The following is a 144,179-nucleotide window of genomic DNA, read 5'->3' as shown; positions in this document are numbered from 1 at the left end:
AAAGTTCGCAGGCCTTTTCCTGTCTACCTGGCCAGTGCATCTGAGTTGAGAGCGCTGTCCAGAGCAGTCACAACTGAGCACTCTGGGATAGTTCCCGGAGGCCAATACTGTCAAATTGCATCCACACTACCCCAAATTTGACCCAGCAAGGCCAATTTCAGCACTAATCCCCTCGTCGGGGGTGGAGTAAAGAAATCGATTTTAAGAGCCCTTTAAGTCAGAAAAAAGGGCTTCGTCGTGTGGACGGGTGCAGGGTTAAATCAATTTAACGCTGCTAAATTCGACCTAAACTCGTAGTGTAGACCAGGCCTAACATTAAAGTGGCTTACTGAAAGCCCAACCTCAAATCAGGGGTAGAGCCAGGAACAGAGCCCAGACCTCTTGTGTCTTTCAGATATGCTGGGAGGTTTGTTATCTTTCCGGCTCTGATCTAGTGCTCTTAATCCTGCACGCAATGGATCATTGACATCATAGCAGTGATCTGTAACCTAACACTGAGAAAAGCTGCTAGTTAATGTGCAGAATTGCTCTGGGATAGAAAGAGATTCATATCTTGATTATCCGTTCTATGTGGGGTTCTGCAGTCACAGGCCCTTACAAGCGTCAACTCATCCTGCCCTTGCCAGGACAGATTATCCAGTTCCTGGATCCCTCGCTGTCAGAATTAACTTCTGATAAGTTTTTACTTATTCCCTTTTCATAGTTTCACTTACGCAGACCTTTCCCTGGCATCTCATTACCCTCTTCGATTCTGCCTGGATCCTCTCTCCAGTGGGTTTGTAAATCTCATTTGTCCCATATCAGCAAGGCATACATTAAGAAATACTCTGTGTGAATGTAAAAATCTTTCGCTGCCACTGGCATGAAAAACCACCGCCACCACAGTGGTGACTGGGATCTCTACCACTTCTATAATAAATGCTGCACCAAGAAACAGCCAGTGGTTTACCTGCCCCAATCAGAGCTCTACTGTTTAGTTTATTTCCCCCTGATTTACATGTAACACTATTCTTCCAGCAGAGCAGGAATATCCCTGGGTAGTCATCAACACCACTCCTTAACTGGGTGGAGGAGCCACTGCTGAACAAGGCAAGTCAGTGCCTATTCTTTTCCCCCTCAGCACACAGTGTCTCCACAGCCTTAACCACACAACCATTAAAGCAACCCCGAACCAGGGAATGAATAGATAGCTCAGGGCACTGGTAATGGGATAATGAGCATTTTGCCTCTAGCTCACTGGTTTTAATCCAGGCTGGCAGATTGTAACTGAAAGTCTTTGTAAGAGGCAGCTCTTTGGTGGCCTATGTACATTACACAAGCCAGTGCTTTCACTCCAGTTCTTAGCATGCAGGTGTCAACCGCACAAGACTCAAGCGGCACCTGCTTGTCACTCAGCAGAAAGGCAAGAGACTGAATCAGTGAGGCTGAAAAGTGTTCTCACCCCTACAGGAGTTAATCTCCATAACAAGAGAACACTGGTGGATAGTATGGGCAAGTATATATCACTGCTGTCCATGTTGAACCTACTCTGTGGATAAACAGAAGATTCAGCTGCCCAAGCCCATCAATTCAACACCTTTTATAGCACTAAATTCAGTTTAAGAAGGAGAGCAAGAATTTGTTTTTACAAAGAAATCATTAATAATAGCATGGAATCAACAAGTGAAGAAGCATAGGGAAAGCATAGTCCAACTGGCTAGGAAAACAAGAAGTCATTTGATGGTCCCTTCTACAATAGTGTTTGTCTGTGTCTGTCTTTTCTCCCATATTCCCCTCACCTCTCATTCACACACACACACACACACACACCCCTTCTGATGGAATCAGACACACAAAAAAAGTGTTTGTAGGTGGTGCTGTTTGTTATGCCGTATGTGTGTGGTCTCTCTGGAAAACAGCATGTACTTACATGATCACAGATCCTCACATTAAATCAAATCCTAAATCTATTATTTGTATTATGGTAGTACCTAGAGATCCTAACTGAGATCAATGCTCAACACTGTGCTAGGCCATAAAGAATTTACAGTCTAATAGACAGGACAATCAAGGATAGGAGAAAGAAAGTATTATCCACATTTTACATATGGGGAACTGAGGCACAGAGATTAAGCGATTTGCCTAAAGTGACTTTAAGTGACCATCCAAGTCTATGGCAAGAATTGTTGATGGTCTCCCCAAGTCCCAGCCTAATATCTTAACCACAAGGCTATTCCTCCTTTCTTATGTCACTTTCTTCCAACAATACTTCACACTACTCACTGGAGCTGAAGTATAATGTAGCTTACACCATTACATCAGTATGGTAAATACTGTGCTCTCTCTCTCTCTGCTAGTGATATCTCCATTACGTACTATGCCTTCTTAGCATTAATTCTTAACAGCTCTCATAAATGCTTAAAAAACCCTAAAGAAAAAAGGGGTTGTTTGACATGTTGTAGATTAGAGAATTTTCAGTTAAGATTCAGAATCTCCTCCTGTTTGGGGATACGAATAAAGGGAAACCCTGAAGGCCAAAACAAGATTATGCTTGTTAATATCAGATAAACTTTCATTTTCAAGTATGAACACGGAGATTAGAATGCACGTTACAACATACATTCAGCTAGATATCAAAACAAATGAGCTAGCTGGATACAAGCCCAAGAGATTTTTGGTTAATTTTAGTCTCCTTTCCAATTCACTGTCTCTCTCCCCTGACCATGTACCCGGGAAGTTGTTTTGTCCTGCACCATGGTAAACACTGTTCTCTGATTAAGGGTAGGGAGGGCTAGGACATGAAAGCCAGCTCTACCTAACTGGAAATCTAGTGCTATCTTTCTGTATTTGTTCTCACAGACTTGAGGTGAAGTCATTTCCTTCTGGCCCTAAACCTTGCTTTTTCTTTTAATAATTAACTGAATAGAGTAGTAACTGTCTCAGCTAAATGCTGTAGAATGAGTTGCTATTATAAAGCCCTTACTTTAAGCTGTGAGAGCCAAGAAAGGTTCCTTAAAACTCAAGTATTCACAGATTAAAAAAAAACAAAAAAACATACAGGTACAGACAGTCCATTTTCCAAAACCAGCCTTAATCAGTCTAGCTGCTCAATCAATCTTTCAGTGAGGGAACAGGTATAATGTTGATAGAAGAACTCTTCTTAGGTATGTCTCAGAGGAAAGTAATCTGCTTATGTACAAAACAGCATTAAGGTGCCCTGAAGATGTTATCATTTAGATGGAAAATTGCCAGCATGCTTTCTAAATGTGGCCTTTGGTGCACAGAGAAATCTAGAAGCCTTTCAAAATAAAATGAAAACAGCAAAGAGATTTTGAAGTGTGTCCTCCCATTAACTTTTTTTTACTAGCAAAAAGTTAATCACACAACCGAGCAACTTAGTTTTGGAGATCTACTAAAATAATAGTGCCCATCAAAGGTTATTTAATGACTAACAGCATGTTCAGCCCTTATTCTGTGTTTCTACAGCCTTAGCACAACAACAAGGTCACAGTCTACAGGTCGGGGCTCCTAGGTGCTATAGCAGGGGTTCTCAAACTGGGGGTCAGGACCCCTCAGGGGGTCACAAGGTTATTACGTGGGGGGTTGCAAGCTGTCAGCCTCCACCCCAAACCCCGCTTTGCCTCCAGGATTTATAATGGTGTTAAATATGTTAAAAGGAGTTTTTAATTTATAAGGGGGGTGGGGTGGTCACACACAGAAGCTTGCTATGTGAAAGGGGTCATCAGTACAAAAGTCTGAGAACCCCTGTGCTATGGTAATACAAGTTAATATCTGGAAAAGACAGACATAGCTCCACCCCAGGAAGTTTATGATTCCAAGATGATACAGGCAAAAGTAATCTCCAAAAACACAGAAGAAAGCCTAGCTAGCAGGCCCACAAAATTCATCTGCCAGTCAGGTATGTCAAATCTCATGGACTGGGTACCAAATGAGACAGCTTCAGTGTCTAGTACATGGGCACAACAACAGAGTATTCATCTCCCAGTTTTAGTTGCATCCTCCCATATTACTGACCTCCTTGCCCCCCTCCGCACCCCACCTCCCCCAGGCCATGCCACAATAGTGAATGATTGATAGATAGATCGATCTGCTTTGGTTTTGGATTTTGAAATTTTTCATTTCAGCAAGGATTCATTTGCCTTATCAACAAAAATGTAAGAGCCATGTTTTCCTCTCAGTTACACTTCTGAAGTCCACTGAAGCAAAAATAGCACAAGCGTAACTGTGTAATTTGACCCAGTGTCTAGATCTTACAGGTAGTTGAATCAACTAAATAAAATACTGCTGAAGTTTGAACTGGTGTTGGTGTTCTCTGCCTTCCCTACTATCAGGGAAAGGAAACGTGGGGGAGGGGGGGTGCGGAAATTAGGCATGTCTTACTTACACCTAAAGTTATATGCCTCAGGCTACCTACTCGCATAGTTGCCTTATGTTATTGGACACACCTAAAGGATTTTGTAATACGGTGTACATCCACAGAACATGAAAATGCTGTACTTACGGGCACTTGATGAGTGAGCACAAGTGGAGCAGGGATATTGAAAATAAACTGTCATATTTAATATGCTTTATAGGATTTGACTGCCTTCAGATAAGTTACAAAAGCCCTCTCAATATATTGTATTCCCATTAGTTCAGATTACAGCCCCCAGGCATTAGCAAGATCCTAAATGGCCCAGTCATGCAAAGGGCCCAGCACTTCCTGAAGAGAGTTAAGTGCCAGTTCCAATGGGAGCTGTGGATGTTCAGCACCTCTGAGGACTGAGCCCAGGTAGCACAAAATAAAACTGCAGCATTCTCATTTCACAAAAGTGTTTGGCAAAAGAAAGGGTCTGAACTTGCACCTACCATTCTTTAGCACAAGAGGCAGCAACAAGCGACACAAGCTCGTCAGTCAGATCAGGGAAGCAGATGCACTAAAGTAGGTTGTCCATACCCCACTCACCGATGAGATTCTGGAAGACTTCCATAATTCCAGCAGCCATTCAGGAGCCCAGGGTGGAGCACCACAGCCATGACCAATCTGACTGCCTCCTCCACACACGCGCGCGCACACACACACACACACACACACAGAGCAGTGTGCAAGAGGTGGCCTGAGTTTGGCTCAGACTCTCAGATAACATGGAAGTTTAAATATTGTTATTCACATTCCACAGTGCAAGTCTGATTAAAGGTCTGCAAGGCTCCAGTCAGCTGTGGAACACAGGGGAGAGCTCAGGCAGCACTGTTGATGGGGCAGCACAGCAGAGAAGAGGAAGAGAAAACAACTCCAGCACATAAGGAAAGGCAGCCCTTGTCTTACACTTCACTTTGAAAATAGCAGAGTGGAGTGCAAGATATTTATTTTTTCTCCCACTTTATACTATAATCTGGGTTTCCCTCCAATAGCTCCATGCATCCACCTCAACTGCCACCTCCTCACCCATGCAGCAGATTTGCTGTACTCAGACTAACAAAAGGAAATTTTAAGAGTCACAGACCTGTTTTCTTCTGGGAAGGAAGGGGGATTTCCCCCTTTCATCCCATCTCTTGAACACCGGTCCCCTTCCACCTCTGCCTGTTGCAATGGCAACCAACCACTAGCATTGCAGTCAGACCCAATCGAGGTGACACAAAGTACTTCAACAATGATTTTACACATTCAGCTCTGAGGAGGCCTCCCACAGTAGCAAACTTCACACACACACACACACACACACACACACACAGAGTTCCAGAGAGGTGAATGAGCCAGATTCTGAATCTCCCTCATCCATGTAAGTCTGGAGTAGTTGAATGGAAGTAAATGAAATACACCAGTATGCCAGACCTCAACTTGAAGTAACTGAAACAGTTCAGCCAGAGACTACAAACAAATTTCCCAATTCCTGGGGATTAACACATACAGACAAAACCCAGTGTATCCAAAAGACAGAACTTTGAAAGCTTATTTAGTCATATTCAGACATTTCAGCCAGATAGGATGTATTCAATAAAGCTGCCGATTCTTTATCAAGAAGTCTTAACGTATTAATACCAATACACAATTAATACACAAAATTGTGTTACTTAAATTACAGTCTGTGTATTTAGCCATTTTGAAACTAGCCATTTGAAGCCTACTCTTTGGCTAGTATAGAGCAAGATTATAGGACATAAAATGAAATAGTTATTGTTCCCTGCGCAGGGACTGATCCTATCCCATTAAAGTCAATGGGCTATTGATTCTGCTCCCACTGAAATAAACCCCAAGTTAGCAGGTTCTTCTCTGGACAAAAGGGCTACAAGTCTTTCCAGAGCGTTCCAAACATTTCCTTGTAAACACGATCTGCCTTCTGAAAGCGTGTGATATGAAGGCCTACACTGGTTTCCAGCCATATCACCACACTTTGCTTTTTACAATGCAAGAGCACATCGCTGCCAAGTGGGGTAATTTTTGGCAGTGAAGTCTCAAAGCAAACAAGAAGGGTTTTCCTTGCACTCTTTATTTTGTTGAAAAGGAATAATTTTTTCAGAATTTGTCCTGACCACAAACATACTATTGGACTACTCTGTATAAGTGCTTCCTTTTATGCTTCTCTGCACCTAGAGATAGCCATACTGGTGAATTTTCATTACCAGTTTAGTTTCATATTTTGGTTAGCTAGTTGCTTCTAGATCAATCTTAGCTTTCTGCAAATCTAGTAAATAGTCAAGGCTATGAACTGTTCATATACAGTTTGCTCTATTTTTTTTTTTTTTGGTCATTTATGTGTGGGCAGACACTTACATCACATGACATTGTTCTGCCTCCTAACTGGGAGACAGATTTTTTTTTTTAAATCTATATACAGTGAACAGATTAATGTTCTTCATACAAGATTTCAGGTGAATCATTGTGAGGGTCTAGAAGTCATGAGGCATTTGGAAAACATTAGAGAGTCCCAACTAGCCAGCAGCTGTATGATTATCTGCAAATACAACCCTAAAAAAAAATAAATAAAAAAAACCCCAAGGAGTCCGGTGGCACCTTAAAGACTAACAAATTTATTTGGGCATAAGCTTTTGTGGGTAAAAAACCCACTTCTTCAGATGCATGGAATGAAAATTATAGATACAAGCATTATTATACTGACACATGAAGAGAAGGGATTTACCTCACAAGTGGAGAGCGCTGACAAGTCATTAACTTTGAGAACGTGCTTTACTCACATCCCCCATTTATGAATAGCCTTGAAGGGAGAGACTGCTACAAAGTTTAGTTAAACTATGGACTTGTAGCAAGTGCTGTCAGTAAAGGTAGGACTGACTTTGTATTACAAGCCACGTTTTAGACACAAGTCCAAACTTTCTCAAAGAATCCTTTCAGCTTCAGATCCCTTGTGTGTAGTCCTTGTCTCACTAGATATGGGGGGCAGGAGTGGAGTCTGAGGTTAACTGGACATAACTTTTGGTAGACGAGAGCCTGAGAGTTCCATGTCTGTACAACGTGTGTGGAAATGGATGATTTGTCATCCTATCTGCCTTGTGGATGTTCACCAGCCTGGTGTAACAGATCCAAACCTTGGCTCCCTCATACCCTTAGGCTTAGTATGATCCTTGGACTCCTCAAGAAGATTGGGAGTCTGCAGTCTACCTGCTTAGGTCTTGAAACCAGTGCTGTTCTCCCCAGCCTCCTAGGAACTCATACATGCACCTCAGAACTCCACTCGATCTGTGGAGCCTCTGGATCACTGTTGCTGAGATGTATTGAAAAAACTATAAACATTATAAGTTGTCACTTTAAATTTTAGAGGTTTTCCTGCTCCTATCTGCAGGGTAGGAGACTCTGTAGGGAAGCATGTGATCTGGGCCTAGCAGCAGTCAGGCTGCAGACAGCCTAGAGTAAAATAGGGTGAGTTGTGCCTCTCTGTTTCAGGGAGCAGCCTGCTTGGTCTGTTGTTGGTTTTTGTTGTTCTTGTGCTTTAGCATTCTGATTTTTAAGAAATAAAGTAGTGTTACACTGCAATCTTCCAGCAAGAGCGTTTTATGTTTTTAACTTCTCGGTGTTAATGCCACAAACATCAGAGTTTCGCCCTCTTCAGAGACTACATAGTTAAAGCAGGGGACACATAGACTTTTCAAAGGAGTTTCTAAACCAGACACATTTCACTCATTGTGAAAGCACCAGGGCTATACAAATCTACAGAAAAACAAACCTAGATGCAAACCTCCTCCCTCTCCCATGTCCTCAGCATTCCCATAGCCCTTTCATGGTCCCAGGACCCTCCTCACCAGTCTTGTCTTTTTGTTCTGGTCTTATCCCAAAGTGGCTGGTGAGGGAGCCTCCCTTTTATATAGTTTCAGCTACCTCTAGCAAGTAACCCTCCCACCCCCTGCAGCTTCAAGTTGCTTATCAGATGAGTTGTTGCTTGGTTGCAGCCCACCTACAGTCTAGACTAGGAATGCTGGTTACCAGAGCTGCAGCCAGTTCATTGTTCTGGGGTGCTTCTATTTGAGTGGAAGACATCCAGGCTGGCAACTCTTGATTACATTCCATTGTTAGCCTTCTACTAGGAGCCAGGATTTCTCCTGACACTTCCTGGACAATTCAGCTCAAGATAGAGGCTGCAGAGCCAAAGTAAAGGCTCAGTACAGTCTTACAATCAAAATGGCATTCATGAAATAGAATGGAGTTTTCAAATTAATAGAGACAGACATGGTTTCTGTAAAGGGAGATCATGTCTTACTAATCCATAGAGTTCTCTGAGGGGGTCAACAAAAATGTGGACAAGGGGGATCCAGTGGACATAGTGTACTTAGATTTCCAGAAAGCCTTTGACAAGGTCCCTCACCAAAGGCTCTTACGTAAATTAAGTTGTCATGGGATAAGAGGGAAGATCCTTTCATGGATTGAGAACTGGTTAAAAGACAGGGAACAAAGGGTAGCAATAAATGGAGAGGGGTCACTAGTGGTGTTCCCCTAGGACCAACCCTATTCAGCTTATTCATAAATGATCTGGAGAAAGGGGTAAACAGTGAGGTGGCAAAGTTTGCAGATGATACTAAACTGCTCAAGATAGTTAAGACCAAAGCAGACTGTGAAAAACTTCAAAAAGATCTCACAAAACTAAGTGATTGGGCAACAAAATGGCAAATGAAATTTAATGTGGATAAATGTAAAGTAACGCACAATGGAAAAAATAACCCCAACTATACATACAACATGATGGGGGCTAATTTAGCTACGACTAATCAGGAGGAAGATCTTGGCGTCATCGTCGATAGTGCTCTGAAGACGCCCACGCAGTGTGCAACGGCACAGTCAAAAAAGCAAAGGGGATGTTTGGAATCATTAAAAAAGGGATAGAGAATAAGACGGAGAATATCTTATTGCCCTTATAGAAATCCATGGTACGCCCACATCTTGAATACTGCGTACAGATGTGGTCCCCTCATCTCAAAAGAAGATACATGGGCATTAGAAAAGGTTCAGAAAAGGGCAACTAAAATGATTAGGGGTTTGGAACGGGTCCCATATGAGGAGAGATTAAAGAAGCTAGGACTTTTCAGCTTGGAAAAGAGGAGACTAAGGGGGAATATGATAGAGCTATATAAAATCATGAGTGGTGTGGAGAAAGTGAATAAGGAAAAGATATTTACTTGTTCCCATAATATAAGAACTAGGGGCCACCAAATGAAATTATTGGGTAGCAGGTTTAAAATAAATTAAAGGAAGTTCTTCTTCACTCAGTGCAGAGTCAACCTGTGGAACTCCTTGCCTGAGGAGGTTGTGAAGGCTAGGACTATAACAGGTTTAAAAGAGAACTGGATAAATTCATGGAGAATAAGTCCATTAATAGCTATTAGCCAGGATGGGTAAGAAATGGTGTCGCTAGCCTCTGTTTGTCAGAGGGTGGAGATGGATGGCAGGAGAAAGATCACTAGATCATTACCTGTTAGGTTCACTCCCTCTGGCGCACCTGGCATTGGCCACTGTCAGTAGACAGGATACTGGGCTGGATGGACCTTTGGTCTGACCCAGTATGGCCATTCTTATGTTCTTACATATACCAATCTATCACACCCATTAGCTTCCTACTGTCATGACCAGACGATTCCTGTGCTGCTATCCTACTCTAACAAGGACCATGCTATAACCATCACAGCACTGAAGCCTTCTCCTTGGTGCTCCATTAAGTCCTTTGCATTCAGCCTTTATTTTCAATATTTGACAAACTGTTATAGAGTTTATTTGCATGATCTTCTTAAACCCATCGATACTCAAAGGGAGGCAAACAGAAAGCGTTTGGAAATCTAGAAACTGTGATGTTGACTTGTGAGAATTATACTTGCAGTGTTTCTCAGAACTGTATGTTCTTTCTATCCAAGATATTTATAATACCTACCAAATTGGTAGCTAGACAGCCTAGTGCTCATATCTTGTAGCACAGGGGGACGGATGGTACTGTAGTTAAGGTAAGAGACCTGGACTATTTCCCACTCTATCTATGGTACTTGTATAACCCTATTACCATAGTATCTGGCCTCCTCAAAGTCTTTATCTCTCAGCACACCTGAAATAAGAGGCAAATCATGGACTGAATGGCGGAGGGAAGGGGGCAGGTAGCAAGACTCAGGCTAGTCATTGGATCACCCTTCCTGTCTGCCACAACTTGAGCAAGTCATTTAGCCTGTGCCTTTTCTCATGTTATTTACTCATCTTACAAGACTTTTGGGAAACTTAATTCATTAATGTCTGTAAAGCTGTTTCAGTTCCTGTGAAAAAGGTGCTATAGGGGAAAAAAAAAATCTTTTCTAAAAAGAGAATGATCTTGCTTGATCCTAGACTGCAGAGCACCATAGGATATTTCAGAGGGACTATGCTACATGAAATAAGAGTGATCAAGCAGACAATTATGACAGGCTTGAGAAATGTGCTTGGCAGACACTCTAGCAGAGTTCTTAATTATGGACTTAAATCCTGCAGTTTGTTACTAGTCTGTTAGGCTGCCCAGAAAACAGAGGTTAAGGCCACTTCCTCACATTCATTTTTAGGATATTCCACACCTTACTGAGTTGTACTATAAGAGATGAGTCCCTTCAAAACTGCTTTGTGATCCAATTTTATTTTAGCATGCTGGTTAGAGCATTTCGCAATATCAGTATAAATGACAGCAATGTGTCACAGTGACAAGACTGACTGAATATGAAGTGCTAAAAAAAGAAACAAAGAAGCTACATTTTAGTTATATTTCAAGCATCAGGCAAAAGTAGTCTTCTTCTTTTGCACATGTGACCATTGATTTTTTTCCTAAAATATCCAATGCAAGTCAGGGAAAGTTTTGCCACATTTCTTTATGGCTTTTTTTTCCCCCATGGAGGGGTGGGGGCAGCGGGGGAAAGAAGGGGAGAAGGTAAAAGGCACCTTGGAGTAAGAGCTCAATCTGTTTATCTTATCAAAAAGAGAGGTAACTTGATTATGGTGTACAAGAACCTTCACAGGGAGAAAATATTAGGTATCTAAAGGGCTCTTTAATCTAACACTAAGAAAAGTGAGACAAGAACAAATGGCTGAAAGCAGAAGCCAGACACATTCAAATTGGAAATAAGGCGCACTTTTTTTCTTCTTCTTTTTTTTTTTTTAACTATTTAAACAGTGAGGGAGATTAACCTTTGGAACAAACTACCAGGCAGAGCTGGATGGAAAACAGCTTTTCCATGCCTAAGAGAAGTTTTTGCAATTTCAGAGAGTTTCTCATTAGTTTTGTACGACACAGAATATCTTTTAAAAAAAATTTGTGAAAAAGGACAGAAAGAGACCAACCCCAAAACAGCCAATAGCCTAGTGGTAAGGGTATTGACCTGGGATTAGAAGACATAGGTGTGAGCCCCTATTCCATATCAGGTAGGACAGGGATGCTCACATCCACAGTGAGTGCTCTAACCACGACCCTACTGGTAGCTCTGGGATGAGAGGGTGTCACTCACACACACACCCACAAACAGCCCAGTGGAAATGGATTGTGGGCCTGATACACCTTTCCCAGTTACAGTTCTGCCAGAACTGACCCTTTCCCACAAAAAGTTTTGATTCCTACAAATTGGCATTTTCCAACAAAAAGTGTTTTGTCAGAAGGTTTGCACCAGTTCTACTGACAAGGGAAATGGTTGATCTCCACCTCTTGGCATCTGGATCACTTTTGAAAAGGATGCTTTAGGCAAACAAATACTGGGCTCAGTACAGGGGTAACTGTGTTAAACACAATGGCCTGTATTATACAGGAGGTCAAATCAGATATAATGGTCCCTTCTAGCCTTGAACTCTATGAATCCATGGGAAAAACGTCAGATTGAAGGCAAAGTCCTTGCCCCTGCTCAAGTAAATGAGCTGCATGCAGGAGACTTCTGCTGGGATTGAAGAGGTGGAATCCTTTCCTCCTCCCCAAACCAGTGCAGCAAGTAGAACTATATGACAACAGTTACTGAACTGAATTGGCTGCAGTAGCTCCTAGGACAAAGGCCCTTTGCAGGTCACAAGTGGGTTGGCCAATGGAGCTTTAAGGACTTCAAGATTTGACTCCCCAGTTACAGCTTTGCTTTACAAGTAAAGATATTAAAGACACTGTCTGGAGTACATCTCCAGTAAGCACAGGCTTTGGTATTTGAGGCAAGCCAGAGCTTGCTAATGATGGAGCCTAAAGGACAAGAATAAGCTTGAATGAACTTGCACAACTGTCAGCCTGACCACACTGTCAAACCCCAGAAGTAAATGCAGACAGTGCTCTTGTGACTCAGTGCTTTAGCCAGTGGTCATTCCTGGCTGGAATGTACTTTTTTGCAATATGCCAGGACTCCGTCCAAAATAAATGAGAGAAGGGTCCCTATAACCAATTCCAGTTACCCTAATCCCACACTTTCAAAGCTCTACACGGTGCAAGAAATTAGGACACTGAATTCTTCATTTAACAAGAGAATCTCTACAGCCTATGGAATTGCACTGCTGCTGGAGATTGATTGGATGTTACTATTTGTCAATCCACTGTCACTCATCTTTGGAAGGAGTGAGGCACTCCAGTTTATGGCTGGTTAGCAGCTGAAGCCATTGTAACTATTGCTGTATATCTTGAAGCTGAGTAAAGAATTTGTATCATTGGGGAAAGTCTGAAAGTTTTCCCTCTTCTGCTAATTGCCAACTGCTGTTACATCAGATCACAGGGTGATGTTGTGGTCTTCTAGAGCTGTTGAGTATTGCCTGAGTTGACTCCCTCTAGTCCTGCACTAATCTGATATTGGGGGCAGACAGTGCCACAGATTAGCCAATGCATTTTAGATCAGTTCTAAAACTGTGCTGAAATGTGCCCAACTCCCAGTGGTCCAAGGGACTATTCTGGCAACCAGGAACTGCAGAGGTAGAGAGATGTTCCAGGCATGACCACAAGGCCAGGGGCTGGGAGGGATAGCATGGTTATTAGACTGGCACTGTGCCACCCAGTGACTCCTGCTGCACTAGAAGCATTCCCCAGAGGCTGGTTAAGACAACACTATTTCTCCTTTGACCACCAGAATAGCACAAAAGTGCCATGGGTGGGCTGTGGATCTGGCTCCATATATCAGTGTGCCAAGTATAGTTGTCTTACAGTCACTTGAGACCAGAAGACAAGCTACCATTGAAGAAAATATATTCAACTCTCCCACTGGGATAGCTGACAAGTCATTGAGAATGCTATGCATTAGATTGGGAAAGAAAAATTTGCTAAGAGTATAATGCCTTAGCGATAGCACTATCCAACTAAGACAAGTCTTCCATAAGAAATACTTGAGGCAAAAGACAGACATTGAGATGGTGGCAGGTATAAGATACCAGTACTTTTGGGAAAGCTTCTTCTTCCAAACTAGCCACTTCCTCCCCCCTCGACTCTTGTGCAGAAGCAAACCAAGAAGCAGCACTGTTGAGAGTTGTAGTAAGATCCCCAGTTTTACTCCACAAGAAGATAATCTGCCACCAGTGCTTTTATCCACCCTATCTGAAGCCCTGGGTTGTACCTTCCTTCCTTCAAATTAGAGACCTCTTATTTCAAACTGTACTCATGAAACAAAAGGTGTTTTGATGGGGTGGGGATGAGAGAAGCAATACACATTTTGTTGTGCAGATTGTTGTATTCTTGCAACATCAGCTTCTCCTTTGAGTCTTCTATGCTGCAACCACATGTGGGAGGTTTAGCACAATGGCCTCATTCTAATCATATAGATTTGGCTTTGTGTTTGGGGGGAGGGGGGAATATGAAGGAATGCCAGCATACCAGAGATTTACAAAAAAGAAGAAGAGAAGTTGAAGCCAGAAATCAGTGACCTAATAGGCAGAAGTCTGAAGGCCAGCTAAGCCCCCAGAATCTATAGGAGATCTCAAGATACATTTGGGTTCCACTTTGGCATTACCATTTTCCCTTAACTCTTCCTTCTCCTTCCTCAATTGTACTTTCTCTTTCCTTCTCAGTAGCAGGTCCCCTAACCCTATGGCATCCTCCCTTCTTTTTCCTGCAGTTATATAGTCCTAATTCCCGCCATGATTGCTACCCACCTACTGTTATGTTCCTGCCACAGAGTGGCCTACTTGCAGTGATTTACAGAAGGAAATCTTGAGAAAGCACAGTGGAGACAATGGACATGTTACTCTGACAGCATGTCAGTGGCTATCAGAACTCAACAACCCCTGAATACCAGTTGTCACATTTGATATACCAGCATCGCAGAAGAGCTAGCAGAGACACCCATCCTTCGTTAACTATAAAACAAAAGCAAAAAGAGAAGAGAGCGTCCTTTATGGTTACATAAAAGCCATTTTAAGCTTTCCCTCCCATGATGTCCCCCTGCCCATCTCTAGCACATGCATACACAGCTTTACCTGTTTTTAGGCTACACAGGAAATCAGGCTCACTTGCTTTTTTGCCCACAGTCTTTGCTCTGCACGAGTTCTACACCCACCACACAGCTTAAAGATAATAATGGTCAGTAATAATTAGAATTTGTGTGTTTCACTGAGAACTGAGACAGTTTAATCATCATTTTGGTTGTTCTCAGGGTGGCACTCTGAAATTTGAATGACCTCAGCTGTATGTTTCCATAATACTGTGGGTCTTTTTGTGAAGTGCAACCTTAACTGTGACTTTCCAGACCAACATTTGAAAGTATTTTGGAGGAGACTATGTCCTCTAAGGTTATGTCTACACTGCATTAAAACACCTACAGCTGGCTCAGGCTGTGGGGCTAAAAATTGCAATGTAGATATTCCACCTCTGGCTGGAGGTTGGGTCCCTCCCGCTCACAAGGTCCCAGAGCTCCAGCCCAGACATCTACACTGCAATTTCATATCCCTGCAAGTTTGAGTCAACTGTGGGTATTTCATTCCAGTGTAGACCTACTTTAAAGGTTTCATAGCTGAAGTAACACATTTATTCAGTGCTAACTTAGAATTAAGGCAGTGTTGCTTGGAAATATGGACACATGCAATGAGCAGTTAGGCATCCCAGTAGAAACTAATTAGATTAGAAGAGAAAAACAAAACAAAACCCAAATAATGTGTATTGAAAATAATAGGGAGACCTTTTACGGATTGACATGTTTGTCAAAAGAGCAGAGTAACTTTGCGTCCCCTCCCTCAAGTTATAATAACAAAGTGGACTGTTGTTTATGGGTCTGTGTCCGAGGTATGTGGGTGTTAAGCTGTGTAAAGAGTGGTTTCAGAGTGTAGTGGTAACACTACAGCCATGTTAGTCTGTATTCGCAAAAAGAACAGGAGTACTTGTGGCACCTTAGAGACTAACCAATTTATTTGAGCATGAGCTTTCGTGAGCTACAGCTCACTTCATCGGATGCGTAAAGAGTGTATCAGGATCAACTCTGAGGTACGAAAGGTAGTTAACTAACAGGCTTTTTGTCTTAAGGAATTTGGTGGATGTAACCCACAAGGCTCAGAGCAAGCTTAGAGAATCTTTGCTTCCTGGGATGATTGGTGCTTAGTTGACATTGGCACTATCTAAATAGTCAATATTTGTGAAGGTCACCTCTCTCAGAGCCACCTCTAAGCAAGGCCCTTAGCAATGAAGAAGCAAACAGCTCAGCTATCCAGTCTCTCTCTCTCTCTCACACACACACACACACAGGATGTGAAGAGTCACTCTTGGATGACTCAGTCAGTACTTAACACTTCATCTGTGACAAGCTGTGTATAAGCTTGTTGCACAATGGGGTAGCCTGTAATTTCTATGAGTCTTTCCCTCTCAGAAGTGTTACACACCCATGAAGCAGTGTTGTGGAAAGCATGCTGGCAGCAATACAAAGACTTCTCTGATATGAAAGCTAAAGTCTTTTTATGAGCTGGGTGGCAGGGCTGCCAAGCGATGCAGTTTTGTTAATACTATATATTACTTAACACTGTCCCCCATGCCTGATCTTTAAAGAAACTAAACTAAAGGTAATACTGTACTTAGAGTCCCAAGTTTTGAATATTAGTAGAAAATTTAGGTCTAAGAAAGTGCTCAAGTGAAGCAATCTATACATTAACTTCATAGGTTAAAGTAGTTTGAGGGAGAATTCCACTAAAACGCAATTCACAGCTCAATCAAGTGTTCTAGTTTAATTGGAGATATAGACTAAGTGGAGTAGATTGCACCCACCTGAATGTACACCATTTTTAGATAGAAAACAAATAAGACTATGGGATCTTTACCCTCGAGTACACATGCAGAGTTACTTAAAATAGCATTAATTTCTAGGGCTATTGATCCACTTCTGCTGATAATTTGTCTGCATCACAAGAAGAAATCCAGTTTGCCAAAGATGTGTAATTGAAAAATCATAATGATGAAAAATGAAAAATCATAATACCTCATACAATGGAATAGATTTTACAGAAAATTACCACCACAGAGGGCAGGTGGAGGGAAGGCCAAGGAAGACATTAGCAATTACTGTCAACCAAGAAAGGTTATCCTCTTCTTCCCCCAACTGGTTAGCATCCCATTACAGGATATAAAAGAAATCATGGCAGGCTTCCCTACACTTTTGACCTGCATATGTTCAGAGTGCAGTATTGAAATGTGTATTTCACCTAGATTTACATGCAACAGGCCATCTTCCCATACTCTGGATATTAGGGCCAATAGAATTAGATGTGCATCACTGTGACATCCCCAGCCTAGGTAAACTCTGCTCTAGGTTTTTTGTTTTATACTCTTGTAGGATATGGTGGACCTAGGAATGCTAACACTGCGTGGGTTGCTACATCTGTTGATTTACATTCCATACTCAGGATGCTCTTCTACAGCCTCAGTATCTCATAGAAGTACTGGGCCTGAGCTCTGGGAACAACCAGAGTCTGACCCCTGATAAAGTTTGTCACCCACACCCCCAACAAAGCAGAAGTACTAAACCAGTAAACAAAATCAGAACGAGAAAGCTTTAACTTTTTTGGGGTAACATTTATAAAGCTATAGTGCAACCAAGTGGACACATTTAGAAATACATACATTAACAACTACAATACCCACCTGCTGAAGTGAAGAAACAGATTGACAGAGCCAGAAGAGTACCCAGAAGTCGCCTACTACAGGACAGGCTCAACAAAGAAAGTAACAGAACGCCACTAGCCGTCACCTTCAGCCCCCAACTAAAACCTCTCCAACGCATCATCAAGGATCTACAACCTATCCTGAAGGACGACCCATCACTCTCCCAGATCTTGGGAAACAGGCCAGTCCTTGCTTACAGACAGCCCCCCAACCTGAAGCAAATACTCACCAGCAACCACACAACACATACCAAAACCACTAACCCAGGAACCTATCCTTGCAACAAAGCCCATTGCCAACTGTGTCCACATACCTATTCAGGGGACACCATCATAGGGCCTAATCACATCAGCCACACCATCAGAGCCTCGTTCACCTGCACATCTACCAATGTGATATATGCCATCATGTGCCAGCAATGCCCCTCTGCCATGTAAATTGGTCAAACTGGACAGTCTCTACGTAAAAGAATAAATGGACACAAATCAGACGTCAAGAATCATAACATTCAAAAACCAGTCGGAGAACACTTCAATCTCTTTGGTCACTCGATTACAGACCTAAAAAGTGGCAATTCTTCAACAACAAAAAAACTTCAAAAGCAGACTCCAACGAGAGACTGCTGAATTGGAATTAATTTGCAAACTGGATACAATTAACTTAGGCTTGAATAAAGACTGGGAGTGGATGGGTCATTACACAAAGTAAAACTATTTCCGCATGTTTATTTCCCTCCCCCCTACTGTTCCTCACATGTTCTTGTCAACTGCTGGAAATGGCCCACCTTGATTATCACTACAAAGGTTCCCCCACGCCCCCGCTGGTAATAGCTCACCTTACCTGATCACTCTTGTTACAGTGTGTATGGTAACACCCATTCTTTCATGTTCCGTGTGTATAGAAAATCTCCCCACTGCATTTTCAGCTATATGCATCCGATGAAGTGAGCTGTAGCTCATGAAAGCTTATGCTCAAATAAATTTGTTAGTCTCAAAAGTGCCACAAGTACTCCTTTTCTTTTTGCGGATACAGACTAACACGGTTGCTACTCTGAAACCATACGTTAATCAGACCAACATAACAGTGATGGCTGTAGGCAAGAGGCATTGTCAGGCTCCAGGACTCTGGAACAGGGGGTCCCAAACCCTCCCTCCCCCCCGAGGCCCACCTGTGCAGCTGCAGTAGGCACTGTGGCTCACTGTTAACAAGCATCCATCAGGGAGATGGGCAGCTCCAAGCACGTGTGTCCCCTTATCTCAGCAGGGACCAGGACCAGCGAGAGGGCGAAGGGGCCAGGCAGGTGCCACAGCCAGCCCCTGCCAACACCCTCCACTTAGCAGCTTGGTGAGTGCCTTGAGCTTGTCACTTGGCAGCCCTGCCCCAATAACCCACCCAGCCACGCCTCACAGGCACCCCTGCCTGGGAATGAGGGAGGAACTCAGGGGCTACCAGTGCCGGACAGAGGCAGGTGCTTGGCACATCACCTAACAGTCCCGATCACAGCGTTGTCCAGGCAGAAATAAGGTGGCACTGCCCAACCCCAGTCCCTGATGGGGGGTGGGGGGGTTGCAAGGCCGATACTCCAGGGGGCCCAACAGCCATGGATCACAGGGCGCGGTGTCTCACAGCGGAAATGGCCACAAATGGACCAGCCTCGTCCAGCCACCATGGGAGCTGCTGCCTCTCAGGGCCAGCCCCTTCTCCGCACCCTCTGACTACAGCCCAGTTGCTCCACTTCACCCTCTGCTGCCTGCCAGGGGTGCTGGGCTCCCCTAGCCCTGGGCAGTGGCCACCACCAGCCGTCACTCCACCAGCAACACCCCTTCCCCCCAAACTCTGCCCATGGTGGACTACCCAGGACTGCTTCATGGCCCACATTTGGGCCGTGGCCCACAGTTTAGGAACAGAGGTTCTCAAACTGTGGTCCGCAGACTACCAGTGGTCCGCGAGCTCTATTCAGGTGGTCCGCAGATAGTTCCCTCAAAGGTGCGCGCCTGGACGACCGCACCCGACAGAATGAAGGGCCACCCACCTAATTAATGGAGCCACACCTGCCTGGACCGTGGAGAAGATGTACATGTAAGATGAGGTAGTGGCCTCGGGGGGGAGGGGGAGAGAGGGGGCAGCAGGGGCAATTTGGGATGTGCAGGGCTGCAACGGCCAGAGAAAGAAAGAGGCAACTCCCCAGCACCTGCAGCTCTTGAGCTGGGGAAAGAGACCCCCCCTCCTTCCTAGCCACAGCTGCCACGGCGGGAGAAAGGGCACATTTATCGCATTAGAAAGGTAAAACTACTGGATTAAACAAAAATATGAGTTGTGTGCTATTTGTAGAACAAAAAAATTTAAGGTTTTTTTATAAATATAGTGCTTTTTATCCAAAGTGCTTTACAATAGTTAGCTAATGGTACAAACAACATTTGGAAAGATCAGTAAGTGGTCTGCCGAGACCTTCAGCAATTTGCAAGTGGTCCACGGGGAAAAAAAAAGTTTGAGAACTACTGCTCTGGAGGATGATATGGAAGCATCCACTAGGTGTATTTGGAAAATAAAACCTGCTTTTAGGAGGAAAGCTTTCACCTAAGTAAAAGCTCAGACATTGTTTTTCACTTGTAAAAAGTGTGTTAATACCAGTCTACTGTATTGTTATTACTCTGATGCACACATATTGGCTACAGATGAAATTACACACACACACACACCCCCTTCAGTGGGTGTGTAACTGGAGGCAAACTAAGCCACACGTGTGTTGTAGCACATACTCTTTTTTTTTTTTAAACCCCTCACACACACAAACAAACCTGAAGTTCATGGTACTGTATAGTTCACTTTATTTATGAACCCTGAGGTCCTTCAGGGAATCTCCTTTGTATGCTCTACAGGGAAATTGGACTTTTCAACTATATCCAACGTGTGTTGAGGAAAACAATTGTGACAACTGAAAGTTTTCCACTAAGACTATTGAATTCTTACCACCTCCTCTAAGGGTGACTATTTTCACTAACATTCAGCTAAAGGCATTAAGGATCCCAGAATATCACCGCAGTTCATTGCAGAAGAGGATTTGCACCCAGTTCTCAGTGTATACTCTTCTCTTTTCACTTCCCTAACTCCCACCCCTCCACAGAGAGAGGACAAGCTTCCAGAACTGGTCATCAAAACCACCTGTGCAAGTCTCACACCTGTGCCCATGAACGGATACTCACCATAGTTACCCATTCTATACATAAATGGGAAATCTGAGCACACAGTTTAGATCAGTTTTCCCAAATGCTTTCCCAACTGTCTCCTCAAGAGACTAAATTACTATTCTTTTACTTCCAATACATTAGATATTTGTGACTAGGACCTCGCACAGTTTGTTAGGGAATTTTTAGTCAGAAAAAGGTGACAGATCCTGCCCCCAAAGAACTTCCAATATGAAAGCACATCTGTGAATCTCCAAGCACTTTACATGTGTTAATTAAGCTTCAAAAGAACCCTATGAGGTTCGGAAAATATCCTCCTTTCCCCTCCGCCACAAAAAAAAAAAAATCTGCAGATCAAAAAGATAATAGTCTAAGTTTCCACAAGTGATCACTGGATTTTGAATGCCTCAATATTCTCAAGAATGACAACTTGGGCCTAGCTGACAAAGGTGTGTGTCCACTGCTTCCACTGGACTTCAGTTGCAGTTCTGACTTTTCAGCATTTCAGGAAAAACAGATCTAATGTGTCTCAAGCTGACCACCGAAGAAGAGTGGCCACTTTTGAAAGTTTTAGTGCAAAGGAATTACCCAGGATCCCACAGAAGTCTGCATCACAGCTGGAACTTGAACTACAGTCTCCTAGCTCCGAGTTCTTGGTCTAACCCCATAAAGCCTTTAAAAATATATACATACAAGTTTACAAAACATTCATGAATGGGATAGAACCTTAATTCCTCCTTGATGCTACCAGGCTATAATATTGATAGAATATGCTGTCTGAAGGAGACTATGCATCACTGACTGACTGCTTTAATGGACTTGAAACATGGGACTTACGTTAAAGATAGCATGTCAGATGTGTCAGTCTAGCCTCTGTCAACAGTAGTAGGAGAATGAGTGAGATGAGGCAAGAAAACTGCTTGATGTCAAATACATCACCTGAAACAGGAAGTTCCAATTTGTTTGACTCCAATGATATGCTTAAATAACTGCTAGTTTTGTAACAGATAGACAGGACAGATACACAATAGCTTGTGTGTTTACTCTGCTATCCATTCAAGATATTACCAGCATTGATTTCCGCAATGAGGACTAAATACAGTGAAGTTGAATGACTCTTTAAGAGCACCTTTTACCAACATGATTATTGTAGAACCTAGGCTAAATACACAGTGCCACTGCTAAGGAGTCTGAACTATAGGTAATTCAAGCCAGAAATTAAGGCAACCTCAGGCCTAATCGACAGTACAAAGTTAGGTTGAAGTAAGTTACCTAGCCTCAACCTATTGCCCAACTATCTACACTCAAATTTGTTTATGGCCAATATAAGCACCCATTTTAGCAGTGCAGTAAAACCACCTCCCTGAATGGCACAGAGCCATGGTTAACCTACTGAGGTCAACACAGTGCAAGTTTAGACACTGCATGATTTTGTGTCAACCCTTACAGTCCTCCAAGCAGGGGTCCCACCGTGCCACTGTTGCAGGAAATGGGGCAGCTCTGGTCACAGTTATAAACCACTGCACAGGAATCAGGGCGACTATCAGCGACACAACACTTTAAGAAATTATGTGTGTTTTTGAAATGCCTTTGCTTGATTGCCCACCTTGGCAAGCACACCTAGCAGCTCTCTTGTTGCTTGCAACTGCCCAGCCGACCATGCTGACGCAATGCAGTAGATGTATTGGATCTCCTGGGCCTGTGGGAAGAGGAGGTTGTGCAGGCATAGTTATGGACCAGCTGTACAAATCCTGATACGTAGGAACAAATTGCATGAGGGGTGCAGACAAAGGGACAGGACAGCGATCAGCAGCAAGGATATATGAAAACAAAGAACCTTTGCAAGGCATACCACAAGCCTAGGGAAGCCAACAATCGATCTGATGCTGAGTTACAGACCTGCTGCTTTTACAACAAGCTGCACACCATACAGGGCAGAGACCCCACCAGCACCCGCATAGAGCACCATGGATACCTTGGAGGAACCTAAGGCAGAGATCCCTGCTGTGAACAGCAAGGTGGAAGAGAAGGAGGGGGAGACTCAGCAGGGTGACTCTGTTCGAGACTCTGCTACAGTCTAGCCAGTTCCGCCAGCTGAGCACAATGAAGGGAAAGGGACCTTGGAAAAGCGTGTGCATGTATTTTGGCTTGCAATGTTTAAATTTAAAGATGGCATCCAGCCCATCCCCACATTAACAAAACACAGTATTGACTTTCATTGTTTTACTCCTATGAGAAGAGGCAGCAGTACAAAAAGAGAGGTAGAGTTGGCATCTGCTTTTCACTCCCCATTGGGTTAGGCAGTGGGGATGTGTGGACCACTCGGTTTATGTGAATCGGATGTCCCTTTTATCCTCCGGAGACCTTGATGAAACTTTCATGGAGATACTCTGCAATAGTCTCCCAAAGATTTCTAGGGAGGGCTGTCTTATTTCTTCCTCCATGGTAGGACACTTTCCCAGGCCACTGCACAATGAGTTCAGCTGGCACCATCGCAGTAAACAGGCGAGTGGCAAATGGGCTGCACAGCTTTGGGACATCAAGAGCAGCTGTGCTCTCTTGCCTTTTCTACCCTCAGGAGTGAGAAATCACCTACAGCCACCAGTAATAATGGAAAACACAGTACTGATATTCAGTGTCTTTGCCCTGTACTTATACCCAGGGACTAGGGGCTGAACTTTTATGCTTCCTGCAAGTGAAAGTCCTTCCCCTTCTTACCCATGGGGGGGCCATACTCACCATGGCGGGGACTGGAGAGCAGTGCCATGCACACATACTCTAAAGTGTCAAGTTGTCTTATTCAAAACTCCTTTCCCTTAGGGTATATCTACACTACAAAATTAGGTCGAATTTATAGAAGTCGGTTTTTTAGAAATCGTTTTTATATAGTTGATTGTGTGTGTCTAAGTGCATTAACTCGGAGTGTTCCACAGTACCAAGGCTAGCGTCAACTTCCAGAGTGTTGCACTGTGGGTAGCTATCCCACAGTTCCCGCAGTCTCCGCCGCCCATTGGAATTCTGGGTTGAGATCCCAGTGCCTGATGGGGCAAAAAACATTGTTGGGGGTGATTCTGGGTACATGTCATCAGGACCTCCCTCCCTCCATGAAAGCAACGGCAGACAATCGTTTTGCGCCTTTTTTCCTGAGTTACCTGTGCAGACACCATACCATGGCAAGCATGGAGTCCACTCAGCTCACTGTCACCCGATGGCTCCTGGGTGCTGGCAGACGCGGTACTACATTGCTACACAGCAGCAGCAACCCATTGCCTTGTGGCAACAGATGATGCAATAGGCCTGAAAACCATCCTCATCGTGTCCGAGATACTCCTGGCCGCCTCTGTAAAGTCAGTTAGGAGCACCTGGGCAGACATGGGTGCAGGGACTAAATTAGGAGTGACTCGACCAGATCATTCTCTTTAGTCCTGCAGGCAGTCCTATTGTACCATCTTATGGTGAGCAGGCAAGAGATGAGGATGGCTAGCAGTCCTACTGCACCATCTGCTGCCAGCCAAAGATGTATAAAGATAGATGGAGTGGATCAAAACAAGAAATAGACCAGATTTGTTTTGTATTCATTTGCTCCCTCCCTCCCTCCATGAAATCAACGGCCAATAGTCGTTTTGGTGAGGTCTGTCAGAGGTACCTTGAAACCTTTAACAGAGATTCAGTCCTGCCTGAAATACCAGAGGGAGAGATAGCTTAGTGGGTTGAGCATTGGCCTGCTAAAACCAGGGTTTTGAGTTCAATCCTTGAGGGGGCCATTCTGTGTAACAGTTGTTTTTGTTTCTCCTTGATGTAAAGCCACCCCCTTTGTTGATTTTAATTCCCTGTAAGCCAACCCTGTAAGCCATGTTGTCAGTCGCCCCTCCCTGCGTCAGAGCAACGGCAGATAATCATTCCGTGCTTTTTTTCCTGTGCAGATGCCATACCATGGCAAGCATGGAGCCCGCTCAGATCATTTTGGCAATTAGGAGCACATTAAACACCACGCGCATTGTCCAGCAGTATATGCAGCACCAGAACCTGGCGAAGCGAAACTAGGCGCGTAGGCGACGTCAGCGCGGTGACGAGAGTGATGAGGACATGGACACAGACTTCTCTCAAAGCACAGGCCCTGGCAATGTGGGCATCATGGTGCTAATGGGGTAGGTTATGCATAAGGGCACTTTCATGGAATTTTGTGACTGGCTTTCCCCTGACCTGAAGCGCATGACTACCAAGATGAGAGCAGCCCTCACAGTTGAGGAGTGAGTGGCAATAGCCCTGTGGAAGCTTGCAAATGCCAGACAGCTACCAGTCAGTCGGGAATCAATTTGGAGTGGGCAAATCTACTGTGGGGGCTGCTGTGATGCAAGTAGCCAACGCAATCAAAGATCTGCTGATATCCAGGGTAGTGACCCTGGGAAATGTGCAGGTCATAGTGGATGGCTTTGCTGCAATGGGATTCCCTAACTGTGGTGGGGCCATCGACAGAACCCATATCCCTATCTTGGCACCAGAGCACCAAGTCAGCGAGTACATAAACCGCAAGGGGTACTTTTCAATAGTGCTGCAAGCACTGGTGGATCACAAGGGATGTTTCACCAACATCAATGTGGGATGGCCGGGAAAGGTACATGATGCTCGCATCTTCAGGAACTCTGGTCTGTTTCAAAAGCTGCAGGAAGGGACTTTATTCCCAGACCAGAAAATAACCGTTGGGGATGTTGAAATGCCTATAGTTATCCTTGGGGACGCAACCTACCCCTTAATGCCATGGCTCATGAAGCCATACACAGGCAGCCTGGACAGTAATCAGGAGCTGTTCAACTACAGGCTGAGCAAGTGCAGAATGATGGTAGAATGTGTATTTGGACGTTTAAAAGCATGCTGGTGCAGTTTACTGACTCGCTTAGACCTCAGCGAAACCAAGATTCCCACTGTTATTACTGCTTGCTGTGCGCTCCACAATATCAGTGAGAGTAAGGAGGAGAAGTTTATGGCAGGGTGGGAGGTTGAGGCAAATCGCCTGGCTGCTGGTTACGTGCAGCCAGACACCAGGGCAGTTAGAAGAGCACAGGAGGGTGCGGTGCACATCAGAGAAGCTTTGAAAACCAGTTTCCTGACTGCCCAGGCTACAGTGTGAGAGTTCGGTTTGTTTCTCCTTGATGAAACCTCCTGCCCCTTGGTTCACTCTATTTCCCTGTAAGCTAACCACCCTCCCCTCCTCCCTTCAATCATTGCTTGCAGAGGCAATAAAGTCATTGTTGCATCACATTCATGCATTCTTTACTAATTCATCACACAAATAGGGGGATAACCGCCAAGGTAGCCCAGGAGGGGTGGTGGAGGAGAGAAGCACCAGGAGGGGTGGCGGAGGAGGGAAGGACAAGGCCACACAGCACTTCAAGACTTATTGAATGCCAGCCTTCTGTTGCTTGAGCAATCCTCTGGGGTGGAGTGGCTGGGTGGCCGGAGGCCCCCCCACCACGTTCTTGGGCATTTGGGTGTGGAAGCTAAGGAACTTGGGGAGGAGGGCAGTTGGTTACACAGGGGCTGTAGCGGTGGTCTGTGTTCCAACTGCCTTTCCTGCAACTCAACCATATTCTGGAGCATATTAGTTTGATCCTCCAGCAGCCTCAGCATTGAATCCTGCCTCCTCTCATCATGCTGCCGCCACCTTTCAGCTTCAGCCCTCTCTTCAGCCCACCACCTCTCCTCCCAGTCATTTTGTGCTTTCCTGTACTCTGACATTGTCTGCCTCCACACATTCATCTGTGCTCTGTCAGTGTGGGAGAACATTTCATCGTGAGTGTGTTTTTTTCACCTTCTAATCTTCACTAGCCTCTGGGAAGGAGAAGATCCTGTGATCCTTGAAACACATGCAGCTGGTGGAGAGAAAAAAAGGGACAATGGTATTTAAGACGACACATTTTTATAGAGCATTGGGTACACTCTTTCAGGGTAAACCTTGCTGTTAACATTACATACATAGCACATGTGCTTTCATTCCAAGGTCGCATTTTGCCTCCCCCACCGCGTGGCTAGCCCCTCACCCCTCCCCCTGGCTAACAGCGGGGAACATTTCTGTTCAGCCACAGGCAAACAGCCCAGCAGGAATGGGCACCTCTGAATGTCCCCTTAAGAAAAGCACCCTATTTCAACCAGGTGACCATGAATGATATCACTCTCCTGAGGATAACACAGAGAGATAAAGAACGGATGTTGTTTGAACGCCAGCAAACATACACTGCAATGCTTTGTTCTACAATGATTCCCGAGTACATGCTACTGGCCTGGAGTGGTAAAGTGTCCTACCATGGTGGACGGAATAAGGCTGCCCTCCCCAGAAACCTTTTGCAAAGGCTTTGGGAATACATCCAGGAGAGCCGTGAATGCCAGGGCAAATTAATCATTAAACATGCTTGCTTTTAAACCATGTATACTATTTTAAAATGTACACTCACCAGAGGTCTCTTCTCTGCCTGGTGGGTCTGGGAAGCAGCCTTGGGAGGGTTCGGGGGGTACTGGCTCCAGGTCCAGCATGAGAAACAGTTCCTGGCTGTCGGGGAAAACTGGTTTCTCCACATGCTTGCTGTGAGCTATCTTCCTCGTCCCCAAAACCTGCTTCCGTGTTGCCTCCATCTCCACTGAAGGAGTCAAACAACACGGCTCAGGTAGTGGTGGCTGAACCCCCTAAAATGGCATGCAGCTCATCATAGAAGCGGCATGTTTGGGGCTCTGACCTGGAGCAGCCGTTTGTCTCTGTGGTTTTCTGGTAGGCTTGCCTCAGCTCCTTAAGTTTCACATGCCACTGCTTTGGGTCCCTTGTTATGTCCTTCATGCCCTGGGAGATTTTGACAAATATTTTGGCATTTTGAAAACTGGAACATAGTTCTAATAGCATGGATTCCTCTCCCCATACAGCAATCAGATCCTGGATCTCGCGTTCGGTCTATGCTGGAGCTCTTTTGCGATTCTGGGACTCCATCATGGTCACCTCTGCTGATGAGCTCTGCATGGTCACCTGCAGCTTGCCACGCTGGCCAAACAGGAAATGAGATTCAAAAGTTCGCGGGCCTTTTCCTGTCTACCTGGCCAGTGCCTCTGAGTTGAGAGTGCTGTCCAAAGCGGTCACAATGGAGCACTCTGGGATAGCTCCCGGAGGCCAATACCATCTAATTGCGTCCACAGTACCCCATATTTGACCCAGCAAGGCCGATTTCAGCACTAATCCCCTTGTCGGGGTGGAGTAAGGAAATGGATTTTAAGAGCTCTTTAAGTCAAAAAAAAGAGCTTCGTCGTGTGGACGGGTGCAGGGTTAAATCGATTTAACGCTGCTAAATTCGGCCAACTGTTAGTGTAGACCAGGACTCATGCCCATAAATACTTTTAATCTTTTCTTTCTCTTTTCATTATGACTGTTAACCCAGTGGTACTTCTGTCTTTTTTTTTTTTAAATATATATTATTAGCAGCTTCTTCCATTGTGGCCTTGAGGGATGGCCCCTCCACATCCACAGAACACCTGAGTCTGATGAGAAAAAGAGGTGGAGTAGGAAGGATATGTTCCGTGAGATCATGCAAGCATCGTCCTGCTGAGACAGTAGTTGAATCTTTCCTTGGTGCTGTGGCCAGTGTGCAGTTTCATGAGCCACGGTAGCCAGGGGTAGGCTGGTTTCCCAGAATCACTCTTGGTGTTTCAACATCGACAATGGCAATCCCCCAGTCAGGAAAGAACATCCCTACTTGCAGCTTTCTGAACAGGCCTGTGTCCTTAAAGACATGAGCATCATGCACTTTCCCTGACCAGAGTACATTGGTATTAGTGAACCGTCCATGGTGATCCACCAACACTCGTATAACCACAGAAAACTAGAGCCCTGTCTGTTAATATACTCTGTAGCAAAGTAGGCTGGTGCCAAAAATAGGGATAGGCATGCCATCTATTACCCCAACACAGTTTGGGAACCCCACTGCATCACATCCATCATGTCCTGCACATTGCAGAGAGAAGCAGGAGCCCTACACAGTTGCATGCCAGTCACCCCCCTCTATGTATTTTGGAATTGGAAAATAGTTTCCCCCTGACTGGTAGCAATTTGGAGTTGCAAGCTTCCAGAATGCCATCACAATTTGCTTTTCCACTGTCTCATTCTACTGTCTCAGCACTGGAGGGACAGGGTGAAATCAGCAAGCAAATCCAGAAATGTGACCTTTTGCATCCATAAACTCTGCAGCCACCGCTCATCATCCCAAACCTGCATTACAATCCCACCAGCTGGTGCTCATTTCTCAGGCCCAGAAATGGCACTCCATAATCTGCAATTGCTCCCTGAATGCCAACAATACTGAATTGTTTTTCCACTATGTCCCTCAGTAAACTGTCCAAGAAATCATTATGTCTTTAGTTGTTGCAGTACTTCCTAATGGTCTGCAAATACAGGAGAATCCTGTGTTTGCAGCATTCATGAGAATAGTTCAGAGCTCTGCTGGCTCCATGCATCTGTCAGAAATGACACAGACTGAGAAGTGCCATACAAGATTTATTTTTATATACTTTTTTTTAAAAAAAGAAAAAAAGATGAGTAAATCATAGAATATGCAAGGAATTATGGGACAGAGAAAGTTGCACATTGGGAACTTGACCCTTAGCTGCCAGAGATCCCTGTACAAGTCACTTCTATTCCACAACACATTGCCAACATTTCCCAAAAGACTTAGCGCGGGACAGCAGCATGTGTCACACTGGGATATCTACACTCATACATGCACTTTGCAGTGACAAGCACTCTTTGTGTCAGTGCTGTGTGAACTCACCATCAGCCAACTATGCACACACCCAGACTATATACAAACTCGACGGCTGTATGCCAACATAACTTGCATTGACCAAAGTTTGTAGTGTAGATATGGCTTCATTCTCAGCCTACAGACAGATATCTTTACAAGTTAATAGATAAGAATCCAATCCTAATAAGTTATATCCAGCCCTACTGAAAATCCTGACAGCAAGTCAAGGAGACCAGAACCCTGAGAGGTTCCGAAACTTTTAAAGTGCCCAATCTGGCACAGCCTGGTCTGACATATGACAAAGATGATATTCAATAAATGCAATAAGTTACCTACTACAGGACAGGCCCAACAAAGAAAATAACAGAACGCCACTAGCCATCACCTTCAGCCCCCAACTAAAACCTCTCCAATGCATCATCAAAGATCTACAACCTATCCTGAAGGACGACCCATCACTCTCACAGATCTTGGGAGACAGGCCAGACCTTGCTTACAGACAGCCCCCCAACCTGAAGCAAATACTCACGAGCAACCACACACCACACAACAGAACCACTAACTCAGGAACCTATCCTTGCAACAAAGCCCGTTGCCAACTGTGTCCACATCTATTCAGGGGACACCATCATAGGGCCTAATCACATCAGCCACACCATCAGAGCCTCGTTCACCTGCACATCTACCAATGTGATATATGCCATCATGTGCCAGCAATGCCCCTCTGCCATGTACATTGGCCAAACTGGACAGTCTCTACATAAAAGAATAAATGGACACAAATCAGACATCAAGAGTTATAACATTCAAAAACCAGTCGGAGAACACTTCAATCTCTCTGGTCACTTGATTACAGACCTAAAAGTTGCAATTCTTCAACAAAAAAATTTCAAAAACAGACTCCAATGAGAGACTGAATTGGAATTAATTTGCAAACTGGATACAATTAACTTAGACTTTAATAAAGACTGGGAGTGGATGGGTCATTACACAAAGTAAAACTATTTCTCCATGTTTATTCCCCTCCTTCCCCCCCGCCCCTGTTCCTCAGACGTTCTTGTCGACTGCTGGAAATGGCCCACCTTGATTATCACTACAAAAGGTTTCCCCCCCCCCCCCACTCTTCTGCTGGTAATAGCTCACCTTACCTGATCACTCTCGTTACAGTGTGTACGGTAACACCCATTGTTTCATGTTCTCTATGTATATAAATCTCCCCACTGTATTTTCCACTGCATGCATCCGATGAAGTGAGCTGTAGCTCATGAAAGCTTATGCTCAAATACATTTGTTAGTCTCTAAGGTGCCACTAGTACTCCTTTTCTTTTTGCTTATACAGACTAACACGGCTGCTACTCTGAAATAAATGCAATGTAAGATTTAGTTAGTCTGCAGCATCTCTTTTCATTGTAAGGAAGTGAAAGTCTTCTATATGGCAAAAATATATGGTTTGATTTTCCCACGGTCTTCCTCTCCCTCCAGTATACCATTCTGTCTGTAGGGTTCTTCCCCCAGCTCACTAATACTAAAACTTAGAATTTGTGAGTGTACTATGTTAAGTGTTAACTGGCAGTCACAGCTAATCACCCCTTGCTGAATATTCACCAGTAGCTCTATTTTATGTTTAGGGAAGTGGAGACCATAGGTAGAATGCTTTGGCCAAAGCTACATATTAAAGATGGATCAGGACAGGACAACTCCCTTGCTCTGTCTCACAGCTAGACCATGCTACATCTCACTACTGAGCTGCCCCCTCCCCTCTTGTAGCCAGAGTGCACATTGCCTCTTCTGCAGGTGGGGAGGGAGCTTGTGAGGGGACATAGCACCATCTGTGACAGGTTCTAGTCCAGGGGCCTCAAACTCAAATCACCATGAGGGCCACGTGAGGACTAGTACATTGGCCCAAGGTCCGCATCACTGACACCTTTTAATACAAAGATACAAAAGCCCACCCCTCTGCCCCCGGCCCCACTCCACCCCTTCCATGAAGTCCCACCCCTTCCCCAAATCCCCATCCCGGCCCCGCCTCTTCCTCCCCTGAGCATGCCGCATCCCCACTCTTCCCCTCTCCCACCTGGAAAGTCCCAGCTGTTTGGCGGTGGGAAGCGCTGGGAGGTAGGCGGAGGAGCAGCACACTTGCGGGATGAGGGGCGCTATGGCGGGCTGCGGGAAATAACTCTGCGGGCCGCATGCTTGAGACCCCCTGTTCTAGAACCATATAATGGCTGGGATTCCCCTCCAGGGACTGCAGGAACTGCACATGATTGTTGCAATTCTCTCTCTCTCTCATACACACACAAATTCCCCCCAGGGTGAAGAGAGACAGGAAGGTTTATGAAATTACACACACACCAAAAAAAAAAAAAAACACGCTGCACCATTTGCTCATAAGCATTTTTAGTCCTCAACCAAGAGATAGCACACGTTACCCAAGAGGAACAGCTTACAGTTCTGCAAGGAGGACACGAGTTCAGACTGCCAGAGTCAGGCCGCCTCCTCTTCATTTGTTTACTTTTTCCAGCACCAAATCTATTATGAAGTTTTGACCAAATCAATACAAGTATACTAGAAATACACTAGTTGAGGAACTGGCCAGAGAGGACTGCAAGGATCTTAAAATATTACAGTTCTGAATTTGACTGTCCTGTGATCCATAATTCACTTCCACCATTATTTAATACATTGCACAAATATTTAAAGAGCCTGAGCTAGAATTCTGGCCCTTCAGCTCCAAGAACACAGTAAAAAGCTTGTCTCCCTCATGATCAGTTTCACCAAAGAGATCATCTCACAGCATATTTTCACAGCTCTTATTTTTATGTTATATCTGAGCTGAGATTTGACATGTATATGATCACAAGAGTCAGAACTAAAGCTGTGGGTTTTGTGAGCCCAGATGGCAACTCACATCAGAGTTTCTTTGTTCCATGCAAAGCTACTACTGAAGCCAAAAGAGCCAAATCTATCACTGGTGTAAGGAGACTCAATTTAAAGGCAGTTATAACCAGATTAGTTTGGCCCAATGGAAGTCTTGTGCATACCAAGAGGGATGCTAGAATAGGATCTATTGATAAAAATCCACACCCAGCCTTGAAAACTACAGCCACAAAATATACCCCAACATGAATGTGCACAGAAGACACTGTTTGTTGGAAGAGAAGCCACAGCTAGAATGCCTCTCTCCCCCCAGTGTAGAGTTTCTAACCAAGACCTTTCAGTTATAACCCAACGTGTACAGTCACACAGATATGAGATTGTGCTCTTTCCATGGAGGACTGAGTCTATCTCCCTACATGTTCTTTCAGTGCTGTGCACACAGGCAGCTATTTGAGTGTCAGTTTGCATTCAGATTTTAAAAACAAAAAGCAAAAAAAAAAAAAAACTCCTAACAAGTGAAAAGCCAGCCATGGACTGCAGCAGCTAATGAATTTCGAAGTTGCTCACAATCTACTCACTGTTACTCAGATTCAGAGAGATCTGGTCTACAGTACCATTTAAACTAGGCTAGAAAATCATGTATATACACACATACCGTTGCTAGATAACTGTAGAGTTAACAAGGCTGCAGGGTGCCATAAACATTGTGCTGTTATCAATGGATGATCCCAAATTGATAAGAAAAGCGCAATTGCAGTAAGGACATAGAAGCATAATTAAACAGTGGTATACACCTAGAGGAAAGAGAGAAAGCCAGGACCTACTAGGAACAGAATAATCTCCTCTTGCAGTTCTCCCAACAAGCTGAATGATCACCATATTGCTATTCACCCACCCCTTTTTTTGCTAGGCAGATGAGTCAATCCAATAAGACTTTCTGGGCAGGACAGCTCTACAAGAGTCGCTGTGCTCCTCTGTCATATACACAGTACCTGACCTCTAGGATTTCACTGGAACTACGAAGACACCACTCATCTGGGGGCTGAGGTAGTCTAACCCAGCAGATCCTAAGCATTTAGAGACAGATATTCAGAGGTGATGAGAACTTTCAGCTAACCTTAAGCTCAGCTGGATTTATACATACTTGCTTAAAATAAAAATATTCAGGTTTATGTTGGCTGACTCATTGGAGTTCTTCCAAGGTATCAGGAGCACATATTGCAAGGGTCACCACTACACTTTTAAGACCCTCAATAGGAGGGGACTATGGCCCGACCCCTTTAGGGGAGTGCAATGTCACTAGCTGTGCTCCACTCTCCCAGTCCTAGTACTGAGCAAACACGTTGTGCTCCTTACTCTTCCCCTTGCATATCCATGTGGAGACAACCACAGTCTGGCCCATAATGTATAATTTATAAATAACTTTGGGGATCCATCTGTTATTTAGATGGCACATCCTATAAGAAACCTTCTCTTATTAGCCATTCCTATTCATTATCTGCAGCAGAAAGAACCTGAGTTCCATTTCTGACTGCTAAAGGAACTGGATAGTTAAAACAGAGGACTGGATCAGGAAACTTAGGTTCTCTTCTCAGCTCTGCCTTAAGCTTTGTAGGTCTGTCTAGCTAGTCTGTATTAGAAGATATTTGCCAGTATACAAGTTCAAGTTCTGCTCTCACTAATGCCAGAGGAAAGCCATTAAAAAAAAAAAAAAAATCAATGGAGCTGCCTCAAGTTTTCAACAGCATAAAGAGGAGCAGGAGTTTAGCTAGCATAACACAAGCCAACCAACTACAGCAGCCCTGGTCAAATCCAAGGGAAACTTAAATTGATTCTTTCCAGTATGATCTTCCAATCATATTTTGTCTATTCACAACAAATGAATAATCTTAGTAAAAACCTCAGACCTTGTCTACTTTGTTCTGTACGGTTCACTGAACTTCCTAATACAGAAGAGCTTTGGTTGGCTCACTAAATTTCTTCCTTCCTCCCTCTATAAGCAGCAGTCACTACAGAACTTAATCCTCAACCCAGGCATAGCTAGCTATCTTCTCAGTTAGTAAAGGCATATCACATGCAGCTCAATACAGTGCACAAAAGAGTAAATTTCAATCCTTAAATCATGGGCCAGGGTGGGTGTGTGTCGGATAGTTAAGTGTGAAGCTTTGTACTACAGGATAAATGCCCTGATACATTAGTGTGGAACAGTGGTGACATCCAGTGGCCAGTTAGATTATTAACACTTAAGTGTTTTTATTATTATTTACTCTATTTGTTCAAAGCCATGTTGTCTGAGGATTCTATTCAGATCCAAATTCATTTCATAAAGTTATGAGCCCTAAATGCAATGGGGTTCTCTCAGCTGGTCTCCCACAAAGCCTTCTACATAACCCTTTGTTAAAAGTCACTCCACACCACTTTACACACCCCACATTCCTGTTAACTTTTCCTTTAATTCTCTTTCAGCTAGAATCCATGTATACTAGAAGGCCCACATAAAGAGGCTGGCCTGCTGTTATGAAATAGTGCTCAACTGTGACAGGCATGCGTCCAAGACAAAAGGGACATTATTTTTCTTTGATTTGTTTAGATTTATAACATCTTTAGAAAGCTCCTATCCTCAGCTCTAGGCACCCTTGTGAACATTAAAAATGCAAGCAAATTAAAAATAAAGCCAGCTAGTACTTCCCATCCATAAGCCCAAAATAACTAGCCACAGTACAACTCAAGGCCAACAAATCTTCCCCGTCTGAAAACAATAATAGTCCTTTTCATTCCCCTCCCTCCAAAAGACTATTTCAGACCAAGGTTGGGCAAGTTTCAAAGCGGAGAGAATCCCATGACAGCAGCTCCCCCTGTTTTCATGCTCAGGGGTCTGACTCCAGCTCAAGCACCTTAACGGATTTCAGTTTTGGCAGCAGGACACAAGGAGAAGGTGGTCTCTCAAACAGAGAGTTTACAAGCCAGTTACAATTCTCCAGGTCAAGATCAACACCTTACAATGAGAACTGATTGAAAAATGTGGGAAAACTTTAATGAAAAAATGTTGATTTTTGTGTGTGCAATTTGTCTAAATTTTGACTTTGAGAATTGTTGGCCTCTTTATATACCAATACACAGCCAAAAAAATTCATTAAATTTCCTCCCCCCCCAAAAAAATAAAAAAAATTGAAAAGCTGTATTTAAAATACACTAGGAAACCAACTGGCTGCCAGCGTAGGTCCTGGAGCATTGGTGTCCTATGCCCCTACCAAGAGGAGCTGCTTAATAGGCTGGCAGCTGCATTTCTACTTTACTTTCTGAGCGGATTTAAGGTGTAGTGCCATGTAGACTGCAATGCAATAGTCTATCTTGTCAAGAGTGCATGGCAGCAGTCTAATCTCCTCAAATAATGGTGTATTGAGCAAAGACTAGTAATTATTTCTTGAAGAAAAGCCAACATCCAGTCCTCCCATAGGAGGGTTCATGGTCTCCACTAGCAATGGACCCCATTTCTTCACCAGCCAGGAAAGACACTTGTCCAAAGGACAAAACATAGGATAAAACACCTCAGATAGTATTACCTGCCTAAACTCAGCCAAGAAGATTGAAGAGGGCAATGTTAGGTCTTCTCAAATGTCTGTCTGTGTCAAGGAACAGAGACAATCTGCTCAGTTTTACATACAAAAAAATCTGAAAATTCATCACAACAGAAGAGATGAATATCAATTACCAAATCAAGGCAGTTTAGATTAACCAAGCTGTTCACTGTGAACAGCAAATCCACTGATTGAGATTTTGTGGCTGTTAAGATAGAAGCAAAGAACCTCTTCTTTGCCACCCATCCAATCATGATGCAGGAACTTCAAAGCTTATTTATGATATAAATGAGATCAGCTTCAGCCTGAGACTGTCACCTTTACTCTGGCCAGCTTCCCTCATTCTTCATCCAGCACAGGTCATCTGTAAATCAAAGCATCATAAATTCAAGTGCCTTGTGATGTTACCCCATAAAATGAGTTTTGGGGCACTGCTACACTAATCTGCCTTAATCTGTTCTTCCTGAGGTAAGAATTCCCAGGGTTGCTAAAGAAGCATTCTAAAGGACCTACCTACAACCTACTGATAAAGTAATTGACATAGGCAGTTATCTTTCCAAAACAAAAGTATTATCTTTTCATTAAAGTAATAATCCCTAATACAGTGTATCCTAAAAATCCTAAACAATGCACAAAATCCCTGAGACACCAATCCCTTATTGCAAGTTAAAGGGCACTTAAACTACAATAGCATATAGTACAAATGATACTAAGCAAAGCAATTTGTTGCAAGTGGCCAGTGCCAGTGCAACAAAATTACTGACAGGAGATCTTAAATTGCTTTAAAGTGTACCTAAGTAAGTAAAACGCACATACGCATCTCAAGCACACACATATTAAATACTATAAAACAACCCTAAACTAATATCAAAACTATAATTAAAAGAATGTTAAAGCTTACTCTATAAATCCATTGCTGCTTGCTTTTAAAAAAAAATCAAATCACTACTGCTGTTGTTCAGCTCCTGGTCAATCAGTTTTGCTCCACTCCAGCTTTCTTTTCTCTCTCTCTGCATCAGTTTGTCTTTAGCTTCTCCTACTAGCTTCCCAGATCCTTCTGCACAGCCCTCCCCTTCTCCGATGCACTTTACTAGCAAGTGGCCTTTTATGCAATGTTCTAGCTCTTTCTTTATATAACTCACAGGCTCTAACTTTTCAAAGGGGGGGGGGGAAGCCAACCCCTGGCCCGGCCCCCACTCCACCCCTTCTTCCAGGCCCCACCCATGCCCCACCTCTTCCCACACAGTTCCATCCCCTCCCCCAGGCTCCTGCATAACAGGAAGCGAACAGCTGTTTGTGGCAAATGGGAGGCGCTGGGAGGGAGGAGGAGGTACTGACCGGTGGGGCCCACTGGGGCAGGTGGGAGGGACTGTGGGGGAGGAATCTGATGGGGGGGCTGCCAGTGGGTGCTCCAGCCCCAGAGTCAGCACCTATGATATAGCTTTTTATTCTTAGCTACAGTTACCACACTCATGTTCAGCCTTGACCATTACCTCAGAATTCTGATTGACAGCTCTGACCTTTAAAACCAGTTGTGACTGGTATGAGTGGGCTCTGACCCCCTAGAGACCTAACTGACTGACCTCTCTCTCTCACCCTTCCCTTTACTGCACATGCTCAGTAGTACTATACCAGGGGTTCTCAAACTGGGGGGCAGGAGCCCTCAGGGGGTTGCAAGGTTATTGGGGGGGGGGGTCGTGAGTTGTCAGCCTCCACCCCAAACCTTGCTTTGCCTCCAGCATTTATAATGGTGTTAAATATATAAAGAAGTATTTTTAATGTATTAGGGGGGTCACACTCAGGGGCTTGCTATGTGAAAGGGGGCACCAGTACAAAAGTTTGAGAACCACTGTACTATACTATTGGCCATCAGGTCTTTGCCTGGGCATGATTTTGCACCTGCTCACTAGTTGCCAATCTTCAACCTGCTGATTGAAGTCCTTTACTTCAGAGCTGTGATGCTGCCTAGCCACACCCACATACACTTGGCTCTTTGTCAGGGCACCTCTTTTTTTTTTTTTTTTTGGTAAATCCTAAATTCTTACTCAGCATGCTCTGAGTCTGTAACATCGTCTCAGAGTGGAGTGCTGTCAAGGTTCCTTCCCCACTCTGAACTTTAGGGTACAGATGTGGAGACCTGCATGAAAGACCCCCTAAGTTTATTCTTACCAGCTTAGGTTAAAAACTTCCCCAAGGTACAAACTTTGCCTTGTCCTTGAACCGTATGTTGCCACCACCAAGCATCTTACACAAAGACCAGGGAAAGAGACCACTTGGAGAAGTCTTCCCCCAAAATATCCCCCCAAGCCCTACACCCCTTTTCCTGGGGAAAACTTGATAAGAATCCTCACCAATTTGTACAGATGAACACAGACCCAAACCCTTGGATCTTAAGAACAATGAAAAATCAATCAGGTTCTTAAAAGAAGAATTTTAGTTAAAGAAAAGGTAAAAGGATCACCTCTGTAAAATCAGGATGGTAAATACCTTACAGGGTAATCAGATTCAAAACACAGAGAATCCCTCTAGGCAAAACCTTAAGTTACAAAAAGACACAAAAGCAGGAATATACATTCCATTCAGCACAGCTTATTTTACCAGCCATTAAACAAAAGGAAATCTAATGGTATTTCTAGCTAGATTACTTACTAACTAACAGGAGTTGTGAGGCTGCATTCCTGATCTGTTCCCAGCAAAAGCATCACACAGACAGACTCTTTGTTCCCCCACCCCCTCCAGATTTGAAAGTATCTTGTCCTCTCATTGGTCATTTTGGGTCAGGTGCCAGCTAGGTTACCTTAGCTTCTTAATCCTTTGCAAGTGAAAGGATTTTGCCTCTGGCCAGGAGGGATTTTATAGCACTGTATACAGAAAGGTGGTTACCCTTTCATTTATATTTATGGTAAGTGCTTTGCTATTCAGAATAGAGATCAGAAATACAAAATTGAGGCAAGAGGATTTTCTCTGGTAATAGTAAGGGCAATTCGGGAAAGAAAATGCTTAAGGGCCACCCTTCCAATGGCTCAGGATAAAAGTTTATGATTGCATCCTATCAAACCCTTGAAAGAGTGGTCTGTAATAGCAAGAATACCTTCCTTCAGGCCTCCAGGATCCATTAGCCTTTGAGAGAGCTCCAGCAAAATGGATTCTTGGCCCTGTCTGAGGGGTGCTCCCCAACCTGAGAATACAGAAGATAATGGTGGGTGTATGTTATTAGCTAATATACAAGTGTCTGCGTTTAGCCTCTAATCTGAGTCCAAACACCGGATCAGTGGTTCAGGAGCCAAATTACCCATAAGAGCCATAGTAGTGTGAATGCATTGTTACTATAGTACTATATATTCAGTATGATAGGGGAAATATTTAATTTTTATATATACATATGTTATTCTCACAGCAAAATGATTGACCAATTATTATTTAATCAACTACAATTGGCTAATAACATAGTAAAAGCATCCTGACTGGTTAACAACTTATACTGGTTAATAATTAAATCACACAATATTTTAATATGTACTGCAAAGAGCCACAGGAGACACAATAAAGAGCAGCTTGTGAGCCTCAGTCTGAGTATCACTGAACTAGATCAAGAGTGTGACTTGCTGTGTGAGTTAAATCAGAAACCACCCAGGATAGTCTGTGTTTTTCATGGTGGCCATAGAAGCCTGAGCGAATTCTAAGGATGTGTCATCCACACAGATGTTAAAATCATTGAATACTATCAGTGTCTTTAATGCCACCATGTAGGTAATATTATTGATCACACAAGACATTTGCAGTGAAGTGAGGAAATGAGTACATTAAAACTAGTCCCATTTTGACATAGTCTTGGGACTCACATACAAGCTAAACTATATTTGATCTAATTTTGGGGAAGGGAGTTTCCACCATTTGAGGCTGCATGCAAACAGCACAACCACATCAGCCCCTCAGAAATATCCTTTAGCTTCATACTGCACTGACTATCCAGTTCTGACATGAACAGCGGGGGAGGATTCTGCAAGGCAGAACAACAAAAAAAACCAACTCATCACCTTTAGAAGGAAACATACATCTGCCAGGGCAACCACTAATAATATTTTCCAGTTTAGGGTTCTTGCAAATAACCAGATTGTGACAGAGTGTGAGTAGTGTATGGCTGATTCATCACTCTGTACTCTTGGGAAGTGTCCCCACATGGGGTAAATTGACAAGGTAACAGTTTAAGTACTAAATGATTAATTAATTAGCTGGTTGAGTCAGGTCTTCAGCTGGAAACAGTTAAAGGAGAGGCAGGAAAAAACTGTAGGGAGACAGAAGGCCCAAAGAATTCCAAGAGCAAAGCTTCCCCTCCCACTGTCCCAAATATGCCTTGGTGGTAGGTACAGGCTTGGGGAGAAAAGCCTTATGCTGTGAGAAACAAACACTTGTAGAGCATGTAGTAAATACAGCACATGGTATTGAACTGGTCATTGGGGTGGGTGAGGACTGTTTGCAGCAAGGAATCCAGGGTGAGGAAACCCTACCCTGTGACCAAGGTTTTGTCAGCCTACACAGACTGACTTCACCTAGGAGAGCGGTGGTGGCCGTGCCCACCCCTACACCTTCCCTGCAGCATTTTCACTGTATAGTTCCATGGAAAGATAAAACCAAAACAATATGGAGAAAGAAGACAAGATGCAAACAAACTTAAATGCAGTCAGTGCAACCACTTAATTATGTGCCTCCCACCTCATATCTCTGCTGTTTTTCCTCTCCAGGAGTGTAGGATTCTATACTTAATTAGTTCAAAATCTCCACTCCTAGCCTCCAGCTCCAATTACTCTAATCTGATTGCTCCTGTTTTCTTGTGCATTTGCTACCCCTTCAGTTTGACAGTGCCTCTGGTCTGGCTACTCAACTAAATCAAAGAATAAATGTAATAATATACAGGATGTGGGCTTGATTGCCAGGAACTGGCCAAGCAGACTTGGCTAGCCCCTAGGGCAACAGAGAGTAGTTCCCCTTACAACAGCCTTCCTTTGCTTTCTCTTTATAGGACCCCTCATTAGGAAGAAAGTGAGGCTGCCTGTAGTGAATCAGGCTCCCCTAGAATGCAGCTGTCCCCTCTCAGTTCTCCTGAGGTGAGAGAGAAAAACTTCTGGAGACTAGTTTCTCCTGGTATATTCCTGTCGAACAGTCTAAATCAGTGTCGCTTTCTGTTATTAGGAAGACACGAACAGTAGAAAGTTATGACCATGGGAGCCCTCTTTCTCTATTGACCATGATTTAGTTGATCAAAAAGCCTCTGGAAAGCCTAACAAAGATTCAGACTGCCAGGAAGCATCACCGTCTTAAGCCTGACTCCATCACTGTGGGAGAAGAAACTGCAGGGAGCTCCTAGACTGACTGACTGATCCGCATATGATCCGTGGATCACAGGCTGAAAACCGCTGTTCTAGCATTTTCTTGTCTCTTCCTCTGCAGGCAGAACAGTTTCTCTTTCTGGTTACACCAGTGATTACATCCCAGAGTGTACTGATGTTTTACTACCATCCCATGCAGCAGGTAGTGCAGCTTTGAGAGCCATTGCACAATATGAATTTCCCCAACACAGTGCCTGGAAAGAAAGTAAAGAAACACCTGTTTTAAATAACACTGGGCTAATCCACTATTAAAATTCATAAATTGTCCTCCAGCAGAGGTTTTCATTGTTTATAGGTGCTGAGCTGCCATAGTATCTTCAGTGAAGGAGATAATCTGAAGTCAAGGTGGCTTAATAAACAACTCCAGAGGATTTTGCAGAGCACATGTCTCAGACAAAGCTTGAATAAGCTGTTTACAACAAGGACCAAAGAATGGAAATTCTGGGAGAGCCAGGCAAGGGGGCAATTCCCCCAGAAGAGTTTTGTGATTTTTAGAATAGAGTAATCTGGTACACAGATGGATGAGAGAATAAACAGTTTTTAGAGAGGAAAATGATAGCACTGGATTCTGAAACTAAACACAGCAGGCAGGAAGATTCTGGATGGATGTTAAAAAAAACTATCCCAGGGTCATGCTATTTTCTAAAGCTGATATTCTTAAACCCTCACAGAAGGAAGTGTAACTGTTATCATTATTTCAAAATGAAGTGCCTGATCTCCTAGTTATAATGCAAGTATTAACCATCCTCAAGACTTAATTTTGCACATTACTAACTAGTTACCCTTCTGTTATGTAGGCAGAGGCCTAGGATGGTATGAAATGCCATTACTCATCCACTGGAAACTGTTTGCTACAATCCTGGAAAGAAGAAGACTAGATCAGCTGATGGGGCACTATTATAGAAATTATTGCTGTTTCTATAAGAGAGTTTATAACTGTGTGTGAGCACATGTATTCCATTGCCACCACATTCCAAATTGTTGCAAATCACTGACACCCCATGGAAAACTTTGAAAAAATTTCCATTTCATAATAATTCCACTTATACATCATCTATATTCTATATTGCCCATCCTTCTTTCTTTACTACTCAGGGCATCTGATTAAACCATGATTTCTGTTTCTCAGGAGCTCATCACCTATTTATTCTCCACCTAAAAGCATAATCCTTTGTGATACCACAGTTACTTCAACATAAACCAGCTGTGATGTGTCAAGCAGAGAATTAGGATTTCACATGAGGAACAGCATGAGATATTTATTCTTAGTCTTCTTAATACTGTACTAAAACATGGGAGGAAAACAGTGGCTCAGGGGATAGGTAACTGGCTATTGAGTCTTTCACCTTTGAATCAACTCTGCTCCAGGATGTTAGTAATCAAAGGTTACTGCTATCCAATGGCTCTTTAGTAATCTTATGGATAATGAGTTGATCCATTTGTTAAGCCTGATCCACTGAATGGGAGTTAGGCTAGAGTTGGACCTCTAATGAGCAAAATAATGCATCACAATAGGCATCCTCACTAGAAAGGTCAAAGACTGATTGGGTATTAAAAGTAAACTGCTTTCTCAGTGCTAGATCTAGTCCCCTCCAGGTCAGGGTTGAGCCAGATCTCTGTAGGACAGCTTGCATTGCTCGTGCCTGTGTTAAACCTATTCTGTACACAGAGGAATCCAACCTCCAATGCTATCTTTTAGAGGCCTTTTGATAACATTAAATTCACAAAAGAAAGAAAGGAAATATAACATATATTGTGCAAGAAAAAAAAAGTTTTTAATAATTTATGTGAGTCATCTGCAGCCAGACTGTACAAAAATTGATGCACTCTGAAAGGATTGAATGATCAGCCCCGGATATGCTGATTTTTAGGAGCTGGATGTTTCTTGGGAATGTGTACTGTTAATTTAATAAACAAAACATGTCACCGGCATTCTTACTAAACAGCTCTAACTGGGTATGTGGATGCTTCTAAAACAAACAAATTAACAAAAAGCAGTTCAATTCTCTTGCAGCCTTTGGCACTGAATGATTCACAGTACATATGAATCTCACAGCTAAAACCTTTGACAGTGCACCTTTCAGTGATCGCAAAAAGAAAAGGAGTACTTGTGGCACCTTAGAGACTAACCAATTTATTTGAGCATAAGCTTTCATGAGCTACAGCTCACTTCATCGGATGCATACACTTTCCACAGTATGCATCCGATGAAGTGAGCTGTAGCTCACGAAAGCTTATGCTTAAATAAATTGGTTAGTCTCTAAGGTGCCACAAGTCCTCCTTTTCTGTTTTGCGAATACAGACTAACACGGCTGTTACTCTGAAACCTTTCAGTGATAAAAAGCAATGTGTTTCTCTCCCATTTGTGACTGCCTGATTAAAGCCTCTAAATATTTTGTGTCATTTACAGTGCACCTTCTGACCAAACTACTAGATCACAAACAACTGACCTATAATTCCAAATCCATTCAACACTTCTGTCATTGCTGAAGAGTTAAACAATGTATACAAAGCATTGATATTTTCCTGGCTGTCTCCCTTTAAATCTCTCCTCATAATCCCCATTTTCCACAGTCACTCCAACAGTATTCCACTATGTTGTGCTAAACTTCTCAACTAACCATATAAAGCAATGAGAGGAAGAAAATAGACTATGATTAATTTCATATCAAAAAAAGCAACTGCATAAGCATAGACTATGTCATGACACCAGTTTTTAAGTAGAACCCCTCACTGATTTCAGTAGGAATTCTGTTTAAAAACTGACGGTACAAAACCAGGTTAATTTCAGTGTAGAGTTTTGATTGAAAATCTATAGTAATATAAGCCCCCTTGTTTTGTGTATTCCGCCCTCCTTTCTTCCCCTTGCCTGATGTAATCTCCCCTGCAATCAAAGTTAGCCTTTACTTAGGGCTTGGTCATGCAAGCCCTTATTTACAGGAATAGTCCACTAAAGTCAATAGAATTACTCACGTGAGTAAGGACAATTCAGCTGAGTAAGAATCGCTGGATGGTTTCCTAAGGAGCCAGTCCTGCTAATGTAGATGAATCACTTTACTGATGTGACTGGTCTCATTCATTGATTTCAGTTAGATTATTTGTGTAAGTAAAATCACTCACATATATAAGGAATTGCAGAATTGAGCCCTAGGACAGTAAGCCCCTTGGGCAACCACCATGCGCTCATTCTTGCAAACTCTCATACATGTGCAAAGTTCCATTGACTGAAGTTGGGCTACGTGTATAAGTAAGAACTATTCAGAAGAGTAAGGGTGCGCACCATGCACACATAAGGAACAACACAAACTATTAACAATCTCTAATACCTTATAAAAATATTTCATATTTGTAGTCAACTGAAGCCTGCCATACAAAGACACAGAGAGACTATGATTAAAAAATCTTTCTCAGCCCATTCAGAAAGGAGTAATAAAAGGTGTAATTTTTTTCCTTTGTACCTCACCTTTAATGAGTATTTTGAGAGCTTAAAAATGTGGTTTGTGATCAAATTGTAGAGTACCATGTTGATTACTCTGATCACTGTTTTTAATCTCTGAACATTTTCTCCTCTTTTGTACTATTCAATGGCTGTTTTCAGCTGCTGGTCTCAAGCCAACAATGAGGGGAAATATTATTGTCAAGATCTAAGGATTATGCATCTGGGGTACATTGGAAATCTAGAACATGCACTTTGGAAATCAGCAAACCTTGTGATCTGTATAAAATGTACCAGTTTTTACAAGGGACAATAATAGATGAATTTATTCTCTACATTTTTCTGAATTTGCTTTGATATTTACTGTTCCACCCATACACTGAACAAACAGGCTTCTGAGGCCCCCTAGGTAAACACTGGATTTAACTAGATGCATCAGGTATGTTTTCTGTCTCTTATGGGTTTGAATACATTGTTTATTTTAGATCAGATTTAATTAATAATGTGTGGTTTGTTATTAATTATATTATTATTTATTATTATATCTGAGGATTTCAAACTGCTTTACAAACAGGAATTGATTGACACTTCCCAACGTCCCTGTGAAAGGAAGGAAGTATCATTATCTCCATTTTGCAGATGAGGACACTGGCTGAGGCAGGGAGAGATTGGGGCAGAACATGATGTCAATGGAAAGACTCTGATTAGCTTCAGTGGGAGTGTGAATCAGGCCCCAGGTCTCCTGCCTCTCGATGCTATGACTTAGCCACAAGAGCTTCTCGTCTAAGTTTTCTCTTCTTACCCTCTCTGTATCCTCCCCTGCTGTGAAAAACGCACCGTGAAAGTCCTGAGAGCACATGCGTGCAACGTCCAGAATAGGTCCCGCTTACCTTAGACCAGGGCATTTCTGTGAGCTGCAGATAGAGGCGGAAGCTGCTAGCTCTGCCCTGAAAGGAAGCAAGTGCTCAGCAGCCAAACAGAGGCTTTCGAACTCCTTGTTCAAAGCAAACACGTCGGGCACAGGGCCTGGGACAGTGAGGGCTCTGCAGCATTAGGAGCCTTGTCGTCCATGTAGGGGCATTGAGGAGTCTGACTCAGCATCTAGGAGGGAAATCAGACCAGGCGTTTGAAGAAACGGGGTTAAACTCGAACCTAGGGCTCTTGGAAAGTTCGTTTGTTCTCTGGATACTGGTAGCAGCCCGCAGCCCCTTCCCCCGCCCCTTTTCCTCTCCTCGCGTCCTCACAAGCCCTTCGTACCAGAGCCTCGCCCGGGGTGTAGTTTGCAGAGGAAGGAGACACGCGGTTACCGAGCTGCTGGTACAGGTGCTGGGGGATCCGGGAGGATGAGAGGCAGTGCTCTAGGTCCGACCGGGCGGGGACCCTCTGCGATGGGCACTGAGGGAGAGGGGGAGCTATTGCTAGAATGATGCACAGCTTGGCTCCTACCCTCTCCCTGTCCAGGTAGCTACCTCTGGCAGCCACGGGAGACGGAGAGCAAAGACACAGGGATGCTGGTTGTTTCGCTCTGCAGCTTAGTGACATGACCTGTAACAAGTGCAATGGCTGAAGAGTAAACAAGGGCGATCTATGGCAAACAAACCGCTCAGAGGGTCCAATACTGATCTCATTGATCCCACTGTCCCTCCGATTTACTCCGCCTTTACACCAATGGCAATGCAAGCAGAATGTGTCCCAGGAGTGGTGAAGACCAGGGGAGCATGGATCTTGGAGCATCCTAGGGGCAAAGAGGGACTGGAGATAATGAGTCTCTTGCAAAAGAGGATCCTTGAGAAAAACAGAAAGTTAAAATGTAAAGAAATCAGTGTCACGCTGAGAAATCTCCCTTACCTCGAGGTTGCTTCCTAAAGATGGATACAGATGAAGTTAATGCATTTGGGCAGAGGAAACAACATGCAAGGCACTGGTACTTCAACAGAAACAAGTCCAGACCTAGACATTGTCAGAGCCGCACGGACAGTGCCGATGGGAGCTTCAGCTTTGAGTAATTGTTTTCCCCAGTACTTTATATTTAAAGCTCTCGGAAGGTCAAAACAGCATCACTGCATAGGAGGGATCATAAACTCGGCCTGAATAGCAAGGAGAATAAGCAAAAGTATAAAGACACAAATTCCTTTTTAACACCCCCCCCTTCCCACAGCTAGGGTTGCCACTCCTCCAGGATTACCCTGGAGTCTCCGGGAATTAGAGATCAATCTTTAATTCGAGATTATGTCATGTGATGCAACCTCCAGGAATACGTTGACCACACTTGGCAACCCTACACAGCACACTCACCCACCCACCCCTCCGGGACAGCTGGCCTCGTGTAGGAAGGAAACGGATCTGATCTTCTGAGGGTGCCGGAGGAGTTTGGGGGAGCTGAAGAGACTGCTCCCTGTAGACCCCCCCAACCTTTAGATCCAGCCTTAACTTGTTGACCAGTTTAAAACTCCGCAAAGAAAGCAATTAACCGGGTTTTATTCCATTTTTACATTATTAAAAATCAATTAACGCATAAATTTTGCCGGCGAAGTAGCTGCCTTTCTTCTCAGCTTGTCTTAAAATAGAGGACACTAGTACTGAAAAGAGTGGGTTTAACATGAAATGCACGCTTATTAGACTTCCAGAGGCAATCGCTTCTACCACAAACGCGGCTGAGCTACGTGTGTGTTTTACAAGGTCGGATCGATACAGGGATTAATTTGCATTTATAAGTTCCTCTAGGAAACAATTTTCTGACAAGTAGCATTGTATTGATCCACACACGATTTAGCTATTAATAAAGTCAGAGGGGGAAATACAATATTTCAGCTATATCACTTTGCTTGTGCTTTTACAGTGAAGCTCTGTATCCGTATAGAACCGGGGGACTAACTGAGATCTCGTCATGAAATGAAAAGGAGGACTTGTGGCATCTTAGAGACTAACAAATTTATTTGAGCAAAAGCTTTCATGAGCTACAGTTCACTCCATCGGATGCATTCAGTGGAAAATACAGTGGGGAGATTTATATACACAGAGAACATGAAACAATGGGTGTTACCATGCACACTGTAAGGAGAGTGATCAGGTAAGGTGAGCTATTACCAGCAGGAGAGCGGGAAAAAACCTTTTGTAGTGATAATCAAGGAGGACCGTTTCCAGCAGTTGACAAGAATGTCTGAGGAACTGGGGGGGGGGGGGGGGGGGATAAACATGGGGAAATAGTTTTACTTTGTGTAATGAGATAATATTTTTCACACCACCAACTTGTTTTCCGTTACACTGTTGATGCAACAAGTTGGTTCAGTGACACAATTATGTCTTTCCTCAGAGGAACTTCAAGCAGTGAGTTCCAGCACAGTTTTGTGGCTTTTAATTACCATTTTGTAAATTGTTCTTTTGGGTGTTTGGAGAGACCGGCGCCTCGGTAGGAATAGACTGTATGTCTATCTACTCTACCTGAACGCAGAGACACAGTGTTTTCCCCGCTAGGTGGCGGTACAAGGCAATATCATAAATTTAACTTGGGTATCCATAAAACGTGTTTTCCTTCCTCCCAGTCTGTATTCCCACTTTAAGAAAGAAGAGAATCAAACCGGACTTTTAAAAATTACAAATGTATGTTGTAAACAATCGTTAAGAAATAAAAAGTTATCCTGAGACCGCAACAAAACATGAACATGCAATTCATTTAATACTGGTGCCGTATATTGTTCAATGGGAAGTGCTCTAAAGAATTTGGAATGGAATCTGACTGTTAAGGATACGAATTATGAAGCTCAGTTCCGTTAAGAAAATATTGTACATCTTTAGTTTTTCATCTTTCTAATTCGATCTAATAACTGTAACAATATGCACATAAAAATAGAAATGATTAAGGTAACCAAGGATGTTCCCGAATTGACATAGTAATAAATATAATAATTTGTATGTTATATAGAGTCTTTCATTCAAGATTCTCAAAGAACTTTATGTAATCCAAACATTCGTTAACTGGGACTCAGGGCTACACCCACCACTGCGAGGTGCAGATTATTGACAGCTCTAGGTCCATGCAGATATTAAAAATGAATACCGTGACACCTACATAGCAGTTTTTACTCCCCAGATCTCAAAGCACTTTACAAACAGGGATGAGGGTCCTTATCCCCATTTTACAGATGGAGAAATCAAGGCACGGAGAAGTTGAGTGACTCGTCCAGGGTCACAAAGCGACTCAATGGTAACCCTAGGTATAGCACCCAAGTCACTTGTCTCCCATTCTTCTGCCCTCTTGTCACTGAATTACATCTATCTGTCTATTTAGATTCTTGAACGGAACCCACCACCTTGTATCTGAGGGACACGCTTTATGTGCGAACTGTATAATATTCTGGCTGTATATCATCATCATTCCAGTAACAGCACCCACCGCTCCACTCTAAACTCAGCTCTCATGAAAAGGATGTGTTTAAGCGGGAAACCAGAACAAACGAGAGTTTGCGGAGACTCCAGGGGTTTCTTGCCTCCGTGATAACTATATCAACAAATATACCTAGGGCTTCATATCCAGATCTGGCTAAAGTAGAATATGACTAGGCTACAGTAACATCTGATTAGACTAGAATCTTGCTGGACTAGGATCTGGCCGTGGATCTGACGGGGCTCAGATCTAACTGCTCCATCTTCCCCCTAGTTTGCCGTATTTATACATACTGCTGCAGTGTGAATACTAAAATGGCAATACTCTGTTTTGTGTAAACCCCCCTGTAGGCTGGTTCCCTTTTGTATTTGTTCCCCCTCCCCGCACGCACCCCTCCCTTTCAGCGCACGTGTCACATGTGAGGCGCCTCCTGTGTCCTGGGGTTCTATGGAACCCGAGGGGATACAATGTGATTGCGCACTTGATTGGCTGTTGCTAGGTGACGTCGCCTTCCCTCACGTGACTGGTGTTAAATGCCCGCCTGGCAGCTTCCACCGCGGCAGACAATCGTAAAGCTGCTGGGGAGCCGAGTGAGCTGCTGCGGCCGCCGCCCGGTGTCTGGGAGAGTGTGTGACCGGGCTATGATGGTGACTCCTCCAGCAACAGAGTGGGACCTCCAGTGATCTCCTCCTCGGGGCTTCCAGCAGCAGCGTCTCTGCTCTCCCTGTACTTGTCCTGAGGGCTGAGGCGCCTTTCTCCCTCGCCCCCTGCTGCTGCGGCTGCCTCCCCCCCCCCCCACATTTGGGGAGGGAGGATCAGGATGACTGGAGTCTTTGACAGTCTAGTCTCAGATATGCATTCAAACCAGATTACCTCCAACAGTTACCACCAGCACAGCAGCCTGCACAAGTCCCAGGAGTCCCCCACCTTACCCGTGTCCACAGCTACCGACAGCAGCTACTACACCAACCAGCAGCAGCAGCACGGAACAGGCGGCGGAGGAGGCGGGTCGCCCTATGCACAGATGGGCTCTTACCAGTATCACGCCAGCGGCATCAATACGGTTCCCTACTCCGCCAAAGCCGGCTACGACCTGGGTTACACTGCCACTTACAGCTCCTATGGACCTTATGGAACCAGGGCTTCCCCGGCTAACAATGAGTCTGGTAGGGCTAAGCCTCTGGGGGAAATAGTTTGGGGTCAGCTGGTGTCAAACAGAGCAGCTCCATCGCCTTAGACAGAGCTTGGTCTGTTTACACCGGACGAGGATTTGGTCCATTATTTTTAAATGTGCCCCTCCCTCCCCCTCTCCTTTTTAAGGCAATCAAGCCGCTCTGGCTGCGGATCACTGGTTTGGCGGGGGATGGGAGCAAGAGGCTAGCAAGGGGATGGACTGGCCACGTTTCTCCCGGTAATTCACGCAGGGCTTATAGGAATAGGATGCATGGGGAACAACGTCTTGCAAATCAGCTGCCTTTTGTTGATTCCAGGTTAACTTTTCCCTACAGCATGGCTGGTGAGTGATGGTGGTGATTGTTGTTGTCATTATAGCAGAGAAGGAAGAATGCGAGCCCGAGGTCAGGATAGTAAACGGGAAGCCAAAGAAAGTGCGGAAACCCAGGACGATCTATTCCAGCTTCCAGCTGGCCGCTCTACAGAGGCGTTTCCAGAAGACCCAGTACCTGGCACTGCCCGAGCGAGCTGAACTGGCGGCATCCCTAGGCCTCACCCAGACGCAGGTAAGATGCCCCGGTACTTTTCATCCTCAGGGTGAACTCCTGGCCCTGTCGAATTCAGTGGGAGTTTTGCCATTGACTTCAACAGGGCCAGAATTTTTGCCCTTTACGCCTTGCACCCTGCGTCCTGCAGCACAGGGTCCGTGCCTTTTAGCGCTGGCTCAGAGGGGCACGTGGCATAGTCCCTGCTGTGTCTCACCGTGTCTGGTCTGTTTTTCCTGCCCGCTGTTACACATTCAGTAACGGAGAACCCTGTTTGCAGTTCCCTAGTTTGCGCCCCCGGGATGATGAAATGGGCCGTGGCCCTTACCCCACTCGTGTCCGTGGGAGGGAGGCGCTGGGATTAACACAACTCTCAGAGAAATGTTATCTGCGCTTCGTCTGCTCTCCGGCATACGGAGGGGTTGAAACAACTGATTGGCCCTTCTTGCTCTCTTTAGCGCCCGGTTCCCCACCCCCACTGCCCTCCAGCTCGCCCACCCCCATGCTCTGCCTGGCCCAGCTGAGGATCTTGGAGCAAGCCCTCTGTTCATAATAACCTCTGGCTTGCCATTACCCTGCCCTGCCAGCCGCCCCACACCCAGCACCTCCCCAGCCCAGCTCTCACGCCTGTCTGTCTGTCTCCCTTTGGAAAGGTGAAGATTTGGTTCCAGAACCGCCGGTCCAAGTTCAAGAAGATGTGGAAAAGTGGCGAAATCCCCTCGGAGCAGCATCCTGGAGGCAGCGCCTCTCCCCCCTGCGCTTCGCCCCCGACCTCGGCCCCTACCTGGGACTTTGCTCCACACCAGCGCATGAGCAGCGGAGGAAGCTCGGGATCCAGCCCCAGCGGCGGAGCGGCCGCTTTCCTCGGTAACTACTCCTGGTATCACCAGGCGGCTAACACCGCTTCTCACCTGCAAGCCGCCTCCCCGATCCTGCAGCAAGCGCAGCCCCATCACCATCACCACAGCGCGGCCATCAGTGCAGGGACGATTTTCTAACTCGGCAGAGACTGAGCAAACAAGCCCCGCTGAGCAGAGATCCAGGGGGATCAAACCCAACACACACCCGAGCGGACTGAGGTACAGACACTGGTGCTTTGATGAAGAATTTCTTCGGCATTCAACGCCTCCCTCTCCCTCTGGCACATTAAACAGGCGAATAACTCTTCCCTGCAGACTTTGCTTTGTTCTGATCCGGGCTCGGTTACCTCTGTGTCTCCCTCACCCCGTGTCTTTCTCTATTCCAACTCCAGTTCCTGCCTGCGGTTTATTTTCCCCTTCCCGTGTAGTTCACAGCAAATAGAAAATAAAACTTCCCCTTCCCTCCTCTCCTATTTTTCATCAAATCACCAGTGGATAACTTTTGTTAATTTTATTTTTTAAAAGTTTATAGGTGCCTTTGCGGATGACCTCATTTTGATGTTGAAAAAAGATAAATAATTTTTATATGTAGATTTAAAAAAAAATTCCCGAGTTTAAATTATCTTTTTTAAATGGGTGCAGGACTATCGTTCCCGAGGAAATGTTTGTAAATAAAGCTGTCTGTGCAGATTTTTTTCATGTTTTCTTTGTATAAAAAAAAATTCCATTGGATCAGCCTGTATTTCATTTTTGGTTTTTGTGACCAAAGTGTGGAAACTCCCAGCTCTCTGCGTAGGCGCCACACCTTCCTGATTATTTTCAGTTTGATACGTTTTCTCTTTGCTGTCAAAATAAGCTACTGATTTCCCCCTCACCGTCGTTGTTTAAACCTCAAAACAAAAAAAAAGGTACTGTTGGTTATTTATTATGGACACAAAATACTCTTAATGTTGCTTTTACAGTAAGAGATTATTTAAATAAATTATTTTGTTTTCACTGTACTTGGTCTGTATTTCCTTCGGGATCCAGACTCACACACATTATAGACACCTATTTACACTAGCCCCTGCCGCTCTGCAAACTTACCTAGCACTCCCTTACAGCCCAGCCCTGGAGGAGGGGTCTGTATGTTTCTTACGTGGCTTTCTTTGCCCTCCTTACAACTGTTGCATTGAGTAATTGACCGTCCCCTCCCCCTTCGCTTCCCTTCCCTTCCCCTCCACAGTAAAATCTCGCCCCTGCCAGTCTGCAGCAGCCATGAATCACTCAGCAAGCCCCTAGCAATGCCAGACTCGGCCCCTCCTCCCAGCGCGCTGGCGCCACAGACATTTAGCCCGGGACTGTCTCCTGCCGACTTGCAGCTCCTCCGGGCTCCAGTGTGACACACGGGGCGGCGACACTGGTAACCGATTCCAGCCCTGACCAGTCTGCACTGGGCGCTGCACCCCCAGCCCCAAGAAGCTTTTAAAATTCATTGTTAACTACCTAGTGCCAAACTCGAGGGCCCTGCAGTGCGCTGGGGCTGGCTGCTAGGCAGAGCTGCCCTACTTTGCCTGCATGATTGCTGCTAAGGGGAAGGTTGGGATCCTACAACGTTATTGCTGTGCGAAAGCCTGGGCCAGTGGAGGTGTTTTGTGTGTTCCATGGTACCTGATCAGTGACCTCCCTTCAAAGTAGCCCTAAATCCAGCTCCCCACCAGCCAAGGGGGAGCTGTATGGAGCTGTATCAGCCTCTTCCAATCAGGCCCCGTCAGTGCAATGTGCAGGCTGGTTGCATTGCAGGCGGGTAACCAATTCTTTACTAGGCTTCCCTAGTTTGGTTACCAATAAAACAAAGATTTTTTAAAAAAATAAAACCAACTAGGTAGGCCTTAACTTTGCTCAGTTGCACCAGTGTTCATCTGGAGTAATTTTTATTGAAATCAATGGAGTTACTCCTTTTAAACTGGTCTAATTGACCCCCCTTTGGCCCTAACTTGTTACCAGGAGCCTTGTTGAGTTTCAGCTTCTGGCTGCAGGACAAGCACAACTAGTTGGTGTCACTTGACTTTACTGTCCAAGAGCCCCTATGTTTGGGTTGTCACTATTGCAGGGGGCTGTTTATAGCCCAAAGAGCGCTGTTCGCATTGCAGGGGAAAAGATGGAAATGCTTCTGCTGCCACCAGCTTTTGCAACAGCTTTTATTTTTAGCAAAGCCTAACTGTGGGTCCGAACCACCGGCCAAAGTCCCCGGAAGGGAGTCCCGCTCTCACCAAGATGCATGAGTGTCAGTGCTAACATCTCATGCCTCTGGTGCTGCTTTTTGACACAGGCCTTTTCCGGCAGAGAGCAGCTCTGAAAATCATGCTAATATTTGAAGTAGCCCCCAAAGGGCTGTAACATGAAAGAGCCTTTCGGCAGGATATGAAGCCATGCACCAAAGAGGCCTGTCCGGAAGCAGGCTTGGGTCCAAATCCCAGGCGGCCTTTTTCTCTGTTGAGCCGCTGTAGATCTTGCTGCTGCTGCTCAGCAAGTGGAACCTTCAGCCTTAACTGGCGCAGGGAGTAGAGGGAAGTGGCTGGTGCTGAGGCCTCTGCTGCAGACGAGATGATTAAGAGGCCTAAACCACAGCGCCTGGGGCAGGGAATGTGCAGCCCCAGTTGGAATCACGCAACAGGCCTTGGCATGAGAGCCGGGCGGGCGGGACAGGCGCTGGGTGGGCTGGGTTGGCCCGTAGACGCGGCGGAGTCTTGGAGCCTGGCAGGGCAGATTGCTCCAGGGAGCTACGAACACACTCACCCCGGATGAGACGGAGACAAGGGAGGAGGGAGGGAAAAGAGGAGCGAGTGAGCAGAAGGAGAGAAGAAAGGGGAGGGGGGACGCGAAAAAGAAAGGGGGAGTCAGGAGAAGAGCGGAGCGTGGGGGAAGGAGAGAAAGATGGGAGCCGAGGGGGAGAAAGAAAGAGACAGAGGAGAGAAAGGGAGCGGGAGAGCATGGGAGACAGAGAAGGGAGGGGAGGAAGCGAGAGTCTCCATAGCCGCCCCAGGCAAAGCTCTTGGAAACGTTTCTCACAAGTTGCAGCTCTCTCCAAGACACAGGGCCCTGTGATCCGGCCCCTAGCAGACATCCCCTCCCCCGGTGATGAACGGGCCTTCCAAATGTGCTGATGACAAATGGAAATGGGAAACAGTCAACTCCCCTGCATCCACCGGGAAACATCCCGACTTTATCAAACCCATAAATCTTAATTGTAATCCCTCTCGACCTGCACCAGAGCAGTGTCAGGGGAGAGCCAGGCATTGGCAGGTGCTGGGAAGGGCAATCTAGCTAACTAAGAGCCTCTGCCTTAGATAACCACGGCAGGGCCACAGGAGTTTCCAAATTTCCAGACATGATTATTTGTGGTCAGGGGTATACGTTTCATGTTTCGCTTGGAAGCAAACCACTGAAATAAAACCAGGCTTGCGAGGAGCTCTGCAGGCACTTTGGAGGCGAAGGAAGAGTTTCAAATTCAAATACCCTGGAAATGATGGGCATTGAACCTTCCTGGTTTCTTTGCAGTTCAGCAAGGACCGAACAAAAAACAAACCCCTTCCCCCAAACTTTTCAGTGTGATCAGCAGAGACAGAAATGTGGGTTAGATTTGACGGCTTCCCATTCCACTCAGCCTGGAGGGTAAAAAACTGGGAATATCCCTCTGTGTGTAACCATTTCCGAGCCTCTTTAGCGAGGTTTTGAAGGGACACTTGAGCCGTGTTTGTACAGAAATGGAGGAGCCCTTTTACATTCTGCTTTTGCTTCCTAATGCCTGCTTTGAAATGCACCGTGTGTACAGCGCGCCAGGCGCCAAGAGCTCATTTAAAAGCAGTCCCACCTTTTGTATCTTGATAAATAAAAGACGTCTCTCTTTACACCGCCTTATTTCAGCCGCGGTCATCACATACAATACCGAGAGGGGCTTGCTCCACGAGGTGAAAAGTTCGCCAAGCATTTCCCCGCTCGCTACTCACTCCGCCAGGCTGCAACAGGCCGCTAGGGCCCGGGGTGGATTTACACCTGGAACCAAGAAAGTCATTTGCTAAGCTGGTGTTTTGTGTAATGAAGTCCCGACACAGAGCAGCCAGGCAGAGCGTGCAGCCGCCGCACCCCGGAACCGCGCGGGGCTCCTGCCGCAGCAGCGAGCGCTGTTAAGGTCTACGGCGCTGGAGATGAAGATTGTCCCGGGTGATTGGGTTCAAGCGCCCGCCACGATCGTGACACTGCGTAACAGCAGGATGTGGGGAGGGAGCAGGGTTCCGACGCCTCGAGGAGCGGGACCTTCTGCATAATAGGGATGTACTTTGTCAGTGATTGCTACATTACAAGATGCTACATTACGCCCTGGGGCTGTCAAAAATATATAGCCGTGTAAGCGCCCCCACTGAGACATAGGAAAACTAGACGATCGCGCCAGGAAGACAGACAGACTGACTGACTTGTCCTGAGAATCCTTTTCGTTTATTTGATTTCCGTGTAATCCAGATACCACTTGGACTGGCCGCTCCTTGGCATTTCCCAGTGTCCCGTCTTTCAAGCCATTGCTTCCAGTTCCCAAACCAGCCCCCCTCTCAGTCACTCGGGTGCTATTTATTTTGCTTTGCGCTTGCTTTACACGAGCTCTACACGCACGTAACATTCAGTAGGGGGAAGGCGAAAACACATTGCGATACTTTACATTCAGACACCTCTTTTATTATTGTTTCCCCCTCTGCCTGTCTTCTCCGGGCTAAATGAGGCGCCCCCAGAGCAGTGAGCCCTGTCCAGCCTGGGTCCCAGCGACACTGAGTTTAGGCTTTGCAAGGGGCCAGCGGCGGGAACACAGAACACTTCCCATGCCCGGAGGAAGAGCTGCGCCCTAGAGCCGCGAAGCATTGGTGGGCAAATCACGTTTGCAGGCGGAATAAAGGGGCTGAGGTGGGGTGGGGGCTGATCTTGGAACGTGCAACCGCTGGGGCGCTTTCAAGGTTAGTCTCCAAAAGTGCGGAGAAAAGTGGGGCTGGAGATTTCAATTCTCTCCCCCACCCTCTTGCACCTTTAGCAGCAAGCGTGCTCGGATTTGCCTGAACTGCTCCTGTGACTTGCTGCTGAAGGGCTCCTCCCGCCGCGCCCTCTTTCCCTGTGGGGTGGCTGCCACCCTAGGGCTCCTGCAGTGGGTCAGAGCTGTGCAGCACGCTCGGATCTCCCTGCTGCAGCCCGGGTGGGGAGGGGGATGGGGAGCCGAGCCAGAGAAAGAAGAAGGGTGGGAGGGAATCTGGTGTAATTAACTTCTCCAGCTCAGTTACCAGATTGAGTCCAGGGGGACTCAGCCCGGAATCCAACCTGAGCCAGGGGAATCATCTCCCTGGCAAATTTGCAGGGAGAGGCTGGTGAAATTTTGCCATGGGTAGGCAATTTACTCATTTGCTCCTATTAAGAGAAAAGGCATGAGAAATTGAATTAAAGCAGCTCTGGCAAAGGAGTTACTTGAGGCATAAATGTCTCCCCTAAAGCTGTAGCAATCATGTGGCATTAGACACTTCCGGAATCCTATAGCCAACTTGAAAAATCCCAGACCCCCTTTTTCCCTAATTTTTGCTCTGATCTGTAATTTTATCCACATTTGCACTAGTTTGAGCATTCTGGCTCTCCCATCTGAAAGCCTGCAATTACTATATAATTCTTCGCAATTTCACATGTCCTAATATGGACTGTAATTTTTGCGCAAGACAATTTCCTGCTATTTCAAGCATCAACATTGTCAAAGTTGTATGTACATAATAAATGGGAATATCAATGCATAGTTTTTAGCATAACATCTTGACTCCTCGATAATTATATCCGTTCGGAGCCTACGCAGAATTAGCCTGAATTGCATGGTAACTGCTGCTGCTTTAAAATTTTTAAAAATTACTCATAATTTTCCCAAAGATTACCAAGATCTCGAGTGCACAATGTCATCAGCGTAATGAAGAGTAAACATTTATGCTAATAATCTGCAATTTTTTTCATCAGCTATAAAGACAGAGGCTATATAGCAGAAAATTTCAGTCATATTCTGCAAGAGCGGAGCTGCAAAAAAGGCTCTGCTCTCCGAGGCATCTTCATCTCTGGGGGATTTCAATCCACATTTGCACTCTCGGGATATTATTATTGTGCTGGCTTCTTCTTTTTCTTTTTTTTTTTCTTCTTCCTCTCCATCCTCTCTCCCACTCTCTTTCTCTTGTAACTTTCATAGCAAAATGCCGCCTTCCATCCTTTGAGTTGTTGTAAAGCACAGAATTGTGTCCAGATTAACTGAAATTGAGACTGAAGGTAAGGGTGGCAACACGGTTTCATTTTTCTGAAGGGTGGATGGCTGCGCTGTGTCGATAAGTTTCCCAGCGCGGGGAGTAAGGGGGTGGGGGAGTGATTATATATGCACCAACTAATTCTTCCATCAAAACTTCTTGTCAGTTGTGTCAAGATTATTAAAAGGGGGGAGAAACCTTGATGCTAGATCCCTTAAGATTCATAGTGCAATGGGGGGGGGGCGGTAGAGGAATCTAGATGTTGCTGTTCATGGGGTCTCTGGTGGATGTGTACAGCATATACTGTGTGTGCGGGGCTGCTGGATTTCAGTGTTTGCTTTGGAAAAAATCAGAAATAACAGAACTACAGACAAACGTGCAGCGGTGTGATGATCACAAGCTGCTGACCTGTGCGATCAAATACGATATTTCCTCCCACCTGTTTTAATAAAGAGGCTGCGATGCAGAGTGGGGAAATTTGTTAGGAGGGGGAAACCTCACGCACAAAAGAGGAACCTGGTTTTATTGATTACCGTTTCTTCTTCTAGTTGGTGCTCAGCTGAACAGTTTCCTCTTTGATATGTTTTAGTGAATTTAGGGTGTATTTTCTGGTTTCTGTGATTTTTCGCAAACGTTAAAATTATTCACGGATTAATAAATATCGGGGGTAGCCAAAAGCCAACTCAAACTTTTTCTCTGCTGTGAAACTTGTGAGGGAGCTGCAGGGAAGCCAGCGGACTGTGGAAGGATATTTGATCTGGACAAAATGTGGATTTATTTTTAACACGTGGGGGGAGACATCCGATGTGAACTGGTTTGGACTCTGATTTTTAAAACATTTCTAGATTCAGAGGCTGTGCGCTGCTCTGCAATTAGATTGACATATGTACAACAGCCATTCAGGGAGTTCTAGAAGACACGCCAGAGGGTTTTTTCTTCTTTTTTTGGTAGAAGATATTAAAGAGATATCTGTTGTTTGGCAATTTTGCTAAGTCTGTCTTCATTACTTCGACATTGTGCATTTGCTAATTTGGAAGCCCCTTCCTATTGACAGTCTGGCTCCATACACCTGCAAGCAATTTGCAGTGCTCCAATATAGGAGAATTGCAGAGATGGCAGCTCGCACCTATTTTATTTTTTTTTCCTTCCCTTTTCTCAATGCACAGCAAATTTGGCTTTCAGTGCGTTATCTCTTTTGTTAATGCAAAAAGATTCCCTGGGCGAAAAAATTGCTCATAATTACCAGAGAGATGGGGAAACTGCATTAGAATAAATAAACCTGAAATTACTGTAATTATGTTGTGTTTGATGGGCTCGGCTTGTAATCAAGAAGAGAATACAGTGAAATGATGCTGACCCTCTTGGGTTTGCAGCTGTACGCACACTTTGGGGTCTTTTTTAGCAGAAAAGAGTCATTTTGATCATCATTAAGCGGTGTGTAGCCTAGTTCAGAAGTGTTTGAAAATGAGGGCCACATTTTTTTCCGACAAGAAAAAAAATGTCCCAAAATTGCATTTTGCCATTTACAGACCCATCCATACGGTTGTGTTTGCAGGGTGACAATTGGTAAAGGTATAATATTCGAAATCAGTATTTAATCATTGTAATGAGGTATTGTTTCAATATAAACACCTTTGGATTATTCATAGTTTAATTAATATCCTCATTATGAAAATCTTCGAATCAGATATTTGATGAACTACTTGTCAGCAACAAGGCAGAATTAATTAGGTCTTTATTGAGATTAACATTTTCAAATATACAATTATAATAGACTCTAACTCAAGACCGCCTAGTTGAGAGAAAACTAATAATTTCTCTATTTGAACGGTTAGCAAGACGTTATTGAATTAGTAGAAGCTAATATATCTTAAAGTGTTCCAATATGCTTGACCACACCGTTCCTGTCCGGTCAAAGGCATTTGGTCTCTGACTGCATTAGGCTGGGGCGTGTGAGATTTGCATTATTATCTGTAAATAATGTAGCCACTGAGTCAGACAATTACTGTTCAGATAGGGGCTGTTCGTGTTCACATTTTAGCCGGTGGCATTGCAGGAAATACAGAGTGTTTCTTCAGTGTTTCTCCAGGCAGAATCTTTCATTCCCTGTGAACTCAAAATGCAGCGGATCTCCCTTATCTCTCCCCTTTAGTCTCCTGCTCCAATCCTGTGTTTACCGGTAACTGCACCCCGTGCCTTATCTTTTGAACGTACATTAGACATGACCGCATCATTTGATCACTCATCACCAAGAATTGAAAAATGGGTGCGTGTCACAACAAAATCGATACAATTTATCATTACCTTCCTCCACACAACCTCCCGGGAGGGATTCCCCCCCACTATGGAAACTGCATGCAGATCCCCACATTGCAATCGGAATACAAAGCAGATGCAGCGACTTCCCAGATCAAATCTACCATGTGACGATTCTGCTCTGATTTATAAAGCTTTAACCAAAATTACAGCTGTGGGCATCTGATCTTTGCAAAGCCGCTTTAATAAGTTGGTATATCTGAGCCCAAACCTCGGTCTTAATAACTCTTTAAGTGGCCAGATTAGTTTAGTCAGAAAATTAAATTTTACAAAAAAACCTAGCTACTGTGAGCTACGGACCACGCAGCGGGCTCGAGCTCCTTTCCCATCACATCTCCATTGAGTTGCATTTGTGACAGGACTCTCCTATTTTATATCTATTTGATAGCCTTATTAGCTTGCAAATTTCCAGCGGCGATTGTTTTGCTTAAGGTTGGGGGGTTTGAGGGCAAACTGTATCCTTCAGAGCATCCCCGTGATTGCTGGCGGCTTGCTCAGAAACATGCTCCTTCATTTCCTGCCCTGACCAAGTGAGTTTTCAGGGACAGCAAATCTCCACCGGCCCACACAAGCTGCGTGTCAGAACTGCTCAGATCCAACATGGGGAGGAAGGGAAAATCTCCTCTGCATAATAACGACTTGCCAAATCCTTGTACCGGAGTCCCCACCACCACCACAGACACACATCTACCTGCCCCCGCCGCAGAAAAACGGGAAAGCTGGCAAGGCGCAGTGCAGCTCCACTAACACCGGGAGACATTTTCGGAGCCTACAAAGCCTGTGATGCATAATTTGCCGCTGGATAAACTCTGCTTGGGGTCTTTAAAGCTAGGCCTGTGCCCCGCTTTAGTACCAGGGCACCCAAAACAAGGGCACCCGCTTGAACAAACGATCCAGCCTTCCGCCCCCCCGCCCCCCACACCGGGGGACTACGGGGAATATTTCCCTTTCTCCCCTGCTCAGCCCTTCTCCCTTCTAGCCGGGCAGGACGGCTCCCACGCCACCCCCCAGCAGCCCCTAGCTTGGCCCTGAAGGGAGGCACCAGGTCCTAGAGCTGGAACTCTCCGTACCAGCTGATGTCCTGACGCTCCCAGCCTCGCTTTACAACGTGTCGGTCCCGTGAAAGGCGAAAGCAAAGCCCTGGGCCCTAGGCCGCTTGGGACACCGGCTCGCTTCGGGCGCAGCTCGCCCTCTGCCATGCCGGCGCTCCGCTTTTGACGTCTGGTGTAAACGCACCTTGTGTGGTTAGAGAGCAGGGAGCACGTTAGCCTCCTTTTAAAGCCCAGAGGGGGCTGCCACACAAGGTGCTCGCTCAGACCCCAGCATCCAGCCCAGGCCCCTTTGAACTTGTCAGCCCCCCTTTTTTTTAACCTGAGCTCCACTTTAACTTTCTTTCCTCCAAACCGCGGCCTTTTCCTGCAGCACCTGCTTCTTCTTCTAACCATTCACTTAAAACACATCATAGCTTCCCCCGCCATTCAGCCTAGGGGAAAAGATTGCGCCCAATCCAAGAGAGGCAAAAAGAGGAAGCCGGGAGCACCTCCGTTTGCAATGAACAGGACAAAGGATGCATCAAAACAGAGACAGGGGGACGATGGGGCAAGAGGGCGGCAGAAATGAGTTAAAGAGGAGCTTCGGGCCGGAGAATTGGGACTAAACACGTAGCCAAAGCTGATGTGAGTAACATTCCCCACTGCGCTCTCGAGGTCTATTTTCTTCCCATCAAAACAACAACAACAAACAACCAGTGACTGTGGGCGAGTTGCAATGAAGGGAAGATAAAACCCAAAGGAGTCTGCACGGTGTGAGTTGTCTGTATCATCTCCCACAGACAGGTTCGCTTTGAAATCGGAAGGCAGGATATTCTTAATATTGCCTGTGTGAAATGCCCGCTGGGATCTTACATATATATCACTTATATCATATCATATGTATATTTGCACACACACACACACACACACACCCCATGTGTGGAACACACCGAGCCCCTTATTTAGATGCCGATAGAGATCTGTCAATGAGACCTCCTGATTTATTCGCCCGGTTAAAATCTCTCTCTCTGGAAAGTCTCCCACGTGGATTGGTCTCCACGACGCTCAGATATATAGAAGAGGCCGCAGGTCCCTTAGCCAAGGCCTAATTCCCAGGCTTGAAAGAGGCTTGCACTTTCCCTTGCTGAGGACAGAGTGTGAAACCTCAGCTGACAGTGTCTGTCAATGTCCCTTCAGATCGGATTGCAGGTTCCCATCCCCAGTGCTCTTGAGTCTGCTACAAGCGCCCCACGTGAGAAAATGCGCGGGCGATAAACAGCACAATGCAGAGGCTCTTTTTCCAAACCATAATTTTACTGTCTCAAAGAAACTTTATAACTTATGTACAAAGATTTGTGTTTTCCCCCAGATACAAAGCAATAAGTTAACATTCTCAATATAAAACTAAACTTTGACATATAGAACACTAAACACGACTGATCTCAGTTTATCACATCTTCCGAACTTCACAAGTCAAATGTCAAGATCTCAGGTCACAAAGCATCATGTTTTACAGCCACACAAAACGGAACGGAAAAAAGGCTAAATTTGTGCAACGTGTTTACAGAACAATAATAATAATAATAATAATTAATTAAGAATAAAATATGTACAGCGATCAGATCCTGCACTTCAGTAGCGCATGTAGACTTCAGATTGGCATTCTGTGGTAAAGCCTCGAGATTTCGTTTAAAGCTGAATTGTGTCACGTTAGAGCCAATTGGCATCTCTTCTTCCCTGCCATCTCTTTCCAACTGCTGAGTATAGGGAACTATTGCCTTCCTTTCCCTCTCTTCACATTACGTAAAGCGATCAACAGCTGCCGTGATTCCACTTCCATTAAATAATGTGTATTATTTTCTTTGCTAAATAACTCTAGAGATGTGAAAAATGCAGACCACTCGGAACAAACCTCTCCACACCAGCAAAGTATAAAAGTTATTGTAAAAGTTAAAAATCACATCCTTCTTTTTGCTGTTTTTGTTTTGTTTTGTTTAAAGTAAACTGTGCGTTGAAACAGTGCCCTTTGCAAACCAGATAGTCCGTGTGTTTCTAGCACTCTTACTGTGGTAATTTAAGTCAATAAATTAAATCCCCATCTCTCCCTTTAACAACCACAATAAAAATGTACACAGACGAGTCGTGAAGGGTACAGGCAAATGCAAAGAAAAAATATCTGGCTATAGTACAGGTTGTTTTCGCATTGCTGTTAAAGAGGAGTGGGGTAGTAAATAAATGACCTACATTTCATCAGGCTAGACACAGACAGACAGACAGGACAGAGGAGAGCTTTTTTCCTCTACAAACATATTTTTCTGATTGTCCCACAAAGCCGAGGGTCGGATTTTCTCTCTGCTCCCAGGCTGTTCTCCGGTTGAGCTAATGGCTGCTCTGTCAGCTGTCAGCAGTTGGGAACCAGCCCCGCATCACATCTGTGCTTGTCTGCACCACGCTATAGTGCAGTGTTAATGGCTCTGTGGGCAAGAGACCTCTTTCCCGATTGTTTGTTCTTTTTATTTCCCCCTCTCTTTTTTCCCTCTGTTTATTGATTGGGCTTATTTATTTTTCTGGACCGATAGTGCTTGAAATGGGGAACCTGGTTTGTAATCACATCAGCTGAGGTTGCTGCATAGCTTCTTGGTGGGCTGAAGGGTACCACGATGTGTAGCTGGGTATGTAAGTGCCCGGGGTCCCCGTAGAGGTCTTACCCGATGACGAGGTGGTGTTCCACACTGGGGGGACTGGGGGCGAACTGGCCGAGAGCGCCCTGCCATTCGCCAGAGCGCTGCTTTCCAAAGCTGCCCCTCCCTGCTTCATTAGCTTCTTGAATTTAGATCGCTTGTTCTGGAACCAGATCTTCACCTGGAATACAATGAAGCCATTACTGAATGGGAAGAAGGGCAGAGGGAGACGGGATTGTTCAGAGGGCTCTGTGTAAAAGTCTGGAGACAGTGTGCCCAGAACAGAGACTTGCCAGCGCCTCTATTGCAGAATAATGGAAAGTTCTTAGCTCGCCCTGACTCCTAATCTCAGTGCGAGAAGTTTGATACCAATAAACCCCTAATAGTGGCCAAAGGACTAGAACAGCCGGGATCAGGCTTTGAAATTTCCAACCAAACTGCCTTTACAGCAGGAAATCCTTTCGCAATCTCACGGCATTTTGCTATCAAAGCAAAGATTTAGGGATTAGCAGAGCCCATTTCCCCCTTTCCCCTCCCAGAAAATGGGTGCGCGTGGGCAGAAACATACAGTGGAGTTACAGTTTAAGCACGGGCTTGAAACAGTAATGCAATCAATAAACAAATCGTCCCTTTTGGAAATGAACTCAAGCCTCCCGCTCCCGGTCGTCTCCGGGCGAGCTGTTCATTCCAAGCAGGCTCCTTTCCAGGTTTCCTTCCCCCTGCCTTTGCTAGTGGGGCGGGTGAAACCGTATTTTGTTTTGATCGATCTCTTCTCCCGGAGCAGGCAACTTTGCTTTATTGTTATTGCTCCAAACTAGCCGAGAGAGGTAACACTGAGCCGACCCCAACCGGCCAGGCGCCCACAGCTGGCAAAACCTACCCTCCGCTGTGGGAAACTTCGCGTCTCCCCTTCCAAAAATGCCGCGAGGATCAATTTAGAAAGGCTGTGGCGAAGCACTTACAGTGAATGCACAAATAAACCCGGCCCGAAGGCCGGCGGGGAGGAGGAGGAGGGCGAGGCTGGTAGATTTGGGGTGTGGAAGGCTGAGTGATTAGCTCTATTGCTCCAGCAGTCCGGCCACGCGTGGCCCCCAAGCCCCCAGACAGATCCTGGGCACAAGCTTTCCACAAGCCGGGCTAAGGCGGCTCCCGGTGCAGGGCAGGGCCACTCGGTGCGAGGGAGAGAGAAGGGGGGAGAGAGGAAAAAGCAAAGCGATGAGGCGGGCTGTGTGGAGGGTAGGACGGAGCGGCGGCTGCTGTACCTGTGTCTGGGTAAGTCCCAGCGAGGCTGCGAGTTCGGCTCTCTCGGGCAGAGCCAGGTACTGCGTTTGCTGGAATCTCCTGTTCAGAGCCTGCAACTGCAAACTGGAATAAATAGTCCGGGGCTTGCGGATTTTTTTCCCTTTCCCGTTAAAGCGAACTTCCCCTCCTTCTACTACAGTGCTTTTCTCCGAGTCGGCCCCTACAACCACAAACGATGCACAATAAATAGGAGTAACAAGAGAAGCAGCATCAACAATAACAATAATGAGAAGGAAGAAAAGAAAAGTGAAGAACAAGTCGAGCTAACAAAGGCTCCAGGCGATTATGGCAGTCCAGGCTCCTTCCCAGAGAAAGTTTGCTATTTTTACAGGCTGCAGTTTAGGTTTAATTACCCATAATTGCATACATTGTTTATAGCGCTACGCAATAAATAATTACGAAGACTAATACGTGCACATCTGGGTTGATTTTTTTCCAGCCGGGCATTGTGTGCTCTGTGTGCTGATCCTCGCTGAGCTTCAGCCTTTTCTGACTAATTATTTTTATTTTATTTTTATAGATATATTTTGATACAAGCAACCTCCCTCCCTCCCCCCCCCCTCCCCGACCCCTCCCCCCTCCCCAAAGCCAAGTGCACCTACCTGTCTCCTCTAACCGGGTCTGAGTCAGGCTGGAGCTGTTGGGGTAGGATTGCACTGAACTGATGTAGGGGTTAGACGAGTGGCTGCTGACCGAGTTGACATAGGGGTAGCCCAGCGGTCTGGAGAAGGACGAAGCTGTGCTGTACGAGCTGTCAGGCTGAGAGTGGCCAGCTGAGTGTAAACAGTGCATGGAATAGTGTCCGTGGGACATGGGAGAAGGAGACATTTGCTGGCTGGGTGGCCCAAACTCCATAAAGACAGCCTTCCCTGAGACAGGGCTATTAAGACTCTCTGGCATGGTAGTCATGGTCATTTCTTGTCGCTTGGTCTGTGTGTGGGTTCTCTCTTCAGCCTGCCTTTTTGGGGTCTGTTGTGTTTCTCAGGACAGGAAAGAACCCAATTTAAGCGGAACAGGGCTTTTCACTTTCCATTCATAAGAAAATGGAGTTTGTCTCTTTGAAAAGTCTAAGCATGATGCCGTAGATCTACACAAACTCGCCTAAAAGCTTTGACTCAGCCAAGACTATGAATATTCATGAGCCGGTGGAGCTGATTGGTCCGCCGTCTTGCATAATCGCTTTGGATTGGTCAAAGGCGCTTGGGGCTCGCCCGGACCCTAGTGAGTGAGACGAGCCGGACTTGGTGAGCTGAGAGTCCCCCGTCCCCTGTGTGTGATCATCGGGAACAGACAACGCCGGGGAGCACAATGAAGGCGGCGAGAGAGAGACTTTCAAGCCAGGGGCGGGCGGCCCAAAGTTACTCCAGGCGGGGAGCCTGCCAGCCAGGGGGCTTCACATCCTCCTGGGAGACCCCAGTGCACCCCCCCAGAGCCCACTCCCCAGCCCCGACACCCCGTGATTCGCTGCGTCCAGAACCTATTAGTAAACAAGCGCGCGCAATCGCCTTGTCTGCGTTAGATGGAGAGAAACGGCATAGGACGTAGTCAGGCAATGAAGGGAAGGCAGGAGTCACAGCAACTCCCCTGCGATCTCTCCCTCCTCCCCCTTCCCCGGCACGAGGCCCTGAGGGTCATCTCACCAACCTCTGCTGCTCTGCTCCTCAGGCAGGACAGTCCTGGTCCTTCCTGACACACACGGGGGGACGAGTGCTCTGGGAAAGGTGGCCCTGCGTGTCTCCTCACAGCAAGACTAGATCCAATGGATCCTGTTAAAGGCCTCTTGCCACCCACTGATTTCTACTTCACCATAAAGGAGCTAGTACCTCTAGACAATTGTGTGAGCTAAGCTGCAATGAGCATTCTGTTAGTGTTATATTTGTTTTAGCATATAGTTTTTGTGTCTATATGTGAATGTATACACACACATACTCGCATATCCATAGACACAATGCATGCTTCTTTGAATTCTTTGCATTCATATATATACACACACACACATGCATGCATTCTGTACCCACACACAAATATCACTAATATCTGCCACACTGATTTATACCATCTCATAAATTATTATTAAGTTTTTGCTGTCACCTGAGCTGGACCTTTTCAATTTTTTTCCTCCCTAAAGTATCTAAATTGTGCATTGAAACCCAACCTGGGATGAAAACTTCCGTGTACGTGCGTGGTGACAAGGTGCGACTTTGGAGATCCTGCACAGAAAGCCTACGCTGAATCCCAAATTACTTTGTTAGATAATTAGAAAGTGTTGATAATTATTTCTTTCATAATTTAGTGGTGTGTGGCTGTAACAGGAAAATGATCTTGTGAAAGTTCACACGTGCAGATGTATTAGTTACTGATTCATTTGATTAAATGCTAGTCTCAAGTGCTCTGATCCACAGCTGAAGGCGGCCCCATTAGCATAACACTGATGTTTAATTTTCATACGCATAATTAGCCATATATTTAACACTAATAGCAACATGCAGCCTTTCAGCATTAAACAGCCTGGGATTTGATCTGGCCTGAGCTGAACTTTCTCGGTTACACCTAGATTGTCTAGGGTGCGCAGTTATCACAGAACCAAATCTATGTAATCAAGCACATTTTGGCAAAGGGAGAACACCAATAAAAATGAACATTCAAAACAAATCACATTGCTGATGTCGTTACAGATATTAGTGGAGGCTTCTCTTCCCTGAGCTCCTGCAGCTCCTGCTCACGGTATTTCTCTCTCAGGGTGTGTGATGGGGGCACAAATACGGCAGGAAGCGTGGCTGGGACTCAGCTAACTCCCAAAATACAATCAGAGACCTTTGCCGGCGTTTAAAAGATGTGTAAACTCTTCGGGCAGTGGTGATGGTTGAAGCAACCAGCTAATGACCGTGCAAGCTGACAAGTCTAAGCCTCTCTGCTCTTTTTTTTTTTTTTTTTTTTTTTTTTTGCTTTAGTGGCTCTGTCGGTTTTAATTGCCCATTTCCTAGCGCCTGTTTTATATCCTTTTTGGTTGCGATGCGAAAAGTTCATTTTCATAAAGTAGCTGCGGATTGGTGCGGGAAGAAGGGGCAATGGTCTATCCCCCCATGGACTCCGCTGGCCATCAGCTCTCTGCCCCGTGCTCATCTTGTCAGCCCTGACTATGTAAGTGATCATTCGAGGCGGGTTTGAGTTCTTGGACAGAGAGGGAATGGTGACCGTTATCCGAGATCTAGGAGAGGTGTGATTAATAAGCAATAATTAAGTAATGTCTATAGTCAAACTGAAGGGAACTGGCTAGCCAGACTGAGTAATTTATTCCAGACAGCTGCAGATATGTCAGCTACTAAGCAACAAGAGTGTGCAGTTGAGGATGTTCATTGCTAGATAAATGCGGTGCCAGAGTGTTTTCACATCTGGACCATAGGATGGAGGGACTCCATTCTGGGTACATGGGCGTCAGCTTCTGATCCCGGTTACGCCGGTGGACATTCGGAGTAACTCAATTGTCTTCACTATCTTTATTCCGGATCCACAGTGGTGTAAATGATCTTAATCTGCCCCATTCTGTTAAACGTGCTCTACATAAACGAGCTCACAATGTTGACACTGGGGCTTTAATAGCTGCATGTCCCACAAGAGATAAAAGCGCAGGCTGAAAACGCTTAGCTTTTTCTCCTCTCTATTTACTGGGTTTGGTGTTTTGTGTGTATAACACACACACACACACACGCTCCAACGTGTGTGTGTGTTTAAATCCTCACTTAGTCAAAAAGATCGTTATGATTCTCAACCAGTACTGTGCTTGGTTTTATACCCTTTGGAAGGATGGGACACAAAAGCCCACTGTAATTGTACATAACACCTGTTCCCAGATAGCCTGTCTTTATTTGCGTGGTTCTGAACACAGACTAGAGATACGCTCTTCCATGCAAAGACTCCCAAATATTTACTTGTTTGGAAAGTCACTGGGGAGTAGCAGGACAGCCCTAGCTAAAAGTGTACCTGGATGTGATGGTATCCAGGTGCATTGTGAAGCCCATCCTCGAGCTGAGAAAAGTTTGGTGCTAGCAAATCAACGGGGAAAAAATAATTAAAACCTTCTAAGCCTCCTTCATAATGTCTGCCTGAAACATATAGCCTGCGTGAAGTATTTTAAAACGAGTTGGTTTCCCATACAGCCGAAACGTTTTTACTTTAGTAGTCACCTTTATAATTAGGATTATAAATGTGTACCCTAAATACCATCACCTCGGTATAATTGCTACCCAAACAGCTTGTTACCACAGCAGTTGGTAAAATCCTGCAGTCCTAATAAATTTATACTTGGGAAAACCTCAGAGTAAACAGAGACTAAAACAAGATGCTGGACTAATTGCTAGCAATCCGATTACACTTTGAGGGGAGAAATCACTTTTTGGTTCAGCAGTTTATCACATCGAAACGGTCCATCTCTCTCCCTATATTGTATTGTTCGTGCTGATCACCCACAGAGCTATGCAGAACGCTGCTGCTCACCTTTATCACTAGACATTTCTGTAAATCGCTAATTGTGTTTTTGTCAAACTAAAGTCCATTGCCTGTCGCTTTTGAACAGCTCATCTGGGAGGCTGAAATATTACCATTCTCGATTAATAGTCCAGGCCAATACAAGTGACTGATTTCATATTTACAACCCAACTGTTGGTAAAGAATAAGAAATGAGATGAAAAGACACATATAAAGGGGAAGGTGGTAGGATATTTTATTGTTCCACCTTTCTACTTTAACATTTAAGGCCGATTCAACATCCCTGACGCACCCAGAACTCAGTGGGAATTTGGGGGGGATGTATTCTTTTTATTTCATTACTAAATTGTCGTTACTTTTTGTAGGGATTAAACCTTTCAACACGGCGAAATAGCAAAGCGTTTTTCTAAACACAAGCACTGGTAGCCCAACCTTCGTCTTCAGGAAACAAAATCTATTTCCCAGTATACTGTATTATGGATTCTACGTCTTCCTGGGATCAATGACTATTTAACTTCTGGGTATTAGTAAAGTTGTTTGATCCATCATTTCTTGAACAGGTTTTAAGGGCCAGCTATCTTCCAAATTAATCTAAAGAACGACTGTGCAGTGCCTAAAATATCACTTTCCATGCCTAAAAAAATCCCTTTACACGGCTCCAGGAGTCAGAATTGTGCTTTGCCAAAACCGCTGTAAGAAAGGAACAGAGTTGACAGCTTTTTGTGTTCCAGAACAAACAAACAGCAGAGTAAATCTAGTAGTATTCGGTTACCTTGACCCCCCGCCCATCAGTCACGACACGCTGGGCTGGTAAGAGGCTAACGGAAGCAGTTCGCAAAGAGAAGGCAAGTGATGAAGAGTAAGGTATCAGTAACAAAACCAGATTGGCGTTGGCAAAAAGAAAAGGAGTACTTGTGGCACCTTAGAGACTAACCAATTTATTTGAGCATAAGCTTTCGTGAGCTACAGCTCACTTCATGGGATGCATTGGGTTTGTGGCAGTTTTGAATGCCACTTGTCTGTCTCTGACTTTGCAGTGCCGGGGCTGGGGATCTGCAAGCTCAGCAGCAGCACCCAGTGTATTTAAATACCAGATTCAAAACACTTACACATTCGGGCAGGGTGATTAGCAGCCACCTAATGGCAGATCAAAACCTTAATCTTCAGGACAGGTCCGGCCTGAGATTTTAGCAATTCATCTTGGAGTGGTGCAGCTGGATTAATTATTAGTTATCAATATTCATGGGATCAGAACAGTTGCAGTTCTTATTAAAAGTCCAAACTCCCCCAAATAAGCAACCACCGGAGGGGGAAGCTGGGGTCATCTAACTAGGGGTCTAGATCCTAAAACCCACTTCTTAATTTTTGCTAAACGTTCAAAAATGCGGAATGAGTTTCTCATAGCTGGAGCTGAGATCTTTAGAAAAAGGAATGCTCAATATAACATGGGCAAGCTGGCTAATTCTCCAATCAGGGCGATGGTTGATCCTAACAAGGGAAAGACGCTTTTTAGCTCACCCGGAATCTCGTTTTCATCACTTTTTCTTGTGTGCAAAAAAAAAAAAAAAAAAAAACATTAACCCAGCCAAGAGGGCAGAGAGCAGCTGGGCAGGCCCGCTGGAGGAATACGATCTCTGTGTTTGATAGCACAAACGCCACATTTCGGAAATTAAGTATTTGAATTTATTTATTTAGTTTTCCTAGTAGCGTAGATCACAAGCTTGGGAAATAGCAGTGTGCTCATCACAACGAAGGGAAATTGTTCCATAGCTCTCCACAGTTCAGATATAATAGGAAACTCCCATTTCCCTCTGTCTTCTCAATTGCATTTACTAAGTATCATCCGATACGTGTTTGTCCAGTGTACGCATCTGGAAGTAGGAGTAATAACTTTGTGTATCTGCCCCCTTCCCCCACCCTTCATAATTAAGAACCCAAACTCTTCTTGCTTTTAGAGGGTGCACGGTAGCTTCAAGGTTTACACAAATCAACTGATTTGTATTAAATACTTATCAGGCAGTGATCCGCAGTATGTGTCACTCACAGCTGCTCTAAAAGCTGTCCACTCCATTTCCTCTAACGAGCCACAGCACCTATTCCCCGTACAAGTTCCAGAAACCTCCTCTGGCTTGGTAAAGCGGACAGGCATTCCAGGAGCACAGTAACTTCAGCCACTTCTTGAGCCAGCCTTAAGATTCTTCCAATACTTTAGTAAGGCTTTCTGCTCCTCCTGATGTAATTACAATGGTATGCTCAAACTGGGCTGATCTGAAATACACATTTAGCAATTATTAGGGGGCAAAGGTGGCTAGCAGTGCCTATGAAACTCACTCATTCCTTCCGGCTGTCAGTGATCAATTCCACAGTTTAAAATACATAAGAAGTAAATTCAGGTACCTTTTATTGTCGACAGAAACTGCAGTCCATTTATCTTCTAGGATCTTAAATTCAGGGGATCCTTCCATTATTATTGGCTCTGTAATAGGGGGGGAAAAAACGTTTGCTAAACTGGCCACAGCACATCGTTGTCCTGTTTCTGAAAAGAAAGGGTCCCCAAAGGTAGAGTTTTGAAATTGTATCGCTACGCTAACATAAGAACTAACGAGGAGGAAGAGGAAACTCTGAAGTATGATGTTATTCATTTATTTTTTTTTGGTGAAAGACTAAAGAAGGGCATTTTAATCAAGCTTTAATTAAGACCCCGTGGATAATAACCAAAGCACCAACCACTCTTAAAAACAGCAGATAGTTTTAAAATATTTGAATTTTTAAAAACAGGCTTAAAATGTTCATTAAATCAGCAAAACAACAATTTTCTTATTTCCCTCTAATTGCTGCGCCATTTAGGCACACAGTGAGAAGAGGGCTTTTTTCCCCCTTAAGCTTTCTATGATTGGTATTTAGCACATTCAACCTTCCAGGGAAAGGATTCTGACTGGTTAGCTAGGATGTAATACATCAAAAAACACACAACAGCTCCTGTCATGAAGCAAATGACAAAATAGTCACCAGACAGCTTGGTGGTAAAAACATTGCTTTGGTAACAGAATTAGATTGTACTATTTCTGCAAAGGCAGCTCCCAAATGTGCTGGATAAGTCTCTACCCTACAAAAATATGGAGCAAATCTGTTATTTAATAAGATTTTGGGGGGGATTTTCCTCTCCCAGATCTTATCACATGGCAACTATTTCCACGAATTATTTCACAAATGAAAATTTAAAGGATGTTTTCAATTTGCTTCCCATGGGGTTAGCCTAACCGAAATCCCAAAATCTGAAGAGTAGATAGTCAAAGAAAGAGAAGGTAGGGATGTGGTTTTAAAAAAGAAAGCAAAAGAATAACATTCGCAACTGTTACTAACCTATTGTAAACGCCATTCCCTCTTCCATTAACAAATCACCGTCATTGTCTACAAAAGAAAACAAAAATGCTTTTATGGTGGGTGGGTTTTTTGTTTGTTTTTTAAGTAAATGTAACCAGCACTTGCTTTCAGAAACCCTTTTTTGTCCCGCAGGTACCATGTAAGGCAATTCCCTTTAAATATCCGAGGAAAGTGTTTAAAATAATCTTCCCAATCTCAAAGCAAAGCAAACCACGTATAAGATCTGGAAGATCACTCTATTATGCATAGATGAAACTATTTTGAGTACCAGCTCACTTCTAAGGGAATTACAGAATTTTAAAATTTAATCAGTACAGTCATTTGTTTGTTTGTTTTGCAATAAACTTTGCCCGTTTCGATCAGCTTATGACTATCGGTGAAGAACACTAATAAAAATAGGGACTGTATTCATATTGATCTTTAGTCTTTCTGGCTTTAAACAAGTTATCTGTTGTTCCTGAAGAACAAAACTGACTATAAAAGGGGAAAGCCTGCAGGTAAACTTGCATTTGGTCAAACAGAAAAGTTTAACCGATTCTTATTCTTTTAACCGAGGCTTTTTGTTGCAAAACAAAATCAAATATATTTGGCATAGGATAGGTCGTCATCTAGGGATGGTGTTTCAAATGTCTGCTTCCGAAGAGAGCGCTGCCCAGGCCCTACTTTCCACTTTGCCGTCTATTGTGATCCTAGGTATTATTTAGACCGCTTCTAAACATGCTCCGCTTGGGAGGACACCTTCTGAGTGTCCTTCCAAGAGAGCCTCCGCTGGAAGGGGGGGTATGGCCAAGGAAGGCCCGGCAGAGGGGGAAGTGGTTTACTCCTATTCAGAGATACTGAGCTGCTGAGCTTCCGCTGGGACCTTCTGGGAGGTTTCAAGGGGCCTTCGAAATAGTTTGCAGACTGTATTTGAAGGCCTTGCAGAGCCCTGTGTGCCTTCGTCCTGGCCTCTGTCAGCCTCCTGAAGCATCTCTTGTCATCAGGTGTCAGTGGCCGGCCAGCCAGGCTGTGAGCTGGCCCAGAGGCTGGCAGTGGGAGGAAGGGGTGAGGAGAACAGCAAACACTCAGCCAAGGCGGAGCAGGCAGCGCTGATCACTGCTACCCCCCGCCAGCCCCTAGGAAGCGCAGAGGCTGGGTCCGATTCTGCTCCCGGTGAACTCAACGGCAAGGCCATTGTCTATGGATCTCAATGGGCGCAGGGACCTGCCTGCCAGCGACGCCGGCCAGGCCAGTGGGAGCGCCCGGCAGGGCTGCCCGGGGGGGCTCAGGGGAAGGCGGGCTGCTGGCCGGGCCCTGCAGCCTAGAACTCCCCGCAGAGGAACCTGCTGCTCCACCAGCTGTCAGCACGGGGGAATGTAATGAAGCTTAACAGCAAGAATCAGCGGTTAGGCCTGCTGGGATATTGATGCAGCGAGGGTTTGTTTTTATTAATTTTAACTTTTCTCCCAAACAAGTAATCCCAGTGCCTTCAAACCACACCAGCCTGGGGATCCGGCAGCAATCTCCCCAAGCCACTAATAAGGAGGGGGCTGTATTCGCAGGGAAGAAGAGCTACTGCTGTCTCAGGACTGGTAGATTGCAATGACCCCTAGGCGGGGGGGGGGGGGGGGGGGGGGGGGAGGTGTCGGGTTTTGCAGCTGGGTTGCGTTTAATTAAAATACTTCAGTAAGATTCCTACGTAGCTTTCCCGATGGACTTCCTTACCATGATGCCAAACTTCAGGGTGTCCATGGAAGTAAGATCCTATTCCATGCCCAACAAAGTAGGGGCAGACTCGGAAATCATTCTGATGTGCTATGCGGCTTTAAGGGACAGCAAAAATAAAATAAGATAAAAAGAGAGAGAGAGACAAAGCCCATTTCCAATTAGACATCAGACCCTCGCAAACCCCGCGTTTCGGACTGTCTAACACTCACAAACGTATTAGCCCCAAACCGTACCAGTGACACTGGGATAATTCCAGGCAATAAACATTTGTAACGCAGTGTGGCTGGTGATAATCGCTTCGGAGTGTAACACAATGACACATTCACACCGTTAGCGGAGGCGCCTCCCGGCATTCTTTATATGGGGGGCAGAGACCAGGTGCACTCAAGCCCCGCCCACAATTCATAACTCCACCCACAATCGAAAAGTAGCCGGGCGTCTCCGGAATTATCAGCAGTGGAACAGGGAACCAGGTCGCCAGTGTAATTGTCATGGTTCGGCTTCAGCTTTTTTATACCAATACACTGGAATCTGGAAGCTCAGAGCTATTGGTTCCGACCTTCTCTGTGGACTCTGAGCGCTAGATCAGTTTATATTCCAGAGGGTTGTCTTGGCAAACAAGTGTGCTAGAATCTTATTTGTTGTAAATAAAACTTAATACAGAAATTGAGGCAGGGCTACCCAATAAAGGAGACTCCTGTATACCAGCACCTAGCAGTCTGAACCCTGCAGCAGATCTGGGAAATGGACACTGAGGCATTTGTTTGGACTCTACACACACAGATTTACAAATATTTTTGCAAACACAGATTTTTGCAGAGATAAAAGAAAAAGAGCAGGTCATATTTGGGGTCTACCAGTCTGGGGCCCTTTAAAAAAGTTACAAGTCTAGCAAATCCATGTAATGCTAATTAAACAGTCCACCTGTTTCTAACATGTCCATAATCACAATATCTGGGCACCAGAACATCAGTAAGAGCTGAAACAGGGCCAGATCACTCAGCTCCTCTCTATGCCTTTCTAATATAGGCTTGTTCCCGGTGGTTGTCTTTCAGAACAGAAACTGCTAGGCTATTCTGCAATCACCATGATCTGTTTAGGGAAGGCCTGTGTGAAGTTTTACATTGCATCCAAAATATGAGAAATTTGGGATGAACCTGTTCTCGGGAGGTATACGGTTCTATAGCTAAGGGCCCTTCCTCAAGAATGTCCTACCCCAGTCCCCAAAAGTTTCAGCGTAGGGCTATAGATTTCCATCCGTTCACAGCTATTTGCAGAGAGAGAGAGAGAGAGGGTCTTGTTAGCTAGCTGTGCTTTCAAAGCTTTAAAGATTAGATTCAGAACCACAAGCGGAGCCTTTACAATCACCAGCCTGAGTTACTGGGAAAGTCAAATTACTACGATGTGTATCAGCATTATCTTAGACCTACAAATAAGTCTTTATCTTATTAATTTGAGATCGGCCATGATGGCAGCTGTGCTCATCCATATCACTTCCATCCAATTTCTAAAACCACACAGGAGTACTGTAAAGAACAAAGGATTAGTTTTACACTTAAAAAATGTCACCTAAAACACAGAAAAGCAGAATTTGTTGGTTTCAAATCCAGTGGACCTGGTTGTTTCTGTCAATATGAAAGGTAAGTACTTAAACACACTGCTAAATGATTTCCTACAGAAGCCGGGATATTCACACCTTTGTGCATCACAGGCCAAGAATTTACCGTTGCTACAACTGAAGTCAATGGTGTAATGCTGCTGTAAAACAAGTGTTAACAGGGTGGAGAATCAGGTCAGTGGTAGTTAATAATGTTACAAAGCTCAGATCTAAAATGGATGCTTGAAAAGGTTCCATATGTTATCTAGTACCTGCCTTCCAAGCTAACAAGCATGTCTGATAGTACTTCATTTGACTTTGAAGGGAAACAAGGTCCTCAATTTAAGATATCCCCAACTTCTTTAAGACTCTCCTAATTATTGGCATAAACGGCTAGTAATGGTACAAGATCTTGGGCTCCGTTCTGCTGGGATTTTTATCCCATGAAGTACACAATTTAAATAACATTAAAAAAATAATGTAAGTTAGAGATGGAAAAGCCATATAGGATGCAGCTTGGATATGATGATAGTAAAGGTCAAGGAGGAAGCAATGGATGTGGAGAGGAATTAGAAAATTACAGTTTATTCACTAACATATAAAGAACAAAATGTGAAACGATGTGACTTGTAGAAAACCAGAATTAGTGCAACACAAGCAATACTTCATGTAACGATGAAATATTCTTAAACAATTACCCTAGGGGAGGAGAGGAGTGGAAGACCATTTATGCAACATTTGGCAAGCTTTTGTTCCACCTCTATTTTTCTTAAAGTATGTTGGCCAGTGCAAGAGCAAACCCATTCACTATTCAGTTTTGCCTGTCCCCCTCTGATACCATTCAAAGAGGTTGATAGACCCCAGGGTCATTTTTTTAGACTTACAACTTTGCTATAGGATGTCTTTTCAAAACTCTTCTACCATACCAATACATAGTCTTCTTCTATCTAGGAGCTACGTCCTCTAAGTACCAAAACTAATTATCCTCATCTTGGCATGGAAAGCTCCAGTGTGCACCATTCAACTAGCCACTGAGAGAATAATGTTCAACACTAAGACTTTGATGCTTTGAGGCATCAAAAGTAGGAGCAACATGGTCATCATCATGAAAAGACAAGGTTGAGACAGTTTTTCTTCCTCATACAATAAAAGTAGTTCTTGTGCACTGCATTGATTAATTCTGCCTCTTCCTTGCTCAAGAGCATGAAAACAACTCTATTAGCATCACTACTTATGCTATTACAGTCTGATCAAAATAGGAATCTTTGTGCTCATATGTATTTGACATCTGCACTGAAGTACTCAACTGACCTTCCCTCTTCACCCATAAACAGTGCAGAGTATGGATGTTCTTTACATAAAATGTAATGTATCGTATGAACCTGCATTGTTGTACAGAACATCTGTGGAGAAAAAAGCTGTAGGTATGAAACTCAGCCACTTTCAACCTCTTTCTAATATTTACACTTACATATGGTAGCACCTCACATCCGAGAATTTTAAAAGACTACAAGCGTTAACACCTGTGAGGGGAGATCTTCAGGGCCCTGTGTATTCCTCAGTTCCACATTCATGGAGTTAAGGTTTTGCTAACAAACTGTGCTCCAAAATCCCTTCATTCATTTTTAAAAAAATTGCTTTTAGTCCTGATAGTGCAGAGGTAACCTTGTAAATATGAACTGACTGTAAACTGATCCAGTGATGTCTTCCTGAGTCAGTAGAGAGCTTGAAACATTGCTCAGAGAGGTGCCCACCTCAGTCAGGGCTCTGTGATGCTGGGGCTGTGGAATTTGGGATTCTTCATCAAGATACCATGGAATTCAGCATTTTTGTCATGGAATTCACCATTTGCTGCAGCCTGGGACTCAAAGTTTTGTCGTCTGGCTCCCTGCCCTACCAGGATTTGCCTGCACTAGCCTAACTCTCTCTCCAGCTTTCTCCAGAAGAAGTTGTTAATTAGACAACGGTGCATGCGTCTGCCACCGTTCCATAGCACTGGGCAACAGATCAAGGAGCCAGAGGTGAAGTCCAGCTTGAAGTCAGGCAGTGGAGGTAGCTGAAAATATAACTGGTGAGCCAGGCTGCCAGAAGTACATCCCTGGTGCTGAGGCCCTGGTTGCCAAGGAGATGAGCTGTGTAAGTTCTCCCGTCCCTTGGGTCACACGAGGGCAAAAAGGTCCTGAGTCTGGCTACTGGGATAACATGGCGGAATGAGGGCTGGGGAGCAGAGCCAGATTGCCTGGAGAGCACAGAGAAAAAACACGTTCTTCAAAATAATCCCTATTGAAAATAACTATTGACAAGTTTTACCTCAATGAGTATTTTCAGCTACGAGCCATAGCTGTGTTAGGGAGTAGGAAGGACAGGAGTGACAACACAGTAATTTAATGTTGCAGCAGACTTTAGTCTGGTGGTTGCCATGAAATGTTATCCCAGTGTGCTGCAGAGTGCACAGGACCCTGGGTATTATACCTGTTTTACAGATGGCAAAGAGAGGTTAAATATCTAAAGCAAGGTCACACAGCCAGTAAGTAGCAGAACTGTAAGCAGAACTCAGGACTGCTCACCATGGGTCAGATCCTCCCTCCAAAATGCCTACATGCAACCGTTTGCACTCAGATATCACCCTTCCTATGAGTGGTAGGGGAAAGTGGGACATCAGCCACCACCAGAGCATCATCTTCCCAGAGTCGCCCAAACTATGGACAGCCCTCTATGAACAGACGAATCCATACAGAAGGATGGGACAGTAGGCAGATACACATCATCCCTCCACAAACCCTACAGGTAAGCCGCAGAAAAGCTATGGGCAACTAGAGGCAGGACTGGATTCTCTACAATGCTATCCCTTGATGCTGTAGAACCTCTCTCAAAGGTCTTCTGGGGCAGAGGTGGCTGAGATAAGCCCCAGAGCCCTCCTACCAGGAAGCTGCAGAGCAGGCTCAGGGGCTCCAGTGCCAATGTGGTGCCACAGATCCCTCGTACAGCTGGTCCTGTGCCTCTAGCAGATCCCCTAAGGTCCTGGGGGATCAAGAGGGATCAATGGCAAATCCCATCCCTTGCCAAAATGGGGAGAACTTGGCAGTTTCTTTCACCCTCTCTTGAAGGTTTTTCCATAGGAGGGCAGATCTGGCCCAATGCACTAAGCAATCACCCAAGAAACACAACTGAAACAAATCCCATTGTAAGCATTTATAGTGGTACACTCTAGCTGCTTTACTCCGCGCTCTGGTGACACAGAGCAGCTGTTAACTAGCCAGTTAAGACAGGTTAAGGCTGCTTCATAAAGCAGTTGAAGGCTACTGGTGAATCTGACCCTCTAACTGTAGATTCCAGTTTCCTTACAAAAAAATTAAAACTTAACTGAAATGGTGTTAAAGAGCAACAACAACAACAACAGACTAAAATTACTAAATAGATCTGATGAGGCAGGAAAACTGCTCTGCAAACAGGGACAAAAATATCAAAGCTATGAAAATAATTCTTGCGTAGGGTGTAATACGAAAGCATAATGCACCTTAGAATTTAAAAAAATCACATTTTTCTTTATATTATTATTTGTAAATTATGGTTATTGAATGACATTACTATTTTTTGCACATTCTTAAAGAGACATCACTAGTTTAAATCACATTTGCTCAAAAATATTTATTTTGAATGCTACAATATAACCTCATTTGGTAAATTACAAAATCCAACTGCACGCTTCTAAAGGTATTTTTCTTTTAAGTAGTAATCTTAGATTGAGGGAATGCACAAGTTCAGGGATTCCCTTTAATGACAACGAATGTTGAAGTATAATTAGTAATATTTTTGAAAGCCAACAATTGTTTTTTGAAAGAAAGGTACATTTTGGTTTCAAACTGGAACACAAATTACTGTATTTTTCTTACAATAGTGTTGAACTTTTATTTGAGGTTCTCTGTTTCTGAAAAGCAGACATGATGGATTGAAATAAAAGATAATTTATTGCAATGCTTACTTTCAAGTGTAGAGAGAAGCAGTGTAATTGTAATTTACAGTAGCTGTCAAGGAAAATCTATCACAGATGACATTAAAATGACTTATTTTGCCTGAGCCACTTATTGTTTAAATGTGCATAATCTGATAGAAACAGATTTTTTTAAATCTGCTTTATATTGTTCTAAATTAATATCAAAACATATACTTATGAGTTAAACATTTAAAAACCATTTATTAATACTTTCATTGCTGCAATTTTTTCCTATGAGTTTGAAACTGGTTTATTTAACTATGCCACATTTGCATTGTTTGGATCAATATATTCACAACACTTTCACATATCTAAACTCACTACATAACAACTACACTGTATACATGTATAAAGACTATAATTCAAACTATATTTAATCTTAAAGAAAAGCATCACAAAGGGTATAAGAAAATAGAACATGAGGGCCCAATCCTGCTTTCTCTGAAGTCGATGAGACCTTTGTCATCAATTTAACAGGAAGCTTAGCAAAGAATTAGCAATTTGCTAGGCAAAGGAAATTGATCCATTCATGTAATGTTTTTATTTGTAAGTTCCAGCTGATGACACCGAAGAGCTACTATATACTATATATTCCATTTTGATGGGTCTGAACACTTCTAGCTTTAGGTGTTTGCTTACAGGTATTTATATTATATATTTTTCCACTGAACTAAGATTTTTACTGCATACATAAATGTAAAATGACAAATATACAGAAAATGATGATTCAACACATCAGGACATTCCTTCATCAGAGTTAATGTTAGAGTAGTTTTAAACAAAACAGAACATTAAAATAGCGTGCACAATAAAATCTTTTAAAAAAAAAGTTCACGATCTGTTATTTTGTACACAGTTTTGAACAAGCACTAGTTCTGATTAATTTGCTTTTCAGTGGAGCCTTTGCATACATATTTACACTCTGTGAGAAAACTGACCTCTTCATCAACACAGCGAAAATCCAATGTCACTTTCAATTCTGCTCCTGTTTTTTTTTTTTTAATATAGCTAGAATTAATGTAGTGAATCTGTAATGAAATGCATTATCTTGCATGGAGATTTATCAGATTTTCCAACTGAATGCCGTGCTTTGCTAGCACTAGCTGGAGTTCACCTGCACGTTGGTGTGGCGTGTGGCTCTTTTTTGTGAAGAGTTAAGTTGAACACAAAAAAAGGGAACAAAGGTCAGCACCCAGCCGCCACTTGAATGTGAGATTTTTCTTTTTATTCCCCTTGATGTATACTAGGCTCTGTGTTATTAGTCTTAATGATGGAAAATTGTAGTGTTGATACAAATCTTTTTTTCAAAGTAGTAGGCGGGAGCTCCATTTGTTAGTAAGTTTTTTTGTGACTAAAAGCCACGGACAGTACATTTATGTAGCAGTAAAAGGCCTAGATGCTCTTTCCATAGCAGAGCTAATTATTCCTACTGTGACCTTACTGATCTACCCTGTTCCTAGTACATCTCATCTGCACGCCTGTTCCTCTGTGTAGATGGTGTCAGAGAATATGAAAAACCCTATAATGAAACCATTTTCATGATGGAGAAAGGCTACTGGAGTTGCACTTGCTACAAAGAGGCTCAATTATATGAGTAATTGTGATAATTTTCTACATTCATAGCCTTCAATGGGGAAAAAAGAATGAGAGCCACAAAGGAAAATTACTTTAACAAGAAAGTACAGAGAGTAAAAATGGAAGAAGAGACAAAAAGGGGGAAAAAAATAACCAGAAAAAAAAGTTTAAAAAATAGATCTGGAGGGAGGAATAGCAAGACAGTGAGAACAACAGAAATGCTCAAAAAGCCTATGTGCAGCTGTGTTGCACAATTAAATTGAATTTTTTTCTGCAGTTGATGAATGTGACTACTGCAAATGTGCCTCTGTAGTTAGCTATCATTTGTTGTTCCGTGACAGGAAAAGGATAATTACCTCTCAGAGAGAATCAAAGGCTGACATGCCCTTTAGACACAGCCATGAATGCAGAGCTCGATAGAATGCTTGAATAAGAATCTAGTGTTCTGTGCCCCCTTCTACTCAAGAATAAATTTTGTTAAAATGCAAGAGCACCACCAGTAAATCTGTTGAACCCTAGGTGTTCAAAAATATGAGGTGCCTCTATCGACTCATCCCATTTGCAAAAATAAAACTACATTTTGAATTCACTTCTATTATATTCATGGACAGTAAGATAGTGAGATATGCATTAAATTTCTTTTCCCAGTAGGGGTCTGATTCAACATTTCCTATGAAAGAACAAAAAGACACTATCCTTTTTCCCCAGGCTAGTTAGCCTATAATTTAAAACTGTCAAAAACACAATTTTGTACAAAGTCTTCAATAAAGGCTTCTCAGACATAACCCAAAGAGGTTTTACTAAAGTTCGATTCAGACTCTGTTACAATATTTTTAAAGCTATAAATACATCTAACTGATATTTTGCCTCTCTCTTTTTTCCCCCTTAAAGTATTTGAAGATTTACAAAGAAAAAAAGGCAGTATCTTTTCAAAGTGACTAAGCCTTGCAGCTTTTAAGCAATCAGAATGCATGCAATAGTTTGTCATATCCATTAATATTCACAAAAGTACCAGTGAGGTACCTGTTAAGGAAAATGTATATGACGTGTTTATTTAAAAAAAAATTTTGTTTAAAAAAAATCAAAGAAATAGATACATTCAGGAAATAGTGACATATTTTAATTCAAACCAACAAGAACAAAAGCAAAGATTACTTTTATATAAAAGAACAAATGCAAAATAGGAAAACTTCTTCAAGAGGGTGCTCTTTCCTTTATGATATTTGTATGCACTCTGGTTTGAAAGGTAAGAATTTCCTGAGCTAAATATTTTTGTACTTTTTTTAGCAAAGTGACTTATTGATGTTGACTAATTCCTTCATAACATTATTTGCTATACAACAAAAAGAATGTAGGTTTTTCATCTTCTTACAGTGATTCTATTAAAGATGTGATGTTCAGGTAAAAATAATAATAAAAAAAAGGGGATGTAAAACACTACAAATCACACCTCTTAATCTAAAACCACAGCAGTCTGATAAATATCTTTGAGTCTTTCTACAGGTATCTTTGCTGATCCCAGTGTAATTCACTTTTTTAAATCTTTCTTATCCAAGGAACAACATTATAGCCTGGCAGTTCACATACTGATATCAGACTGAAATGATGGTTCTGAATCATAAAACATGTCATCAGCTTTATACCAAACCACCAATAACCTTTGTCCCACTTGCCACCCCTCCCTTTACTTGTCAGTATAAGGCTTACCTGATTGTGTTTCCAATTACAGAGAAGGGAGCCCCTGGTCTGCAAGCTGCAATTGCTTCATCTCTACATTTCCTGGCAACCTCCACTAACTTTTGACCAGATTTATCCACATTGCCCACCAAAAATGTTTCAGAAGTGTCACCATGGTAGCCATTGTAATATACCTAAACACATGTAGAAATGTAAAGACATTTTCTTGTTTTACATTCAGAAACAGATCTCCTGTTAGTTAAATTCATCCTATTTATTTTAACAGACAGGTCTTCTTTTAGGTTGCCTTCAAGCTCAATTTGCAAAAATAAGGTAGAGGAAATAAAAGATTAGAAATTAGACCTAAAAATGCAACTCTGAGGTACAATTGTAATGATAAATTACATGTAAAACCCTTCAGTTTTATGTCTAGGGCTGAACATTTGAACAAATACTGGAAATGCAAAAATGGAAGGTTCTAAGAGCCCTAAATACACAAACAATTAAATTAATTTAATCTACAGGAAGTTAGGTCTTGTCTTCACTACCGGAGTAACTCGAACTAAGTTTTGCTACTCCAGCTACGTGAATAACTTAGCAGTAGTCGACGTAGTTTAGGTCGATTTACCACGGTGTCTTCATTGCGTTGCTCCCGTCGATTTACCTTAATCTTCTCAGGGAGCTGGAATACCAGGGTCAACTGGAGAGCGCTCTGCCATCAATTTAGCGGGTCTTCACTAGACCCGCTAAATCGACCCCTGCTGCATCGATTGCAGCAGCATGATCTCCTTGTAGTGAAGACCAGCCCTTAAAGTAATTGACCTTTATGTCAAAGATGTGCAAGAGGTGGGAGTGAGTCTGAGGAGCATGAAAACCACTTCCCAAAACAGGGCCAGGGTGCAGGGGTACAGCACAGCCCTCCCAGAGATACAATATCACCCTGTGGGCTGGGATAGTAGCTGCTGCAGCTGCTCGTCCATGCCATCTGCCTATATAGTGTATGGTGGTGCCACTGGATTGACATGATTGCAGATCCCATGACTTCTCTGACCTCAATGCCTTCCTACACACTGGCTTAGGCGGTGCAGAGACCCTATTCATGGCATACAGGGGGTGCTCAGACTGTCCTTACACCTGGAGTTAGTGGCTGGGAAGACCTTTTATTGGCTCCGCACACCACAGTGAATATCATCCAAATTGAATTTTAAAATGTACATTTAACAGCCTGAGTAGAAATCCAAACTACTACAAAGAAGTAATGTGTGTAAACTAACATAGCTATAAAAAACTTAGGTCAAATTCATTGTTAGTATAACCCAGTATACAGGGCCACTGTTGTTGTGCGCATTTCACTTAATTACTTTTTAAACTCCAGTTTCAAACTGTAACATTGCATTAGCATAGGTTTTTGGATTTAATTTCCATGGTTTAATTTAAAAAAAGAAAACACGTAGCTCTGGCACTATGAAGTTGCCCACAACAGAAATGCAGCATTCTGTTAGATACACAAAACCTCTACCTTTTTGACTATGCAATTATGCAACTGTTCTTCAGGAGCAACATAGATTGTGAACTACAGCACCCTATAGATTTCTCTACAAACACAGGAAAACCCCGCTCTTTTACTGTGAAGTCTTATAATGTGGCATTAAAAAGGGTTTTGCAGCTCCACAGTACTTCAGGCAATAATGTAACTGAAAGACTACTCGAAATTTTCCTGTGCATGTGTAAAGGACAATTTTAATTGCATATAACTTTGGTGTTATAAAATATCTTTTTCTCAAACTTAGTAGGCAACTACTCTTCAGAGACTAACACACTTCAGCGCTTAACGTTCTGCTACTTGTGAGCTATTTGTGAAAGAAGGTTTGTGACTCTTTTTTTAATGGTCAGGTATTCTTTGCCCACTCCCAAACTCAAAAAATAGCTAATGATATTTTTCCTCACACTTTTCTGCAAAAAAAATATTATACTCAACTTGAGACTTGAACCATTTTTTAGATATACTTATGAGTGAGTGGTAACAGGGTTATAATGAAAGTTGAATTTCAACAAAAAGGCCCCACTTGCTCTCACTGGCTACAATGAGAGTGGACTCAAGCCCTTAGTTATACACCTTTTTCTGCCAGTTAAGAACATCACTGCAGCTTTTCATTATGTTGTTATATATTATAGGACAGTTTTTGTTCTAGCAGGTTCACTTTTAATAGGACCAGATCATTTTTAATAGACAGGTTTCAGAGTAACAGCCGTGTTAGTCTGTATTCGCAAAAAGAAAAGGAGTACTTGTGAAGTGAGCTGTAGCTCACGAAAGCTTATGCTCAAATAAATTGGTTAGTCTCTAAGGTGCCACAAGTACTCCTTTTATTTTTAATAGAACAACTCTCAATCTATCAGAAACCAAACTGTAAAAAATCTGATCATTACCATGTCAGAAAAAGGAGCACAATTGTAATAGAACACCAGGGGTGGGTCGGGGGGTGGGGGTGGGAAGAGTTGATCCTGCAAGCTCTGCATGACTTTAATAAGAACTGCATGCACTCAGGGCTTGGAGGATTGGCACCTAAATTAATGAAGCAGGACTCATCTAATACTATCAAAACAATTTCTTAAATACAATTAGGGTTTACTACAACCCACTTATCACAATTACATATTTTTGACATTAATAAATTACCATAACAGAAAGTAAGATATGGTAGCTCTATAACAGCCAGAACTCGAACTAAGACGTAGGACACGATATTTGATAACGGATGGTTGAGTGCTGTGTAGTATGTTGGTGAAGCACAATGTTTTTTTTCCATAATTCTTTTGAAAATTTAAAGGCAACATGATTTAAGTCAATAAAATGCCTTTATATTTCATCTATGACATTTCACAAACCCACTTGTGTAAAATACATTTAATTTTTTATTCCCAGATAACTTGCACTCACTGTGAAGTATTTACATTTGCTAGCTGGCAGATTATTATGTAATCATTTTATAGATCCTGTACACAGCCATAAACAAATTACTATAGAATGTCTACTGTAACTGTACTGTTATGTCCATAATTGTTTCCATCTGTGAAATGTCCCAGTTTTTCTCATTAAAAATAAACTAATAGGTCAATTATAAACACTACAAAGCAATATTTTTTCCTCAGACATATTGGAAATGAACAATTACCAAACACAATGTTTATTTTCAGTGATAAATACACACACACACACACACACACAAACTCAAAGATAGGTAGTCAAAGACACATGAGCGCTGTTCCCACAACTGTCATATTCTTGGATACTTGCAAGATTTACTTTGTTTTATGAGGTTAAACAGAAGAAAAACTCAATGTATTTTCAAAAAATATCCCTCTTATTTAATCAAATGTTATTTGAAAAGAAGAGTGGAGAAAGCAAAGAAAAACGAGTGTAAAAATGCTTAGAACAGTCACTGTGGAAAATACCTGTATGAATGTGAATTTCGTTATTAATCTAAGGAGTCAATGTTGTCTTTGGGGGCAATACAAAAAAAAGGAAAATAAACTTTAAACCAGATTTGATTTAAAGAAAGAAGAGGCCAGATCCTCTCAGCTGCTGTCTATGGACATAATTCCACTAACGTCAGTGAAGCCACACCAATTCAAACCAGTCAAGGATTCAGGCCAAAAATATATTTTGAAGGATACCAATCATCCTATGTAAATCAAATAGAACAAATACCTACAGCTAGAAAGTGTAGAGTAAGGTGGAACGCAGTAAAATAAGTTAAAAAACCCAGTACAGGATCACAAGTGAATGATATAATGGGGCAAAAGTTCAAGTTGACTAAATGTAATGTAAAGAGCTATCTAAAAAGCTTTAAATGTGAGGTCAGCGTTATGGCACTTTAGAACTGCTCCCACTTATGCCAGAGGTGAATTTGGCCCATGGTAAGCAATATCAAACAATTGGTACAGATAAGTGTATCAGGAAATTCTTTAATGGTTAAAAAACTTTCCCTTACAAAACATTACTTTATTCTACACCATTTATTATTGTAAAGTAATGTTTAGAATTCAGGAATACATTTGTGTATTCACTAGAATAAATTGCCAAAGCTTTGGGGAAACTTACCACAGGGGGACAAAAATAAGAACCACAAAACATGATTAATCCCCATTTCAATAAATGAAAATACCAAAAAGCATCACAATTAGGTTTTCTGTTTCCATATTTTTTTGTTCTAATGCTAATTTGGTCAGCCTTTATTTAAATGGTATAAGTGACCATTCTGTGAAAATGTTAAGTCAATGGTTATATCACACTCTCTGTTTGTGAGTAAAGGGTTCAAGGCTCTTATACCAGAAATGGAACACAACACTACCTTCAGGGATTTTAATAAATGTAGGGAACACTGCTAGCAAAAGAGTTGCTGTCCAAATAGACTGACATACACAGGCCAATGTAGCCTCTAATGACAGAGTAAGATAATGACAGGCCCCACTCAAAATCAGCAGGAAGAAGAAGATCAATCTTGGCAGAGTGAAGGAAAAATGCTGGCTTTCTTCATGTTAGCTCATCTCATACATATCTGTCTTCAGCTGCTGCCCAGTACTGTGGTGCTCTGCATTAACTACACAGTGGATCAATAACAATTACACCTTCTCAAAAACATGACACATAGCAGGATTGGGTTGACATTTCACTTAGGCCAACATTGATCTCAGTGCATCTGATTCCAGCCCTAAATTCAAGTCAGGCCTGGGTCTAGTTGGAATAAACACAGAGTTAAAAACAAAAAAGGAAACCAGCTGCTTGTGCCTTGGATTAGAAATAAACAGCACATCCATCTGTGCATTCCACATTTTCAATCTACTGCTCTTCCTGTTGCTACTAGCAATTGTAAAGTTGATCAAAGACTATTTTTTATATGAATTACTCACTGTGACATCAATGTTGATAATGTCTCCATCCTGAAGAGGTCGACTGAAACATAAACAGACAAAAAAAAAATAATGGTGACAGACAGTTCTCAACAAAGGGAATATAAGAACAAACACCTAATGACACACACACACACACAAATCTGGGGATGGAGAGGGGAGAAGATATTTTTTGGTGGAGGAGGATGGAGACAAATGGAATAACCTTTTCTAATCTTCAGCTCTTGCTACTTAAAGAACAAGTACAGATGAATATAATGTAATGACAAACAACTGACAGAAAACATTATCAGTGTCTGAAAATCTACCACCATACTTACTCTGATTTATAGTGAGCTGATTTTACTTTGTGAGCAGCCTAGTGTATTGCTAATAATAAAAATTTACATCAATTCAAATGTCTTCAATTCCTTAAACTACATGTATTTTGCTGAAAAATTAGAAGCATTTACTGTACTGTATTTTTTCAGACTCTAAACTCTGGAGGCATTACACCACAATTTATGAGTGTCATGACAAACAGTCGATTATGTTTTTATTATTATTAAACAAACTCCCAAAGTGCCCATCGCCCCAGTATCGTTGCATGCTATGCAGCTGCAATAGGTTTACAGGTATTTTTTAGGTAAACTGAAACACGTTTAATATTAACCTCTAAGTTATGAACATTAACATAACATTTTTGTTTGCAGTGGTAAAATGTGTGTTATTAAGGGAATACCTGTCAGGAATACCATGACATACCACATTGTTCACAGAGGTACAAACAGATTTGGGAAAACCTCCATAGCCTAGAGGTGAAGGATAGGCATTTTGTCTGATTATTTCGTGATGAACAATGGAATCTATTTCTTCGGTTGTCATGCCAACCTAAAATATAAAATAAAAATTGTGCTGAAAAAAAAATATTGAAGACATTTTCTTTTATTTACTGAATGTGATCACAGTCATGCACTTCAGTGAAATCTAGGATGATACAAATCAAATGCTTTGATACAAAACACTAAACTGTTTGATATGCTTTATAGATAGATTATGTTTTATTTAGAGAGAAATCAAGCATGCAGTAAAGGGAGCACTTAAAAGCTTCCAGAAAACTGAAAATACTGTCTACTTTCTTTCCTTATCCATATTTGCCTTCTCAAGGCCACTATTTTCTATTGGCCTCTCTGTTCAGTAGCTGCTATAGAAGTGTCTGCTTTTTTAAACTTCCTTCCTCTCTCTTTCCATCCCCCTTACATAATTAAAAATACAGTAGCTTCAATTTGTACTTACAAGTATTGCATTTAATGCTTTCAACCTTTTAAAACATTTGCAGCCATTTGCAGATAAATCCTTAATTCTTATGACTTGCAAATAAGATTACGGTCATATTGTTGTCAATTATTTTTTCCTTCAAATTATTTTTGAAACCATTTTAATTCATTTATACATAATTTTAATATTTGGTTTCATACCCGGGAGCTGTTTGTATTACAGTGGGCACAGCAGTGACTTTAACAGTGAAATCTGCATTAGAATTTCCATTCTAGCACCCTTATTTCAGTGACCTACAATTTTCAGAAACACTCATTTTTTGACTGAAATTTTCTATACTCAATCCTTTTCTGAAGGTGAATTTTTTTGTAAGATTAACAGAAATGGTTTAGCCATTTTTGACTTGTGAAAAAATGCCACACACTTTAAATATTATTATTCCAGCTTTTCTTTTGGATCAGCTTTAGTTCTGAAATGGTTCAAGGTGAAAGTTGAAATTTGGTAGCGAAACCTCCCTCATTGAGAAGAAGTACCCTGGAGTGTTCCTGTGAAAATTAGTTTTTATTTGAATGAGTTTTAAGCCTTTGAAAATCACACTTCGCACATATGCACTACAGTGGCTTCGATTTTTGAGTACTTTTTAGTATCGTTTGGAATAAAGGACGGCTGCGGTGCAGGTGTTCATATGGCTTTCCTAGCGGTGCAGTGAAAGATTTAGCAATTGTGCATGGTGAATGAGGCAGCATACATAGCATGCAAGGAATAAGGGCTGTTGTGGACCCCTTACTTCATTCATGATGAACTTGTGGTTGGTCAGGTGAAAACTACTGCCCACTTCCCCCCCGCCCCCCCAACAAGGGCAGGATGCTGTGTTGCTCCCCTATCCCACAGCAACTATTCCAACCTATGTGCTGGAATTGTAGTCACAGCCCCTGCACACAGACTGTATTGGATACTAGGGCCACTGGATCAAACACAGACCCATAGTTCCCATCCTGTGTCACCTGCATAACACCTTTGACGCACACGCAGCATGGGCCTTCTGTACCCGTTGGTGCCCAGCTCCTTTCTGTGGTGCACAAAGAGTGCCTGGGCACCTGTGCATGGCCACTCAGTGGGCAGATCTCCTGCGTAGCATGGGAGTGGGGCTTATGTGTTCCAAAGAGCCTTTTGCCACCACTTCACACAGCAGGCAATTTTGCTTTAATTGAAAATACTGTCTGAGGGGCAGTAACAGCATCCTTTGGTGGACCATTTCTGCTACATGGGATAGGGTATTCTGGTGGTCTCTTGCCACATAGTTCCATATTGTGGAATTTGATTTTTCTTTCCAAAAAACACTACAAAATTCCATCAAATATAATGTCAAGAACATGTTATGATTGCATGGTTAAGCACAAAAACGTAAGGAAATTACAAAGTTAAGACCATACATTCAGTGTGTATGCATTACAATATAGCCTTTAATTTACATAGTGACATACTATTTCTCAAAATATACTCCCCCCACAAAATGTAACCCACACATACGTGGCATCTCCTATTACTTTGTACATTCTAGCCAAAAAGAATAATCAATATGAAAAGTACACCATAAACTACACTTACACAGAGCACTACACAATACTACACAAAATCAAAGAGTAATAGTGAGAAACTGCTGTTATTTATAATCCAAGTAAGTTTGGCGCTAAGTCCCTGATTCTGCAAACACTTATCCATGGGCTTAACATACATATGAGCTGTTCCACTGCAGTCAATGGGATTACTCACATAGAAGAAGTTAAAAACACCCACAAGTGTTTGCAGGATCGAGGTCTAAGTTACTTTTATTATTTGCTGCATCATCTCCTGAACTACCCCTAAGAAAAGCTGTATTGATGGTTGAAAAGCAAATGCACACTAAATGAATTCTGACAAAATTTTTCAGGTTGAAAGCACTGAACTAAGAGTAGTAATATAAACATTTTAAGTTAATACAGATATTTAGATATTAATAAAGATATTAGATATTAATAAAGATATTTAGGAAGATTACAGTGATCTTAATTAAATTAATGTGAGTATAAATAATGAACAAATGCTACACATGCACTTAAGGTTGCAGAAAAATAGTATATTATATATTGTCATCACAGAAATAATATGTAATTAAAAACTGTATTATAATGCATATGCATGAGGGGGAAGGGTACATAATTTTGTCATTTTCTGACTTTTGAGTGCTTAACTGTGCAATATTAATCTTTTCTCAGTGTCTTTTTTTGATAAAATACATTTTGTATCTCCACATGCTCTGAACACCCTTTCTATACCGCCGCACTCATATCCACTGACTATAGAATATATTTCACCCTATCTTGTATGTTATTCATTAAAGAAAGGGAGAAGCTACCAAAGCATTTTTCCATCTCCAAAGACTTTAAGGAGGTTCCCCTTTATTATGTGGGAGGCATCCCACAAAAATGTTCTCTAGAAAACGTTACTGAAAACCAAGAGTTTTCCTTATCAGTGCACTCTGGCAAGGTGCATGGAATTTTACAGTGGCACTCTTTAACAGTGGTTCTGTAGTTTGTGACGTGTCTGATCAATTGGCCAGAGGAGAAGGAGCAGCAGAATGGAAGGAACAGCCCAATCCGTCAGATTTATGGAAATGTAGAGCTGGAAAGCAGAAAGTGTGAATCACAGGATTTGCTGTGTCACAAAATCATATAGAATCCCATGTGCCTTATGACAAACCCATGCAACTTGGCAGGTCAGAATGCAGACCTAAAAGGATTACACTTCAAACAATGAGTAAATGTAATCACGCCCCACACAGATTTCAATGATAAAAGAAATTAAACAGGTATCTTATATAGCAAAAAACCCATTAAAATTAATACCCCCCCCCATTTATTCAGTATGTAATTTAATAGCAAGTTAGCTGTACATTAAATAAAAACAAAAACAAAGCACAGAAAGCATCCAAGTTGTTACAGGACCTCATGTGACTGTTACCTTTAAACTCTTTCCAGCTAGAAGTAGAATATGACAGGCCAGTTGACAAGCCTGATGAAGCCCTTGAATCTGATCTTCATTCTTAATTTCTATGTAGTCTCCCCAGTCTGGTACAATGCCTGTCGTCACATAGTCTGGCTTCTTTATGTGCTTGGAGAAGAAGGATTGAAAATGAAGATCAGAAAACTGAGCATGACAATGGGATCATTTTCTCAGAAAGTGCCTCCTGCTTCATGGCAGTTTGCCCTTTCTGTCATAGTACTGACCTTCCTAAGCCATCAGGGCAAGCCCTCAAGGCTGCCTCAGTATTTCTTCCAATGTCCTTTTGAACTTAACATTGCCTGTTACTATTGACTTAGATAGTGCATTAACCTTACAGTACTGAAATCCAAGATATTGCAGTAGTCTTTCAGTCCAAATAGTTTTAAAGCTCACAGCTATCAGAGGAAGACTTAAAAGCTCATTATTTTATTTTTAAACAAAGGTAAATTTTATATAGAAGCCCATTACACACACTCTCACTGAACAAATATATGTACAGTAGTACAGGAAAGTCCTGAGCTTCTTACTCAGACAAAATTCCCATTAACTTCAATGGGAGTTTTTCCTGATTAAGAACCTCAGTATTTCTAGCTGTCAGCCTCATTCAAATGTAGCTGTAGCCGTATCAATCATAGGATATGAGAGAGACAAGGTGAATTTGGATACGCATGTATAGTATTATAAAAAGAAAAATGTATGTGCAGCATAATAGATATGAATGAGAGACAAGCTGCGGGAGGTAATATCTTTTATTGGACCGACTTCTGTTCTCTCTCTCACCAACAGAAGTTGGTCTAATAAATGATATTACCTCCCACACCTTGTCTTTTAATTGCATTGATATCTATTATGTTGCACACACATATTTCTTTTTAACAGATTTAATTTTTTTTATTAAAGCTAATGTTAATAAAAATATATAATACACAGGTTAAGAAATGTACATCTGGCTATAGTGATTAGATTATCCACAAATACCAAGTTTGTTTTAAAAATCATAAGATACATATAGTGCATAATCAGCAATAACCCAACTGTACAACCATGTCCTAATTCATTGTCTTTCAAGGAAAACTATAATATATTTTTATTTCATGAAAAGGTCTCAGGCCTCATGCATGTAAAATTCTATTTCCATTTAAAAAAAAAAAACAACATTATAATTCTAAGACGAATATATAGTAACAACAACAAAAATAACTTACACATATATACAAGCACATTTCATCCTCCTAAGGATTCCAGAATATTTACAAGCTATACATAATTATCACTTTACCCATCACAAAGGGCCTGGTGGTCCTGCATCGTTCAAGTCATTGCAAGAGTTTTACAATTGACTTCAGTGGAAACAGGATCAAGCCCACAATGCACACAGGATTAAATGGACACAGGACCCAGGCTGTAGGGTAGTTACATAGAAGCTGTTTAAATAGCACACAGCAAGACTACACAACATTTTAGTGTAGGAAGTGAAGAAGAATGGCGTATCCAATTAACTCTAAAGGGGGACTTTAGGTAGGTAGACTATAGTTACCCCAACTGGTGTTTGGCCGTCCCTATGCTTACAGAAAGTGTCATAGGATCTTTAATGATCCCAAGCCATCAGGACTTTAGGTTTACATCTCATTCAAACACACAGCACCCCCAGCAGCACAGAACCTGTTCACACCATACTAGGACATTAATTTATTTCTAAATCGGAGGGAAAAATCCCACCTCCTGAATTACCAGCTCCATGCCCTGCAGCACTCTGAGTTTTCCCTTGGAGAACACTCATCCAATAACTGCCTAGACCTGACACTGTTTAGCTTGTAAGATATGATGAGATAGTAGCTCAAGATGGTATAGCTGCAGACATTTATGTCTACCTTTTCTCACCATTTCTCCTTTCCTACAAAAATCTGTAAAATTCATATGCCATTTTTAATATAAATATTATTTCTGCGATATTCTGTAGAAAAAATGCTCTTCCCCCCCCAATAATATATATTCCTGTAATAAGTTTCCCTCATTATTTAGATATTTCCTAAATTATTCTTATATCCTAGTTAAATTGTAATTCTGTAGGTAGATGAAAAATGAACAGATTATTAAAGATCAGCATTGCTACCTGTGAAGATTAGTTTTCAGCATGACAGTTTATTTTTGTATTCATCCTGAAAGAAATATCTACAAGTGCTACAATAATTTTTCTAATCTTTGAAAATATACAGGGTCTTGATCCTATATTCATTGTGTATCCAAAGCTTCTATAATGTTTTAGGCTTAAGAACTCTATAGTAAGCATCCTCAATTTTTACTATCACCTTAGGAAAATGTAAATATTTTATATTTTGTGCTAGAAATCTACTTTCTTATAAAAGAAATAAAAAACTTATAAACATCACTATAAAATACTATCCAAAATTATTTTCATTAAATAAAGGGTATGAAACAGCCAGAGTACATACTACAATTAAAGCAGAAACAGGGAAAGGGCAATAGCACACCTGTTAGAACAGCTCTAAATAAAGTCATAATGGATTCAAAAGCAGACAAAAAATGTATTTTCCAAAAAAACAACATTTAGTCAATGACAGAAAAGGTTAGTTCATAAGTTACATAGCAGGGCAGCTGGCTGACATTTTGATGTATGCTTTCATCTAAGCCTGAAATCACCGAATCACCAAAACTGCAGGAGGATGTAAATGTTTGAGACTTAATGTGTTAGAAATTTACATTGAAAGGGCAATATTCTGCCCTCAGATGAGCATGTTGCATCTCATGTTGACTTCAGCTGGAACTATCTGCTTCTATCAGAGGTGCTGCTAGCCCACTGTGGGCCCTAAGCAGGAATATTTTTCCACCTCCCTTATCTCCTTCATCCACTCCCTAAAAATACTAATCGCATTATTTTCGCAAACCAAAAAATATACCAACACAACACATACTAATACACTGGTTAAAAACTCCATATGAAATTAGAAGCATGGTATTTTGGGGGTAAAACTAAATCAGGGACCCCCTAAGCTGCCTGGCACGCTACGCAATTGCTGCGTATGCCTAATGCCACCACTGCCCGTAGCCAAAGGGGTTTGGATCTAAAAGTGTTAAATGTTATAAGCTGATCAGTTACAGTAACAAACATAATATATGAAGAACTGCCAGTTTTAAACTCCCTAATGGCATATTTACACCACGCTGTTTAGCATGGCAGGGAGCTGAAAACTTCTCACACCACTGTTCCTATTTCAAATCCCAAATCAAGTAACAAGACCATGATTCAAACTCCCAGCTGTCAGAGGATGAATGTACTTCATCACTCGTGCAGTCAATCTTTATACTGACTGGAAAAAGGATCAGATAATAGAAATTACAGTACCTTAGGAACTGGGTGAGCTAGAGAAACTATAGCCGGCCGAACTATGCTATAAGCAGTATTTCTTTGTCTCTGGAAAAAGAAATATCTTCTTTGTTGACTGCATGACTGCTTGTGTAAGCAGATATGATTGACCGGTGAAGAGAAAACTCCACGGCAGTGAGTCACACACCCTGTGAATAGAAATGTTTTTTTTTTAAAATGGTTCAAGAAGTCTTTTTATTACTACCAAATTACTAAGTGGTGACTATGCTAAAGAAAAAACCCTAGATAAAAAAGATAATCAGATTATATACAATAGCAAGTTCCAGTTCACTAATTTAATTATGATTTTGCTAACATATTTATTACTTATCTGTAGTTTTATATAAATCTACATAATGAAAAAAGTGTGTTAACATTTAGAAGCACTGAGAACAAAACCACATATCAAAGCCTTATCTAGCAAAATACTGGATCTATTTTGGTGCGATGTATGAGAAAGTTGTGTAAATCCCCAGAGCATCAAGAGTAGAATTGACCCTATAATTGGGCCCTGTTCTCAATGACTTGAATTATTAGTCTGGACAGGCCAACCCTTGGGGCAACAGTAAAACAAGGGACAGTATCTAGAAGTTAAGGGAGAGAAAAGGATGTAGAGATGATAGTACATACAATTTTTCCATTTGTGTTTTGGTTTGGATTGTGTCTGCATCAGAGTAACCAACAGGCTGGTTCAGTGTACTTTGCCATTAAACTTTCAATAACTCATACAAGAATGTTTGGAAGCATTATGGAGTAAATTTCACATAATAAATTAATTGATCTTGAAAGGTGTCATATATACACGAATAAACTAGCAACATTGATGTGGCAGAGAACCAACACGGACAATGACTCCTCAATAAAGGGGCAGTATTTTTGTTTTGTTTTTTAAACCTGAGCTAACTATTCCGGTTAGATTCAGAAAAATTAGTGATGGAAAATCTCTTGAATCATCTAGTTCAACTCGTTGTCAATGCACCATTTCCCCTACTGCACATTTCCTATTGTATTGTGTAATCTAGTTTTAAATGTCCCAATTAAAATTCTTTATTTTTCTTAGAAAATACCCATTTCTTCCATATCAGGGATGCATGTTCTACCTCCCCTCCAAATACGCTTATTGTGACCAGTGCATGGAAATTTCACTCTACTTTTACGTTTGGCTTCTTAGATAGCCTTTGTCAAGGTTCCTTCCCCACTCTGAACTCCAGGGTACAGATGTGGGGACCTGCATGAAAAACCCCCTAAGCTTATTTTTACCAGCTTAGGTTAAAACTTCAAGGTACAAACTATTTTACCTTTTGCCCCTGGACTTTATTGCTGCCACCACCAAGCATCTAACAAATATATAACAGGGAAAGAGCCTGCTTGGAAACGTCCCCCCCCCCCCCCCCCCCAAATCCTCCCAAACCCTGCACCTCCTTTCCTGGGGAAGGCTTGATAAAAATCCTCACCAATTTGCATCGGTGAACACAGACCCAAACCCTTGGATCTTAAGAACAATGAAAAAGCAATCAGGTTCTTAAAAGAAGAATTTTAATTGAAGAAAAAAGTAAAAGAATCACCTCTGTAAAATCAGGATGGTAAATCCCTTACAGGGTAATCAGATTCAAAACATAGAGAATCCCTCTAGGCAAAACCTTAAGTTACAAAAAGACACAAAAACAGGGATATATATTCCATTCAGCACAACTTATTTTACCAGCCATTTAAACAAAACAGAATCTAACGCATATCTAACTAGATTGCTTATTAGCCCTTTACAGGAATTCTGACCTGCATTCCTGCTCTGGTACCGGCAAAAGTAACATACAGACAGAGAGAACCCTTTGTTTCCCCCCTCACTCCAGCTTTGAAAGTATCTTGTCTCCTCATTGGTCATTTTGGTCAGGTGCCAGCGAGGTTATCTTTAGCTTCTTAACCCTTTACAGGTGAAAGGGTTTTCTCCTCTGGCCAGGAGGGATTTAAAGGTGGTTAGCTTACCCTTTATATTTATGACAGCCTTTTTACAGTGTTCCATGGTATATGTAAAGTACAGGAGTAGTAGGACACTCTTTCAGGAGCCCAAAAGTATAGAACAAATGGAATTATTGAATAAGCTCCGCCACAGAAGGGCTTTTAATGATATTTTCATATTTTGACAAGTGACAAGGTTAATGAATATTGTTCATATCTTTATAGCCCATACATTACTGTTTAGATCTCCCACAGGGGTACAGGGTAAAGTAATGAAGTAGCGATGGGGGCTGAAAGTTCAAATCAGGCTCTCAGACGAAAGCCAGGGAATTCTGTGAAAGTTGTTCCACAATAGTTAAAGAGCATAGAGGGGCCCCTGAGGAGGCAGAGCTGCACAGTTTTTAGATGGCTGGGTTGTATCCCGAGCTGGGTTCATTCTGTTTGCTTTTTTGTTTATGTAAAATCCTTTTTTTTTTTTTTTTTTTTTTTGAGCTGTGTACCTTGGATTCCAAGAATGGTACCTAAGAGAGAAAAACCTGCTGGTTTTTCTTTTTTACTTGCTGGACCATTTAACCCAGCCTACCAGTTGACACACAGCATTCATCCCCAAAGAGCCAAACACACAACTCAGTGGCCCAACTTGCATCAGTTTTCAGTGGCACTAAGTGCAGAGTCTGCAGAAGCAGCAACATTTAGGTTATCAGAAGTAGCAGCAATGAGTCTACTGTGTGTGATCAGTGTGATCGGACCACAATAAGACAGTTCTTCTACAGAGTGTAATGAAGGTATCTTGCTCTTAGTACAAATAGAGGCTCTTTCTGTGCAGTTTTATACAAACGTAATAATTTTCCAATCCATTTAAAATCCACCCTCATTGATGTGGTCAGCTAGAGTCCACTCAGATATCAGGATGTGAATGTGCATTTCAGATGCTCTCCTTCATGAATGGCATGCTGCCAATGCACGTGTCCTGCCACATAAAAGTTTAATTGGGGAAAAAAGATGCAAGTGCACTTGTCAATTATTTGACAATAGAACTCTAAACGTTACAAATGGCATGCTCTGAAATACACCGGACCCTCAATAGAACGCGGGATTTGGGATCCATGCCAAGTACCGCGTTATAGCAGGGACCGCGTTAAAATGAAATTACTGTATACAGTAAATGTCACATCCAGAAAATAAACTCCTACTTGAAGGAAACAAACAAGAAAAAAAAGTGTTGCTTTACTAGAGATTTAAAGTAGACATTACAATAAACTAGTCTAGTTTTTCTTAAAAAAGTCAGTGAGTTGCTTCTGCTTCTTGCTGCTGTGCTGCTTCCGCTTAGCAAACTGCAAAAGACTACGTAGCTGCATAATTTTTGTAGGCTCAACGTCTTGCATCTCAAACCATCTTAAAGCAGTCTCTAAGCCGGCTACGGTTGCAGTTGACGTTGGAACTATGTCCACTTCATCTTCCTCTTCTTCTTCCACAGTGAAGGCCAATTCTTCAGCTTCTGGAATGTTGTTTGGTCGTACTGTCTGAAGAATTTGGTCATCCGTTAGACTTTCAGCAACGGGACAAAATTCTTCTGCTTCATCGTCACCTCTTATCCAGGACTTGATATTTTATGGCAGAACAGTTACCCCGAACCCGGACAGTTGCTGGCACAGCTCCTGCATCCACTCCATGTCTGTTCTTCCAACTTCCTCCTCTGTAAATCCCTTGAAGTCAAATTCCTCGTCAGACTGTGATTTGCTTTCTTAATTTTCTTCCAGGAGCGGGTGGCCAAACGACTCTCTCGGTCCCACCATCCAACAGTGGTTTACCATTTCAGCGCGTAATAAATTCCAGGAATTGCCGCCAATGTAAAAGAAGTCTTTTATAGTCAACTTCTTCAGAAAATCAGTGACAGACAACTCGCTTTCTATCATTTGTCGTACCAAGTTCCTTCGACAGTGCTGCTTAAAAATGGCGATAACACCTTCATCAAGTGGCTGAATTTTGGAAGTCATGTTTTTAGGTAAGTATTCAACCCATATTTTACCTTCACGAGTTCTGAGTTTTTTGGCCAGAGGATGCGCTGGACAGTTGTCTAGCAAAAGAACAGCCTTTTCATCTAAGCTTTTTGCCCGCAAATGCTTTCGCACAGAAGGGAAAATTCGGTGAAGAACCATTGTTCAAAAATCTCTCTTGTCATCCAGGAATTTTTGGAGTTCTTGTATGAAAACGGCAGGAAATTCACATTTACGTGATGAAAGCACTGAGGCATGCGAGACGTTCCAATGCACAATGGTTTTACTTTATGCTTACCTGTTGCATTCACACAAAACAATAAAGTAAGGCAATCTTTTGCCTGTTTATATCCTTCTTTCTTACGTTCACCTGTTCTGACAGCCAGGGTTTTATCAGGCAACATTTTATAATAAATTCCTGTTTCGTCTGCATTGTGAACCTGTTCCTCTGAGTAACCCTCTGCCTGTAAAATTTCCCTCAGCTTCTCAGGGTACGATTGTGCATCATCGTCGTCAGCAGAGCGTTTTTCTCCCGAAACTGCAATCTGAGAGAGTCCATGTCTTTTCTGAAATCACCATAGCCAATCCGAACTCACCTTAAAATTGCTGAATTCACCATTAAGTTCCCGGTTGAATTTTTCCGCTTGCATGGCTATAAGCGGACCAGAGATCGGAATGCCTTTCTGCTGTTCTTGCACGTGTCCACCGCAGAACCAAGATCGGCATCATTCGCTAAACAGGCTCATTTTCTTTGAAGGCCATGCTCTTCATCCAGGTTATGAACGTAAGTTCTGAGCTTGTCAGCATCCTTTAGCCATCCACGAAAGGTGGACTCGTTAATGCCAATACCACGGCTAATCTTTACCTGGGTTTCGCGATTTCTAAGTCGTTCGATAGTGTCCAATTTCTCCTGCACCGAGTAAGCCTTCTTTTTCCCCAACATTTTTGACATCTTTCTAAAGATAAATACAGTACTGTACCTGTAAACTTTTATTACATTACATTTGCATGGCGTTCTAGGCCTACAGCAATTGTCATAGGGCTTGTCTACAACTACCACGCGGGGTCAATCTAAGATACACAACTTCAGCTACGTGAATAGCTGACGCTCTCCCGGCAACTGCGCTTGCGCTCCACCAGAACGAGGAGTCAACGGGAGAGTGCTCAGCGGTTGACTTATCACGTCTACACTCAAAAAAATTGTACTGTAATTACATTTGGGATCCATGGCTGCGACCGCATTATATCTGAATTTGTGTTATACAGACGCACGTTCTTGCGAGGGTCCAGTATACATCAAATCAATTTATATTCACTGGTGCACTCCTATCAGCTACCCCAAAATCAAAGGGATACCTCTTTATTTAGAGTGAAAATTTTACCTCTGTCCCATAAAACACATACTATAGGTGTTGTCACAAGATAACAGGATAATAAGGTACTGTACTGTGTTGTTATTCTACTAACTATTCATTACAAACCAGAAATTTGTTTTACTTGCACTGGTGAAATGCATAAACCAAATGAATGCCATTAGATCATCACAAGAGCCCTAAAATAAATTGGTAAGAAATACAAAAATAGGATAACGAAACCTTTATTTAAAGGAGTAAATATAATATTAAAATATTTTCTTCTAAGATTTCTTTAAAAAAAAATAGAATGGCATTACAAAAATAATGCACAGTGTTTGTTTAGGGGAGAAAATATCTAGTTACTGTCACCATGCTTCCTTTACAAAGAATGCATTTTTAATGTCTCTACAACTACTCTTAATTTTTAAGCTTCCCTATTCACAGCTAATTTGATACACCAACATCATCAATCACTAGACACAAGAACAACTGGCTGTGTTCCATAACTCTTGTCCGCAGACTCCCAGAGCCGCTGACACACATGGAGGCTGCTGTCTGTCAGAGTCCTGTTTACTTCTATTATTCTACAGTTTGCAGTGCATTTTCCTTGTTAAGCTGTTTTGGGCCATAAGTGTGTATATTAATTCTTATAAGATATAATTTTATAAATGTAGAGTTTATGATGTTTCCTGTGGGAATTATAAACATCTGGGAGATATCAGAGTGAGAAAGCAGTAGCCTTGTAACACACAGATCATCATAGCAAGGGTGTAACGTTGACTATTTACAGGGTTTCTTTTTCCCCCTAACACTAAATCTGTGTTATTTGCCACGAATAACAGAATATTTACTATCAGCTGCAATAAGGAGACTTATTACCAGTGTTACAAAAAAAAATAAAATAAAATAAAAAAAATATCAGCACAGTTTGTGCTGAGCACAGAAAATTATAGACAACTGCTTCTTTTACTCCATGGTGAATCACACTGTGCAGCTTCTATGTATGTATGTCTTTGGAAGCTGCTGGATCCCCCAGCATATCTTCCATGCTTTAATTTGTATTAATAATATAAATATGCACAAATATGTGAGTTATTGCAATTTACCATATGAAATTATCTTTTATGGAAATTACATTTGATTTTCTTTTAACTGATTCAGCCAGAAAGGTTGAATACAAAAATCAAGAATGATGATGGGAGGGAAGCATTTTAAGTGACTAATTTTGCAGCACAATGTGCCCCATATTTATTAGCCTTTTACTCCAGGTCTATTTTAATTGTTATCTGTTCATGCATGCTATACTATATAATGAAATTCTCCCATCTCACCCACTGAGTAGTGAGGTTTTTTATATGTACCTCTATTAATGACCCTTAATTAAGTTGATTTTAGTAATTTAAATGTAATTTTTCTTCTGGTCAACAAGTATTTTTAAGGGAGAGGTCAGGAATGAACTGTTAAATGACTGCTTTTAAAATATTTCTTATTTAACAGTAGAAAGAATAAATGCTGTATGTTTCAATGACTGTGGCCTACCAACATCAAAACCATAAGTCTACATTATTCAACAGATTTGAGTGCCAATACTCTCACGTCATTAAGCTCTTTAATACTCGTTTAGTCAAGATTTCAAATGTACCAATTAAGAAGCAGAAAAATTACTACAGCATAAGCTTCAGTCTGATTCTACTGTACAATAACTAAAACGCACCTTTAAAAAGATAGACACTATAAAACATATTATTTTAGGAGTACTTGTGGCACCTTAGAGACTAACAAATTTATTTAAGCATAAGCTTTCATGAGCTACAGCATCCGATGAAGTGAGCTGTAGCTCACGAAAACTTACGCTCAGAAATTGGTTAGTCTCTAAGGTGCCACAAGTCCTCCTTTTCTTTTTGCGGATACAGACTAACACGGCTGCTACTCTGAAATATATATTTTAGAATCTTTTCAACTATTACAATGATCAGTAGACTACAGAGGTGTACCAGCAAAAATATTTATGGGATATCAGAATTAACATCCAATTGATTTAACAAATATAGGCAATTAATTTTTGGTGAAGTGAGCCTTGCATAACACAAAATAATTAGCAATTACCAACATCAAAACCAGTGTTTTGCTATCCTATTTTCAAATATTGGGCATTAGTTCATCTGAATTCAAAATGGAGTTTGGTGATTTACATGAAATATACACGAGGGAGTAAAAAATGAGCATTTAAAATTTTTTATTTGCGCTATCAGATAATTTTAACCTTGATACATAATTATGCTGCTTCTGCCAGTTTTGCTTTTTAAAAGAAAGGAATGACGTTTGAAGTGGCTGATTTAATAAGCACTATCACTAACAGCACCTGGACTTCAACCAGCGTAACTAGAGTAAGAGTACACAATTTTTTATTGTTAATTACAAAATGTTTAGATACAAATTTTCAATGACCCTATCTAAAATACTGGAGTTACGTTCCAACTTTTTTTTGGCAGATCTTTTGTGGCACAGGTTATTATTGTAATAAAAATTTATTCATACAACACTGATTTTGTAATGCCCGTGTTACAGAGGTGCACATGTGCTTCAAAAATAAAATGCGAAAGATTAAAGGTTCTTTCCAACTCTATGTAACCTGTACAACAGAAGAGCAACTCACATTTCACAAGCAATAACCTGTGCATTTGCTGAAGAAAAGAACAACACAGAAGAATGCCTCAGGCAGAAGTTGAAACTGATTGGGCAAAGTAGAAGAACAAGAGCCCTTGAAACTAAACAAAAGCAAATTCATTCTGTTGACAGATGTTGATTACATCAAAGCAATGAAGGACTTTTTTATTTAACAAATATCTCTGCATTATCTGTACATGAGAGATGTAACATGTCTTAATCAACATAATCTAACATGTAATAATTTTTAAATTCAGTAAAAATATATTGTAATGAGGTCTTAACTACAGGCTTCTGTAAACAACAGTGTATTCACATGGTCGCGTCTCCATACCCGTGCTGGTAACGCCACCATCAGTCCCTTACTGCCAGGGGTTAACTGCTCTGGCAGCCAAATAAAATACAGAGAGAGCCGTATAATTATGGAGACAGTCAAAGGGCAGGCTCTATTTTGAAATCTATTTGCACAGACAAGGTCTTCCAATTTGGCTTACAGGAAACTAGCTGGTAAAGGGAGTCTCCTTTTCTCCAGATGCTTTCCACACTTTTCCCCCACATCAGGAAATCATGGATATGGACACCATACACCACTGTTTCCTGGGTTACAGGCCTATGTGTCATTACAGGAAGAAGACCAAATCCATAAAACAAGCTTGTGAGAAGTATTTTCCTCTAATTGACAATATCAGGAAAAAGCAAAGCATAAAAAGACTACTGAAAATGTTAATCTAGCAGCAGTTCTACACAAGATTTAGCCAGAGCTGACAATAAGGTGTTGACAAGGAAAAAATAAAGATGCATGATAAGCATGTCTGTGTTTTAAACAACATGCCTGGGAGAAACATAACATTCATCAGCATAGATATGCCTTTGGTTACAATTAACAATATATTAGTATAAATCTCTACAATTATGTGGTTCTGACTGTGCAAAATATTGGCAAAATATTGACCTAAGGCCAAGGTCCTTAAATACATAATGCTAAAACAGAATTTATTTTTATTTAATTATTGAAATGAAATAGAAATTTATGACAGAAGTTGGTTATTAAATAGTGTAACTAGCAGTCTTCCTGTCCGACTTACTCAGACCCAATGAAGTTGTCCTGTTTCTATCAAAATCAATAGCAAAACTCTCATTGACTCCAATGGTGCAGGATGAAGCCCCAAACCTGGCATCACTGGGATTCCTCAAAGGCATGAGGCAAGTTGGATATTGTTTTTAGGGCCCAATACTACTCCCCACAAATTCAAAGTTTTGCCAGTGACTTCATTGGGAGCAGGAGTAGACCTTCTTTGACAATATTTGAATTTGTAAAGTATTATATTAAAATTCACTTCGCATTTTCACAAATATTGACACTGCTTATTATTTCTTTATATATCTTCCATATTCATATTAAGATAATTCAATACTATCTTTTCTAAGATAATACAGTTCTTGTAATTCTTCACTGAGCCCAAACCTAAAGCCAATAGAATAGATATCTTAGAAGTAGGTAAACTGGGAAACTATGAAGAATCAGAACCTCTTCCATGTACAGGAAGGATGACAGCCCGAGGGTACTCCAGCCCAATAATAACAACATTCAAGTACTAGCACCCAGGTCATGACAAGCCATGACCCTTCCCCATTGCTCTTTCAGGAAGTTGGCTCTGTGCCACACTTTATCAATAGCAATTAATAGTGTGTAACAAGAGAAAGAGAAAGAGAAAAACTTCTAATTTTACGTGTTACAAACCAATAGCCTTACAACAAAAATCCCCAGATCTTCAACTGGTGATGATTCTCTGAGCAGCTGTACCAAAAAAAGTCACACCAAAAAGCCAGTAAGATAAGTTAAATTTACTGCTTCACTAAGAAAATTCTGGTATTGTCAGAGCATATTGCCACTACATACTAGGGTTTAGGAAATACAAAACCAATAACTGAGTATAACTATGTCTGAGTAAACCCGGGCTCATTCATTCATTCATACCCCAAAGGAACTTCATTGTCCATTAAAGTGTGACTAGATTCCATATGTTTCTATTATTAAAAGCAGGATTCTTAACATTTCTGCAACACACAGACAGGCAGCTTCTTTGACAAAGAAATACTTTATCTTCCCTGTTGGGATAACTGGGTTTATTAAGATTGTACATTCTAGTGAGGTTCTAAGAAAACAACAGAAGTAATCTTACATCCAAATTTTTCTGTCTTCAACATAACAACATAAACAGAAAACAAAAGGCAAGTGTTGTTTACAGCAGTAACAGCAGCAAAATGAAACAAGTCAGATCCAAAAGCCTGGACAAGGCAATATTAAGAGTTTCATACACAGTTAATTCCAAGGAAATATAGGCCCCGAATCAGCACAACACATCTGGCAAATTTCAACTTTTCTAACTAACAAATGAACCATTCCCATTAACTTACTACATTCCTGTTAAGATGAAGAAAATAAATGAATTCATCTTAAAATGCACAAATTAGAACCAGAAACATATTTGCTCAGGCCTGCACATTGAAATACATCTTAAGAATGGTTTCTAAGAATTTTATAAATAAAAAGTTTAGTCCAGCTTGAAAGAATAGTTGATATATTAATTACTTTGCTTTTCTCAAGGAACTGATCATTGTTTGGCTTAAGTATTTAACTTTAAATAAAACAAAATACCCAAGCCCAGTTCTGATTAAAATAATAAATGATTCAAAAAATCACACACACCCTCAACACATACACAGTATAGAATCTCATTGTTAATATGCACACAGCCACAGCTGTAACATCTATTGAATTCTACTGTTATAAAATAATTTCAGATAGTATATGGAACACAACTGTTTTTCAAATAACACATTTATGTCCAGTATACTGTATCACTATTCTGATATACTATTAAATGTTATGGTGCTAAAAAAAATAAATCTTGCTATAAACTCCTTGTTTCCCATTGAACTTCACAAACCTATATCCGTATCCTCACTAAAATGCTTTACACATCATTTCTTTCATTGTGCAAAACCATGACAAAGACTGATAAAATAAGAGCATAAGTTTGCATGGAAATTTTGTGGACTATCATGATAATTATCTGAATATTCTCTATGTAGTCCCTCTAAGCTGAAGCAGTGAGAGTCTGTAGTTGGTAATCTTTTCCCCAAATAAAAGATACCACCCACTACAGTAATGTGTCATCATACTAATGTAGTTCCACATTTCTGCAGTTGAATCTCTGAGGAGTTAAAACAAAAGGATTCTTGAATCACAAGCCAGTGTTATCTCAACAATGAAGATAAGTATAAATTATGTTAGCAATTTCTTCTGATAGAAATCTTTCAATAAAATACTTATAATTTTACTCTTGTTTGGAAATAATGACATATAACCACAGGTGTTTCCAGCTCTATGTCAAGTTTTGTTAATTATCTGTATTATCTTGCTTTATAAGCAGTGGCTGCAAGCATCTAAAAACACGATTTATATATTATAGGGGTTAGTCCCCCATCGAGAGACTTTACAAATGTAAGTTACATGCATCCATCCCTCAGCACATCTATGATGGAGAATAGACTTTAGGATATCTGTCATTCCACTACCAAAACTAATATTAATGTCACCAGCTTATAAACTATGAGTCTGATTCTGCACTCCTTACTCAGGCAAATCTTCCACTAAAGTCAATGAGAGTTCTGCCTGAGTAAATATTGCAAGGTTGGGCCATTACACTCTATAACCTATTCTTCCAAATATATGAGCAAATGTAATATTTTGCAGGATTACAAAGTTATGTTGGTGAGAGTTGGGAGGCAAGCTCTTATTTTGTTATAGGAAGATACACTGTGTAACAAAGATGTCCCAATCAAGAGCTCACTATAGCTAAAACTTGGTAGCTTTATCACAGTATTATTTTTCTACCAACTATTCATTAAAATGCACTATTATATCACTGCGTAACTAGGACGTTTATTCATAAATATGACATTTGATTCACTGAGCGAATCTGAATTATAGGATTACAGATCCTGTTTAGAAGAGTGTAATAAATATTTTGTTTGTTGTTGTTATTGTTTTTAAATAGAAGATTTCACCCTACCTTCTTGCTTAAAATATACAAAGATCTCCTTAGCATAAAAGTGCCTGTTTATCAAACAGTGATACAGGAAGAAGTTGTTTACATTTTCAGCACAACCAACATACATCATTTATGACAAAAAAAAACCAAGCACTCAATAAGAAATGCTCAATCACTGTCAATCAGACACACTAAAATATACATAAACCAAAGCATGCAGTATGAACTGTATTAGATTCAAACTGAACACAGAATTACTAATATAACAAACAAAAAACAAATAATTATAAGTGACTCATAGACCTATTTGCACATCTCACAAAACTGTTGAAAAGGTGGATAACCACAGAAATCTTTTGACAGCCTAAATTAAATATTTTAAAATTTGTATTCATTTTAAAATGCTGGAAATGACGTCCCTATCTAATTAAATTAATATATTTTCAGAAGCCACAACTCACCTTTGTTTCCTAACTAGTGCTCAAAATGACTTTCCAACTCAATTACTAATAATTTGCCATTTAAATTTGATTTTATTCAAATAAAGAAACAATTTAGTATCATTGTGCTATAAAGCACATCAATATATTTTAATCCTGCACATTAATATTTCTAACTTCATTCTTTAATGTTTGAAAGTAAATAATACAATGATACAAAACAAATACTCTGATTTTAATGCTTTATTACAAAATGTGTTTTGACATATAGACTTTTTTAAACTGCACACTTGCAAAAAAAAAAAAAAAAAAAAGACTACACAAATTAACTGTTATAGCTGAAATGCTAATAGCCTTTTCAATTTATAGTTCTTTCTCACTGACAATTACAATTTGCATGGCTTAATATTTAATACTATGATTAGTACTAATGTCCTATATTATACTTCATAATCTAAATGAGTAAAATATTATTTTGTAGTTCACTGGTTCCTATACTTAAGATGTAATGTTCGGTGTGTATTTCATTATGCAGATGAGCAATGGATGCTGTCTGACATGATTTAAATGGGTCAACAGTATTTTCCTATTCACATTAATCATTTAGACAGCTAGAAGAAAAATGCTTTGAAAACTAAACTAGAAAATCTGTTTTACCACTGATACTTACCACTAGTTGGTTTACCAACAGTACAGATGTGCTGTGTGAGACCAGGACTGCAGAAATCAGACAGAAGTCTGACTCTGCTGTTCTTGCTCAGGAAAAACTGCCATTGAAGTTAATGGGACAAATTCACTCTTGGCATAAGTGCATTCAACTCTGCTGAGTTCAAAGGAGTTGTGCCCATTTGTGTCAGAAGTGAATTTGGCACAAAGGATGTTTTACGCGAATACAGATTGCAGAAAAACTCCCATTGAAGTAAATGGGAGCAGGATCAGGCCATTTATTAGCAATTGTTCCCAGAGTGCATGAAGACCACAGGCTCTATTCTCAAACTATGTAACCATCATCTAAGGCCAATTTTGATATATGGCAAATTGCAAGGAAAATTGTAATTTATAAATAATGTAGTATTGCTGTGCAAAGGGAAGATTTTCCACTAAGTGCTAGGGGAAGTGCATAAGTACAAAACAAGGTGGAGATAGATGGGGAAAGGAGGATTAGGTACGAAACACTAGTTTCAGCCATTCAGTGAATAAAGAATTTACAACATTTAAAAAAACTGAAAGAACAAGCCAGTTTCCCCAGCACGCAAACTGCATTACATGACGGAAAGTGCGCACAGAGCCAGAGACAACATATTTGGTCTCATCACTGTGTAACAGCATTATCTGAAAATCCTGCTGTTAAGAGGAGATGATCCTGCTGATATAAAATGGGTTTTTACTGACACTCTGTTACAGCTGGCTCTTTATTCCACCTGGATATAAAGGAAAGGGGAGACCAAGATCTAGTGTGTGGGCTGAGTAGTCCTTTTTGAGGAACCCTAGAAGCAACCACACAGAAGGAGAAAGCTTGGACTGCATTATATATTTTTTTCAAATTCCTTAGGTGAATAAAGCCAAACCCTAGGATGGAGATAAATTTTGAGTCATTGAAACTTGTATGGCCTATGTTTTGAGCAGTCTGGGAGAAGCCACCTACTCACACTAGGGTTATAATTTATACAAGAGTTAAGCTGGTCTTATACATTTTCATTAATAGTAGACACAAATCATTTTTATTCTTGGGGGCTGCAGGGTGAGACTTATGCTGGTTTTCATTTTCTGGTCCATGTTTTCAGTGCACATTTTATGGCCACGAATCTGACGCTGCATGAGTCTAACTAGTGGATCACCCCTTTCTAAAGGCAATCAAAGCACAGGTGTCTGGGCTGATTTTTTTTTAGATCAATTAGTAATCTTTGCTACCACTGACAAAGTGGCGTTGAGTCATCTGTGGACGCCAAGTGGGATACATCAAAGTGTTTTGGTTCTCTCTTATCATCTGGTTGGTAACTGTTCATCTACTCAAAGGGCTCTTGCCTGTAGGGGTATGTGCTGTGACCTTATCCTGTTCAAACATATATGAGGCAACTGGGGGAGCCCGTTTTGTGTTGCAATGCCATCAATATGCAGGTGACATACAGCTCTACCTTTCCCCCCCGCACAGAATGGGGAAGTAATGCAGTTTCTTTGTTTTCCCAATGCCTAATAGATGATGGGGCTTGAATCAGGGTAAGGGCACATCTACACTACAAACCAGGGCTTTGGAGCGGAGCCCAGAGCTGGAGCGCAGAGCAGCTCCGGAGCAGTAAGTTTTTGCCTGGAGCTGGAGCAGAGCCGGAGCACAGCTCCAAAGCCCTGCTACAAACTGAAGTCAACTTCAGTTAAGTGGACATCCAGTGGCCGCCGTAATTAATTCAGTTGTGTGTCCACACCACAATTCTTGTGTCGATGGAGTGTGTCATCAGTTGCATCGATGCAGAGAGCCAGTGCTTAATTTTTGCCTGGGCTGACCAGGGCTGAGCTCCAGCACCTCCATTTCAGTTTTTATTTTATTTAATTTTTCCCAGGAATTCATCACTATTTATTACCACAACAACAAAAACAGGTGAAAATCAGTGCAAAAAACTATTAATAATTTTTCTAGGTAAATACTGGAGTTCATTTTGGTGGACGGAAAGACAGGGGGAAAAAGTATTCAGTAGTTTAATGCTATGAGTTCCATTCATCAATGTGGCTCACTACAGAACTCAAACCTCTAAGTTTAAGAAAACAATATATCTCTAATCCCCAAATAAAACTTCTCATTTAAATAAACAGTGTACTGTTTTAGACTTAGACCTATTAGCCTATAAATATTTACATTTAATAATTGGGCAATACCATTTGCAGCACATACATTCAACTTCATCCTTTTCTCCTGGTTTTTGTTTTTTTTAAACTTTCGAATACTTCTGTGTGTTCTGAAACGTATTCTGATATAGATTTTCCTTTTCTTCCCACTTTAGTGTGTCAAATCTTTAAACCATTATCTGCTAACAGCTTGAAATCACAGTTGCCAACTTTCACGTGGTAAATAAGCACCCTGACTTTCACAATAAGCCAAAAATCAAGCTAATCTCATTTCAAAACAAGGTCAAAACAAGCCAATCCCTAAGAACCCCAACACTCTATGTGACTAGATCCCCCTGGTGTGCAGTCTGAGACTGTGGTGCACCTGCTGTGCCCCCCAACCCTTGCCCCTGCTTGCCGGAACCCAATCAAAAAAAAGAAGCAACAAGCTACAACCAGGGTCTCAAACATGCGGCCCGTGGGGTTATTTTCTGCGGCCTACAAGCTCCCCGCGGCCCTCCCACTCCCCCAGCATTTACCTAAAGAGGCTCCGGCCCAGCACGCACCGGGGACAGGGCAGGCTCCCTCCCTGCCTGCCTACTCTGCTCCCGCGCCACTCCGGAAAGCGTCCAGGACCTGGGGGAAGGGCGGGGGGCACAGGGGTCTGTGTGTTGCCCTGGCCGCGCCTCCAGGTACCTGCCCCGAAGCTCCCATTGACTGGGAACGGGGAACCGCGGCCAATGGGAGCTTCGGGGAAGGGGCTGGAATGGGGGCAGGGAAGGGGTGGGAAGAGGCGGGGCAGGGGCGGGGCCTCATGGAAGGGGTGGAGTGTGGGCGGGGCAGGGGCAGTGGGTGGGGGTGGTGGTCAGTGGTGCGGCCCTCGGGCCAATGTACTAGTTCTTATGTGGCCTTCGTGGTCATTTGAATTTGAGACCCCTGAGCTACAACAAGCAACAAGCTACAAGCCAAAAACTAACCAACAAGCAACTCCCAAGCCAATTAAGCCAAAAAAAAAAAAAAAGCCCAATTTCTGCGTTTTTTTTGTGGGTTTGGCATGTATGCTTGAAATGTGTACGTGGTGGGTGTGAGATTCATCAATACGTACAGATGCGCATGCACTTCAGAGCTAGAGTGCGTGCCTGTTTGTTTATTGTGTGCATCTTCTAGACTAATACATAGCTTTACTTCAACAGGCACATACACTTAGCCTTGGTCTACACTACGAGTTTAGGTCGAATTTAGCAGCATTAAATCGATTTAACCCTGCACCCATCCACATGACCAAGCCATTTTTGTCGACCTAAAGGGCTCTTAAAGGGCTCTCTGTTCTCCTCCCTGACGAGGGGATTAGCATTGAAATCGACATTGCCAGGTCCAATTTGGCGTAGCGTGGACGCAATTCAACGGTATTGGCCTCTGGGAGCTATCCCAGAGTGCTCCATTGTGACTGCTCTGGACAGTGCTCTCAACTCAGATGCACTAGCCAGGTACACAGGAAAAGAACCAGGAACTTTTGAATTTCATTTCCTGTTTGGCCAGTGTGGCAAGCTCATCAGCAGAGGTGACCATGCAGCCCCAGAATCGCAAAAGAGCTCCAGCATGGACCGAACGGGAGGTACTGGATCTGATCGCTGTATGGGGAGACGAATCCGTGCTATCAGAACTCCGTTCCAAAAGACGAAATGCCAAAATATTTGAAAAAATCTCCAAGGGCATGATGGACAGAGGCTATAACAGGGACCCGGAGCAGTGCCACATGAAAATTAAGGAGTTCAGGCAAGCCTACCAAAAAACCAAAGAGGCAAACGGCTGCTCCAGGTCAGAGCCCCAGACATGCCGCTTCTATGATGAGCTGCATGCAATTCTAGAGAGCGCCCCTACTACTACCCCAGCCCTGTCCATGGACTCCTGCAAAGGTGGAGTCTCACGCAACAGGGATGAGGATTTTGGGGACAAGGAAGATGATGATGAGGATAGCACACACCAGGCAAGCGGAGAAACCGTTCTCCCCGACAGCCAAGAACTGTTTATCACCCTGGAGCCAATACCCTCACAAGGCGGGCTCCCGGACCATGAAACCGGAGAATGCACCTCTGGTGAGTGTACCTTTGTAAATATAATACATGGTTTAAAAGCAAGTGTGATTTAATGATTAATTTGCCCTGAAGACTTGGGATGCATTCGCGGCCAGTACAGCTACTGGAAAAGTCTGTTAACGTGTCTGGGGATGGAGCAGAAATCTTCTGGGGAGATTCAGAGGTGGCCGTTCCTGCTCGGCTGTTTCCCTGCGGCTGAAAAGAAATCATCCCCGCTTTTAGCCACGCGGTGGCGGGGGCCCCGTTCACGCTCAGCTGTTCGCGTTTGGCTGGCTGGGATCTTCCCTGATACTAGTCACGCGGTGAGAGGAGGGGTGAAGCGATCATCCCAGAGAATTCAGGGGGCGGGGCGGTTGGGTTTGTGCTGCACATTAACCCGAAAACCGCAGCCCCTCCTTTTAAATGGCCAACCCAACAGGCTTTGCTTGTTATGGGAAATGAGGGTGCAGCTGTTTGAAACCATTCCCACATGTTATGAAGGCTGAAGAAGCTGAAAGACTGTGGATTATCATGGCTGCCTGCAAACCAAATTCTGTTGCCTGGCCCTGCATGTGTGATTTCTCACACCAAACCGGCAGGCCTTCAATATAAGAGGCAAAATGCAACCTTGTACCAAAAGCATGTGTGCTATGTAATGTTAACAGCTTGGTTCACCGTGAGTCTACCCATTGTTCTCTAAAATGTGTCTTTTTAAATACTACTCTCCCTTTTTTTTTCCCTCATGCAGCTGCAAATGTTTCAACACTCCCCCTATCATCTCCGTCCCAGAGGCTAGCACAGATAAGAAGGCAAAAAAAACGCACTCGTGATGAAATGTTCTCTGAGCTCATGCAATCCTCCCGCACTGTAAGAGCTCAACAGAATGCGTGGAGACAAACAATGGCAGAGTCCAGGAAAGCCGAAAATGAACGCGAGGACAGGAGGGACGAGCAAGATGAGAGGTTGCGGGAGCAAGAGGAGAGGTGGCGGCAGCGTGATGAGAGGAGGCAGGATGCAATGCTGAGGCTACTGGGGGATCAAACTGACATGCTCTGGCATCTGGTGGAGCTGCAGGAAAGACAGCAGGAGCACAGACTGCCGCTGCAGCCCATGTAACCGCCCACCCTCCTCCCCAAGTTCCATAGCCTCCTCACCCAGACACCCAAGAATGCGGGGTGAGGGGCCCCTCTGGGCACCCAACCACTCCACCCCAGAGGACTGCCCAAGCAACAGAAGGCTCGCATTCAATAAGTTTTGAAGTGCAGTGTGGCCTTGTCCTTCCCTCTTCCCCTCATCCACCACCCCACCCGGTGCTTCCCTCCTCCCCCATCCCTCCCGGCCTACCTTGGCAGTTATCCCCCTATTTGTCTGATGAATTAATAAAAAAATGCATGATTTTGAAACAACAATGACTTTATTGCTTCTGCAAGTGGTGATCGAAGTGGGGAGGGCAGTTAGCTTACAGGGAAGTACAGTGAACCAAGGGGGCATGTTTTCATCATGGAGAAACAAACAGAACTGTCACACCGTAGCCTGGCCAGTCATGAAACTGGTTTTCAAAGCTTTTGTGATGCGCAGCGCGCCCTGCTGTGCTCTTCTAATCGCCCTAGTGTCTGGCTGCGCGTAATCAGCAGCCAGGCGATTTGCCTCAACCTCCCACCCCGCCATAAACGTCTCCGTCTTACTCTCACAGATATTGTGGAGCATACACCAAGCAGCAATAACAATGGGAATATTGGTTTCGCTGAGGTCTAACCGAGTCAGTAAACTGCGCCAGCGAGCTTTTAAACGTCCAAATGTACATTCTATCACCATTCTGCACTTGCTCAGCCTGTAGTTGAACAGCTCCTTACTACTGTCCAGGGTGCCTGTGTATGGCTTCATGAGCCATGGCATTAAGGGGTAGGCTGGGTCCCCAAGGATAACTATAGGCATTTCAACATCCCCAACATTATTTTCTGGTCTGGGAAGTAAGTTCCTTCCTGCAGCTGTTCAAACAGACCAGAGTTCCTGAAGATGTGAGCATCATGTACCTTTCCCGGCCATCCCATGGCGATGTCGGTGAAACATCCCTTGTGATCCACCAGTGCTTGCAGCACCATTGAAAAGTACCCCTTGCGGTTTATGTACTGGCTGCCAAGGTGGTCCGGTCCCAAGATAGGGATATGCATTCTGTCTATCGCCCCACCACAGTTAGGGAATCCCATTGCAGCAAAGCCATCTAGTATGACCTGCACATTTCCCAGAGTCATTACCCTTGATATCAGCAGCTCAGTGATTGCATTGGCTACTTGGATCACAGCAGCCCCCACCGTAGATTTGCCCACTCCAAATTGATTCCCGACTGACCGGTAGCAGTCTGGTGTTGCAAGCTTCCAGAGGGCTATCGCCACTCACTTGTGAACTGTGTGGACTGCTCTCATCTTGGTATTCTTGTGCTTCAGGGCAGGGGAAAGCAAGTCACAAAGTTCCATGAAAGTGCCCTTACGCATGCGAAAGTTTCTCAGCCACCGGGAATCATCACCGACCTGCAACAGTATGTGGTCCCACCAGTCTGTGCTTGTTTCCCGGGCCGAGAATTGGTGTTCCATGGCATGAGCCTGCCCCATTGCCACCAGGATGTCCAAATTGCAAGGGCCCATACTTTGAGAGAAGTCTGTGTTCATGTCCTCATCACCACGCAGCCATCGCCTCCTTGCTTGCTTTTGCAGGTTCTGGTTCTGCACATACTGCAGGATAATGCGCGAGGTGTTTACAATGCTCATAACTGCTGCGGTGATCTGAGCGGGCTCCATGCTTGCCGTGGTATGGAGTCTGCAGGAGAGCAGAGTTGCAGCGGAAGCAGTGGCTGACGACGGATGCCACGAGAATAGATATTTGCCATGAGAGGACCTGCGAGGTGGATTCATGAGAGCAGGAGAGCAGAGTTGCAGCGGAAGCGGTGGATGACAACAGTTAGCACCTCACACATTTCCCGAGGAAGAACACACGTACCCGGAAGCCCATGACAGACAACATGGAGACATTCGCTAGTGAGACAAAAGCAGCAGAGTAGAGGTGCAGCGGAAGCGGTGGATGATGACAGTTAACAGTCCGACTGTACCATCTGCTGAAAGCAGTATGGCGTCTGCACGGAAAAAAGGCATGAAACGATTGTCTGCCGTTACTTTCACGGAGGGAGGGGCGACTGACGACATGTACCCAAAACCACCCGCGACAATGTTTTTTCCCCATCAGGCATTGGGAGCTTAACCCAGAATTCCAATGGGCAACAAGACTGCAGGAACTGTGGGATAGCTACCCACAGTGCACTGCTCCATAAGTTGATGCTAGCCATGGTAGTGAGGATGCACTCCACCGACTTAATGCACTAAGTGGGGACATACGCAATCAACTGTATAAAATCGATTTCTAAAAATCAACTTCAATAATATCGACCTAATTTTGTAGTGTAGACTAATGTATTATCATAATACATATATCTCATGCAATGTATTGCATTTTCCTAATAACACAAGTTATTTTTATATATTTGAATGATACAAAAGTCGGGTGAAAATCAGAAAAAAGCTGAACAACACTTTTTGTAAAACCTGTGAATGTTTTGGTAAAAATGGGTTTAAACTGAAAATGAAGGGGCTTTTCCATCAGTTATGAATGTAAAAAATCTGCTTGAGCCTCAGCACCTCTTTCATTACAAATTAGGCACTGCAGAGAGCAGCGCACTGTGGATAGCTCTTGCACGGCACAGCTTGCCACAGGGGTTTGGGGAAGGACTTGGGAATGCCTCTTGATACTAAAACATTCTCACAACTGCAACCCATAATATTTCATGCCTTTTTTCAACAGGCTGGCATAGCCACGCGTACACCATATCCCGAGAAGCGTGGACCCCGCTCAGCTGTGCACTCTAGTTCTGAGCATTACAAATATCACATGCTTTATCCTGCAGTATTCCAGAGCTGGGAGAGGAGCAGCCACGCAGAATATGGCAATGTCCTTCAAGCAGCCCTGCTGGAAGCCACAGAACAAAACAATTCCTGGTTGCTGCTGGCAATCCCATAGCAGCCAAACATGGTTGAGCACCATTTTGGTCCCAAGAAACAAGCACTGACTGGTGGAATTGCATCATTATGCAGCTATGCAATTCTGATCAGCGGTTGCAGAACTTTCATATGCACAAGGCCACTTTCCAGGAACCGTGCGCGGAGCTCTCCCCAGCCCTGCAGCACAGCGACACTAAAATGAGATCTGCTCCGACAGTGGAGAAGCGAGTGGCGATTGCTGTGTGGAAGTTTGCAATGCCAGACTGCTACCAGTCAGTGAGGAATCAATTTGGAGTTGGTAAATCCACCGTGGGGACTATGATCCAAGTATGCAGAGCCATTAATTGCCTTTTGCTAAGAAGGGTAGTGACTCTTGGCAATGTGCAGGACATACTGGATGGTTTTGCTGCAATGGGGTTCCCTAACTGCGGTGGGACAACATATGGCACGCATATGGCTATCTTGGCACCAGACCACCATGCCAAAGAGTACATAAACAGCAAGGGATACTTTTAATTGGTGCTGCAAGTGCTGGTGGATCATATGGGGCATTTTATTGACATCAACATGGGATGGACAGGGAAGGTGCATGATGCCTGCATCTTTAAGACCACAGGTCTGTTTAAAAAGCTGCAAGCGGGGACTTTCTTTCTGGAATGCAAAATAACCACTGCTCACGTTGAAATGCCAACAGTGATCCTGGGAGACCAAGCCTATCTCTTGTTCCCATGACTCATGAAGCCATATACCAGCAGCTGGGACAGCAGCAATAGGATGAGCAAGTGCGGAATTGAACGTGCCTTTGGCCAGGAAAGATCCTGTTAAAGGGTTGCTGGCGCAGTTAACTTACTAGGTTAGACCTCAGTGAAAGCAATATCCCCATGGTTATAGCTGCATGCTGTGTGCTCCATAATATCTGCGAGGCCACAGGTGAGAAGTTTCCACAGCGGTGGGCTGTGGAGGCGGATAGGCTGTCTGCTAATTTTGAGCAGCCAGATACCAGCGGAATAAGAGTGCTCAGCATGGAGCACTGCAACTCAGAGAGGCTTTAAAAACCTGATTTAGTAATGACCAAGTACTGTGCACTGCTTCTTGAGTTGTGTCTTCCCATACTGTGAACCTTGCGGTGCCTACTGGGTTTCTGTCTCCAGCAAATCCCTTCTGTTGCCTCAGTTTCCCTGTACTTTCTCTTTCTCCCCTCCCCCTATTGTGTGAAGTAATAAAGATTATTTCATTCTCAGGACCTGCACTTTTATTGCACAAACATATTGAAACTGAAAGATCAGAAAGATAATTTAATCTTGGACAGACAGTGGAATAAAAGTGGGAGGGGAAAAACACATCAATATTGTCTTTAAAAGCACAGTGGCCTTGCCTGTCAAACATCATCATATGTGCAGCTTTTACTCTTAGGACCCTCCCCCAGTGTTGAGTAGAAGGGATATAGCATTTTCCCTCCTCACCTCCTGGAGGATTTGCAGGAATGCCATTCTGCAGGGGCTGTAGAGGGAGTCTAGCCTCAGGTGTTTCTCCTGAAGGTCTACTAGAAACCTCAACAGAATCCTTGCAGAATCCACAGCTTTCCTGCTGCACGCCATGCTCACTCTCCTGGACTGGTCTCCTGCTCGCCATGTCCATGTCCAGTTTTTCAGAGAGAGAAATCCTCTTCGCTCTCTGCTCAGTGTCTGCTGTCCCAAAGGCGTTCACAATCTCATTGAACATGTCGTCAAATGTTCTCTTTTGCCTTCTTCTAATCTGGGACAACCTCTTCACCAGTGTGGAGGAAAAGCTGAAGACCACACTTTCAGCTGTAAGACATGGAAAGCACAAAGCAATCATTGTCAGTGCAGACCCAGGGTCTAGTGCACAGCTGGTATATAAAAATCACTCCCCTTATTCTACTGAAGTACAAGGCAGAACATTTTCATTTACACAAGGTATTCATTGAACCGGCTTGCTGTCCCAGTCATGGTGAGTATAGCCCAGGGACATGGGCACCGGACCACCTACAGCATTGGGTAGGCAACCCATGGTGGGAGCACAAGTGGGCAGGGAGCCAGTGCCACTTGTCCTTTGTAACATGAATGTTGTGTGGAGAACGGAGACCACTGCTGACCCTCCCAAACCACAAGCCTTAGCAGAGGCAGCACTGAGGGTGGGCTTGCGATGGCGAGAGTGCACAAGAAAATTTCCCTTCCCTCAAACCCCCGCAGTGCCACTGATGCTAGCAATGGCCTGAGGCTTGCAGGTGCTAAGCTCAATGCCAACCCCTGCCACTCACACTACCGGCATGTCTGGGAAACCACGAAGGAGCGGAAAAGCACAATGGGGATGCGATCACATGCACTACTGTTTGCAGTCTGAACAATTGAAATGAAAACTGCCATCCTCTCCCTAGGTGAGCCTAGCTGATAACACTCTCCTGAGGGTAACAGAGGTGGCAGGAGAACAGACACGGCAAGCGTCCAGGTACAGACCGGGTCCTTATGCTGCTATGCTGTGTACTGCACTGATGCCAGCAGAGTTAATACTGGAGTGACGTGGGAAAGAGTCCTACCATGGTGGAAGAAATTAGGCAGCCCTCCCCAGAAACCTTCTGCAATGGATTGCAGAGTCCCTCCAGGAAACTTTCTTGGAAGTTTCTGTGGAGGATTCCCAGGCCACCCCTCTGGACATCAACAGTCCTCTGCCTAGCTGGTTTGGCCACTGGAAAGCAGATAGCCAGTCTACCTCACCTTTTTTTTAAAAAAATTAAACAGACTATAAGAATGTGTGACCCCAAAATATGAATTGGAATTGCATACTCACCAAAGGTCCCTTCCCTGACATCACGCTTGGCCACGATGCTGTTCTGCAACTAGCTGGACTGCTCTGGGGTTTCAAAGAGCTCCTGGCTCTCTGGGAGAATGGATCCCCCCCTCGCCTGTTTCCCATTCACCTCCTCAGTGTTGCCTGCAGTGGCCCAGGACTCCGACTCCTCAGAGGTAGCCACGCTGCTCTTGGGGGTCGTAATGGGGTCGTCGCTGAGGATCACATGTAGCTCACTGTAGAAGTGGCATGTCTGCGGTATATAACCAGAACGACTGTTCACCTCCCCTGTCTTCTGGTATGCCTGCCGAAGGGCTTTGATTTTCACGTGGCACTCCTGCGTGTCCCTGGTGTTGCCCTTGTCCCCCATGTCCCACGTGACCCTTCTGTAGATGTCTACATTTCTACAGCTGGACTGGAGCTGTGCCTGCACTGACTCTTCTCCCCACAGACAATAAGATCCACCACCTCCTGTGTACTACAGGTTAGAGTGCGTTTGGGACACTGAGTCACCCTGATCAGCTGGGCTGGTGAGCTCTCCTCACTGATCAAACAGGAAATGGGAATTCAAAAGTTCCCAGTGCTTTAACAAGGGAGGGGCTGTTTCCTGTGTACCTGGCTGCCGTGCAGTGGAGTTGAAATCGTTCACCAGAGCGGTCACAACGGAGCATTGTGGGACACCTCCTGGAGGCCAGTAAAGTTGACGTAAGTAATGCTGTGTCTACCCTGCCTCCGCATCAACCTTACAACATTGATTTAAGTGCTACGCCTCTCACGGGGGTGGAGTAATTAAGCCAACATGGCAGGCAAGTTACGTCAGTTGAATGGACCTGGCAGTGTAGACACAGATATGATTAGGTCAATGTAAGGCAGCTTACATCAACCAAACTGTGTAGTGTGGACCAGGCCTGAGTTAGTTAAGCTTTAACCCAGATGTGATGAACGTGGTTTTGGGAAGCATGGGGAATCAAATGGAAAAAGCTTGACAGGGTGGCATCTTTCCTGTTAATGCAGATGCTTTATATGTTTGGTTAGCAATCTGTGGGTGTTTATGAATCCCCTATTGCTGCTGGAGTCCCAGGTAGCATGGTAGCAGTTTGGTGCTTATTTGAACATAATGGATCTCAACATAACCATTAATGCCTGTGTGACATTACTGCAATAAGTTCTACTTGTTCTACATGTGAAGACCATTTGGAGGCTTTGATTATTGCTGAGTGTGGCTCTGCTTGCTGAATGTTGCTTGTGATAAGAAACCCAACATCTCTTCTCCAGAAGCTGAACTGGCTTTCTATATACTTCTAGGTGTAATACAAGGTGTTTGGCTTGCAGCTATAAAAGCTTGTATGGTTTGGACCATGGCTACTAGTGAACTACTTTAGTGCTTTCATTAACCATCTCTAGTTTTCCAGTTCATTGAACTGCATGTGGTGGTATATTATCCAGCTTCCTTTCTTGGACTGTACCATCCCAGAGATGCTAAAGGTCACTCTACACCAGCTATCGCCAGTTCTCTGATAACTCCACTTCACAGACAGCATTGTTGCCCCAGTGCAGGTGTTTTGCCATTGTCTTTCCACAACCACCAGGAGTGTACCATAAGCAAACCATTTTATTATGATAAACAATAGAAATGAGGGGAGCTTGGTAAGTGTGGAATATATTCCTGCTCAAATTAATGAGGCATTACTACAATGAAGAGAGTCCAGGATCCAGAAAGATATGCAGGTACAGCGTGAAACCTCCATCAGCACTGACTTGGTAGTTTATTTTTAGGGTAAATAATATGCCAAAACAGTAGCCATCCAAAAAGCAGCCCTGGGTTTAGTCATGACCATCTACTTCTTGGAGTTCTTCTTGTTGTTTGTAGCATTTAAAAAAAAAAAAAAAAAAGAGGATCCACAATAGGCCCCAGGTGTGCCAACCTCACTGAAGTGAATGTGATCAGCTGCCACTCCAGGAGTTACCCTTGCATGTAGGCCAACCAAAGTTAACGTGTCTACTATAAACATGAAAATTTATGGCTGATGCATAATATTAATTCATTTGCAATGTGTGTTCCTGGGCTTAACAGCAGCACTGCCAGTATTTTTCAGGTGAATAAGATTCAAGCCTTGATGCCAGGAGTCAACAGAGTGCCTTCCGTGGTACCATGGCTCATCTGCGGCCATGGAGAGTGAAAGACAGCTGACTAATCAGAAGATCTTTTGTTCTAGAAACTTGAGTCACTGTGTGAGAATCAAATTTTGTATTGTTGAAACCAAGTTATAAGCTGCCTATCACTCTCTCTTTAACCTAGGAAGACAAAAGAATCCTTCTCTTTGATTTTGGGAGCAATCCTGACCTGAAAACTGGTCAGTAATGCTGCTGGGAGCATGTGGTAAGAATTTTACTTTGAACCAAGCCTAGTTTGTTAAGTTGAGTACTAAAAAGCATTTTATCTTTATTCTTCCTGTAACCATTTCTGACTTTAATGCCTTAATACTTGTACTCACGTAAAATCTCTCTCTTTGTAGTTAAATAAACTTTTTTGTTCTTTAATCACCATTAATTCAGTTTTGTGAGCTGTGTGGATAATTCCATGTAAGGTGGTGTAGTGGGTCAGCGGCAGGGTTCCTCCCCCTCCAGGTCCATGGAAGTTCACTCCACCTCACTACATCTCTGCGTGTTGCCTGTCGTGGGGAATTAGTGGCGTGGCACGAGTCTATAGCTCGGGCCTGTGGTCAGGGTCAAGCAACAAAGGCAGTTAGGTAACCCAGGCCCTCAGTCAGGGCAGGGCAATGAGTCTATAGCTCCGGCCTGTGTTCAGGGCCGAGCAGCAAACACAGTTAAGGCGCCCAGGCCCTTAGTCACGGTGGGCAACAAAGATCTATGTCTCGGGCCTGTATTCAGAGCCAAGCAGCACTGGGTTCGGGCACCCTAGGTCCAGTGGATGGCTGACAAGCACTGGCTTTTTGGCCTAGAGAGAGGAAGACTGCCACCCCAAGGTTGGGATGGCGGGGGAGGGGGGCACAGGCCCACTCACTCCACTGAGCCCCTGTCCAAGACCCTAACAGTGGCAGCGGGATTTGCCACTGAGTCAGAGGGGATCCTGACCACAACACACTGACCTAAATTCAGGCAGTGTTGCAGCCAGACTAAGGTCTGCTGCCCCGGGCCACTTCCTAACTCACCCTTGGATTGTACCTGGGTCTGTAGAGGGTAGTCCAGATCATCAGGGTAGAAGGCCTTTGGTAGTCCTGGCAACTCCTCTGTGGTCGGGTCGGTGTATGGCTTCAGCGGCTCTGGCCAGTCCTCAGCTCCCCAGGGGTCTGCAGCAGTCTCCCAGCTCGGAAGCAAGCAGGAGGCATCTGCCTCCTCTGGCGGCTGCAGCCCAGCTGAGCTCCCAGACCCGCCTTTTCTACTTCCTCTCCTGCCCACTGACTTCTGGGGGGAGGGGTGAGTCTGGCTTGGCTCCACCCACCAGGCCTCAGTGAGGGGTTCCTCCCCCTCCGGGTCTGTGGGAGGCCACTCTGCCTCACTACAGTTGGCAAGTTGTATATTGCTCCCTTATAGGGACAACGGACCTTTGTTACCTGAACTGTCAGGAGAGGGCTGGACAGCGCAGTACAGAATACACATTTTTTGGGGGGTGGAATCCGGGATTGGGGATGAGTTGGGGTCACCCTGAATATGATAACCAAGGCTGCTGGAAGCCAGAGTCTGGCTGGTGTTTGCTGACGGGATGCTGGAGTCAGAATTGCAAAACCAGGACTGTGGCTATACACAGACACTCCAGGAGTGACCTGCTTGCTGTTTGTGAGGCGCTCTTGTTGGGAGTCACAAAGTCAAAGCATTGTAAGGCATCCAAGGCTGCAAGGCAGAGGTGCCACAGCCCCTCACTCATCTGGATTGTACCCTGGAATGTCAGATCTTCCCACATTGTTAAGATCATATGCCAGTCCAATATATAAAATATTACACACCTTTTTGTTTCAGAAGCGAGGGTTGTGTTATTAAACATTATCAGATGAGCTATAGTTGGCCAGATCTTTTTAGGGAATGGGCTGCATTTATAAGACACAGGGACTGATTATAACTTTTATGGCTATCTGTGGATGGTGAAAAGTTTTTGATTACCCACCAGGAATTGGTGGGAATCACAGCTGTGTTTTGCTGACAGTGTGGAGGGAGACGCATTGTCCTAGCCCCATCTCCAAACTTGAATATTGTTTTTGGAATGGGAGACCTTGTGGTATGTACAGAGGTGGGAAACTGAACATGGGAGCAGGCACAAGTACAAGGCTTGTCTTATCAAAGAACCTAATACCCCTAGAGGAAGGCTTGACACAAGGGCTGTAGCAGAGGACCACAACTCATGCTACTTGGTTAGTAGCTTACAGTAACTGGTTCTTTACTTTGCAGTGATCTTAACTGTGACAGCAAGACTAAGAAGTGTTTGGAAAACTTTCTTTAGGCTTTTATAAAGTTGTCCTTTTGTACAGGCTTTAATAAAGTTATGCCCCCAGACCTTGAAACCCAAACATCTGTCAGTTTTTAATGGTGATATTAGATGCAACAGCAATATTACTGAAGTCATTTATTTAAATTGAAAAAGTCAGTTCAATAAAGTCATTATTCAGTACATTAAACAAAACCAATGCAATTATCTGAGTAGGATTCATCATGTCCTTGCTCTTACTTAAAGAGCATAAAACAAACTGAATGGAGAGTTACAAAGCATAGCCTACAGAGTGCTAGTATTCTTGTTTTTTTCCACTGCATGCATCCGATGAAGTGAGCTGTAGCTCACGAAAACTTATGCTCAAATAAATTTGTTAGCCTCTAAGGTGCCACAAGTACTCCTTTTCTTTTTGCTAGTATTCTTGGTCTCTCAACTTTCCACAAATGAAATGAAACAATGAAACTTCACTGAGTAACAGTTAAGATTGATAAGTGTTACTCCAAAGATGGTTACTCTTGTACATAGTTCATTTAAAACACATTAAAAACTGGAAATAACTAAGTTTAAACAAACAATTTTGACACTGCTTAATACACTATATAGTAACACAGCCACAGACTGGAATTTTTTGTTTGTGCAAAAATCCAAAGAACCTTAACTCGGCTCAGTAGAGATACTTACTGCCTTCTATTCTACCTACCTCCAGTCCTGAAAGAACTTACACAAGTGCACAACTTTGCTCACAAGTAGTAATAGAGAAGTCAGTGGTACTTCTCACATGAGTAATTGTAAACATGTCTTTACAAGATTGGAGCATTTGTTTTGTTGGGGGTTTTTTTAATACTTACGTCCTGATCCTGAAAACCCATACTTACAAAAATAAGCATTTGCAAGATGAGGCCCCTAAGCTGAGGAGTTTACAATTTAAATTGGACAGACCATACAGTGCAAATACATAAAGGTGATCAAGGACCAGAAAGTCCAGTCTCAGAGTGGTGCACTGGTGCTTTTGGTTTGAGTTTTGCTGTGTTGTTTTCTTCCTGGGTGGATTACTGTCGGCAGGATATCCAAAAGAACTGTGTCTCAAGGATGGATCCTTACAAACTGAATGTGGTCAGAAGTGAGCTGTAGCTCACGAAAGCTTATGCTCAAATAAATTGGTTAGTCTCTAAGGTGCCACAAGTACTCCTTTTCTTTTTGCGAATACAGACTAACACGGCTGTTACTCTGAAACCTAGAAAAGGAAGACGGTTCCAAGGACAGGATGCATCATGGAAGAAGACACAAAACCAAGAGTAGAAGAAAGATAAAAAGGAATCGTGGGTAGAGCAAACAGCATGAGGTGGTGGGAGTGAGATAACGCAGAAAGTGAGAAGAAGACAGTAATCAGTCATGCTACACCTCCTGGACCCAGAACTATACAGGGGAGACTTCCCACACACACTGTAAGGGCATTAGGATCCAGGTGGTGCTTCTACCCCATACAACAGCCTTGGGGAAAAGGTGCAGAGAGGAGCCAGCCAGACTCCAGCCAGTAGCAACAAGCAGCCAAAGCAGGGACTTTTTTCACATTAGGACATTCCAGTCAAAACTGTAGAAACTTCTCTGACTTTCTCTGCCCTGTGTGGATTGGCTGCTTCCCCCAATCCTCCCTCTCCTTCATTGTCTTCTTGGTTGGCCTTTAGGCATTGCCATAATGATAAACATGGAAAGTGAGGAGAGAGCCAGTGAACAGACATGATGCAAGTGACAAGAGAGGAAGAGGATTTTAGTGGCAGTCTTTCAGACAGACTGAAGGCGAGCAGGCCACTGGGGTGGGAAAGATTGCAGTAGTCAAGGCAAGAGATGCACAAGGCTTTTGGCAGAAAAGGAGATGAAACATTTGAGAGATGTTAGAAAGGAAGAAACAAGAGTGTGCAGTGAGGCAGAGAGAAGGGAACTGAATGAAAATAGATCCCTGTCCTATGAAGATCTAAGTTTTACAATTCTGAAAAAGAGTTCCTGTTGTTCAATTTTAAAAACCATTTTGAAGTTCAGATTTTTGCTATAGACAGCATAGGAGGGAGATATGGACTAACTTCCATGTTAAAAACTCCTGGACACAAAATATGAGAGAACGTTTGTAAATGACAACAGAAAACTAGACTTTGATTTCATGTAGTGCCTTTCATACTTGGGGTGTTACAAATTGCTTTAAATATTGTGCAGGCAAACAGCCATTATGCACTTATGAAGCGCTCACACATAATACTACTAGTTAGCATTTTTACAGCGCTTTTCATCTTCAAGTACTTTACAAACAAATCGTTAACCTTCACAGCACACTGGTGAGATAGGTAAACATCTCCATTCTGTAAGTGGAGAAACAGACAAAGAGATTAAGTGATTTGTCATTGCCACATATTATCAGAGCTGGGATCAAAATCCAAAGATTTTTGGCTGCTAGTCCTGTGCTCAGATCACACCTTTCATATATGTACAGCTGTGGAAAAGAGAGTCCTATTGAGAAAGGGATGCTGGGCAGGATAACAAGATCTCCTATCATGTCTGAAAATGAGCAGGATGGTCCAATAGTCACGGCACTGGAAAAGGTCTTGGGAGAACTGATTTTTATTTCAAGCTCTGCCCTGATCTACTGTGTGATGGTGACCATGGTCAGTTCAACTTTCTGTGCCTATATTTTCTCTCCCATGCTTTGTCTGCCTCGTTTATATAGAATATAAACTCTTCAAGGCAGGGATTATATGTTCTTATAGGGTTTAGTGTTAGGGGCCCCAATCTAAGATGAGGCCTCTAGGTATTACCATACTACAAATAATAAAATAACTTCTGCTTAATGTCTCAGACCTCCTGTAATTATCCACAATTCTGTGATGAGCATGGCTCTACCTTTATCTAGCAGCCACAACAACTCCCCATTATTGTTCACCTGCAATGGATATTTTTTTTAATGGGATTATGCCCTCTTTGTGGTTATCCTGTTTTTCACCTCAGAAATATTAAGTACATCAAGACTGGTCTACTTGAAGGGTTGGGGAGGAGGGTGCTAAAATATTCTCCAAAATGTTTGTTAGACATTGGAGTTAAATATGTAAAAATAAAAGTGTTAAGTAGTCTGACAATTCTTTCCTCTCCCAACAGCTCAACTTTCAGCCTCTTGCCTCATGTGATACCAGAACTTCATAAGTGCTCCAGTCTCTGTAGAGTCTTCCAGAGTAAACAAAACCCAATTTTTTTTAAAAAGCTTTCTTTGTAAATAAATATATATCATAAAGAAGGAACAATGGGCACATGCCCAATTTTTTCCCATCACAGATCACCTTTAACCTTTCAAATGTTATGGTGGTTGCTGTAATGAACACTTATTTCGATATTTCTCAGGCTATCAGAAAAACTCCTACTTAATTATTATATGTACAAATGTACAATGGGATAAACAGTTAGTGCAATGAATATATATGAGAAAAGGTAAGGGAGTAAGGGGATTAAAACCTGTTTGGCAGTGCAAACCAGGAACCTCTCAATTTCATCTGGCAGAGGGCTCAAGGAGCACAGAGTTTCACAAAAAGAAAAGGAATACTTGTGGCACCTTAGAGACTAACCAATTTATTTGAGTATAAGCTTTCGTGAGCTACAACTCACTTCATCGGATGCATACTGTGGAAAGTATAGAAGATCTTTTTATACACACAAAGCATGAAAAAATGGGTGTTTACCACTACAAAAGGTTTTCTCTCCCCCCACCCCACTCTCCTGCTGGTAATAACTTATCTAAAGTGATCACTCTCCCTACAATATGTATGATAATCAAGGTGGGCCATTTCCAGCACAAATCCAGGGTTTAACAAGAACGTCTGGGGGGGCGGAGGTAAGAAAAAACAAGGGGAAATAGGTTACCTTGCATAATGACTTAGCCACTCCCTGTCTCTATTCAAGCCTAAGTTAATTGTATCCAATTTGCAAATGAATTCCAATTCAACAGTCTCTCGCTGGAGTCTGGTTTTGAAGTTTTTTTGTTGTAATATCGCAACTTTCATGTCTCTGATTGCGTGACCAGAGAGATTGAAGTGTTCTCCGACTGGTTTATGAATGTTATAATTCTTGACATCTTATTTGTATCCATTTATTCTTTTACGTAGAGACTGTCCAGTTTGACCAATGTACATGGCAGAGGGGCATTGCTGGCACATGATGGCATATATCACATTGGTGGATGTGCAGGTGAACGAGCCTCTGATAGTGTGGCTGATGTTATTAGGCCCTGTGATGGTGTCCCCTGAATAGATATGTGGGCACAGTTGGCAACGGGCTTTGTTGCAAGGATAGGTTCCTGGGTTAGTGGTTCTGTTGTGTGGTATGTGGTTGCTGGTGAGTATTTGCTTCAGGTTGGGGGGCTGTCTGTAGGCAAGGACTGGCCTGTCTCCCAAGATTTGTGAGAGTGTTGGGTCAGAATAGGTTGTAGATCCTTAATAATGCGTTGGAGGGGTTTTAGTTGGGGGCTGAAGGTGACGGCTAGTGGCATTCTGTTACTTTCTTTGTTAGGCCTGTCCTAAGGGATTCTGGATCAGTTATATGCATAATAATTCACTGAAGGATGTCATGTGAGGTCTCTACTGAGAGCCAGTAACACCCTGGTCATCATAACCATTCTGAAATGTATGCAAAGACAGTATTTAAGGAGTTATGTACCTATACTGCAAATTATGTTATTAAGGTCTGAGAGTTGAAGCAGGTCACCAGGAGGAGACATACATGTTCCTTTCAGGAACGCAGGGGCTGCTTATCTATCTGTTGGGCTATATGCAAACTGAGTATTGTATATGCAATGGATACCTATCTGCATATTAATCCACCAGCTAATCAAAATTCTGAAATTAACAAGAGATGATAAAATCTACAGGAAGAAACACACAGCAGGAGGGTGTCCAGTTTATGGATAAAGCTCAAAGGACTGTTTTGATATATCTGGGGTTGCAAAGGACCACCCTGGTATCTTTTACCTAAGAAGTAAGCAGACAGTGGGCTTGCTTCATGAACAGAACATCCCAGCCAAGCCTGGCTATAGTACGCTGGAAGGATTTAGGGTGAGCTTTTGCTTTTATGACATAATAATGTCCTATTACTGTAGTTAAGTTTGGGCTCTAATATGTGTGTTATGATTTTATTTTATACGTAATTCTGTTTCAAATATTTCTGCTTGCTATCATTTCAATCTTCTTTCTTTGTTAAGTAGACTTATATTTGTTTTCACTATAAACAAATCTAAGGGTAAGCCAAGATGTGGTCTAACAAGTAAGCTGTGGTGATCGTGTACTTTTCCTTTGGGAACAGTACTTCTGAGAATGTCTAGTAGATCAGGGCCTTGACACTGCAGGGGGATTCTCAGAGGACTCAGGGGTTGGAGTGTGCCTATCACTAACCTGCACGAAGAAAGAGAAAGGGGCCTGTGAGTGCTAGTGTTGCCAATAGCTGGTGGAGTCAGGGAGCTGACCCCAGCAGGCACAGACAAGATGTCCTCACACTAAGGGCAAGTGGTAGCAAGATGCCTCGCAACCAGGGATTCTAGAAATCTGTTTGCCATGGAAAAATGTGGAATTTGCATTTTTACACAGAATCTTTAGTTTTTACATTTTGTGAAAAATAATAACCATATACATTAGAAACCTGTTTATCTGAGCCTCATTCTCCGGCTCTCTGTGTTAACTGAAGCTCACCCCAAATTCTTCCAGCGTATTATAGCCAGGCGTGGCTGGGATGTTCTGTTCATGAAGCAAGTACATGATAGTCTGAGCCCCAGTCGAGGGAAACTAAAGTTCAGCATTTCATTTTAATCATGGAAAACATGGATTTTTATGTTTTTCTGTCAAAGAATTTTGGTTTTTTTCATCATGGAAAACTCGGATCCCTCCTCACACCCCTGGGCATCCCCAGGAAGTGTCACAGGCAGAAAAAGTAATGAATGTTCTCTGAATGGATGCCTGGCTCACCTGGACAGAACAGCTGATGTAGGGAAAAGAAGCCACTTCATATTGGCCCTCTAAAGCTTTAAATAAAAAAAATAAGAAAAAAGAACCAGCAAGGAGACAGAGTCCTAAACAACATGAAGAGGCAGCTGTTGAGTATGCAAGCAGTTACAAAGCATCCTCTAAAACTAAAGTGGTTTTTATTTTGTTTTAAAGTAGTATGGCCTGAGGTTATAATTATGGCTTATTTTTAAACAAAATTCTACGGCTTTTGCTTCTGCCATACCAAATCCATATTTTCCTTATATATGCACAACAAACTTACAGCCCCAGATGAAAATAAAGGCATGTAGAAGCAAACTAAAAATAAACCAAACAGGAAATGCAATTAAGTTTAATTACATTGAATGCTAACACTCACCCTGCAATCATAACAAATTTTAAAATATTTTCTAATGAAAGATCCACCAAGATAATATTATGCAGCTAATAATAATATATTTGTATAATGTCTAAATAGTATACCATTATAAAGAGACTATGAACCAGACTAGAGAAATAAAACATGTAAGAACAAAATTAATGTAATTGTGTCTACCAGTTAAATTCTGTTAGTATAAACAATGGTAGTAATATTGTCAAAGATCAGCAGATAACTACAGAGCTATAAGTAACATTTATTATTTTATTTAATAATTTGTCACTTTTTTGGTAAGCAGTAATCAAGAGATATCAAGGTAACTTCTTTCACTGAATAAACTGTTGACTGTGTTTGTATTTATTCTATTTTAAAAGAATCCTTTTCCCTTAATTACCAAAAACCCAAAAGAGGTTTCACTAGTGGTGATGTACACTAGCCCATGGGTATACCATGATACCACGTAACACCAGCAAATAAAATAATAAAAGCAAGAGCCAAAGCTTGAACACAGTTTTCTTTCAACTTCCTTGGGAATTCTGGTACTATAGGTCTTAGATTCCTTAACAGAGGGGATCATGTTCATCAGTTACAACAGTCCATCTGGGCCTAGGTCCAGGTAGACTGTTTGATGAAGTCTAGGCGCCACCAGGTAACAGCAGTGATCAGGGATCCTGCCAGACGTGTAACTAAAATCTAAAAAATGAAATTAAAACACTACTTTAGTCGAACAGTCTCTTTCTATAGGATGTCATAACTGTAAAACAGAGACTGTACACAACACAGACAACTCCTTGTATACTTTCAGTAACTTTCTCATGTATTTAATAAAAGAAGTTAGCCACTAACACTTCATTTTAATTGCAAAAGCCTACAATAGCAACACCACCAAAAAACAATTGAAGGCTCGAGATCTCACCATCCAGTAAAGTGGCATGAAAAAGCAAATAAGCAATGGAATCTACTCTTCCCCTCCTTCATTAAAATATTTTTAAAACAATTTCTAAATGCTATGAAAATGTGTTCATTTAAATTTTTTTGTACCTCAGTAGACAAACTGATAATTATGGAAATTACCTACAGCTATGGATTCTAGAAACAGTTTTAATGTAAACAAACATCCTCTGAAGTTATAGATCACGTAAAATAACATTTGTTGCTTTTAAAAGAACATCTAATTGGGTTGGGACAGCAAAATTGTGAGTGATAACACTCCTCACGTTGAAAACTGTGAGCTTTTGTTTTCATTTGCTCTTGGTTCAAGACAGTCAAAAACCACACTGGATAGGATCTAAAACTAGAAAACAATTTTCTTTCTGGTTCTACTTCAGCTGTGGCCAGATTTTACACAGAACAATTCCACCATTTAAAGACAAAAACTTCAGACGTCAGCCTTATCAAATATAAATCAGAATGCTGGCATTTTTGTTTGCTTGCTTGCTTGTTTTTTGCTTCTATCAGCCTTGAGAGTGCACAAAACGAACTTGGAATTTTGTCAGAATGAAACAGTTTTCCAGGGCTACAAAACATATGCGACATAGTATATTAGAACTCCTCTGGTACATATATTGTGATATTTTTGCCTATGACTGTTATGAGTGACTTCAGGACTAAAGAATGAAATTCAGTGTGAAAGCTAAAGCGAAATGAGGACACTATCAAAACACAGAAAGCTGGTCCCTGTTTTAAAGGGGCACAGTCATCTTACTTTAAACCCATTTTACTTTTGTTTAAATGTCAGTAAAAACAGTTGTTTGTTCATTTTAACATGGCCCTGTAACGCTGGAAATACAAACACCACTGTACCAGGTTAGGAGAATCAAAAAATGAAACTGAGTGATCTAGTGTCATCATTCAGTCGAGCGAGATGGATGTAGTAAAAATGGGCAAATACCTAAACTTTGGATTCAAACACTCCTAAATTTTGAGGAAGTTCAGATCCTAATCTGGACAAGTTGGGCCTATCTCTATCAGAAAATCAAAAACAAACAGTGAAGAGTAAATTAGATTTTTATTTGTTCAGTTTTAATAATGTAAAATCTAAGAACTGGTAAGGATATATAATTGGAGGAAAATATAGTTTGTAGCTGCTTTATTTTCCCAGCTAACCTTAGCTAACAGTAGGAATAATATATTTTCAAAATTGGAGCTTGCAAGTTTTCATGCCTGTTTGGTAAAGATAAATACAGATATGGGCATCCTGTAGAAATCAGTCTGTTTTCCAGCTGCATAACTATTATTAGATGTGACCATAACTAACCATTTCATATATGCTGTATCTTTAGTATTACACACTGTATCTTCACAATATATGGTAGCTTAAGTAGAAAAAACTATCTTTTTTCTTGCATATAGGAATATGATCTATGGATACTTCCACTGCAAGATATCTTAATTTAGATGAAGAAAATTTGAGGGTAAGTATGTGGTGAGCATACTAGAGTTTACAGGAATATTCTGTTATAGTGTCACTAGAGGCAGGCCCTGAAGTCAAACCATTAATTCTCTTTCTCAGAGAAATTAAGTGAAAGCCTGTGGTAGGGAGTTAAAAAAGAGCGGTTGGGGAGAGTGTAAAGGGAAAAAAAAAAAAGCATTCGAGATAGTGTTGTTTTTTCCTTCTTTATAGTGTATACCGAAGGCCTGGTTTTATTATTATTTTAATTTTAATTATATCAATTCCCTATCTCTATTTTCTCTATTAGAAATTCAAATCTCTTCCAGCCCAATAGGCTCTATGGTGACTGGAGAACTAGTGAAACTAGGAGAACCAAGAAAGTGACAGTTCAGCAACTGAGTGGAAGACATTTTTAGTCAGGCTGTTTAAGAACTTTTTTGTTTGTTTGTTCAGGGTTTTTGGCCAGCTATTTAACATCAATGAGTAATTTAAGGGAAGGGTAGTTTAGTGGTTAAGACACTTATGTGGGACTCTGGAGACTGGCTGTGCCACAGACTCTCTGTGTTTCAATTCTCTGTCTGTAAAATGGAGATAATTCCTTTCCCCCCACTCTTTAGTCTTGTTTATTTAGCCAACGAGCTCTTTGGGGCAGTGGGCGTTGTACTATATATATGTTGTCTGCAGTGTTGTTGTAGCCATGTTGGTCCCAAGCAGGGGTGTGTACAGGAATAAAAATTTGGCCGCTTTTGGAGGGGCACTTTCTGTGCCCCGCAGGACCAGAGGAGCTGGCTTGTCCCTCTCCCCTGCAGCCGGAGGAGCTGACTCCCCCTCCCACAGCCAGGCCGGTGGAGCTGGCTCTGCTCCCCACCCTCCACAGCACCAGGGCCAGTGGTGCTCACTCTCCCCCAGCAGCTGGAGGAGCTGGTTTCCCCCTGCCGTGGCTCCAGGGTCAGAGGAGCTGTCATCTCCCACCCCAGCCCAGGGCCAGAGGAGCTCGCACTCCCTGCCCCAGCTCTGGAGTTCTCTGCCCCTACCAATTGGGGGAGCAGGGTGGGACACGTGCCCCTGCTTGCCCCCACCCCCTCCTTGCACACTCCCCTGGTCCCAGGACAAGGACTAAGAGGTCAAATATGAAGTGACTACTGTTTTGTGAAAGCTGTTCACCCATGGGTGATATGGTCTTTTTACCTTTTATCATTTTTTTGAGAGTTCATTCAAGAACATAGTGATATTCTTGTATCACCCACAGAGTTATTTAGTGCACTAGATGAGGTACACTACATGTTGTGATAGGCATGTGGAGGACCCATGGATCTTGAAAGGTGTGTTGTGGGGGGTATTTCATCACAGCACTGCAGAAGGTCCCTGGGGGATGGGGTTGTAGAGTTTCTCTTGGAGTTGTTTGGGGAAAGATTTGATGATATCCTTAAATTCTTGGGTGAATTATGGTATGGGGTATTCTTTGAGTTCTTTATAGCAGGTGGTGTCAGAGAGTTGTAGGTTGGCCTCATTGATATAATCATCCTGGTTGTCATCAGAGAAATCACCTCTACATCAACATCCCTCACCATGATGGCACGCTCCCTGCCTCAAATAGCCACAAGACAATGGAAAACATTCAGATATCCACCCCAAACACATCGCCAAACTCATCCATTTTATCCTCACCCACAAAAATTTTACATTCAGCAACAAGCACTGTCCAAACCATGAGAATAGCCATGGGGACTAGAATGGGTCCCCAGTAAGCCACCTTGAAGAAGAATTATTGGACAAATGCACCATGAAACCAATGATATACCTCAGTAACATCAATGATATTTTCATCCCCTGGACAGACAACCTATACTCCTGCACAGATTTCCACCACAGCTTCACCCTCTCTCTAGAACACTTCCAAACCAACATCAGCTTCAACAATGGAATCCTACAGACAACTATATACAAGAAACCCACGGATCACCACACTTACCTTCACAGATCCAGTAACCACATCGAGCACACCAAGAAATCTGTTATCTACAGCAAAGCTCAGAGATACCACAGAATATGTTCCAAAGAGAAGGCCCAGGACACCTTAACACACTTAAAACCGTGGTCACCAAGCAAGGACACACAAATACCCTGAAAGAACCTGCTTCAATACAGAAGAAAGAAAAAAGACAAAAAACACCAATAGCATACCCCAGCAGTCACCTTCCATCCCACATTGGAATCCATCTGGGGTGTCATTAAACTATTATAACTGATACTCAGTGGGGACCGCATCCTTAAAGAAATCTTTCCCAAACTCTCTCTTTGCACCTCCAAACAAGCCCCCAGCCTTGCCAAGCCCATCATCAGAAGCAAGCTGACCAAGACACGCCATCTCAAAGCAGCACCAGACTCTGCCAAAACCTGCAGAATATCTCCATTGCTACGATGATCAAGACGCTCCACAACCCATCATTCAGGATTCTTGAGTCCTACACATGCCTATCACAATATGTGGCATACCTCATCATGTGCACTAAATGCCCCAATAACAACTATGTGGATGAAACGAGAGAATCACTAGACTCTCGAATGAACTCACACAGAAAAATGATAAAAGACAAAAAGACAATATCACTCATGGTCAAACACTTTTCACAAAACTATCACTCTATATCTGACCTCTTAGCCCTTGCCCTCAAAGGCAACCTACACAACACCTTCAAAAGATGAGCCTGGGAGCTTAAATTCATAACTTTGTTTGACACTAAAAACCATGGACTCAATAAAGACACTGGATTTATGGCTCGTTACAACAAGCTGCAACCCACTAACCCTCCTTTGTCCTCGGACAGCAGAGGTGTTAACTGCCCACTTCACCTTGAATGGTCTCTTGCAACATGTACATAAGAACAACCATCAGACTAAAGGTCCATCTAGCCCAGTATCCTGTCTTCCAACAGTGGTCAGGATACTGGGCTAGATTTTAGTAAGAGTATGATTACCTGTTCTGATCCATTCCCTATCGCCCATTCCCAGCTTCTGGCAAAAACATAACTCCTTATGCTTAACAATGTGTCCCACCTTGTATTTAGCTGTGACACTCTGGAGTACCTTGCTCAGACCTGAAGATGAACTCTGTGTAAGCTTGAAAGCGTGTCTCTTTCACCAACAGAAGTTGTTGGTCCAGCAAAAGGTATTACCTCTCAACCACCTTGTCTCTGTACTATATATACATATAGTGTCTAGCACCATGATTTTAGTAAGAGTATCTAGGTGGTACTATAAACACAAAATAAATAATTTGGGATCCAGGATGTCTTTGTTAAAGACACAGCACTCTCACCTTTTCTATTAAGTTGTTAAATTGGCAAATACAATTAGATCTTCTCTTCACTGGCTGTGAAACTCTCATTAAATATGGGTCAAACATAGTTGTAGCAAAATTGAGTTTAGGATAATTGTAAGGCTTGTCTCAAACAGTTTTTTTAAAGTGTACATCTAATGCAGTTCTGCCCCCACCTGCATTTGTGCAGACCACTCATACTATTGTAAACCAGTTCTCATTGCACAGGAGTTTCAATTATGTTTTAAAAGTTTTAAAATGCCATTCTACAGACAGTAAAGCAGGCGCTATTTGAATTTGTAGTAAGGTTTACTTTTAGAATATAAAAGAGCTTTTTATCTTTCCACAAGCATACCTATCACAATAATTCAACTTTTATTAACATTAAAAAATACACAATTTTCTAAAAAAAAAAAAAAAAAAAGCATGCTCCCCAATCAAGTTTCTTTTTGATAATTGGTGGAGGGTATTTACCCAGCATTCAAATTCCCAATATCCAAGGTTTTCAGATATGCTTATTTTCCCAGTTTCTAGAAACAGTTCCATCACAATGAACAATCCTTTTTCATAATTTATCAAAATATTTTTAAAAATCCATTAAAAGATATCAGTAAGGCACAGCTGACAAAAACAAGGTAATTTATATTCAATTTAGATGGAATAGATTCCCTTAGCTCAACAGCAATCTTTTAAACTGGGCTGTCCAGTTCAGGGAAAATCAGCCCTACATAAACGCTTTGGTGGTTTTGGTTTACAAACGTCTCATAAAGCAGAACTGAGAAGGAAACTAGATAAAGTAAGATGCCCTGAGAGGAGGTTTGATATCTAAACAAAATAAAAATAACTTGGGACAATAAAATGGATAACAGACACAAGTTTGCACCCACAGGGAGAAAGAAAGTGCCAAGCAAGATGGCTGCAGAGGTCCCAGCTACAAAAGCAGAAATTGGTGAAACAAAGCACTCAAAGCAAGACATGCTAGACTAGAAGCCCTGGAAAACCTTGCCAGGTTTTGAAGCTTCTGAAATTTAGAAAAAAAAAGTGACAGTGTGAAGCCCTCTAAACTGTTACACTAAAACCCAATTAATTTGAGACTCAAGCCAGAAAATGATTCTTTATACACAGAGCAGCGCTACTGCATACTTCAGGGAAAAGAATGGATGTGAATGACAGAGGGAAGATCCAACAGGTACCACGAATAAAAATAAATAACTAAGAGTTTGAATCTGAAGGACAAACAGTGTGGCTTTTTACGGACTTGAGTAAAGTAAAATTTCCTTACTGATACAAACATTCATCACTAAAGAAACTGACATTTCTGCCCTTCAAAGTTCAGGGTTATATACAAAGGACTTTCATATTTTCAAACTCAAAACTGTTGTATAGACTTAAAACAAGAAGTATGGCAGAAGATATGGGCTCCTTATACAAGAGAAAGGAGACTGAACTTTTGTTATGTATTAGCTCTAACCTTATGCTTTAGTTGGAAGCATGCAGAGTTTGGCTTAATGTTACAGTTAATGGTTCTAATATTCTTAGTTTATGCTCTGTTATTGTAACAGATTATTTAACAGACTTTTCCAGAACAACATGAAAGAACTTTTCCTTCATGAAAGACCATTATTTCTCATTCCTTACAGATTTAGAGACCAATTCTTACTCAAGCAAGTACTTTGATAGGATTATTAATTTGCAACCCCTCAAAAGCATGGTTGCCTGAAACAGCTTCCAATCTTATATCATGTGACACAATAAAACGAAGTGGGGAAGGGGTTCAGAGAGAAAAACAATAGAAATCACAGCAATAAGATTATACAGTTACTCAGCAAAGGTAAGTGCATAGCATGTCTGAACAATTTTTTAAAATAGTTTTTAATCAATATGCTACTTAAATAAAAATAAATTGTCTTGGCTGACTCACTTCTTATGGGTTTCATGTTAGAAGTGGTGCTTTTAGGAGGGATTTGAACAAGGGGAGAGCGATGACCTGGCAAATATGTTTGGGGAGCATATTCTGCACATAGGTGGCAGTGTGGAAAAAGGTACGGAGTGAGCACTAATCATGAGGGTTTGCAAGATTGGACCCTTATTAAGGAGACAAGAGGTAGCTGAGATGCATGCACACGCTTCTGTCAATATATTGAACCTATTGCTGATACAAACAACAGCTGAAATTATAACTGAATGGTTAGAGGAAAATAATTATCCTGTGTCTTTATATTATGCATTCAGTAGTACTTTGGGCCTGATATGATTTTAAGACCGCATCATTTAATCCTGCTCAGAGCTGGTTTAATAAACACAGACAGTAATACCCAATATGAAGGCTGCCATTTTATATTAGGGCTCCCAAAGTGACTAATTCTGGTAGAGCTGATGCAGCACAAGCAACAGAAGAATTTTTTTGAAAGTTATCCTGATGTAGACTGGGACCTTCTGTAGGAATGGGTTTGTTTGTGCCTTGTGTGTAGTAGTGTGTCAGGGTGGACAGCACTGTGTCCCCCTCTCCCTTGGGTATGGTGAGTTTTCTATATCTGCGTAATAGTTTCTCTTGTAGGAATGGGTTATTTTGGGTCACACTCTCTGCCTGCAGGGACAGGAAGAGAATCCCTCCCCTTGAAAAGATTTTGGAAGAGGGATATTTTCCTGTGTGTTTTACACTCACTAGAATGTGTAGGTGGGATTTTACTCTCTGTACGTGTGCATCTACAAAAAGCATTGTCTACTCTAGAAACTCACAAATAAAATTTCTGTTAGTTCCCATGGCAGGACCAATTTTTACCATTGTTCAGTTACACCTGCTTTTAACATTAATTACAATGGCGGTAAAGAGGTCCAGCCGTTGAAACCTTGTCTACACAACATCTCTCAAGAATGTTAAACCTAGTGGGAATTTCCCCCCAAAATTTCTACAGCGTAGACACAGTCTCTCCATCAAGGGAAAGGGGACGAGGATGAAGTTACACCGCGTCTCCTTGGAAAAGGAAAATGACAGTGTTCGTCACTGTCTGTCTCCCAGGGATCAGTGATTTTGTTGTGTGTGTTACACCTTCTTCCCATGGGGGAGCCCAGCAGTGGGCGTTAGCGTCTCTCGAGCAGGGGAGGGTGGAGAGAAGAGCATTTTGCTGTATAGGTTTGTTACAGTCGGTCTCCGGGGTGGGGGGAGGATTGTGTCTCTCTCGGGGGCGGAGGAAGGATTCTGCTAAGTGGTGTTTTTGGTAAGGCTGCCGCCTCCGGGGAAAGATACGTTAGTGGGTTTTACAAGGAAACTTTCACCGCCACGCCACCTCCCCTTCCCTACACACCCATTCACTAGCCGCCGCCAGGCACAGAGTGGGGAACTCACTCACCTCCGCTCAGCAGCGTGCAGGCAGCCCTGGGCGCCGCCATCTTGAACAGGTGGGCCAGGGTCACGTGGGCACGGGCGGCTGGGGCGCGCAGCGCACGCACAGCCCGCCCCCTAGCCTGGTCGCGGGTAACCGATCCTGCAGAGCCCCGACCCCCAGCCCAGCCTGGCTGAGCCACTCTGCCCGCCTCGGCTCTGAGCAGGGAGCGCCTGGGGCTTTGCCCCGCTCTCAGCCGGCCCGGCGGTCCCTGAGCGAGGCTTTCCTGGCCGAGGTTCCTTGGAGAACGGAAGCGGGAGAGCGAGGTTAGAGGAGAGCCCGCCCCACCTGGGGCTGCCGCCTCGCCCCGCCCCGCCCCGCCCGCTGCCCCTCCGGCCTGCCGCCGCCTGGGCCAGCTGAGGGCCACTGTCAGGTGTCATCATGCGCCCTGGTCACTCGGTCCTTGCCCAAGGCCTCTAGCCCCCGCGGCCCGCTCCGACAGTGCTACGCTTCGCAGGGCAGAAGTCCCCAAGCCGCCTCCCTACAGCCCCCCTCTGAACGGGTCGCTGGTGGCCCACCGCCCTTCCCCGTGCCCTCCCTTCGCTTCCCCCGCACCGCCCTCCTCACTGCCCGTGCTCACAGGGGAAAGCCATGAGCCTGCTGGGGCCTCCTGCTTCTAAGCCGCTGTAGCACTGGAGGAGGCAGCTGGCTTAGCCTCGCCCCTGTTACAGCCGCTTTTGCGGGCATCCAACTGAGCTCCTCTTGATAATACTGAGGTTGGACAGCTCTTAAAGTGAGGAGGTGGAACAAGCAGCACTAGAAGCTGCCAGACCTTCTCTGAGCTCTATTCAGAAAGTGCTTCACAGAGCAGGGCTTGAAAACTTTTCTAAGGCCCCATCTCCACTGGCAAGTTTGTGCGCAGTAAAGCAGCTTTGAGTGCTGTAACTCCCGAGGTGTACACACTGCCAAGCCACGTAGTGCGCAGAAACCACGCAGATGCAGTGCTCTAAAAAAACCACCCCAAGGGACGTAGAGCTTTCTGCGCCCGGGCTACAGCGCTGCATTGCCAGTGTAGACACCGTGGTGATTACAGAGCTGCGACCAGAACTTGGGGAGGTGTCCCACTCTACCTGTTCTCACCTCTCTGGCCATTGGTTTGAACTCAGCTGCCATGCCCTCAGGTGATCAACCGTCAGCCCTATCCCGTACATTCCTTTGCAGATTTGAAAGTCCCTTTCCTGTTTGCTCAGTGATGCGTGCCGTGGTCTCAGCGCATCTTTCCAGGTGGGCATGCCTGCTCCATGCACCAGGCGATCCTCTGCTTGGAGCAATGCTGAGCTGCTGGACCTCATCAGCATTTAGGGAGAGGAGGTAGTGCAGTTGCAGCTGCGCTCCAGCCATCAGAATTATGATACCCATGGACAGATTTCTAGATGCATGACAGAAAGGGGCCATGACTGGGACACACTGCAGTGCAGGGTCAAAGTGAAGGAGCTGTGAAACGCCTACCACAAGGCAAGGGAGGCAAACCGCCACTCCGGTGCTGCGCCCACAAGCTACCAGTTCTACAAAGAGCTGGACACAATACTCTGTGATGACCTCACCTCCACTGCAAAGGAGCCTGTGGATACTTCGTTGGCTTGTGTGCCAATTGAGAGTGGACCGAGCCAGGAGGAGGCGGTAATCTTGGACGAAGAGGGGGAGGGGGTCCCAGAGGCAGAGGATGACTTGTAGGCCAGAGATGCATGCAGTCAGGAGCTCTTTTCTACCCTGGAGGAGCTTAGCCAATCACAGCAGTCGGATCTTGGCAAGGCGCAAACAGGAGAGGAGGCCCCTGGTAAGTGGATCTGATTTTGGGAATTGCTGAAGCGAGTTTTTGGGGGTAGGAGAGTTGCAGAAAGCAGGCTTGACTCCCACCTCATGCCTAGTCTGAAGGGCAGAACAGGCTGTTGATACACTCCCTCACTTCATGGGAATCTCCCTCAGATCTCCAGGAAACTCTCGTGGAGATACTGGGCAATCTGCTGCTACAGTTTCTTCTGCAGAGCTGCTTTTTTTTCTTGCCCCATGAACGATAACTTTCCCGTGCCTCTTTGCCATGACGGGTGGGGGGAAAATTGCTGCCCACAGGCTAGCTGCATAGGTGCCAGGGCGGAAGCTGCAGGCTTGGAGAAGACCCTCCCTTGATTCCCTGCTCCCTTGACCCTCAGCAGCAAGATATCTTCTATAATGATCACCTCCTGTGGAAAGTGTGGGGACAGGAATGATTATCAGGTCCACCCTACAGTGCTGGCTCTCACCAAGAGCCACGTGCCCAGTGTACAGCAGGGTCCGGGAACAGTGATTTACCCTGCCCCTGCAGCTACTCACCATTTTGGGGGTCTTGTGGCTCATGTGTGCTTGCCTGGGGTCAGCCAGTTAGTGACAGGTGTGTGAGTACTGGCTGTGTTTTAAAGCACTGAATCAGTGTTGTCTGTGTTGCAAACAATACTGCTTCTGTAAAATGTTGCATTTAAACTTCACGGAGATGACCTTCGGAGCACAGCCTCCCTCTTTGTTATCGGCGGCAGAATGGCTGCGCAGAATTAGAAAGCGTCCAAGAAGAACTAAGGAGGACTTTATGCGTGAGGTTATTATGCACTCCACCACAGAGAAAAAAGAATTGAACAGTGGCGGGACAGCGAGAAGAGGGACTGAAAGGACAACGCGGCACACCAGAAAGAAGCTATGGAGTGCCAAGTAGTCTCACTAGAGGCAATACTAGCTCTTCAAACCAAGCAGCTCCGCGCCTGCCCTCCCCTGCAGCCGCTGTCACAAAACTCTTTCCCATGCATCTCCCACACACCAACAACACACGGTTATCAACCTCCTGGCTCCACTCTCTACCCATAGCATTCCACTCCTCCCTCCTCACAATCCAGCAGTGTGGAATCCCACTACCCACTGCACTCAACACCCATCCATTTGCAGTTTGGTTCTGCTGAAGTACAGCACCCGCTGCATCATACTCCAAAGGAGAAGGTTGGGTATGATCCCTGAACATACACAAATCTGTAGCCATCCCAGGACCCCTCCTCCTCCTCTTGAGACCTTCCCTTCCCCCATCCACACTGATGATTTTTTTTGTTTGACTCTCTCCTCTTGTGGTTGTTTTTCAATAAAAGAGTTGTGTTTGTTTGAAAGCAATCTTTATTCTATTAACTGAAAGCAAAAACAGCACTGCAAAACAACATACAATTATGTTAAGGCCTCTTCTTGCATCATGTGCACCAATCACCTACTAGCATTACAAGCACTGCAGTCCCGAGCATAGCAGCAAATATTAGTAGCTTTCAGCATCAAATTGCTGCCTCAAAGCATCCCTGATCCTTATGGCCACACGCTGTGCCCCTCTAATAGCCCTGGTCTCTGGCTGTTCAAACTCAGCCTCTAAGCTCTGAGCCTCTGCGGTCCAACCCTGAGTGAAGCTTTCACCCTTCCCGTCACAAATATGGAGCGTACCGCACGCACGTAAGCATAGGAATATTGTCATTAGCCATGTCCAGCTTCCCATACAAGCATCGCCAGCGGGCTTTTAAATGGCCAAATGCACACTCCACAGTCATTCTGCACTTGCTCAGCCTGTTGTTGAACCGCTCCTTGCTGCTGTCAAGTTGCCCCATGTATGAGCCACGACATTAAGGGGTAGGCTGGGTCTCCCAGGATCACAGTGGGCATTTTGAGTTCCCCTATGGTGATCTTCTGGTCAGGGAAGAAAGTCC

General features: G+C 43.0%; 3 protein-coding genes and 1 long non-coding RNA gene across 9 annotated transcripts; 1 reads left to right on the top strand and 3 right to left on the bottom strand.

Moving 5' to 3' along the window:
* Positions 1-34,377: 34,377 nt before the first annotated feature.
* LOC122462415 lies at positions 34,378-37,332 on the bottom strand. The gene is made up of 2 exons (XR_006284946.1): positions 36,826-37,332; positions 34,378-36,288 (listed from the first exon to the last, which is right to left on the bottom strand). It is a non-coding gene; the product is annotated as an uncharacterized LOC122462415 (long non-coding RNA).
* Positions 37,333-49,689: 12,357 nt separating this feature from the next.
* Positions 49,690-52,304, top strand: DLX2 (distal-less homeobox 2). The gene is made up of 3 exons (XM_007056576.4): positions 49,690-50,297; positions 50,683-50,870; positions 51,503-52,304. Exons 1-3 carry the CDS (start codon positions 49,952-49,954, stop codon positions 51,845-51,847), a joined length of 879 nt encoding a protein of 292 aa, XP_007056638.1. The 5' UTR covers positions 49,690-49,951; the 3' UTR covers positions 51,848-52,304.
* An 11,011-nt stretch (positions 52,305-63,315) lies between these two features.
* Positions 63,316-66,741, bottom strand: DLX1 (distal-less homeobox 1). The gene is made up of 3 exons (XM_007056577.3): positions 65,926-66,741; positions 65,284-65,483; positions 63,316-64,202 (listed from the first exon to the last, which is right to left on the bottom strand). Exons 1-3 carry the CDS (start codon positions 66,236-66,238, stop codon positions 63,948-63,950), a joined length of 768 nt encoding a protein of 255 aa, XP_007056639.1. The 5' UTR covers positions 66,239-66,741; the 3' UTR covers positions 63,316-63,947.
* Positions 66,742-71,477: 4,736 nt separating this feature from the next.
* METAP1D (methionyl aminopeptidase type 1D, mitochondrial) lies at positions 71,478-143,589 on the bottom strand. 6 transcript variants are annotated; one of them, XM_037913008.2, is made up of 10 exons: positions 140,446-143,589; positions 96,317-96,486; positions 92,911-93,060; positions 89,375-89,523; positions 88,654-88,696; positions 83,773-83,936; positions 74,897-74,994; positions 73,172-73,219; positions 72,206-72,284; positions 71,478-72,076 (listed from the first exon to the last, which is right to left on the bottom strand). In XM_037913008.2, the coding sequence occupies exons 1-10, from the start codon at positions 140,483-140,485 to the stop codon at positions 71,998-72,000; spliced, it is 1,020 nt and encodes a 339-aa protein (XP_037768936.1). In that variant the 5' UTR covers positions 140,486-143,589; the 3' UTR covers positions 71,478-71,997. The 6 variants fall into 6 exon arrangements, 3 of the variants coding, with proteins under 3 accessions (XP_037768936.1, XP_037768938.1, XP_037768937.1); XM_037913010.2 differs by lacking the exon at positions 96,317-96,486; XR_006284945.1 differs by lacking the exons at positions 71,478-72,076; positions 74,897-74,994 and adding an exon at positions 75,133-78,735 and having other exon boundaries at positions 72,214-72,284.
* Positions 143,590-144,179: the final 590 nt, after the last annotated feature.

The sequence above is a fragment of the Chelonia mydas genome, chromosome 11 (assembly GCF_015237465.2).
Source record: "Chelonia mydas isolate rCheMyd1 chromosome 11, rCheMyd1.pri.v2, whole genome shotgun sequence".
Taxonomy (NCBI): domain Eukaryota; kingdom Metazoa; phylum Chordata; order Testudines; family Cheloniidae; genus Chelonia; species Chelonia mydas.
The sequence above is the reverse complement of the archived record's forward strand: the minus strand, read 5'-3'. Positions and strand labels throughout refer to the sequence as shown.

Bases quoted from the DNA above. Each gene is read 5' to 3' on its own strand.
- METAP1D (XM_037913008.2), bottom strand. From the start codon at position 140,485: ATGGCGGCGCCCAGGGCTGCCTGCACGCTGCTGAGCGGAG. The intron at 93,061-96,316 runs GTACTGTAATTT...TTCTTCTCCAAG, and splicing joins TAGCTCACCCAGTTCCTAAG to CACATAAAGAAGCCAGACTA. The intron at 89,524-92,910 runs GTAACAGTCACA...TTTATATTTTAG, and splicing joins TAGCTGGAAAGAGTTTAAAG to GTTGGCATGACAACCGAAGA.
- DLX1 (XM_007056577.3), bottom strand. From the start codon at position 66,238: ATGACCATGACTACCATGCCAGAGAGTCTTAATAGCCCTGTCTCAGGG. The intron at 65,484-65,925 runs GTAGGTGCACTT...TTGTGGTTGTAG, and splicing joins GACCCGGTTAGAGGAGACAG to GGGCCGACTCGGAGAAAAGC. The intron at 64,203-65,283 runs GTACAGCAGCCG...ATTGTATTCCAG, and splicing joins TGGGACTTACCCAGACACAG to GTGAAGATCTGGTTCCAGAA.
- DLX2 (XM_007056576.4), top strand. From the start codon at position 49,952: ATGACTGGAGTCTTTGACAGTCTAGTCTCAGATATGCATTCAAACCAG. The intron at 50,298-50,682 runs GTAGGGCTAAGC...TTGTCATTATAG, and splicing joins CCCGGCTAACAATGAGTCTG to CAGAGAAGGAAGAATGCGAG. The intron at 50,871-51,502 runs GTAAGATGCCCC...CCCTTTGGAAAG, and splicing joins TAGGCCTCACCCAGACGCAG to GTGAAGATTTGGTTCCAGAA.